This window comes from Larus michahellis, chromosome 12 (assembly GCF_964199755.1).
Source record: "Larus michahellis chromosome 12, bLarMic1.1, whole genome shotgun sequence".
NCBI classification, from domain to species: domain Eukaryota; kingdom Metazoa; phylum Chordata; class Aves; order Charadriiformes; family Laridae; genus Larus; species Larus michahellis.
This window is the reverse complement of record NC_133907.1, coordinates 8,525,594-8,647,489: the sequence shown is the minus strand read 5'-3', so window position 1 is coordinate 8,647,489 and position 121,896 is coordinate 8,525,594. Positions and strand designations below refer to the sequence as shown.

Sequence of the window (121,896 nt, the reverse complement as noted above, 5' to 3'; positions counted from 1 at the left end):
CTCTGATAAGACCCTGCACAGATTTAAGCTGCTGCTGCTGAATAAAGAATGTTTCATTTCAATTGCGCTACCAGCAGAGCAAAACAAGTGTTTGCAGAGATGAACAGGACGAGCTCTACGGAGGAAACAAATATAGAGTTACAGAAAAAAGAAAACCGAACATGGAATTACTGCGGAGATGCAAGAAGAGAACAGTGCGTGTCACAAAGCCCCCACGTTAACTAACCACCGCAGCAGCACAGCACAGAGCGTTGGCTTCCCTAAAGCAGCCCCGGGAAGCAGGAGCACACCGTGAGACACACACCGCTACCCCACAGCACCGCTCCCAGCACGGCCCCAAAGCACACGAGTTATATGAACTGCTACAGTACAGAAACCAGACCAAAAGACGGGAATAGGAAGAACACGAAGTAAGGCTACAAACAAGATACTACATAGAAGAAGAAAACAATGCTTCGCTCCCAATAAGCACAAATTATGAGCATACTAGAGGAAAAAGACTAAATTAAATTTCCAGCAGAGAATCCATTTATTCAAATGTACAGTAAGTATGAACATATGTATTAAACTTTGCTTTTAAAAACATTTTTTTAAATAACTTAAGAGAAATAGATTGCAGACATAAAGTGCTAAACTTGAAAAATACAACAATCATTCCTCTTTCCTGCTGTTTGTTAGATGGCAGTTTTAATTTTCTGATTGCTTTAAAAAAACGCAGTGTATACCCAGACAGAAATTACTTCCTGGATTTACAACCTTGTGCAAAATAACTAGCTGCAAAGGAATATAATTTGCACTCCAAAACACAGCTACAGATTACTATCAATTCCACTAAATACGTGTTCCTTATTAAAGTTAGGACTCAATAAATATAACCGAAATCACAATTCACTCCCTTTCTTGGTGTAAGCTAATATTTTGCAAATATGGTCCACTCAGTGTAAACTGTATTGACTTCAGGAAACAGTGAATTCTACCATATATACGTCTCAAATATTTACATACAGTAGCATGGCACTGTTATTCTTGCAGGACATTTAACTACTAACACACACGAGACAGGGACAGGGCTTTACGAAGACGTGTACTGCGATGTGTTTGCCAACAGACAAGAGGGACGTGACTTCTCAGCCACAAGAAGTCGCCAAAAGAAATTCTTGATTCTTGTATTTAAATCTCCTTAAGCCAAGTGCTGACTGGGTGACACCTGCATGGCCAACACTCGCCGGGAGCTGTAGCAAGTCACGATAAAGACAACGTTAAATATCTTTCTGGCAAAGTGGCACAATTCACAAAAGGCTGTTGGCCAATTCCCCGTGAATGGGCTGTTCAGGCACTGCTTTTCCTCTGTGAGACAAAGCACTGAGAAGCGCTGGACTTTCCCAACACAAACATGTGTGTCAAAAAGGTAGAAATAAATCATTATTATTTTTAGGAAAAAAAAAATAGAAGAGAAGGGGAGAAAGAAGGCAATTTTTTCAAAATATTATGAAAAGGTGAATACTGAGAATTAGCTTTCCTTAGCTTAGGTTGTTTCTGACGGCGATCGCTATGTATCAGGACTTCAGACAAGAGCCTAATCAGAAGGCTGGAACAGAAGAAAACCCAGCGAATTAGATTAAATAGAATTTGCTGTTCTTACTCCTGAAGGATTCTGAAACATAATTTTCTAAATTAAGAGAGTTCCCCCCACATGAAATAACAAGGTCATACGGACTTGCACCTTCCTCTCACCCCGAGCCACATGCATTACGAAGCACATCCAATTTTTCTCTAAGTCTTCTGGAACTTGCATCTCCTCCTCTCTGCTATTTACTCACAGGAACTGAGAGCACGGAAGGCAGGTCAGGTTGTGCAAAACTTTCCCCGGGGCAATTACCACACATCAACCACACAAGCCACGGCTATCTTAGATTTGAAAATTCAAGACGTACCACTATGGGTCAACACAGACTCCGGCTCTCCTTTTAAAACAACACTCCCATTTTCACACCAGATCTTTTAATGCTGTTTTAATTGTGCTCCTTGCGACAATGGAACGCCTGTAGCAATGGCACCAGAAGCTGGCAGTCCATTAAAGAGGTTCAGCATGGCACAGAGACGACCAGGGAGCTTCTGCTCCTCAGTCCAGCGTGGTTGCCCTGACCTGGAAGGGCTGCCTTGAGAGAGGAGAAGGGAGCTCAGGCTCTGGGCTCGCCGTTCCTGGTCCCTCCACGCAGACGACCAACAACAGCGCCAAGCAGTGCCAGCTCTGACGGTGGTTTTTATGATGTGGGAACGAGACAGCAAGCAACTAATTTAGCACAGACTAAACAGCCATTAGATGAGGGTGGCTGCCATGAAAAGCTCATCCATGTTTGATACACGGACCCAACGGTAAAAGGTTCCCATAACTCTCCGCCATTCTCCTGAGCAGACTAAGTTGCCCTCCTCACAGTGTTATAGTGTGGGCCAATCCTTACTATAAAACCAGAACTCATTGAGTTTAATTTTTGAAAATTAAAAATCAGTAAGTAAATTTGCTCTGCACACGAGCCTAGCACCTTCGTACGAACCCCACTCCTGCCTCTGTGATTCAGGTTTGGTTTTCAGAGCAAAGCAAGTGCGAGGTTCGCAAAAACTGCCTCTCTGCAGGGAGCGTGTCATCAACAACATCCACCTAGGAGTGCCTCAGCTTATTTGCAGCTCATCTTCGCAGTTTCACCCTAACAGGAAACAGATTTCGTGTAGCTGTGAGGAGTAGCAGCTCTGTGACCTTTCCTTTCAGTCTCCAAGGATTCAAGACACGTCTGCCACATTGTCTGCAGAACAGTACGAGTCTCTTCTCACGTTGTCGACACATTTCAAGTCTGATCAACTGCAAATTTCTTTTCCAAAGAGGATTTGCTTTAGTTTAGATAATTTTCTCCTACACAAATAAATACAGAGTAAAGCTATTATGTCACCAGCTTCTTGTAACAGGAAGCACAAAAACTAAACAAAATTGAATTTCTCCATTTCAGACTACATTTCTCTGTATTTATCAATGGTTGGATACCTCCAAAATCACTAGGGTGACTGACCACATTTCAACTGAAGAAAAATCTCAAACACGTTCAGATTCTCAAGTGTGTGTAGATCCGACATGCTGGAGCCCTGTTATGGAAACGGCATGCCATAAATCAGGAATCAGCTGTCAGCAGTACAGTGCATCACCTACATTAAGGGATTTCCAAGATGTAAAAAACAAATGTAACTACTTGAATCAAAAAGATAAATACTATAAAACAACATAACACAATGCAAGGAACAGCACAGATACTTAAAAAAAGTAACTTAAATTTGCCAAATGTAAATTCCAAGGTCAGTTAGCAGCTTTCAGATACTTTTAACCATGCAGGAGAAACCCACCGTCATCGCAGTTACACACATTTGACCCCAGCTAAGTTGAACAAGAGGGACAAAAACTGGATGAACTAACAAGTGCCTCTGCCCTCCAAAAAACTCCTTTTTATCATTAGGTTTCCGTTCACGGCAGTTGTGAAGTCTTTTTCAATAAAGCAGCATGTAATAGAGATTACCACATGATCCTTATGCAAATATCGGACGTATTCATTATAGTAACAACTACATGATTTTGTCTCTCAGCCATGTGCAATGTTTGTCTCCGGTGTGCAAGGAGAGCAGCCCTAGGATGTGAGCTTCGAATAGCTTGGCGGAGAAAACCTTCGTCTCAGGTACTTCAGGACATAGAGGGGAAGGCAGCTCACCAGAGTGATGACGGTGACTTTCCACAAGAACGACAAAGTTGCAATGAAGTAAACATCTGTAAAAAGGAAACAGCATGGAGTCAATGATGACAGGAAGTACGTTCTTGGAAGAGGTGCAGAAAAGCAATTCAATCTGCCAATGCGTCTTAAACAGCCTCACCTCTTCCACGTGCAAATTCAAAGCTCATACAATCCCTTCTGCCCTTCTCTTCCACAAAAGATACAGCTTCCTGAACAGCACTTTTCATCAAGGCGTGCAACTCCTCACAGGCAAGCACCTATACATACCCCGTCTGAAACAGGGGCATCCGTCTCCTGGCAATACTAAGCTTCCCGTAAACGGACTACTTGTCTTCTGACTCTGGGCGCTGCCCGCCGCTACTTTGCTGGTAGTCCAGCAAATGCATCTCTCGACTCAGTGCTAATACCTCAGAATCAGTCCAAAAATAGTTGGGAGCATTGTTCAAAATGGAGCTGGTGTACCCAGATGCAAGAGATATGGATCTAACCCACTGGGAAGTTATCTTCATTGTCTTCAGAGCTACCAAAGAGCTTTATGGAAGAAGTAGTGACACCTTGTGGTTCCCAAACAAAAACTGGAACAAACCCTACGGATCTGGTATTTGCAACTAAACAGCTACTGACGGAATCTGGAATTCCTCACCCTTTTTCCTTTAGCCAGGGAAAAGAATTTGCTGTTTCAGGCGAGTAAAAAACCTCCAACAACCAAACTCAGAAGAGAAGGGCCCCAGTGAAGCACATAAAATAAGGTAAGTTTTAGGAGGCAGCTCCTTTACCCAGTTAAAAGCTGAAATCTTTCAAACCAACAACAGAGGCTTCAATCCATAGTCTCAGGTTCAGTTCCCATATGGAAGCAAAGACCACTGTTACATATGACAGCTGATACGTGGTGGAGCTCTGACAGTACGTATGAAATTCACTGGGCAGCACACAGTCTACTGACCTCCTTTATCTCCTCTAGCACTCTGCTAGGAGAAGGAACCATAAAATACCTTTCAAGTGCCTTCAAAGCAAATAGAGCTTATTCTGGTCAGAACCACTGCCATTATAATTATTGTTGGCTTCATCAACAGCCTTTAAGCTCAATTCAGCTCTTTATAGTCCTGTTCCTATTCAGGTCGTAAACGAAATGACTGGAGAAAAGGCATTTAACCTTACCAATAAACTCATGTAAGAAGACCAGAGAAGCTATGTAGCAGGAGAGACTAAGCAGCTCAGCCACTATCATGAGCCAGTGCCACGTCTGGATTGTCAATGCCACCATCAGTAACTCGGTGAGAATCAAGGATGTGAAGGAAATGGCAACAATGTGGACAAATTCGGATTCAAAGAGGAGAAGTGCTCCATACATGATGATGCTACCTGCAAAGGAATGGAACATTTGGGTGTTTTACTCAAACATCAGTCTAAGCTCTAAAACCCACCCCTACGTCTTGGAAAGGCTGAAAAATAGTCGTGCCGTGAGAATGTTTTTCATGAAGCCTGATGAACGTAATGACAATGAATCAGTTACTATTTAGGAGACAGAACCGATGAGAAGACAGGGAAAAGTTACAGCAGGGGTGCCCAGACTTTTATAACAGTCTATCATATTCATAGACACACGGAGATAGGAAATTAATACACGCTATTTTGGCAACTGGAGACTTCTAACATCATGAAACTCTATCCTCCCAGAAAGCAGTTGGTCACTACTCAGAAGCTAAAAGATACCAAATACTTCTAAAACCTACTGCATTGCCTCAGTGCCCAGATGGAAGTAAGGTGATGAAAAGCTCAGTGGATACAAGTTAGACTCTCTTTGCACTACTTTGGCCAAGTTCTCTCCCCTTTACACTTCCTCCTAAAAAGGAGCACACATTAAAGCACTGCTAATGATGCATTGTTTCGTACTCCCATTCTGGCTAGCCAGGGAACGCTCACAAGGACCCGCACGGCCACCTGCACAAATAACTCATGTTAGCAGCATGAGTAATCCTCACCAACATCCATCACACTAGGCTAGTTTCGGAAGGGAAAACCTGCAAGTGACTAGAGCTCGAGCCACAAAGTTCAAATCCAGCTGTGAACTTTCCAAAATTTAGGACTGCTCAAGTTCTCAGTCAGGTTCATCTCTGCTAGCAACTAGCCCAATTGTTTGGCCTGCTGTTTTCTAGTTATTTAGCACATCAGAAGTGAAGTCACTTTAACCAAATATTGTAACCAGATAGTGGTCTTAGCTCAATAAGAAATCTTTCCCTCAATGCATCACCCTCTGGCTCTCGCTTTCCACCACTTGTGAATTTTCTATAAATGCCTTGGCTTTGCCATCATAGCCGTACAGCATCAGAAGTGCCATTATCCCTACCATGGGGTTCTACCATATTAGACTTCAGAAGATAATGCCAAAAGAGCTTTTATATTCTTGGTTTCACTCCCTAATGAGGATGGTAATACCAACTAATCAGTAGGAATTAGCTGCTTATTTTGGCACATTTGTTCTGACTCTTGTTGATAAAGGAGTCTTGTTGGAAAACAAGAAATTTTGTTACAGTATCATATTGCCATTTTAGCTTTATAGCTCCATGTTATTTACATGTTTTCCAGGATTCCCTGATTAACACTTATAGAAACTATTTCAGTTTAAGGTTACTTGATAAAAGAAAGGCAAACTGAAAGAAAAGATCTTCTTAGACATATACCCCAATTACTACCTCCAGTTTTGGAAAACAGAAGCATTTTAATTAAGGCATTTGCTTAACTGTTTTAGCAGCCTGATTAGAGTGTATGGGATATGATCAAGAACCAGAGCTTCATTACAGACGGCTACGAAGTAACCAGAACTATTGCCACTTCTAATAGACAGGGTTTAGATAAAATACAAATTCTGCTTTACAGATGGAGCAATTAAAGCACTGAAAGGAACTGCCACAAAATTACAAAGGATGGGCCCAATGGGAAGAGGCACAACGCTTTGAACTTCTACATCATTGCCTACAATGGGGCTGACCAGTTGCTGCCAATATTTAGTTTTAGATAATTTCTTCCTTTGGTAATGCTGCCAACATTTTCCAAGACAAAAAAAAAAAAATATTTATTCATTATCCCAAGGATGCATTGCTAAATTCACTTCGTGCCTTACTTAACTTCCTGCAATACAAACAGATATTCTGTACTCATTAAAGCATCCAAAGGCACAAGCAGAAGGTAATTTCTTACCTTGATAGATGCTTATTAAGACCCATATTAAAAATGTTTTGTATGATAACGGTCGTCCCTAAGGGAGGGGGAAGAAAGAAAAAAAAGAAAAAAGACAAAGCTCAGTTGGGTTTTCTTTTATAAACATTCACTTACAGATCCACCCAGCAATTAATAAAAGAGAATTTAAAGGTGATTTGGAAATAAAACAAAACAAATCAACCAACCCTGAGGTACTGTCTTTTTATTCTCATTTTTCCTGATGCACGAAGGAGGCCTGGGACTGTGGAAGCTCACTGCTTGCACAGGACAGTACAGCCTCCTCCTTACTGCACACGAGATTAATTCAACGCAAAGATGTCTCACGAGTTTAGTCATTGTACTGTGAAATATAGGATGTGTGTATACACATATATATGAATATATTAATATTATATTTCTAGACACACACACACAAATCACCATCATATTGAAGGCGGATAGGTTTTAATAAAAGCATCTCCAGCCAACGCAGCTATACCAGTACACAAAACCCCCTATGTTTAGACCAGGCCTAAGGATGGTTGGAGAATTAGTGGTTTATGACATAAGAGACAACATACAAGTGAAACCAGATGGAGACTTATTCAGGCTGTTGGAAAAACAGGCTTTGCTTCTGAGAGTATCTGTTTAACAGAAATCCTTGAGGGAAAGGATCTGTTGAAGACTCAGTCCACCCTTTCCTTCAATTAAGAAAGATGTTCTCAGTCTCCGTACCCCAGTTATTCAAAAAATTTTCCAGGAAAAAAAAAAAAAAAGAACCTAAGACAAGATTTACCTTCCCGATATTTCTATGGTAAACATAAAATAGTTTTCTTTGTCAAGAAAACACTAGAAAAACAGCACAGCAACCAAACCTTTAGGTCCCTTCAGATCACCCTCAAGGCAAATTTCTATTCAAGAAACTATGTGATAACCTCCTCCCTCCATAAAATGAGCATATCCCTTCCCCCATCCCCTTTTCTGGCTTCAGGATAGTGCCAAATCCCCGACAATTTCTCTTTCCCCTTTATTTTGGAACAAATCGGTAATATTAAATCCTTAGAATTTCCCACATAATGGAACTTCTATTTCCCCAGCCGTTTTTAATAAATTGCATTTCATGTAGCATTCAATAACAAACTGCCAGGAAATCTGGTTGTATCTGTTAATACAAATTTGCCTTTAAAACAATTTTGCTTGAAAATGCATGATAAAGTTCTGTATCTACTGATAATATATTTGATTTTACACATTTAGAGAGTTTCGAATCAAGACAGGGATCTTGCCTTAAACCGTAACAGACAAACAGGAGTCTCACATACCTTAAGAAGATCTTTGTAGAGCTCTGGGTACAACATTGCAACTTCAGATTTAACATCCTTGTCCAGGACTAGAGAAAACACTGGAAACATCGTGTAGATTGTGGAATAGCTGGGAAGAAGGTAGAAGACCAGTAAATTATGTAAGGTGTAGATGAGCAAACAGAAATGCTAGTCTTCAGAAAGGAAATACAGTATTCTTGAAGTGCCAAATGACGTAAGTATTATAAAAACTCACAAATGGAACACGCCAGAGTTTTGCATGTAGGAAAAACCTGCAGGATTTGCTTTTTGAATGGCTTTTGATTAGAAACACTCATACACAGATGACTGGTTCAAGTATTGCAACCGGTGTTATAGGGTTATTAATGGAGCCAAGGACAGACCTGTCTCCACCCCAAAGTTTGCTCTGCAGTTCAGGCTTGATCCTGTTTGCATCAGGAGGCAGTGGAGATGAATTTGCTGTTTGGTTTTTTTTTTTTTAATTATGCACTCAAAAGCCTATAAAGTCATGGGGAAGTGTAGTCCCAGGATATTTTAGGCAGGAACTGATTCCTTCTGTTAAGAGGTTGGGTTGTCCCCCCTTTCTGATGCTGTCAGGAGCTGGGCACTGGCTGTCAGTGCTGTGCAGGCACTGGAGCACAACGACTGTCCCTCTGCTTTTTACTAGGATCGAAGGAGCGCTTCCTGGAGGACGGCTTGCTTCTCGTGTTTTGAGTGTGACAAACTGTCCTTTCGGAAAGGCTTCTAGAAGGACGTGTGCTGCCTTGGTGGCTTTGCTCAGTGCAGAGGAACAGAAAGGGGACACAGATCACAACCATCTTCTGAAGCAGTGTTGTGAAACATGCAAAGTGGAGATGCGCATGCCTTGCGTGTTAATTAGCTCAAATCTATTCATTAGGCACAGGTTTTCCACACTATTAGTAAAATGTGAGCTCTTACCCAATGATGAGAAAGCCTTGGTAGAGAGGAACTGAAGCGAAGTAAAATACCGATGAGAAAACAGCCTAGAAAAGAAAAGAAATAAGCTTTTCAGGCGATAGGTACTGCAATAAAACTAACAGCTTAAAAATAGACTCTGTTCAAACTGGAACATACTTGCAGTGGGTTCTCCAAATTCCTGAAATGAAGACAGAAGAATGTAATATCAACCCTTTTTATTCCTACGCAAACCTTGGATGAAAGCTATGTTTAATAGCAAACACTGGGGAGCTGGACTTGGAAAAGTTTTTGTAATGTAATTCCACAGAAAAGAACATAAAGAGTTTCCTCCAAAGCCCACTGGTTTGATCAAAGTCATCCAGATGTTGTGAAGGACAGGTGCACACTTATTTATGCCTTGATGATGCCTTCCCAATGTAAAGAGTAAACGCTCACTAATACAAACTCCAAAGTGTTCAAGATAAATTTTTCTTTTGTCAGAAGTTATGGGGTTTGTTTTCTGTTCTTGTTTTTAGCTGCAGACTGAGCTGGACTGTCCCCTGAGTTTTAACCTTTTGTCTCTATGCATCCCTCTCCTCTAAAAAGAGGAGAGGGGAGAATCATCAGCCTTCCCAAAAATATTAAGTGTTTTACTTAACAAAAACCCTAGTATTTTTAAGGAATATGTCAGTACGCTATAGCATGGAAATGCAACTCCCAAATAGTAACCTCTGTCCTTAACTGTAACTTTCACTCAAGTCACCACAGCTAAGAACGGAATTTGGCTCGTGAACTCATAAAATCTCTTTCAACACTTCCTGCCAACTGGCAACTGCATTTTTGTTACACTGAGGCTCAGCACACACGAACAATGTCAATTTGGTGAATACCAAATCTGTTTCTAAGGTTCCTTTTGAAACGGAGAGGAACAGACCACCTCCACGTTGCTGCGGCGAGCTGCTGAGTGCTTGGGAAGGTTAATACGTGCTTCAGCAGCCTTTGCGGCACGGCTCCTGTGAACACTCCACAGCACGCCCAACTGAGCTTTCGGTAACCTTTCCTTCAGGGTCTGAGCCAGGTCCTCCTCAGTGGCCTAAGAAAGGCCTTCAAATAGTGAGACTGAAGTTAAAACACACCCGAAAATAAGCACGCTTACTCAGCAGAGGCCTTGAGAATATTGCCCTGCTTCAGATTTTCAGTATTTCCTAGCATTACTAAACAACAGCGATGACACACTGTGTGAAAGCAGTCATTTCTAAGGTTGAATATTGTTTGCCCAATTTTGGAAAAGTTGCTGATGTTTGTCCAATTCCAGGAACTTTCTTATGTGTTTTCATATCAAAGTAACAGCTTTAAGTTCCAACCTTTCAGGAGAAGAAACAGTTGCGTCTAAAATGAAACACAGAACCTGTACTTTTTGATTTTGCTTTTTCAACTCTCCATTGGAAAAGCCCTCATGGCAGTCCATTTACCTGCATGGTACTGATGCACAGGCTCCTGTGGATTACAAACTGACTGAGAGCTGCAGACCGTTTGTAACTGTTCCTTCCATGCACCATTAGTAAACGACCCAGATGCTTAAACTGAGTGATAGAGAAATCGGCTGCAAGTGATGCCTGTTTTCCTTCCTGTAAGGAAGTAAAAGCAAGTAAAATCACAGTGAGATCATAGCGTTATTTGAAACAAAAAAAAAATTATATTATTATTTAGTTATTACTGACAGAATTTCCAAAAAAATTTGCAATGCATTAGGTGGGGGAGAGTATTACCTCAGCACTTCTGCCTTCCACCGTGGCTTTTAAGCAAAGAGCAAAAATATGAAGAGAATTCCCATTTGAACCCTGGCCTCCAATTCCAAGCAACTCTCTGCTTTATGATTCACAACACGCATGTTAACGTGACACTCGTATCAAGTCAGTTCTGAACACAAATTTTCAGTCTCAAAAGTTCACTCAATTTTAATGTTTTGGCTCACTGCAAGCAGAGCCTTTCCACTGCCGCCAAATCCAGTCTTGTCATTCCAAGCAGCTCCACATACAGGAACCAGAGCTCTAACCCAGAGTTTGCTTTCTAAACTAATATAACCAGCTTTTAATTGTACATGTAGGGTGTATCTTACCAGAGTAATTACAACTCCAGCATTTAGAGCATCTACGCATGATTAAAAAACACCAAACTAACCATGATGGTCCAAATTCAGGGAATCTGCCAAGAAAGAAATAATGAACTTGAACCCTGTTAAACAGTAGTCTCCTTTACAGCCAAATTATTTTTCATGATAAGGCTGTTGGTCTGATGATTGTTCTTGTGGAAGCTTCTCATTTGCTTGCACAAATTTCTGGGGATTCATTTAAAAGTTAGTTGCAAACTAGCTCCTGAACTGCCATACGAATTCTTACTCAACACGAGGCAATCTCACCTTTCCTTCAACTCCAACACCACAGTCAGCCTCCTGAATCATGCTAACATCATTCCCTCCATCACCTGCAGATCAGAGCACAGAAAAACGACACCGGTAGTTAGGCAACAGAGGCAATTTGCAACCCCACTAAAGGCATCTGCATCAGATTGTAGTATTAGAAGGAACATTTAACCCGACCAACAAAAGCAGGCTTTTGAACAGGAATAATGAATTTAAATTCTTTAAGAAGTTTTGTTTTGTTTTTAATAGACCCACAAGTTACTGATCACTTTGACTTGTAGGTGTACCATTATACCTACAGTGCTGCAATAAAGCTCACAGATGAATAATGGCGCTTTATCTGATCAAGTTCAGGGAAAGATATCACCCCAAATATTTATGAGCAGTTGTTCAGTGAAGTTTCCAGATACAATATTTTATCTTATCAATCATCCCGCAAAACCACTGTTCCTAACTCAGCACTTCCAGGTGTTATGAGATGACATCGGGCTGTTTGCTCAAAAGAAGAAATAACAAAGACACACACAGAATCACACACACAGGATGGTCGGGGTTGGAAAGGACCTCTGGAGATCATCCAGTCCAACCCCCCTGCCAGAGCAGGGTCACCTAGAGCAGGTGGCACAGGAACACATCCAGGCGGGTTTTGAATGTCTCCGGAGACGGAGACTCCACCACCTCTCTGGGCAGCCTGTGCCAGGGCTCTGCCACGCTCAAAGTAAAGAAGTTCCTCCTCATGTTGAAATGGAATTTCCTATGTTCAAGTTTGTGCCCGTTACCTGTTGTCCTACATGGTCACTTCTCCCTAACCAGTCCCTTACCCACTGCACAGGTGAGTTTGCCGGTCCTTTCCTGGAGCAATCGCACAATCTGGGCCTTCTGTGTCGGAGCACATCTGCAGCACACGACGGCAGGGCACTGGCAAGCCAGCTCCATGAACTCATACTCATAGAATTTCAGGCACATCTAATTGACAGAGATCAGAAGCGTCACCAACGTTTGTGCTACAAAAGTTTCTTTTCCAAAAAAAAAAAAAAAAATCCTAATTCAGGCACAGTGTTTGGGGGCTGTTCCTGAACAGCCTGAGGTGTTTGGAGCCTACCTCCAGCGAGTCGCCAGAAATAACAAGGGCGCAGTCGTGTTTCCGGCGGAAGGCGTTCAGCTCCAGATGGGCTTCTCCACGGTTAGTCACCTGTGGAAAAAGATGGCAACCGACGAAGGGTTTGCTTCATTGGGGTGAAAAAGCAAACAAACGAGCCTCGGAGTAAAAGTAATAGGGACAGGCAACACACTGAGTTATTCAGAGCACACAGGTAAACAAAGGCTCAGGGGATAGAAACGTGGGTCAAAAGAATAAGAATATTCTGTGTCTACTGTTGGAAAACAGCTGTGATCTCACCACCCCTCCTGTCCCAGAATATGGGGTCCCAAACAAGTCTTGAGAGAGGGGAAGGCGGGTGTTACTCACTAGTCTGAATATATGGATGTCCTGTGTCCGTGTCACCAAATGTGCGTTCTTGGCTGTACATGTGGCTGTCTCTAACTTATCCCCTGTCAGCATCCACACCTAAAATCCAAATATTTAATGGATTAAATACAGAACTTAACAACCACGTCTGCAGGACATCTAGAGGTACCGCCTGCCAGTTCAGGCATATAAATGGACTGTTAGAATACATATATAAATTAGTTTTCTAAAAAATCCCTATTTTAAAACATACAAGAAAATTCTCACCGATGAAAGAAAGCAAAACTTTTAAAGAGGCCGAAACACAAAAGAAGTTACAAACTATGTATAACATTTTTTCCCACCTGCGATATTTCAAGATTCTGCTGATAAACCCACAAAATGCAAGCTAAAGAATGTGTATGCGTGTGTTAATATGTCCCACCCCAGCTATTTCTCCTATGCTGAAATAAGAGGGCCTTGCTGCAGAAAGATCCCTCATGGCCCTGCCTGAAATGTGGATGATGCAACTGGGGTTAGCTCACTGCTGATGTGTGCATCTGGAACAGACTAAGTTGGTTGGGTTGGTTTTGTTTTTTTTCTTATATTTTTCTTTTTTTTTTAAATATACACTGCTCCTTTTATTTTGTGCTGGGAAGGGGGCATTAGAAAGCAATATCAGCAGCAATACCTTATTATAATCTGGCAGGGAATTCCCTCAACAGTGTAAATACATCAGAGTTTGTTTTGTTTTTTCCACCGGTGTTTTTATTCTTTCAAGACACTGACCAAGAATATTTAACAAAACTAAGAAAAAAAACAAACCCCAAAAAAACACACAAAGACTCACTTATTTGTTTAATAATCTGAGGTTGGAAAAAGATTTGATCTTAACAAGATGGTCCCTGTAATGAATTACAAAACTGCCTTCACTCTTGATTTACTTCTTGCATGCAATACCCTAACGAACATACCATTGCAAGGAGTGCTCAGCAGTGCCGCACTCGCTGTGCAACGACACGCTCCACACCCCGACACCGACTCCAGCCAAGGCGAAGAGAAAAAATGAAACTGCTTTGGCATAGGAGACTATGCCGCAGGGGGAGAAAGCCACGGTGCTGCCAAGGGGCTTTGTCTGATTCTGCTCATCTCACTTCTCTGCTGAAGCCCCTGTTGTTCACAGGGATGGCTCCAACCAGAAAGCACTTTTGGAAGCCTGTCCTAAGCCTTGAATTCCACCCAAACACACAGCCCTGCTTTGGACTCACCGGATGCCTCAATATTTCACTCACTTTGTTACTTAAAACAGAGAAACCACAAGCAGAACCTTTTACCCATTTTTCTTGCACAAATCCAAATTTTTAGTCCATTCCCCCCCCAGTTTTTCAACTCCAGGATCTGACCGACAAGTTTTCAGAGAGATAAACTAAGGTTCCCTGTCCCAGTCTCAGATGCTGGAGACCAGAAAGCTGGAAAAAAAACCTGCGCAGTCCCCGATTCTCTTGGCTCAGACCCCCTCTAGTGGCCACTGAAAACACGTCTATTCCCAGCCCGCTGCTCCAAGCCCAGCACGGCAGTTTGTGCACCAGAGACCAAACCCACCCAAACCTGTCTTGTTTCATGCGACCACCCGAAAGAAACAATTGCCCAGAAGCCTCCTGTAGCTACTCTCCTGCCTACGCACTCGGTCTCCCTGCACAAGGAGCCAGAGCACGTTGGGGGAAGAAAAGCACAGAAGGTGACATGCTTTCACGCGTTAACATTTACTACTTCCAGCATGTTCTGCTCCCAAAGTAATGCTTAAAATGCATCAGCCAGCCCCACTGTTCCCACTTGCAAAGGGCACCTGGTGAAACTTTTACCTTGACAGGGCCCCCAGACTGTCTTAATTTACTGTTTGTAGGACAGTGCCACATACTCCAGAGGGTGTACGTGTTCCTGCTAGGGGTAATATTAGGTAAGGCAGACCTTAATGCCAGCGTTTCTCAGCGTCTCCAGAGTGGGTCTGACATCCGTCTGCAGCTGATCCTCCACGCCAGTGAGGCACAGCAGCTCCATCTCCATTTCCAGGCTCTCGATGACTGTGGCCACCTTCAGGGAGCGGTCGTGCACGCTTAGCTTCGCCTGGACGTAGCGTGCCTGAGGACAGAGCAGACACAGCCACAGTCACACACAGCCAGCCTGCAATTTTGTGGAATACAGGCTTAACCAGCACGAGGGTTAACCAGTTAACCTCCCTCTGTTAACTGTCACTCAGGGATGCCACCTGCAACGGCTGACAAACACGAGGTGCACGTTACAGAGTAAGGTGGAAGATATTTCAGGAAGTTTTTGTTTTGTCTCTGCCCTGTGCCAGCCGGGCACACAGCATGTCCTTGTGCACACAAATGCACAGCAGCTGCTGAAGTGACACTGCAGAAAGCCTGGAAGTGCTCTCCTCGCACCACAGGCCTAACCACGGCTTCTGCAGCCAACACATCTACAAACAGGGCAATAGAGAACCCTAAGCATTTCCATTATCTCATCTCTGCATTTAACTGAACGGTTCTCCTCCTCATTTTGCCTGCCTGGGCTAAGCAAATTAGTGCTGTGTGTAGCGACCCATCTCACAAACCCCAAGCATGAAGCCCGCGTTTCCATGAAGCCCGACAGGGTTATATTCCGGTTGTTTGTAGTTTCCCTGGATGTTGGAACGTAACAAGGAAAGTTAAAAGCCAACACATTTCCCCACACAAATGATGAATATTTGCAGAATTTATAACCACAAAAGATTGTAAGGCAGGATTCAGGAACTGTTTTGGAGGGTCCTGGCTGGGATCCAATTTCATACATATCACTTAAAAAGCCACTTTGATTAAAAGAACAGCAAGACATTGAAGAATGACAATTCTAGCAGAAGGAGTAGGGAGATGAGAAGCAGCATTATCACTAGAGGTCTGCGAGAATCACTTCAGTGACTGTTTGTTTAAAAACAAAGAAAAAAAACAAATAAAAACTTACTTCAAAGTCTTGATACTGCTCTTCCGTCAGAGACTTCTTGGCTACGACAAGAACCCTCAGGCCTTCCCGAGCCATGTTACCACACTGGAAAGAAATATCACATTGTAAACCATAAACTGCATCTCAAGTAAGACGATTTATGCACAGCATTGCAGAGATGGCAGTGTAAGATAGCCGGTTAAGAAAATAACCATCCCATTTGAGCAACCCCAGTGAGCCTATAACATCTGATAAAATGCATGATAAACCGGAGAGGAATAAAGGCGATCTGCAATAGTTTGTAATCTATCCCAGCGATCAGAAACAAAAATGTCCTCTCTGCTACACCTGTGTGGCAAAAACAACCCCACTGATTTAATTTTCTCTGTCTTTAAGCAAAAGGACACAAGCCTTTGATTTATAGACTTCACATCTTCGGCCATAAACTCTTTAAAATAAGACCAAGGTATTATTACTTCTTTGAACACCAGGGTTTGGGGGTGGGGAGAATCAGTAACTGAAGCTACTGCTATGAACTCTCTGTCAACATGACTACTAACCTGACAAACGTATCCCAGTACAAAGCTGCCAAATGTAGTTTTGAAATGAGACCTTTCGGTCTAAAATAAACCCAAGCACAGGATCAAGCCCAGGACATGTTTGGTAATCTTGAGTGGCAATCAGTCTGGAGCAAAATCCATTTTATTTACAGGACTTATTCTGCACTAACTATGTTGAATTTGCCACCTGACTTCCTTGTTTCTGCATGTATGTATGGCTGAAGTCTAATCCAATGAACCGCCAAGATGATCAGTGACCTTCCGTCTCGCAGATGTTTTAGCAGTTATGCCCACTCTGCCACAGTCACGCGTTGCCCTGGAATGAGACAAGCACGAGAAACCCTCCGCACATAGGAGGGACAGCCCCATACCTCCTCTTCCAGCCAGTCATTGTATTGCACGATCCCAGCCATCACCACATCAGCCCCCTTCATATAGAAGGTGATCTCTCCTGTTGATTCATCCTGTAGACAAAACCCAGAAAAGTCTAAGTTGGGCGATTATCAGCATATTTGGGATGGCCTCAGCAAGCTAAGTGATGAGTTTTCTACACAACAGTCAGAAAAATGCACAGGGTCAGGCTGAAGGTCCATCTGGCTCAGCATCTTGTCTTGGGGCCAAAAGGAGATGCCTATTCAATTGCAACTTGGTTACTCGCAGCAAGAATAACGCTTTAGACAAGGATGATCAGCTTTTTAATCAGCAACACGGCATCTCCATGCAGACACCTCTCAATCCTGACTGCATGTGCCTTTGGAATAACCTCTAGCCCTCACCCTTGAAAATTTATTTCATACTTACCTGAAACAGTAAAACAGATGCGTGAAGCTTAACAGTAAAAATCACTCTAATTTACCCCCTCTGTTACATTATATGGCATAAGCATAATTAAAGTTTATGCTTGCCACTGAAAGGTTAGATTGCTGCCTGCCTTATCTGATACATTACCACAAATTAAAAAATCCCTTCTAACCAGGCAGATATCTAAGGAGGTCACAGCTATTAGTATTACAAGCTAATGGAAACCCTGGCAATTTCCTCAAAGGAGACAAAACAATGAGTAAGGAACAAACTGCTCTGTAAACCAAGACAGCCACCAGGGATAGGAAGAAAATAAACTTAACACGCAAAACCAAAAACCCAGGAAGGTCTGGAAATACACAGAACGAAGGGGAAAAGTACTTTAGGAAAAGAAGAAGTGAAAGAAAAGCACAGTGGACGCTTTTTCATCCTCATACTATTTAATATACGTGTCAACCTGTTCTGCAGTTATAGAAACTAGTGGTGAAGGTTCTCCCGCATGAAGAGTTTGAGTCAGCAGGTAAAAGCCTAATGTCCTGCGGCACTGGCGAAAGAGAATTTACTTGCATAGTGAAAAAAAGCAGTACCTGATGTGCATATGAAAAATGCAAAGAAGATAAAGAAGCATTTTTGCTAGGGAAATTACGAAGTAGCCAAGGATAATGAAGCTGCTTTACTGAACATTTTTGTCAAGCTCAAAGATATTCACAAGGAAGATTCTTATAATCAAGCTTAAGCATGGTTTTCAATGTCCTGAAACGTGCAGCCTTCATATACTGATACCCACACATCCCCAAAGCAAAATGTGTGTCACTCTACCAAAACAATTAGAATCTGCTTAAATAAAACACAACGCTTTTGGCAGTAGCCAAAGGTAAAGGTTTATCTATTAAATTATTTGATTAAAAAGTGTCTAACAACATCTCTGTAGGAAACTGAATAAAGACTCCACTTCCCGTGCTGCAGAACTGGCTTAAGATAGTTTAGATTTTTTGTCCAATATAAATACTGTATCAGCTATCTCCTTGCATTAGTCATTTCCTCTCACCGAGTTCAATAGGAGGTTAGTGCGTTCTCATATTATGGTAAGATCACACTATAAATCTACACAGAGATTTGCCAGTTATGTTGTTTTGGAGAGGCATCTTTTTCCACCGTGGTCTGACTCTGGCCACGGTTCAAAGGCTTCTTTCAATTCCAGATATGACAATAGCACTATCTTTGCTTTACAACAAAGATCATTCCACATGGGTAAGGGGAAAACAACGCAAAGAAAAAGAAGAATGGAAAATATTGTGGTCAAACAAACAGGCCTTCTTTCAAGAAGAAGATTAAGTCAGTAAACAGTACGGTGAAGAGTGGCTGCTTTGGTAGAACAAGACTTCTTAGAACTGTAATAATCAGCTACAGAAATGACAGTCGATCACAAGTAAACAAGCAGATATTGCAAAAATATCGTAAACGAGGCAACATCTGCTACTTGTTTTCAATATTAACTACTACTTTATTTACTAAAAGTTACGTGTTGAAGGAGATCTTTTTATAGGAGCCAGAGCGGACAGGGCCAGCAGGGGAGATGGGCGTCTCTGCCAAGGATTTCAGTAACAGCTTTACTGGGCTGGACGCATGAATCACTTGCTGAAACTCTATACCCGGATTGTACAGGAAGCCTGGCAAGACAGTCGCAATGGCTCCCGCTAGCTGAAAAAAAAAAGGCAGTTTCTAAGAATGGGCAATATCTGTATAGTTGAGCAGAAAATATTACCATTTGAACTCTACTCACTACAATTCCGAGTGCAGGTTCATTCTGCAGCTTCTCCCTCCCCTCCCCGGCTGCCCACTGTATCTGTGGTCTTCTGGATACCTCACGCTACTTTCCCTCATTTCTGTTTTTTAAACAAGCAGCTCAGTTTTAGAAGACACACCAAAGTAGTAAACGCCTTGTAAGTTGTGGATCAAAACCAAGCAGAGTGCTTACACATGCATACATGTATGTTTAATAAAAGACAATTCTACTTGAAAACTACCTATTTATAAACTGTTTTTTCTTGTTTTCTTTTTTAATGAAAATGAAAACCCTGCTCGAAGATATTATTTTAGAGCATACAGGAACATGACAAAGTAATACCCAGGGAGCCAGCACGTGCTGCTCACAACTTACGTCCGCATAGGGGGGATACAGGGAGCCGGTTTTAGTGGCTTAGCAGCAGCTCAATTGATGCAAAAGAAATAACAAGCACAACAGAGAGGGGCCAATGCTTCTATTAACAGTATTTACCATCAGGATCTGGGCCTGATGTTACTCCCACTGACCACAAGTGGGAGTTTTGCTGGTTTTGGCAGCAGCAATATTGTAAATACAGAAATGCAAAATAAGAAACCTTCTTCTTCCTAAAGGGGGAGCATATAGATAACAGGTAATTTAAAAGGAATAAGCTTCAAATAAAAGATGAAAAAGAGGACTCCTTTCCACTTAGATGAAAAAATGTCAGGGTATCCACTTCTCTGCTAAGCATGTAAACACAATTTCTTGAAGTATACCCTGGCTTCGATGGTTAGCCCGCTTCTTATACCTTTGACAAAAGAGCACCTCCCCAAAAGTTTGCACTTACAGTAAGCAATGGGGAGGGAGACTGTTTAGTTCTCCCTCCCTTATTGCTAGTATTTTTGTTCTAGGTCTTGAAAAGGTGGCCTGAAGTCTCCATGTCATTTTCACTATAAAAATAATTAACCTGAAGAATTCACACTTCCTGTATCTAAACAGATAATGCACTATACTTGTTGCAGCTATCCCACGCAGCACGAGACATTCGTGGGAACCCCGATGACTGTGTACTCTCAAATGTATTCAGTCGGATCTCTAGATTCACAGATTTAACACACTGATTACTTTGTACAAGCTCAGCCTACCAGACCACTTCAACGAACATTCCTGCCCTTGGGCATGTTTTAATATTCCAAATCCTGGAACAACTCGAAATACAATTTTTTCCCCCCTACACTGTACTGTGGCGTGTGATCCAGAACTTAAAAGCAGTTCCTTGAGGAACAAGAGATCCAGGCCCAAAATACTCAGGTGTGATAATGCAAATACAGCCATCTGCATAAGTTTTAACAATTTTCAATCCTTCATGGGTTTGTGAAAATAATTATACACACATATTACAGTTCATCTTTATGACCAAATCTCTTGGTAATAGGAATACTGAAGTTCTCCATAATATTTGTTGCTGTTGAATACAACCACTGTGTTGCTCCATTTTACACCAACACGAAGTTGAGAATTGTCATGCTACCAAACGTCAGCCAATAAAGCAGACCAAATTCATCTCCTATCGAAGAGGCCTGCGTGTGCAACACTGGTCCCAACTGCTTCTAACTAAAACCAAAGGCTATTCCTCCTACTGTTGTAATTAAAAAATACATGAGGCAGAGGATATTTTTACACCCAGATACCAGATATTTCTTGATACCCCAAAATAAATATGCAGCAACTCAGTTTTACCACAAAGGACAAGGAGGGGAAAAAAAAAAAAAATTAATCTTACCTGTTCTCCCTACCCTAAATAACAAAGCTGCAGATCCCATGAAAGGATACAACAAATCATATCTTGCCCTGGATTATAGGTTTCATATTCATGTTTTAGATTCCTGGTACCAATTATCTGTCTGTACTCTCAGTAAAAAATAACAAGGATGTTATAATTATCTACAAAAGAAATATTCAAACTGCTTCACCTTGTTTTCTTTGCAGGCAAATGGAAGTGCCTTACCATAGCTGGGTTTATCTTACTAACATTGATTCTCTAGCACTATCTTGACAACTACTGATGATAACGGTGACAACTGATCTCAACTGTTTTTAACACCCACACTTTCTTCTTCTTTCTTTTTAAAGTAATTTTTTTCTGAGAGTCTGATCTTATATCGTATTTGTACATAGAACCAAAGTTATATGTACAATTTCAGCCGGGCACATATTTAGCATGCGAAGTGCCTGATGCTGATGATAAAGGTACTTGCACAAATGCACCTTTTGGCTTAACCTTAGCTATTTTCAAACCCTCTTCGTGACACCGTGTTCTCAGCATGGCTGCAGGCTACAGCGCAAAAAAAAGAAAATCTCCACAGTTCCCTGCAGCTACAAGTGCCTCCTCCTGCACTGCTGTACTTCCATGGGGTCTGAGAGGAGTTTTGATGCCTGGCAGAGATCTGGGGAGCCCTTCCACAATACCTCTAACAATATCCTAAAGTTATTTGTGGCATCGGTCTAGGATCCCCTCCTTCCTCCCCATCTGCTGCCATCTCCATCACCCCCTGTTGTACCACCACAACTGTTCTGGAGATGCAGTACAAGCCGGACCCGTGAACCTGTTCGGGTTCCTGCTCCTGGCTTACCCCGAGGGGGAAAAGCACTTGTGACCTGGGCTGACTCACTGCCCCAGTCCACCATATAGCTCCCCCCAACATCATCCCCATGGACATGACAGGACGGGCAGGAGCTTTTGGATGGATGAAAAGACAACCCCAGGGACACAGAGCAAGGCTTCAAAGTCAGCTCAGCTTCCCTGAGATGCTGCTAGTGCCTGCTCCCCTGGAGAGAGCAGTCCTGCCCTTACCCGGGCTCCTCTTACCCCTCGCTGTGTCAGCTACTGTGGGAGGGGACACAGAACTTGGGTCCCAGGGTACAGGGTAACTGTGATTACTTCTTTTGCTGGCTTCAAAATTTCCTGAAACAGCTGCCTTACCTGAGAGATAAAGTGGCATCTCTGCTGATTATCAAAGCTGTTGAGGCCACAGACAGCCAAAACATTCAGATTTTAGCTCTCTTCTTCTGCTCCACCAGTCCCTCCTATGTCCTCTTCCACCTTGCGCTTATAGCAAAAACTCCCTCCCAACATTTTCCAGCATCCCCAGGGCCCTCAGTTTCACAGTAGGAGGGAAACGCTTGAGCTCCCTCTTACTTCCCAGCACCATCCTGGAGCCTCCACTGCACTGCCAAGGACGTGCTTTCACGGCTGGTGGCAGTGCTGCTTGAGGGACTGGCTGCACACCCGTCCCCAGCCTGACACTGCGCCCAGCGGTGCCCTTCAGGAACCGGTGTGTCAGACAGGAGGTGTACGGCTGAAACCCAACCAGAGCACACGATGATTTAAGAATATGAGTGGGCAGGAGCGGCTGGAGGAAGACGGAATCTTAGGCTCCTTGTTATTTTAAACAAGGGACCAAAGATCAAACTAAAGATGTCTCAGGGCACTACTGCACTTACTGCCAAATATGGCCAAGGAAAAGGATGACTCACTAAACAAACCTGGTAATGGGATGCTATTAGCTCAAAACAGAGAACCAGCTCATAGCCTGAGGTAGGAGAGACTGCAAAACTCAGCCAGGAAGAACAGCACAGCTGAGAGCAAATGTTTTATATGTTTCACGTTGTGTTAGCCAGAGACGCACAAAGACATGAGAGCTTACCCGATGCCACTTACCCGAACAATTATCCCCATGCGCTTGCTCTCATAAGTGAAGGGGAAGATCTGGAGGATGGTGAAGTTCAGGATGTGGCCACCCGGTGTCCTCAGCTGCACGGAGGACTGGTCTCTGCCCACCAGCGTTAAACCCACACTCTCCGTCCACTGTACCAGGGCCACCTGAGAGGAGAAGGCCATGGTGAGGGCGGCCAACCCACGCCATACCTCCCCTGAGGGGACAGCGGGTGGGGGCTGCAAAGAAGTTCATTAGTCATTAATGGTATTATAGAGTGGATCTGTTCATATACATGGGTGTTCCTATGTAGCTCGTTCTAGTGGACTCTTCCCGAAGTTAGAAGCTTACTTCCAGTATTTTTGGAGTTTGGGCAGCCCAGCTCCTGTCTGATTCAGCTGCCCGGCTGTCCCAGACTCTCAGCAAGAGGTGGTCGGCTCCCTGCCTTCAACTGTCATGTCCCGAAGGACAACCCTTCAGCAAGGGCAGGCACAAATACCCTCCAACCCAGGCCTGGGGTGCCCAAACCTCTGCTTGGGCACATCAGGTAAATCTCTTTACAAACACTCACTTTTTGAATGTGCTATTTCCCAGCTTGCTGTTTTTGAAATCAAGAATTCAAAACGAAGCATTCACCCTGGATTTACAGCATCAAAGCCAGAAACACTAATGCAGAGCATTAAAAATTCATATTTTAAAAGCAAACAAACAAAATGAGCTGTGTTATACTCTATCGCTTTGGTAGTAACAGTTCATCAACAAATTTCAGCCTCCGCACTGATCAGCAAGACGGTTGAAGGCTGGGTCACAGACACTTATTACCAGAGAAGAACCCGTTCTCCCCAAACATTGGAACAAACAAAATAAAAAACCCCAAACAAACCCCAGATTATTCAAGGCACACCACAGAACTCATTGAATTGAGCTTCTCTGAGTATCATTTTGATTGCAGCTTCTAGTATTTAAGGACCCACAACGCTTAATTCCTTACAAGCTTTCACTAGATTACAACCAGAGTCACGACACAAGACCAAAGCCTTCATTTTGCTTCCCTTTCGATCCCCCCGGAATCCCCACCTCCGCTGACACATCCATCTAAGACCGAGCCTGCTGAGATACGGGCGTTTAACTCTAGAAGCTGTCCTGGCAGTAACGGATGGGAGCAGCAGCTGACATGAGCCCATGTATCACTGGCCTCCAGAAAGGATCAAGGGATACTTTCTCCAAACTGACACAAAATACTGTAAGTATTTTATGGTGACATTTTCAAAGGCACGGGATTGCTGGGCACATGGTTGCTGCTGACTTGAAGGTTAATTATCCCTTGTGCCTTTCAGGTTCTGCCTTTACTGCCTTAAGTGACCACAAATACCTTAGACAAAAACGTAATTTATTTTGGGAAACCACATACATGAGATACAGATAAAAATGGAACCTATAGATACTTGCATTGAGTCAAATTTTTACTACATGAATTGATTCAATTGGGTCTAACTGAAAAATCTTATGTCAACTCAGCTCCCTTTCATCCACAATTAGGCTTAAGAGACAACCTAAAATAAATTTTTCTTTCATAAAGTAGTCTTAAATTGCCAGATAAAAACAAATTAGTTGAGTTGGCTTTGCCTTGAAAGACCTTTAAATCAATTTGAATCAATATTTGGTTTAATATTAGTAAGTTTTTGCAGGCTCATTCACAAAGCTTACAACAACTCAAAGGCTCTTTCAAGCTTATCTTTTTCAAAAGTTTCTTCAAGCCATCCTTAGTGCATTAAAGTGTGCAGTTCGATAATCTTCCTAACAGTCTCCCAGAGCAGAGATGGAGCTTGGGTTTCTAATACTCTGGTTAATAAATAATTATTGAGAATTTTTCGCAGCATGATGTTATGTGACGTTCAGCGTGCGCAGCACTGGTTGTTGATTTGCCCATGTTGGTAAACTGCAAATGTTGAAGACACAAATCTCTGCTCCCAGCTCCTTAAAGCATCTCCTTTGTGACTTACTTTCACAAACACCTCCTCCCTCCTTCCCTGCCAGCACCTCATTTAAATCCTGTGCCAGAAAGTATTTAAACCTCCCAAAAGCAAAGCCCTGCGCAGAGGAACAAACGGACGAGCAGCACGTCAAGAGGTGCTATGTCGTGCACATGATGCGCTTCAAACTAACTGCACCGCATTGTGCAAGGCCAGTCACTTCGGCTGGCCCTGAGACCATGAAAAGGTACGTCAATGGAAGGGGAAGAGTAATGAAAGAAAGTACCCCTTTTCCATGCTGCTTCTGAGCAGGCATGGGTCCTGTCGGCCCTTAATGGCCCTCCAGGTGGACCGCATTCAGCACCGGAGGGGAAGTGGGGCTGACCCCTTTGAACATGCCACTTCCCAGCCTCTGTAGTACTTAATGAATAATTACCGAGAGGGAAAGTGATATAATTTTGAAGTGTTCCTATCAGATGTACTAAAAGCATTGAAATTACCGTCCCCATTCAATAGGCAACACAATGGTCCCGGCCCCTGGGAAGTGCCACGGCACTGGCAGACAACACAAAGCGCCGATGGCTCTTCGGCAGGGTCTGGGCAGCCCGGGACGGGGAGCGTGTTCCCAGCTCGGTGCTAGACGGGAGAGCTGTACTCTGCACCACCCAAACAGTAACTGGAGGCGCTCTCCATCAGAGCAAAAAGATGAGAAACATTCAAGATGCAAAATCAGCTTAAATCGAGGAAATTTAAGCAGGCTTGAAACTCCTCATAGGCCTTCGAGAGAGCCCATGCTGAGTGATGAGGAGAAATCAGTACAGTCCCTGACCGCACTCCAGGAGACTGCGGCTCCATCCAGGCCACGTCGGACACAGAACTGAGCATTACAAAGCAGAGCAGCTACAGCAGCTCAGCACACTATCCCCCAAACTTTGCTCTTTCCGACAATTAAATTACCCAAGCCACCACTGAAGTGGATATCGACTAATAAATTTCACTCTAAAGAGACAAATTGATCCTTCTGTGCCATGACTTGCTCTACAAACGTCCCATTTAGGGTTGCCTAGGCAGACAGACAACAGGCAGAAACCAATTGATCGGTGCACCCTTTCATGTCCTGGCAGCTGCGGTGGGTTGTCAGGGTTAAAGACTGTTTGCCCAGGAATCCCAGGCGCTCTTATCTCTGATCAGATTATATCTATTTCATTTCCCCTGTTAGTTACTGTATGGCTACAACTGACACGCTTGCAGAGCCCCAAGGCTGTAACCGATATCTGAATAAAGATACTTCAAGACTTCTAAATGGCAGTGTGCACAGGAAACAAATTTAGGAAATCCTGCTTTCTGTTACAGGAAATGAATCCTATGCCAACTGGTAGAAATTACCCTTGCTGTTAAAGTAAAGAGAATACAAGTTTTTGTACTCATTTCATAAACTGACCTTCCCTGCCATGGCAATATTTTATTGATATAGGATTTCAAAGGCTGGCTTTAACAGGAGGCCAAAGCCATTCCCCTACAGGGAATGTTATTTAACAGCATCACTCTTTTCTCAAGGACTCGACTTGTGCTGATCCTGCGTTTTGTACCATCTAGTATGACATACACCGAGCATGTCTAAACAATATTTGTATATCTAAGACCTACAGACAAGATTTCCTCAGTGCAGCAAAGCATATCTGATTTCTGAACCCACTGTAATTCTCTACTTAAGACGCCGCAAGAAAGGAAAAAAAAGAACTTAAACAATAATCTTGGAAGGATTAGTTATCATGCTATAGTAAAACAAACAAATAATAATCCCTTGGGTATTTGAGACAAATTGCTGCATAAATATTTTAAAGACAGAACAGTATAAAGCGAAAAAGGAAAAGAAAAATCACCGACTTCACTATATATCACAGTATATATGTAAATAAACAGAGGATCTGTGCAAAAATAGCCAGTAAATGCTTTAGGGAAAAAAACCCTTAAATGCAAATCACAAAGATTCCCATCTGGAAATAATTCAGAACTTGTTTCAGTCCAAAAGGCAGCTGATTTCTGTAAGCTGTCTTTACAGGGGAGAGCAACACATTGGAGGAGAAACGCAGGTAAGCAAAACACTGACCTAGATTCTGTGGTGGGAGAGGACACACAAGCACACTGCTCTCCAGCTCCAGAGCCTGGGAGGAGGAAGTGCTTGCTGTCACCGTAGGCACGTCAACAGAGGAGGGGGGAAAAAAAAGCTTTTGTATAATACAGACAAGAACACGTTATATGAAATGAGTGAATTGCCTACACTAGAGGGAATATTCTGAATGTACATGAAGTGTGGAAACTAAACTCCGTGTGTCAGTCTTTTCATTCATACATCCAACAATTACAAAATCCTCACACAGCCAGGCTAACGAATAAATTTATTTCTATGCAAAACAATTTCTCACTTCTAACAATGAGGAAAGCCAGCTTCTCTTTTGATGTCAAAGGTGAAAAGGTTATTATCAGAGGCAAATCTGTTTTATTTGGGGCAATAAATGGAATAACGCTTTGAATATAGTCAAATGAGTGATCTGATCTCATACTGTCAGTAGAATTCTTGTGGAAAGTTTTGGACTTCAATCTCTTTCAATGGCATAGAGCATGTGTAATTGTACAAATTAATAGAAAACAAATTGTTTTACCTTGGTTGCACTAAAAATGATGTACCCAAGAAGCATAACCAATACATGAAACCACATTTTATTCCTCCTGTCTTTGTCACAGAAGGAAAGAACTTCGAACAATTTTGGAAAATTTTCCAAATTTTGCAGAGGGTGGCAAAGAACACTTTATTCTTAAGTCTCGTATTGAACCTGGTCTCTCAAGTGTTCAGTACAAGTCTCCAGTGAGTCTCTGGAGAGCTGTAAAGTTTCTCTCTACTGAAGCACCCTGCGTCGCCCTGGCTGGACTGGGTGCGGGCAGAGAACTGGCAGGGCACAGCTTCGCTCCGGGACAAACTCTTGTGCACTTCACTCACGCTGCAGGATTAACTGGGGCTGTGGGTCTGTCCCGTCTGCATGGGACGGGGTGTGTTCTGTGTTAGCAGTGCTACCCAGCGTGATTTACAACTTTTCACTTGGTCTGGAAGTTGCAACACCTTGCAGATCAGGGGCAAGCTGATTTGTGGGAGTGCTCTAACCCCCTCCCACAAGTTGTCCCCCTCCAAAACAAGACAAGATTGCCTATAATTTACCAAGTGTGGTCAAAGGGACTCATGGCATTGAACTGCAAAGGTGCATAAGTATGAGCAAAACTCTGTGATACAGAGGCTGATGTAACAGTCACGTGCAGCTCTGTAGCTTCAGGCAGAGAGACAGATTTGCCTGGAGTATATCAGCTAAGAGGGCACTTATAGTCTATTCATGGGTTATCAGTGCAATAAATGCATTAAAATATTATCCCCTTCACTAGACTGGAGTACTTTCACCAAATATTTTTTTCTGCAGCAACAAGCTAGATCATATTTATGTTTTTATGCATCCAACTGGATACTGACCTCATCAGGACTGGAAGCCTGGTACACCCTGCAGGAGTCCTCGTAGTGTCTCTCGGCTTCAGCCTGGTCCGTCACCCCGTTGGACTCGTACACCGGCGTCACATTGTGGCACAGTGCGATCGCCTTCACCGCCTCGTGCACTCGGCTGCTCATGGTTTTACGCACTTTGGTGGCTAAGGTAAGGCCCTTCACAGCAGGAGGGTCCTGAGATTGCTTATAAAAAAGGAAATAGAATAAAGTCTTCTTGCAGGAAAAAAAAAAATTAAGTTTTTACTTCAGTGAAGTAAAGTGTAGCAGCTGTGCAGACTCTTGTGTCCCCAGGAACGAGACGCACTCTTATACACCTTAACTCAGACCGTCATTAGGAATATATTCCAGCACAACCAACTTCTTTCTCATTGTTACTGGTGGAGTAAAGTGCCCCAAAAGATTTACCAAAGTTTTGCAACAGTACACTGAGAAAAACACCCTTTGTTGCAGATCCACCAAACGACTGGTAAAAGATCAAAGTCGGACGACTCGGTGAAACCACTTTTTGCTCCACAAAAGACCAGTGGCTTTGAAAATAGAGAGTCAATTGGGTTTCACGTGCAAAAGAATATAATTGCTGAAAACAGAAAACAGATGACTCGTATGGACCTAGAAAATCTTAATTACATTCATTTAATTTTTAATACTATTTTTAGTATCAGAATGGGAGTCTTCAGATAATTGCACAATTACTAAATTATCCTGGTTGAAGAAGGGACACACAGTGATCTAGTTTCCTGCTCTGTTAACCTTTAGTGTCAAGAGGACAAAAGTTTCACTTCCAGGTCAAAGGCCACAACATGGTAAAAATAAGAGCAAAGAATAAGAACTACAGTTCAAAATGAATCATTGCCAGCAAATGCTTCTCATTATAAGGAATCTCACTTGGTAATGGTAAATGTTTTATGAGACATATCCTTTACCAGTGTAATTCCACATGCTATTTTCCACACTCTAGTGATTAGGACACATAAGATCTTCAAATTTAATATTGCGGCTCATCAGCACCGTCGCAACAGACTTTAACCAAATCAAACCCCAGCAAACCCCAGCTGAAGTGCATTTAGATTGACACACAGCACTAGTCACATACTGGACTAGTCACAGTCACCAAAACGTTCTTGACAAATATTGAATACTTTGGCAAATAATTAACCAGTAGTCAAGTTTTCTCTGGAGATTGAGTACGAAATGAGGGCAAATAGATCTGAAGTATGGGGTTTTTTGTTTTGGTTGTGCCTTTTTTTTTTTTTTTTTTTTTTAAAAGTACAGTCCAGTCATTTAAGGGTCTGAACACCAAGAGAAGAACCAAATGCTAAGAAGGCTGTGAAAGCCAAGGAGGGAAAGAGAGAGATAGCTAGAGGAGTTACAAGTTACCTAAGACATGCCAGTGAAAAAGATAATGACTCAAAATACCAGGTATTTACCAACTATCTTATGCTTAGTTAAAAACACATTGTAGTCTGCCCAGGGAACAGCTATGCCACCAAACAGATCACTGAGGTCAAGGAAACCTGCTGTGCATCTTTGCCACCATGAACAAAATCCAAAAATAAAAATCCTATTTACAGTACATAGTGCCTTCTTCCAGACAAGAATGCTGGCTTCATGTTTCACTTTGTGGGGAGTACAGAAAGAGCACTTCAGTCTAAAAATCTCTCGAGCAAAGCAAAACCAATGTGACATGAGCAAACCCAGTTCACTGCATTGGGTGCGCATGCCCAAAGAAAGGCACAGGCACTTCAAAAATCGACTTCTGCAGTTTCTGTAGGAGTGAAGCAATTGCACAACTATCGAGAAATGAAAATACTTGACATACGACACAGCAGTAGTAGTAACCCATCACTATCATCTGCAGATTGCATCTGTGGAATCACATTTTGCAAAAGAAAAAAAAAATCTAATTGTCACTAAGTCACAAAGTAGTTATTTCTAGCTGTAGTTGAGAGAATGGTTATTAACAGAAAGTGAGAAATAATGCTTTCATGATTACATAATTGGTGACAATTCTTAAATCTTGTCTAAGTACCACTCAGAGAGGTGGCTGGAACATCAGCCACTGACAGCTTGCTTATTTTTTTTAAAGGTAGTAATATTCTTAAGTAAAACCTCATCCTTTACCTTACAAAGGAAGTGCAGGTATTTATATGAAATTTCAATTCATTAGCATGTTACAATGGAGAAGATGCTTAGGAATACAGTATGCTGACCCAGACGAGTCACAGGGCATTACCTGGTTATTATACAAAACTGAAATAAAAGTCTAAGAACAGAGATGAAGAAGGCTTTTGAGATGCTGGCTCATCCCATGCTACTGAAAGAGGAATGCAAGGGAGAGGCTTCCCAAAACAGGATTTTCCTGTTCTATACTTTATATACTGACTTTGTTGCCTTCTTTAGGTATAGATAGTTCTTAATGCAGACATCAGTTATGCACCATCTAAGATCCCCAGTGCATTACCGAAAGAATCCCACTTTTACCATTTTCTTTTTCTTTTTTTTTTAACCATCAGGCCTAAAGCAGCAATAGTGGTACTGCTTACTGAGTACCAATGGTACCTCTTCCTTTTTTATTGCCCCAGTGCACAGCATTTCAAACAGCAATTTAATCCATTAAATATTACCCAGAGCCAACTTTTCATCAAAGCAAACGCTGTGGTTGCTGCAAACAGCGACTATCTAAATAAAAGTATGCTATTTTACAGCCAGACCTCAGCAGCGAGACACAGGCACATATACGCACTTAAATTTACAGATCCGTGCATGTGCTGTGGCAGTTAGAGTTGAAAGATTGGTGGATGTGAAACAATGTACAAATGTAATAAGCAATCATGATAATATTTATGTATTAAGCACCCAACAACCTTCAGAGTTTTCCAAAAAGCTAATAGGTAGATTCGTGCCATACTAATTCACCTAGTGACCCAGAAAACTGTTTTGTGAACAAAAAGTTAAGTAATGCAATTTAATTCTACCTGCGTGTATATACTGAATATGTGGCTCTGCACTTCATCCATGGAGTCCAGGCCGTAAGCTACCGTTCCCAGGTGAAGTCGCTTGAAGACCATCTCGTTCTGCGTAAGAGTTCCTGTAACGGAAGCAGCACCAGACATGGAGTGGGGACCAAAACATCTGTTCCCCAACAAACGTTCTTGTCCTTGCTGTATCCCAAATCCAAGTGAAACTAGGCCACAAGCTGAATAAGTCACTGCACCAGGCTCAGGCCAGCAAAAAAGACAGTATTAACAAGCCTGAGGGCCGATTCTCCCAGGAAGCAGTGGTGCACATTACCATGCCAGTAAATAAGAATGAGATTATTCACCCCAAAGCCAGTGATAGCAAGAGCTGCAGGCATAATTCTGGTCCTGTTGGAACCAAAGACAAATCTAATTGTCACTAAGTCACAAAGGAAACAACTTCAATGGGACCAGGATTCGACGTTAGACCAAGCTTTTCATTGCAGCTTATGTCTTCTGAATTCAAGCTCAACTTCAAAATTGTAAGAACAGCAGCAGACAGACTGATGGTACATTTCTACCTACATGTACCTACATCTTCATCTGGCTTTGAAAACTAACTCGAAAAAGTTGCTTTTAATTTTATTTTTACCCTCAGCTTTTGGTTTAAAAGCACACTTGAAGTGTTTCTTTGAAGTAGCATAATATTCCTATTCCATCTTACTTATAGTGTGTTCAGAACCAAAGAAAAAAAGCGTAATTTTTGTTTTTCAAAAACTGATTAAATCATATTGTCAAAGGGACAGGAAATGCATATTTCTTCCAGTCCAAAGAAATCGTACATTATACTCTCTGGCTGGCCAAAAATGTAACAAAATCCAAACAACAACATACCATGACTCAAAACTGTATTTTCTGCCTAAATACCTGTTTTGTCTGTAAGCAAATAGGATATCCTCCCCAGCTGCTCAGGAATAGTGCTGGACCGAACCACCGTCCCAGGGATTTTGGAATCTCTGCGGATCACCCAGCTGTAGACAATTTTCCCCATGTCCAGATTCACACGTAAACTATGCAGGAGGAAGGGGAAAAAAGAAAAAATAATGTATCTTCAGTTAAACTTTGGAAAAAATCATTGTGAACTACCACAATGCAATGAAAGGACATGTCTCCCACCCTGAACTTGAGCTGCCAAAAAGGGTGTTTTGGGAGAAGTACGTTCAAAGTCAGTGTTCAGGTGGCAAACGGGGAGAACATGCATGGCTGCAGTGGTACTGTAATTCAAAGATAGATGATAAAATTACGTTGAGAAGAACCGGTATAATCTGAAGGGAAGATGGACACAGACCAGTAAGGACAGCGTGACTGATACACGGACAGCTGGTTAAAAATGGAGCTGAAACGAATCCCAGATTTACACCAAAAGTAACAACGTACTTATTCATATAGTGCAATTAAATATTAAAGTTTCAGTCCCCTCTAAAAGGCAATTGGGTCCTATTACACTACACGCTGTACAAATATCTCTCCTTCTCCATTTTTTTGCTCTGCTTTTATTCAAAGTAACCAGGCAGCCCAAACACTGAGAGAAGGGGCCTTAAATGACTAATCCACAGTCATTAGAGCCAGTGAACGTGTGAATATGCTAAACAAATTCAGCAGAGACAACAAAGCAATTCTTATGTTTGAACAGCAATTTGATTTCTATTTCTAGATTTGCTTACTTGTCAAGTGAGGAACAGATAAGAGTTTATGCGCTTGTTCATACTAGAAGCATGGAGGAGAATGAAAAGGAAACAGTATTTTGCTGGGAAGAACTAGCAATTGCCTTACCTAATGGGAATTATGTTTGAGAACAGAAGGAGAAATCTTATGATCTGAAGATACCAACGGCCAGCAAAGTGCTGAAGGGCCACCATGACAAGCGAGACCACCACAAGAGCCCCAAACAGGATCTTGGTAAGACAGTTCACTTCCAAATCAAAGAGACCGATCTAAAGAAATAAAGACATTTCAAACACACAAGAGAAGATGTTAGCTCAATGTAATATTCACAAAGGGAATGAACTGCCACATGCAAAGAGCCATTCTCCACTAGTCAACTTCTCTTTTGAAACACTACAAAAGATCTTTAAGTTTACAAGCAATATTGTTGCCAGCTTATTAAATAAGACTTCCATCCTTTGGAAGCTAAGCAATGCATGAAGAGGTGTGAGAGGACTCATGCTGCCAAAAGCTGCAGATTGTACAAACACCCTTGCATCTTTTCTTAGCTTTGCTACCATAGAAGAATGCAGCAAAATAAACTCTCCTGTTCTAACTGGGACTATCTCATTATAGCCATACAAAATAATAGTTTTACCAATCCTAATAAAGTGAGAAGACATGTACAACAGGATCGAAAAAATAAGGAGAAATAGGTTCTGCTATGGTAGCTATCTGAAATCATAGGCTGGAAGATATTAATCATTATTCCTATGAGGTTGTCCCTATAGCATGTACGCATAGCATTTGGAAGGTTTTTCTTTTTAAAGAAAAATAAATTTCTGACCCTTTTTATTTATTACAAGGCTGCTTCCTTACCATACCTTACTTCTTGGGTTTGAAGTATTCATCACACTCCGCAGTTCCCTCCCTGTGTAGAGGACAAGTCCCACAACGGTACCTAAACAAAACAGAGCATGCATCAGCTGAAGTAAAACAACCTCCGTTTGTTTTCTCTATAAAAATACTTGTTAAATCCAAAGGCTTGACAGTTGGAAAGGATTTTTAGCAGGTTAATTTCAGAAGCAATACCAACCAGAAATTAAAAACCCGGTTCCTGGAATACAAAACCTATGAAAACACAGACTTCAAACGGAAGACATCCTACAACAGGTCAGAAAGTCTTCAACGGCACTGCCCATACGGTTGGACCTGATGAAGCACCACAGTCTGCATCAACTGATGTGCATGGAAAGAGAAGTCATCTGCTTTGCTCTCTCAGTGTTCCCTGACCTCCTTTTTGATGTCAGTTGTCTCTCCCCACTATAAATAAAAGTTGCTAAGGATGGAAGATTTCTTGGTTTTCCTCCCACCACCTTGAGTCCCACTTAGGTGTGGGTAAGTTCGCTTTACACTTGATCGCGGTCCTTCGTGGTGCATCAAAATTAAATCAGTGCTCTGGGCTACAATTTTTTATTGGTGAAGGATGCCACAATCAGAGTAAAACCAATGAATTCCGACAGCTTTCAAAGACAGAATTACCTTATTTTAAAATCTACAATTTACTTTGAGTATTTGCCTAATTGCTGTTCCCATCGAGATGCAAATCATACCAACTCCTACCTTACTGTAACAGATGGAGCTGCTGGGAGCCTATCAGTGTATTTTAATGCTCTGTCCCACAGCTGCTGAAGAGCTGAGAGCAAAGTGCTCCCTTTTCTTCTCACAGAAACATAATACAGTTTAGCACCACAAATTACTGGTTTTCTACAAATTTCCCTTAAAGACTTTGCAAAAAGCTATCTACCGTCAAGAGTTTAAAAGCTGCTATTGTCAAAGTATTATTTTTTTTCCAGAAAATTTTAGGAGTCTGTAAAAACGGAGAAAAACAATGCTGAAAAAAAGCACTACTGCAAATACATTGCTATTTTATACTCTGCTATTCCCCTACACCCATTAATGATCAAAGTTTTAACAAAATGCAAGTGAATTATTTTTAAGAGTGATTCAAAAGAGGTGGTTTCTAAAAATATGCTGGGAAACATTCCTTTAAAAAAAAAAAAAAAAAACAAAAACCAAAACAATAACAAATCACTGGAGCCAGATGGCAGGTGGTGGTAAGATCATCACAATTCAAATCAGCAGATGGCACAGCTACTCCAAATCAACCGCAAACAGTCAGAGTCAGACCCATTCCTACTACAGCAGATGGAGAAAGCCACATAGCTCTGCTTCATCTTACAAGCAAAGGCTGCCCCAGTGAGATGGCATCACCACAACTTGACAGCTTTCACTTACAGAAGAAAAATAATATGCCTGTTTTTTTCATAACAGAAATAACCTACAACATGCTATTTATTATGGCCATAGGAGAAACAAAACTGGGTACTATACTGATCAAGTCAGTCAAAAAGAGGAGGAAAACCTGCCAGGACTAGAAAACAGCCTGAAGGCACACTGGTACATATAAAAAGTGTTTCTAGTTGTTTTATGGCCATTCAAAACAGACTCAACTGCATAAACCATTTGAAATGATGAAAATGTTTGCAAATGTTATTCCTATTAACTGAGCTCAAAGATGTCTATCTACAAATAACTTTGTTCATATTCAGAAAGGAGGGCTGGATTCAAACACTAAGTTCATTTGGGCAGACAGAAGGTCATTGCGTGCCTTGATGCAACCAAGACCACCCGGGACTTCTAAACAGCACTGAAATAGCTTTGATACGAGAGGCAAGAAAGCCCCTCCGGGAAAGCATGCTGCGGAGAGAGGAGCCATACAGGACAGAATCACAAGGAAAATGGATTTCCATTTCTCCATCTATTTTGTTCGAAAGCAGAATGAGCAGAGACTCATGCATTAAGCAGCCTGATGGGTATTTGAAGCTGCCAGGCTGACTACCTGTGTCTACAGTCAGAGGGGAGGAAGGTAGGTTACCTACTGCATGGCAATTACTAATCTATAAACATAGTTAACTTGATTTAATTGTATTTGGACAACTATTTTTTTTTACGATCCCTTGGTCACACCACTGTGACAACACTGTAATACATTTCAAAGAAGAGTCAGAGCAGGATTAGAAACATACAGGAATAAAATTTATTCACTGTTTTCTGCTTTTAAAAGAGCAAATAAAAATCTTTTCAGTGCTTCAGAAAAAAACTTTTGAAGTTCATGTTCCTTCCCATTATTATTAATTTCACGTACACCTAGGTACTGCACTGTGAAGTCTCTCCATTCAACAACTTTAATTCCAGAACAGAATTTCACTCTCCTCCAGCTACCGCCCTGCAAACCTTGCAAGCATGCTGGACAGGACAGGAACAAGGCTTTTACTTTGACAAGCCTCTACAAGAGGGCATTGATTAATCTCAGGCCTTGGGAGCTTATCATATATATAAACGAAAATCTGCCAAAGAATTTATTTTTTTCCTTTTTGAAAGTATAGAAGAGAAACTCAATGGAAGCACTTACCTGGAAATCTTTCATCTTAGCTTCTGTTACCAGAATCTATTTGACACCATTTCTGTTACAGATTAGGATGTCAATGTGGAGAGCAATTAAGTGCTATTCTGGTCCTAGATGCTAAAGAAGTGCCCAAAGGCCACTCCAATTCTTTCTCATCTAGGAATGTCCAAGAGGCAATTAGATGTCAGCTCAGCTCCCCAGAGGTGTTAGGACAAGTGGGAAACCTCATTCCAACTGCTAATTTCTCCAACTGACAGAGATTATTATTCCATTACAAAAAGACCTTTAAAAATTGTTAACATATTCCCTTAAAAAAAAAAAAAAATTACACATGCCTCCATCTTACCTGATGCAATCACTGTGCTGGCCCATAGAGTGTTTTCTATGCTTAAACTTTCGTTCACTGGAGGGTCACTGTCCTCCTACAACAGGATAAAACCAAACAAACTTGTCAGTGGCGTAAAAGGATGCCAGAGTTACATCGAGGTGTTGGGAGAGGCATGCTGGGAGTGTTGGCAGAGGGTTTCTTGATAAGATGGAGGATTTTCATAAAGCCAGGTGAATCTCCGGTTGGGTTAAAAACACAAGCACTTTGTTCCACTGGAGCAGAAAGGTTGGAAAAAAAAATTCTATTAAGATACCTCTGCCTGCTGAAGTCTCCCGGGAATCATAAATGAGAAAGGGATTTGTCAGCAGCTCTCCAGGGACTATAGGAAAGTGTTCCCCCACTTGGCTCATGCAGATTAATAGCATTTCTTCTGCTACGGTAAGATCTCACTGAGAACCTGTTTGGACTGCTCGGTTATGCCTGCAAAGTTGTCTGATACGCACCAGAGAACAGTTACAAGAAAGCGTGATTCCTCTTAGGCACCAAAAGATTAATTCTACACAATTGTACCTTTGCATGAGAAAGTAAATTAATGTCTGTGCAGGTTTTATACCAGAACTACCTCCTCAAGCCACTCAAACTCCTCTTCCATTCCAACGCTATTAAAACAGATTAAACCGTGACACAAAGATAAAAAGGGCAAACCCTACAATTTTGAACTAAAATACCAGCAGACAACTTCTAAAAACCTGTAACTGTCTCCTATTTGTTACAAAACCGTTTGTCCTCTGAAAGCTCACCAGGGGTATTAGATGAATCTCTCAAAATTTTTGTAATCCCACTGAGATTAAAAAAACCCAACCTTTTGCCCCAGGTAGGCAATGCACCTTCCCAACAAGTCAAAAGATATAGATATATATATAGATATATAGATATAGATATATTTAATGGTGATATTTCACAGTGGCTCTGAGCTGCTGCCCTTTGAAATAGGGGGCAGATATAACTGAGTTCACATAGGTTGCATGCAATTGAAGGCAAAAAACCCAACTGACTCAGAATTAAGACTATTATTGCCTGATCTAGCTAAGAACCCGTTTTCCTCACAATTAAAGGATTTTAATCCTACAGAATGCATGGTGATTCAGATTTCCTTCTGAACGGGCACCATGAATACGTAACTACCAATCTCTGTCTGAACTTTCAGATCTAATACCTTCAGAGTTAGGTCCTTAACCCCCAACAGCCTATGACATTGTCTTCAAGTCAAAGCTTCAATAGCCATATTTTTGTTTCAGATTTATTTCATGGATTTTGTGAAGGAAAAAAAAAGAAAAAAAAAAGGAAGAGACAAGGAATGGCAAGACAGACTTCACTATTTCTCCTGAAAAACTCTGGCATCGTGGTAGCATTCAGCAGGCTTGCATAGCAAACACTACATATATGACTTCAAGCATATGTCAGCAAGACTCACCCTTGTGAAGGTCCCCACGAAGTTATGTATATCAATATTGGGTTCTTCTGCATATACATAGGATCGGATTTGCAGTAGGTCCTATAAAACAGACATGTTTTGGCAGACAGTTAGACAACCTGATTTTAATAATGTACAAATGTTTCTACCAAAATACTTTGAGCAAGAGTTACTTATCAAGTTACGATAATGACTAAATTGTGTTACTTACTGGAGACCAACTGTCTAAGAGAAAATACAATTGGTGTACCAGCTTCACTGAAGAGTATTTCTTGAACTGATACCCGAAAGTCTCCTAGGAGTTACATAAATGTTGGTGCCCCATAAAAGAAATTTCAGCCTGAATAATCAAGAAAGCCTAAGACACTTATTACTTGGTAGCAAAGAAGGTCTGGACTAGTCTTCCAAGGCAACCAAGGAACTAGGAAGAGTTCTGTGGTGACAAGAAGGTATGCCAGTTCTGCACAGTGTCTTCACTGCTGACTCCTACACTAGTCACTCCATGGAGAGAATGCTTTAGTTCAAAGCCTTTGTATAAAATAAGCTTCTTGCACTTTTTACAGATAGAACATCAATAAAGCAGGTACTCTTACCCCCCCTTCTTTTTCTTGTTTTCTTTTTAAAAAAAAAAACAAAACAAAAAAACCCAAGAAAACCAAAACAATACACAAACTACTTTAGCTAGAGGTTTTGGGAAACAGCATGTTTGATGGAGGTTATATGCTTATTTCAGTAGAGCTTCCACGGTGACGCTCCTCCTTTCATGAAGGCGAGCAATGAAAACGTAACAGCCTCTGAAACCATTTCATGAAAATGAATGAATTGTGCCTCCTAACGTACTGCAGTGCAAGGAATGAGAGGGAGCATTTGAGAAGTACCACCACCAAGTGTACCTATCCTGCAACAAGACCTATCCTGCAGTAAGTTACTGCACTGGTCTCTGGAAAAATAAATGGAAAAATAAAATAGGAGCAGCCTACCATTAGCCACCTCTAACTTGCAAGCTCATTCTCTAGCTGCCAACCCCAGCGCCATTCTCTAGCTGCCAACCCCAGCGCCTATCTGCACAGCTTTGTGGTGACAGCCATGCAGCACACAGCACCTAGCTTCACCTTCCCTGAAATCTTGCCTGGAGCTCAGAAGAGCTGGTTTAGCGATATATTCTTTGTTGCCAAAGCTAAACTGTAGCATGCACTGAGACCTGGGCAGAACAATGCTGCATTAACCTGTTTCTCAAAAGAGCCCATCAACTGAAGGACCTGAACATTTTTCAGGTAAGACAGATATGCGAGTTTACCAAGTACAGTATTTTGTACGAAGGCAGCTTACAGAAGCAGTTGGCAGCCTCTGAGTACAGGTAACAGGCAGCCGCAGTTTCCAGTCTGTCTCACCATCCAGCTGGTCAGTGCGAAGGAAGCAAGACCCTGTGGATTTTCAACACCAGTCAGTGCTCTTTGCAGATCTGTCTTAGGTACATCTATAACTCATGAAGCGGCTTCTTATCTAGGATACCCTTCTTTCTTTAAAAACAGTATCTAGTTTCAAGTAACATTTGTTAATAACTTAAGAATGATATTCTTGCATCACACTTTCATTTCCTTCCACCAGTCCCAAACACAGCGAGACCCTGCACATTGAGACATTTGAAATATTCTCATTCAGGACATTCTAATCCTTCTGATCAAACATTTCCTTATCCCACGTTTAACAAAACAAACCTGAACAGCAAGTAAAATGATTTACATCTAAACCACAAACTCTTATGCAACCAGATTCATTTACCCTGGATTCAACCATGTACGTTCTTGGATTGGCAAACAAAAACAGAGTATAACACCCTGAGAAGTGGCGGTCCATAAAAGCATTTGAATTCTCTGTCTCTAAAATTTTACTATTATCTATTTCTTTCACATTTCCAAAAGATAATTTTCTCTAAACAACCAGTGAAAGGTTAATGGCTATTTTGACAATTGGTTCCAGATGTTTACCATTCTTCTCCGACGTCCTCAGGAAGATCATGTCAGCAGGGACCCGCTGGTTCTGTTAGGAGAAGAAAGGCCATTATTGTGCATACACCCCTGCACGCGTGTGCAGCCGCCTTCCACAGCCCCACCATGACAAGCAAAGGGGATATGGGGGTAGAAAGAGGATTTCTTTGTCAAACTGAAGCTTGATATTCATTTTGCTTTGAATCCTGAACTTACTTCCCTGCAGAATTCCAAGTGCAGAATAATAACTGGTGCCAGCCCCCACTGATCAGACCCACCAGCTAGGTTTACAAAAGGGCCAGTGAGTAATTCTAGAAGTATGAAGAAATTTTAAACTACTGCTGGTTTCCTTTCAAGAAGTCCCATGCTAGAAGAAAGCCTGTATCTGGAATCTACAGCTGCCATTTTTCTCTTTTTTGTACTGAATATTTTCATACTAATGGTTTTAGAGGTCATAGCTGCTTGCACAGTGTGTGTAAAAAAAATAAATTAGTGGATTAAAAAAAAGCACACACAAACTTGTATAAAGGGGGAAATACACCTATACATTCCAGTTCCTACAAATGGACCACTATGTCTCCTGATATTCGTGTTATTTACACCCAAAGCAACAACTGGATGTTGCATTTGTACCAGGCATTTAACCTGTGTCCAACAGCCAGAGACAGGACAAGGGAGGCTTTTTATCTTGTTATAGTATAAGTGAAAAAATTAGTTAGAGGCACATATCTACAGATTTCATCTCATTTGTAAAGATGATGATGCTATTTTGGTGGGGCGATGGAGGGGAAACCCTGAAAAGTTATTAAATATTGTAACTAGTGTTCAACACTTGACATTCTAAGCCTATTCTAAAACAAATATGACTTCAAAATACCTAATTTTCTATGGTCTTGCAAAAAAAAAAAAAAAAAAAGTACTTTACACAGAAAAGATACACATAAAGGCTAACCTTTTCAACAATGATGAGGTCGCCTACTTGTATATTAGAGCTCTTCACCTTCACAGTCCCTGCAAAGGAAAGATATCAGTGCCTTAGAGCAGCAGCAGGACACGGTTTGCGGGTGCTGTGTGATGCTCCTTACCTCCCTTCCTTCCTTTCTCACTATTCAGGAGAAAATGGGTAACGTTTCTATCACAAGAATTAGGGAACACTGCCCTGTAAAGACTTGCTGAGCCCACTGGTCCCACTGCATAAGGCAGTGGGTCTCAATCTGCGAAAAGGGCTGAACACCTCTCGTCTAACAGCTCCAGTCCTGCACACAGAAACCCCTGGTCACTCTCTAGTGACAACTCTGAAACAAGCCCTTAAACTTTTTTTTTGTACTGCTTAACCCAGCGTCAGGCAGACAACAGAGCAAGAATAGGAAAATTACAACAGGGAACCATCAACTCCCAACTCCTTTTCCTTAGGTCGTTGAAAATTTAAAGCTCAGCTCCCAATCCAAGAGCTGGAAACCATAAGTACAATGGGCCCATCTTAAAAACCAGGCTCATTTCCTTCCACGCTGCAGCTCTTGTATCTGGCTCAGCTCTACCACCTCTCCTTTGCCTCAGCCTGAACAAGCCCTGCAGAGTACAAGTCCTACAGAAAACGCGTAAATATTTATTTCTTTGCAGCTGTCAAACATTTCCCAGTTGCTTTAAAACACGGGATTAATTTAACAATTGGCTAGTAATTTCAAATCATTAGCCAGCTCTAGATTTGGCTTCTCAGACTAAGTAGTGATTTATAATCAGTTAATTTGAACCCTGCCTCTATGTGTCTGTCTGTTATATTTCAACAAAAGCCTCTTTAATCTGCTGTGATTTGAGTGGAAGTGGGGGAGGCACGTGGAGCTCACCCCGGCACGGACAACACTCCTACTGTACCTCGAAATTCATGGGCTAACTGGCCAGATAGCAGCTCAGGGGGAAAGGAGAAGGGGGAAGGGAGGGGGAATAGAAATTAGCACAAAGCACAAAGGTCACCAGGATTTTACTACTGGCAGTCCCTTCATTAGCATCCTTCTCAGGATATGCTTCAGTGTTTCTGCTCCAAATTAACAATGAAAGCCATTCTGGGCTCCCGGCAGCCTGCTGCTTTGGTGACACACTGTGTGCTTAACAACATGCTTCATCACCGCTGCTAATAAATGCAGACTTCCTTACATGCTGTAATTATGCCTACAAATTATAAGCAGTCCTGGCCCATCTCACAAATATCTCATAGGTCTTTCACAGATTCTGGGTTTTGCCTTGCGAGAATTTAGTTTAAAAAAAAAAAAAAAAAAAAGGGGTAAACAAAATGAATGCTGGGCTAAAGACATCTCGCCAGGGCAGGAAGCATACCGGGGATTAAGAGTCCATTACGCAGAGGCTTGAAAAGAAAAGCCGCACTCCAAGAGGATCCAAAAAAGCATCCCTGGCAGTCTTCTGTATGGGCTATACAAAGTTAGGTACTATGACACTAAAAGGGTCTGACAGATAACATCTCTTCCTCCCCTTTTAATACGGTTATTCACAAAACAACAAAAAGTGCTTTTGAATATTCTCCTGTGCAAAGGAGGAAAAAAAAAAAAACCCTGTGTGTTCTCCCCATATAGGCATAGCAATTCCTAAACCACTGTGCAAAAAAATCTCTTGGAAGGAGAGCTGGATTTGTTTAACCATATTTTATGTGTTTCTCTTAAAGATCCCAAGGATTTATTTGGTGACTATTAGTATAGGAAACACTACCTGCAGGATTCAAGAATGGAAACTTAATTCTGTAGTGCTTTCCTTAATGATGCAAATTCACACGGGAAAAGAAAAATTAACACCTGGACAAAGCTACAATGTGAGGATTTCCCACCAGTACGCACATAAAAGGCATTTTAGATCATTATTCTGAAAACAGTATCATCTGCTTTAAAGTTTTTCCAATGCAAGAAAAATCAAAGCAGCTGGAGCAGATTTGTCTTGTTCAATAACCCTCCCAACCTCAGCTGTTTTAAGGTAAAAGAGAGGACCTTCCTAACCAATACACATTTTTATAACTTCTGTATAAATGAGATGCCCTTTTTACGTAGCAAAGCTAATTCTGCTTTTGCAGCCACACTCCTGGCCTCTCACGGATGACATCTCTGCAGTATGTACCATATGTCCTGCTAAGAAGGCACAGGACCAGATGTTTCCTTTGACTCAGGACTCCCATAAAGCAACTTACTTGAATTAGTTTTATTTTGATCTTGGGAATTCCGTAATTCCTTTTTCTTTCTGTGGGGAAACTACCTCCTAAACATTAGATGTTTTCTCACACACATTTAAGAAACTAGCTAATAACACAACTGCTTCATTTCCCAATATTGCTCTGCTATTAAAGTATTTTGGTAATAATAAATTACTGCTTTTATAAATGCATCTAGAAGTGCTTCCTCTATGTACACATAGCTTTATTTAGCATTTACAATGCTTCCAGTTTATATTTGCAAAAGTTAATCAGAATACAAATCAGTGATTAGCACAATTTTAAAAAGCAACTAGTCTTGATCTCTTATTTTTTTAGAAAATAATCAATTCTTACTATTTGATTGATATTTGTTTCATTCTTTTCTGTATCCTGATTTATATGGTTTTTTTAAAGACAAAAACCTGAACACAATAAAATGCAAAGAGTTTTTTCCAACTTCAGCTATGACCTTCAGAATTATCACCAAACCTGTACCGTGATGGATATACCATAAAGCAGATAATTTAAAGTATTAAACGTATTAGCGAGAAGAGATGCCTTTTTCTACCATGTGAGCACTTAAGTCAAGCTTTCACAACAATCTATCTGCAGAGCTTAACTAAGGTACAGATCAAAACACTTAATTTGGCATTAAAGATGAAGCCGGAGGTTTGTTAAAACAACCAAACGCATCTGAAAAAAAAGGCTTGTTTGGATGTGCTGCACCAAACTTTTGGCTTTTGCAGCTTTATGCTGTACAAACTGTGGAGCAGGACTCAGAGGGTTTGGGAAAATATTGTTTTTATATGGCTGGTAAATGCCAATGATCTGTATCTTAAGTAGCACCCCACAGTAGGAGGTCTCTTCCCATTTCTTTCTGCGGAGTTTCTCTCTATTATGCAGCGTTACCCAGGGAGGGGGGCTGTGAGAGAAGAAAAACAAACCAAGAATTTGCAAGCACAGTTCTAGCTTTCTATCACACAGAAAGTCAGCACACAGACTTCTGAACACAAGGCAGCTTGTAGGTTTATGAATAGGGGATTGAAATTTGATTATTTTTTATTACAATCCAAACAACTGTCCTTTAAATGGAGCGCTTTCTATTAAGAAAAAAAATGCTTTCCAGAAGTCTGCTGGTTTCATCATTTTGGAACATAAACGGATCACATCGGTAGAAAGAGAAAAGAAGAGGTTTTTTTTGATGTTATATAAAATAAAGGAAGACAGAAATACACTACTTTCTACTCTCCCTCACACTGCCCTCCAAAAAGATTAGTCCCTGGAATTGAGCAACCATATTAAAAATAAAATGCGATCCAAAGAGGATTCTCCTTTTTTCTCTACAATGCAAGCAGCTTGATGAATCTTAAAAAGCTTAACAAGACGAGTGCATGAAAAAAAAGTTTCAGGTACAGGAGCAAAGCTGCAAATCCCAGATTTCCCCCCAGGGGTAGGGGACCAGGCTGGCGGGTGTGCTGGAGCTGCAGAGCTCTGGCTGGCGGCAGGAGCTGTGCCTGATGGCTCTGCACAGGGCGCGAGGAACCGCACACGAAGACGACATGAGGATCCCGACTCAGGAAAGCACCGAAATCTGCGCTTACTCCCGTCCCTATTCAGAACTGCATATGCTTAAGGCTCCCTGACTTCATTCAGACCTGAGAATGTATTTGCATCCGTGCGGTTGTGGTGGGGAGGCCAAGGTTGGAGACAGGAAAAACTATTCTCCAGCCACCTTAACAGCAGCTTAGTGCTTTAAATACTCAGGGGAAATAAAAATAGCTTGGAGAAAGTGCTCCATTTGATCCATTATAGCCAACGTTCAAGAACAGCAGTGCTCAGTGTCGAGCTTCACCTAACCGCCCCCCCAAAACCACTGGCTATAGAGGTGAAACTATTGTGACGTTTAAAAAAATTATATAGCAACATCTCAGAGGGCTTTTGTGCATCAGTACCCTTCTGCACTGCCCCTTTACAGTGCAGGGCTGTGCCGATATCCTGAAGCATGAACCTTGCTACTGAACACAAGGAAAAAAAAAAAGAAACAGGACTGTTTGTCCAAGGCAAGTTCTACCTGGAGTGTTGTCAGCTACACTAAAAATTAACAGTTAAAATCAGCTGTTCTCAGCTTATTTTGATATTTGCTGCTTCTACTTATGACGGGCTTCCTTGAAAGCTTGCCTACTTTTTCTAGCTGTACCAATAGATATAATAAAACAAACCCAACACTCTTCCATCCCACAGTCATGGTGGCCTCACAAGGGACTTCCCTGCTCCTAGGTGATTCTCAGGGGTGCTAAGGTTTTAATCAGTGAAAAAGTGGATGTTCAGGTGCCCTGAAAAGCTCAACTACTGAGAGACACCAGATTCAGTGAGAGACTGAAAATGACTTTTCTCCCCAAACCACAAGTCAAATCATATGTAATTTTCCTGTGTTTTTCCTACTCTAGCATACTGCTAAAGAGTCTCTCTCCTGTTTCCGCACCAAATTCATGTTAAAAAAAGTGGCTCAGGATTTTCAGCTAGTGCCCAGCTGCCAATCCTCCTTGGTTTCTTTCACAAAATTAGAAAAGTTAAAGGACTGGGGGGAGGGAAATCATTCATGGGAAACGTAATAGCAATATGAAAAGAACTAAAGCAGAGGTCAGGCCCCTTATAGATCATTGAATAGAATCCAGAAGGCAACTCTTTTATATCTTTAAATAGATGTAGTACACCCCTCTTGGATGAGGCTTTTGTTGGTTGCCAAGCATTTTAAGTGTTGTAGTAAGAACACGTTATTAAAAGGGGATTTAATATTCAGAAACTCAAACTCCCTAGTTTGGAGTTGCCTCATAATTCCCGTCATGTAAAATATATACAGCTTTAAGCTATTACGTTTAAAAAGCAGCCTTGTTCTTAAAAGTGCAAGTGTTGAAAGCAACATATTTTTACTACACCTAGTTCACTGCATCATAATTCAGGGGTATAACCTTTTATAACAAAGAAAATTGGATATGAAAAAAAGAAGTTGCTTAAATTCAGTTCATTCCTTTTTTAAAAACAAAACCCTGGCCTCACCATCATTGTCATGGAATTAGGAGTAACTCCATAGTGAGGCAGCATTCTAGTTTTCAAATGAGAATTTAAATGTCTTTGTTAGGTATGGCACAGCTGTAAACAATGGCCAGAGCCAGGGATCAGACACAGCTGAGCTGCAGCCTGGGCTCACTTACAAACGAGGTCTCCCAACTCCTCAACAGTTGGAGAAAGGGACTAAAGATGACGTACACAAAAAAAAATACAAGAGAAGATATTGCCAATATTGAGGAACTACATCAGCTGCTAACAGAAAAACACAAAAGATGGGTTAACAATCCCACAGTCTCTTTTAGCAAAGGACTTGCATGATGTAAGTCCCTGTCTGGTAGAACTCCAAAAAAAAAAAAAATATGAAACTAGATTGGTATTGAATGTTCAATAAGTGATGGAAAATGTCAGTATGTCAAGCAAACACCTTAAATTTAATATATGCACTCACAAGCTCCTTCAGTACAGAGTACTTAAGTATGATTTGCAGGTCCCCAGTCCTAGACACTAGAACACAGCCTACCTCCACCCTCATTATTCGAGTCTACCTCTGCATAACCATCTTTTGACATTTTCACAGGTTTAATTCTTCTACTAAAGTGCTTCTGCAAATTATCTGACAATGTGGATCTGCCTCCCTTTTTTAAACACACATTTGTTGTTTCCATTAAAGAATCTGAATTGGTAGCTTATACGAATCATTCTTACGTCTGTCTCTTACCAACAGGGTGAACAAGCAAAAAACACACACAGGGGGAGGACAAATGCACCATTACCAAAAGTGGAAGAAAACCAAACAAATCACCAAAAAACATATCACATCTACTATAGCTCCATTCTTGTTTTCTTCCTACTATGCTGTTTGCTGTATTTGCCTCTCCCTTCCTTTATCCATGCAACATTACGGAGAACTCTCATGTCACAGCTTTGCAGGAAGGAAAAGACATTTCCCTTTCAGAAATGTCCACCTCCACAACCTAGAGCAATTCAGGTCCAGTTTCATTTTCTTTGGTGACTTCTTTGGGGAAGAAGTTTTGCCCTACACTGGACTTAGGAACAAGCAGGGTTTAAAAATATCCCATCAGTTGCTTGGAAGTTCACCCCTGCCTCATGCGGGCTCCCAGCCCACCACACAGGCTCCCGCACATGAAAGTGCGCTGACTGCCCGCTCCCCACACCTCGGGTCACTGAGATGATGCTCTGAAGTTATCTGAGGCAATTAACCTCCCCCGAATCCCCGCATTAGCTGTGCATCTCCCTGGGAAACCCTTAGCAAAGCCCAGCATCCACTGCAGCCTGGCAAGGAGCCATCCCTGAGAAGCCACCCAGCCCCCTGAGGCCTCTGCAGCAGCAGGAGCAGCAGTGTGGCCACGAAGCCACGTGCCTGCGAGCCCATAACCCCCTCCCCATTCCTTGAACTCTGCTTCTCTGACTGTCAGCAGCGTTTGATTGAGTTGCAACCCCCGGCGCTGCGGCGGCCGTGCCAGGATGCAGCGGGCGCGCTGGAGCCGCCGAGCCGACCTCTCGCTGTGAGCTTGCTGTAGATCTGCGAGTTCACTTCCTTGTCGCGCATGTAACATCTGATCTCCTCCGCGGCTTCTCGGATGACGGTAACAGCAAGCACAAATCCCTAAAAGGAGCATGGAGAGGGGCAAAACAGAATGGATGAAAAGGTCAGGAAAAACCACATCTGCCTCTAATAAGAGCAATATTTATCAGTACCAATGCCAACAATCTGCATTTCCTTATTCTATCTTCTCTCACTAAATCATTATAGTGATATTATGCGCTGCTGTGCAGAACTCCCAGTAGCGAACTGACAGCAGACTTGTCACTTAAAAAAATATGGTTGTTTCTCAGCTTTACGCCATCCTCCGCCAGTACCTCCCCAAGCAAATCTTTGTAAAGTTTATCTGAAGAGTGTAAACATATTTCAACCACCTTGGGAAAGCCTTGCTGTGAAACACTGCTAACACTACCAAACACACTAAAAATTTAAATTCTCACCTTTCTTTTAAACAAAAAAAAAAATGATGAAGAATGACCTAAGAACAACTAAGACTGAAGGAGGGCAGTTTATTTAATTATTAAAATACTGAGGTACACGTCACCAGCTCTCACAATGCTATAACAAAACTAAATAGTCCCTATTTCTAGTATATACATATGCACCTAAATGCATGATCTAAATTCATTGATATCTGTCAAAATGCAATGCAGTACATTTCTGCAGTATTTAAAAATGCAGACACATGAAGAGACCCAAGGATGGCCAATTACTTTTTTTTAAAAATGCCTGTATTCAATCCTGTATTTACAAACACTGAAAGTAAGAAGCCATTAATATAGTATTTTCAGAGAAGCATTTCACCCCTCAGCGTTCAAGACCACAACCGTGGAAGATCTCTTTCCCACAACCAACAAATCAAGAAAAGAATGAACATTTCTCTTCTATTTACAAGTGGCATTTGTGAATTTAGCTAGAAATTCCTATCTGCTTTCCAAAGTAAAATAAAAAAGCATCAGTTATTTTCAACTGTTCAAATTTTCAGCTGTTTGAATGAGTCTTCAAATAATCACCCCAAAATATTCCCACATGTGCCAGCTCACTGTGTCATCTCATATGTCATTCCATCCCCAACACTCATCTTAGCAGCCAGTAATGAACAAAGACCTTTCTTATCCTGCTTTCTGGCAACTCATACGCCAAATTCTAATTGCTCACCTGGCACAGACAAGTCACAACCGCCTATACAAAACCCAGAAAGAGAGATCCTCTGGGTGCATGTATACTTTATTTATAGGACAGGATCTTATGAAACTAGCATTAGATTCATACGGCAAATGCAATACAGCACACACTCGAGAGAGAATTCGGTGAGATCCAGGCTTCAATACAAACCTAATTTTAGCAGCAACGTCCCAAAGCTGCCCCCTTCACTTCTTTCTGGCTTTTACTAGGGATCTCACTGTACTGAAAGTCTAAAAGGCAGGAAAAATTTCCTTTGCCCCTCCTCAGCTCCCTCAATAGAGCCATGAATTTTTACCACCACCATTTCTCAAATTAGTGTACAAGCACTTAGAAAGGTCCCCATGCTTTTTAAATCAATTTTCAGTTAGTTTTGTGTCATTTCTTTAACCAAAATTATGTCTGTCCTTGGACATTTTCAAAACTCAGGTAGATGAATTAAACCAACTTAAGTTTAAAGAAAGCCCTGCTTTGGACCAGATGTCCTTCTGATCTACAATACTATGAGCTGAAATGTAGCAGAGAAGTTAGTCACGTAGAAAGAGAAATAATAGTTTTACTGAGATAAACAAAAGAAATATATAGGTACCTATATTTAAGCATTTAAGCAGTTTTAACTGGCTCATGAAGTGCATTTTAGAGATTTAAAAAGACCACTCTATGCAACTGTTCCTTTTTCTGTCCTTTGACAGCACTGTTTCAAAACTGATTATTATCGATTTCCTTTGATTGCAGGTGAAACACACGGCTATCAAAACAAAAGGGCAAATAATTTACAGAAAGGAAAGAGTATCTGCACCTTGAGTGAGTGTGAATATGCCTCTCTATATGGATTTTTATAAGTGGGAGGTTTGTGAAGGGGTGCTTCTCAGTTTTTTCATTTGTTTTTTACAATGCGGTTAAACTATGAAGCAGCCTGTTGACCTATCCCAAGGCCACAGGTCAAACTGTTTGGCAGGGGAGCATAATTTGCGATCATTGCGCATATGGCTACTCATTAAGGTCACTTTTGAAAGGTGCCCTTCGGTCCTTCACTGGAGTTGCCAGGCTGGTCTGGGCTCCCACAAGCACTGGCCCTTGTGTGATCACCCCCCACACACCCTCCATGAGCACACCCTCTGTTCAGATGCAGCTGTGAACAACACACACATTGCTCCAGTCTCCATTAATTTTCCTGTTAATCATGAAGCCCTGCTGCCCTTGCAGTCATCGCGACCAGTGGCAAGAGCTCTGTGCATGTTAACAGCCCACAGATGAACAAGTTGGCGGCAGAATCCTCTCACATCCTTGTCAAACCTCTACAAAATAAAGCTTAAGGCCAGAAGAGGCATCTATGCTACGACGTGTATGGAGCTGGCCTGAAGACGTAAGCTAACAAAATAATTTAAGGTGCAAACTTATGCCCTAGAGAAAAGGCAGCAAAAGAAATTTCATCAAAATTAAACTTTCTTGAATAAATAAATCTTAAATTACCTACCAGAGGAACCCAGTATGTGTAAAGTGCACCAAGCCTCATTTCAACAACAAATTGAGAGCAGGCCAAAAGCAAGAAATAAAGGTTGAAGAAGTATTTGAACTGGTTAAACAACACCTAAAAAAAAGAAAAAAAGAGGAGGGAGGAGATCAGTGGAGTTCAGAAGTTATGCATATTGAACTAACCACCAGAAACATTTTTGCATGCTCCTCTAGTGTCTAAATGCTAACTTAGGGCAGTCTTAAAGTACTCCTGGACACTCAGGACAGATCCGTGCCTGGTTTGCTGCTGCCCTAAGGCAGCCTTTGCAGGAGGCCCACCAAACACAACCCAAACATTAATTATTTCCTCCAGCTCCAGGTTCTGCACCTGTCTACCGTAAAACCACTGAAACTGGGGAAAGCATTGGGGCGGGATGATGAAAAGCAACTTTCTTCACACTTACCCCAGGGAGAAACGTAAAAAAGTTGTATTTCTGATTGTTGATCACATTGCGAGGGTATCTCTGCTCTCTCTTCTCTGGATGGCCAAGCCAAACAGTACGAGGCCTTGGGTCTCTCCTCCCACAGCATCTTAAGCACTCACAACACCTATAGAAGGAACATTAATTAATAAATGAGTTAATTTTTAACACGTTTCTATGACTCACACACGCATCCCAGACCCTCTCCACCGGCCAGACAGAACAACTGAGCATGACTTCTTCATCTGTCACTCCCCACCTCCCATCTGTCAATTATCCACCGTATTACAAGCATCTTAAAACCCAGGGCTTGACTTTCTTCCAAATACAGACATTCCACCTGCTACAGCCACTGCAGACCTGCCTTGCAGTCCACTGAGCAAACATCTCATATGGCATTGGAGCTGTAATTCAAACATCACGCAACCACATGTTCAAAGCTGGGCAGGCCTGTGGCAGAGCTAGAAATGTGCCTGCAGCAAAGAGGGCTGGGGAGGCTCCTCGCTTTGCTGTCAGGAAAACAATGCACGGAGAAGCATGGACCAGGCTCATCACTACACTGAGTCAGCGCCGGCTGCCAGGAGAGCTTCAGGAAGCAAGGAGGTGTGGGGTACAGGCAGAAAGGTGCTGTCGCACTGATCCTGCATTGCAGGTTTTATGACAGAAAGCTCACGTGAAAAAAAAATATTAACAGGTGCTTTCTATTATTTCCTCTGTGTCCTTGTTGGTGTATGGAAACTCCCTCAAAAGGGGGCTTTCCCTTAACCGAACTTAAACATGAATGCATGTACTAAAGTAATCTCATGTGTCCTTAAGAAAAGAAGAGATGGAGATGGACAGAGATTGTCCTCCTTCCCTGCAACCCCTTCTTCACAGAAATTTACACCTTTTTGACACAAAGGTTTAATATTTGCACATTTGAATTTTTGCCCTTTAAAACAGTCTTGCCAAGGAACAATAATCTATAATCCGCTAAGAATGAAACCTTAAGAGGAATCTGAAAATAGATACTAAATGATTTTATTTTTACACACTATTACAGTCATTAGCTCTGCTTATGTTAATGGAAAATTGTATGTTAACTACTAATGAATAATACACATTCTCATCAACTGAGAACATGCACTGTAGATCCAGCTACACACTCTCAGTTTGTTCCTTTAGCTGTAGTAATCTGTATTTTCAGCTCTTCGGCACCACTGTGGAGGCTGCGAGTTTGGGCAGCCCAGACCAATGCCTGGACCCAGCACCAGACCCAAGCTGCCAGAGAAACGGCTGCAGGGATTTAAGTTAACCCTATTTTCAATCAGATTAGTCCAATATAACCTCTGAGTCTTCTAGCATTTTTGTCTACTTTGTCAACAGCGTCTGTTCTTGTTACATTAAATGTTGTCACGTTTCAATTATTCAGCACTACAATTACTTTTTGTATCTTGCAATGCCAGTTTTCCAAAAAGTCTTCAAAATAAATAAAAAATGAACATGTCAGCATGCTGATTTTTTACTTTTTCGACTCAGGCTTACATTCAAGCCATTTATTTAACATTATTTCTGGCCTTTGCTAAAAGTTATATGGGAATTCGGGAAAGCCACATCAACTTCCCCAAAACTGATAAGTTTCCTAAAGGATTCTCTCTTCTCTCCAGGGAGATATTTAAAGTCCAGGGCAGGAGACATGAGCTCAGCCAGATGGAACCACCAGCATACCTCCCCTCGATGAGGGTCCCCCCGGCAGCCATGGGCTGGCCTGTGCCCCAACCTCTCCCTGCTGCTGTCAGGGAGCTCTGGCCTCACCAGAGACAATAAAAAAATCCTAGCAATGGCACGTCGTACCTATATTTGGAATTACCCAGGTTAAAATCTCCTCCAGCACACAGCTGGGTGTCATACATAACAAAACCATGTTCCCTCTTTCGGAAACCACTGCGTTGCCTACAAACTGAAGGCTAGACGCCGCTTTTCTCAACTAAAAGACCCCGGGATGAGGTGACAGGGAACACTTACTCTCTAGAAAAGCACAGAGGATTAACACGTAATTCATTAAGCAACGGTAACAGCAGAGAACTGTGACTTTCTTTCCACAGGCCGGAGCCCGCCGTGGCCCCCAGGCCGGCCACCATCAACGTGAGGCGCCTCATGGGACCTTCACCTCAGCCAGTCCAAATGGGCTGCAGTGAATAAAACCTTGCACTGCTCGATGTTACAAATCCTTAATTGCAGCAATGATTCACACAGAGCGTCGGTTACTTCGTGGGAGATGCAAGGACTTATCAGCAATCCCTCTTGTACCTTGAAAAAGCCTCTCTGTTCCAAATTGCAGCATTGTACCCTCCCAAACCCTAAAAGGGTCATTTTTCCGTTGTCGCTGCTTCTTACTGAAAGCCAATCTCTTCTCAATCCCCCTTCTTCCTTTAAGAACAGCCCTATTGAATTTTATTGACATTTGGGAAAGCCAGTATCAGTCACACTGATTACCAAACGCTTCAGAGCTCTTACAAACATCTTTCCAGAAACCACTGCTAAGATCTGCTCTTGAATCATGGCATTCTGCTGCAAATGTTTAGTTAAATACACACCTAATCAAAAAGAGATAAATAACTATTTAAGGAAGTACTCAAAGCATTTGACCTCTGAAGGCACTGCCTTGCCTGAAGATGCATGCAGCACGATGAACAGAGTTTACAACATCATGTGTTTTCCACAAAGATACCATGTTTTACGCCCTGCTGGATGCAAATAAACAGAAAGAAGTGTTATCAGTTGCATCAGCTCCTTCAGTATATAAGAGGAATACAAATCAACTTTTTTTCTAGAAGTAAAGACAAGGTGTCACCACGGGATTCACTGCTCCAGGAGCAGCCATAGACATTAGCTTCACGAGGCTGACTAGCAAGATAATTTCTCACAAGCTTTTAAAACTAGACAAAAGGATTTTTGCATAATCAAATTACTTTGACATTATTATATTTCATGAACAGTGCCAGACGAGCCCTGCAAAGGTAGATTTTCCCTAGTCTGTACTCAAGAAAAACCGAAGCTGTAAGCGCCCAGGTGCCACCCAAACACAGGAGAGAAGGTTTTCTTGCTAAAGCAGCTTTCAGACAGAAATGCTGACAAGACAGCAGAGCACTACATAGCACCCACGCATCGGTAGTGAAGGAGCATGGAATCACAAATTTCAGATGGTGCCAAGTAATCTCTTACCAGCTCCATGCAAGTCAAACTCTCCATTCCAAAACCAGAGTACTTATAAGGTTCCCCAATTTCGGCAACAATCCTGCTGCTTTCACCTACACACCATTTAAGCAAAGTCAGCTTTAGCAAAGCCTTGGTAGTTGTCAACTCTGACTTGCAAACTGTTCATTTGCTGAAGAAGAGAAAATTAGGAGAATGCAGGAAAATGTGACAGAAGAACACGGTGGGTAATGCGAACTGCTCAAACCCCTCACAGCAATGCAAGTCCAGATCAAACTACTGGAATAAAATAATTGGAGATGCTTTCCTGGTCAGGTATATACAAGAGACATCTGACTTCCTACAGCCTTGCAGCACCACTACTGCCATCTCTGCTCACCTTTAGACAGGGACATCACCTGTTATGCTGCATTGGTTAACATTTTTGGTACACCTTTGACTATTCCCTAGGGAGTACCATAAAACCACAATTAACATAAGTAACACACTTCAAAAAGTTACACTTGCCCCTGAAACTATCAATTTTTGTCAAAAAAAATCTACAAACTTTTCTTTCTCTTGTTAAGAAAAACCAGCAGATCTTTCTTCTCCACATTTGCATATAATACCCACATCTGAAATGCAATTAGCAACATGAGACAAACAGTAAAGTTGGTGTTAAACACTCAAATTCCTAAACTCTACTTCAGAAGTATATTTCATTACCTTGATACCTTTTAATTACAGTTTTCTTTCATGTTTGCAGATGAAGACCCAAGACAAATAGTCACCTGCATCCCAAATTTTAATGGAACATAGTGAAAAGGGTGGTATAGATACGTTCTATAGGTGAAAAACTGTTTTTGCTTCTTTCATGATGGAGAAAACCACACAAGATTAGCCTTGATTCCACGTTTTAATGACTATGAATCCAGAATGACCTCCACGATAAAGCTCCAAATAAGAGGCTTTGCCCATGTGGGCAAACGTGGTGTCCATACACCCCGTTTCATCACAACGTGCCCCCCAGTAACAGAGAGAGTCGGTCAGTCCTTCTAATCAGGCATCTGAAACCAGTTACCTTTGTTTATTTTTTAGGCTGGGCCTCTTCCAGGGATTGTACTCAACAGCAAAAATACCCACACACCTATATCATAATATTTACAATAGGATAAGGCTCAAAGAGGGTACTACTTAGTACCCTCTGTTAGTTTAAAAGGGGTTCTTCGTACCCCTATTAGTTTAATAAATTTTTTACTTACATTGTTAATTTTTTTTTTTTTTTAACAAAGTAAAATTCACCAGTATGCTCCAGAGAACTTTCCAAATATCTGGGCAGATCTTCAAACCAATATCTAAATCTCCAAAGCAAACTTCCAGATATTTTAGAAAGCTGAATGACTTCTCAGTATTTTTTCATAAGTGTGTAAGAAAATAGCAAATGAACCCCATAAACTAAGCAGAATGTTTTACCTTAATAAGAGTGCGCTCTGCCCAACTGTTTACATACAATTATATTGCCTTTAGTCTTTTCCAAATTACTATGAATTCACTACTCTGAATGCTAACACCTAGCACTGTGAAACTGCTTACGCTCATGCTTTTCCAAATGAGATGGCAGCCCCCGATACTGACAGCAGCTACAACGGCAGGGTAGAAGGCAATTGCACAGAAGTGAAATTACCCCAAATTTAGCACGTTCCATAATTAAAGCCATGACCTCTTGTAGCATTCCCACCGCAAAGATACTTGTTGCTGTAAGAATCTGAATTTACAAATGCTGCGCTACTGTCAGGTCTGCGAATCAATCTAAAAATAATGCAGTTCCAAGTATAGGCAAGAAAGGGCATGGGAGAATCTGCTGTGTAAAACTCTCAGTTTTGTGAAATTCCTGCCTGGCTGGAGTCACAGTTTTCGCAACCTCCTGAATTACAGGGAAAGCAAACTGAAAACCTAATTAGACAAACAGAAGAAAAACTTCCTGCCTAGCAAGTTTTTGAAAGCGATTATCAGTAGTGTCAATGCTCAAGTAGAGAATATCCAGAATTTCTACTAGGAAGCTCCTACATAGCCTTTTAGCACAAGGTTTCTATGCCACCTAAAGGAATTCATTAAGGAAAAAAAAAAACAAAACTCCAACCAATGAACACAATACTACAACCAGCAGTAACAGAGTCGCAGGTTGCGACACTTCAACTGGGGAGGTTTATCAGTGCTCAGGAATCCCATTACGTCAGTGACTCCAAGCCTCCTCCAGAGCCTGTAGTGCTCAGCAAGGAACTCCTGCACCACTGCCTGAAAATCCTGAAAAACCGCAAATGCTAATTTTTATCCCATATGAATTTAAAGATCCCCCAAGAGCTTTTGTTACGAAGGCACCCAGTCAACCCCAGTGCTGGCATTTAACTCTTACCTATTCCGTGAGCATGTTTCTCCCTCTTGTCCCACAAACCACCCGGCAACACTGCCTGTGCTTTCCAGGTGGGCACCAAGCAGAAGCCCACAATCCAAACCTCGGGCTCGCAGGAATGTTAAGCGGCGACGGTTATCTGTGCACACTAATTGCGCAAGTGCCCATGGCTTGTTGAAATAAGTTAGAAAATAAGCTTTTGGTAACAACACAGACATTTCTCAAGCACAGAACCACGTGCTCATTCTCATAGGCAGATGTTTATCACTCCCATCCAAAGATATTCAATTGTCATAATTTTTATTTTTTTAAATTTTTAAACTTATCGATGATGTCTTAAACTTCATTAAGGAAGAATACATTATTAAGCTTACTAGTTCTGCTTTAAAATCCTCTATATGACTTCTGTGATCCTCACAAAGCGCTTTACACAGCCAGGAGCAGCTGCGATGACAGATCGTGTTTTAATAGACTAACGGCAGGTTTCATTAACCTACCAGGGTCACAGGCAGACACGACAGTTTCACTACCTGAACCCTTTCTGTCTTACACGTGCCGGTGTTGCAATGTGAGTAAACACGGGTCTCCACAGGCGCTTTCATTACTGCACCAGGTTGTGTTGGCACAACACCCGGTGCAACACCGGTGAAAGCCTGGTGCTCACTGGCACTGCACGGCTGCTGCCCACTCACAGGAGCCAAAGCAAAAGCCCCCAAAGCTGCCAAGGACCTGTACTGTGGGGAAAGACAGCCACACTTAGGGTGCAAAGTCCTGGGCCACACCGCTAAATATCCGACTTGGGATGCCCGCATGCTGCGATGACAAAATACAACTCATACTGAGAGCAAAAAGGAAAGAAGATGCAGAAAGATGGGTGGAGAACTAACAAGGAACGTTTCAGACAGTCTCCTCTTCCCTTTCTTCTCCTCTGGAAACTGAAGAATCTTAACCCTGAAAAAAACATTCTGACAAATCCATTCAGTTGGGTACCAGAAACAAAGTACTCTGAGCACATACAAACAAGCACACAAATGTGTTTTCATATTATCCTGGTGCTCATTAAATAAGAAGTCCTTTTGACTGGGGCTACCAGCTTTTTCCAGTTAACTTAGCTGTTCCTCCCTGAAAAAATTTTATAGGTATTGCACAGTTCTGTAATCTACTGTTTCTTTGGACACCATCCTTATTTTTGTGTATCAAGCTTAAAGACCTGGATGATGAGGGAAGGGGCTGCTCAGGCCATCACATTACTCTGAAGTTTTCTGCTCAGGGCAAGGTCAGTGTCACAGGAGGAAGCTGTCTGGTTCTGGTAGGAGAGAACTATTGGCATTATTAGGAATAATAAAATACTGTCATCAGGAAATCCGAAGACTACGTCCTCAAAAGGGAAAGATTGTCTAGAAAAACACGTGAAAGTTCACACTGCTGCACAGAGATAAAATTAGCGTGCACTTTCCAGGAATGGGAATCACAAAGTTACAGAAGTGTGAGCAGTTTTCTATAAAAGTTTAGGAATACACATTCCTAAACATTTCTCCTTCTCTGTTTTGCAACTGAAGCATTGAAGAACAGTATTGCAATAGCCTCTGAAGTATAGTAAACTAGTAAGTCACTACACACCATGAACTTTTAAAAGTTATCTTACAGAGAACACCAGAAGTATATGAAAACAGTTTATATGGGGAAGCTTATATAGCATTGTGATGTTTATGTTTTAAATAATAACCTGGCAAAAATAATAATAATAAAAAAACCAAACTCACAAATCCCCAAATAGAGTCACAAGCACTCAAAAGCATCACTTCAAACGTGAACTGTATCCAAAACTTTGAGTCCTGTAAGTGATGTGGCCCTTAATCTGCACAGGGATCTACAGGAATGGGGAGGTGATGAAGAGCACAAAGGTCTAATGTGTACTTCACTTGGGAGGATATTTGTTTACAAAAATGCATTCTTAGTGATGATGTAAGAAGCACTAATATGACAGATTGACTGTCAGATGCCAGAAGAGCCATTACCAAGAAGCAGTTTTTATTTAAAGTGCAGCATGTTTGATGGAGAAGTATTCAAGAAAGCAAATGAAAATTGCTTTCATAGGCATTTTTCATGTAAAACAAACCTAACGGAAAGAAATGCCACATTTGTCTAATACTGGGGTAGTATTTGTCAAATTAGTGAAGTTAATAAACATATTCAATCACTTCTACAACAGCACATTTCTCGGATGATGTTTCTATGCTTCTCACAGGCTGTGCTGTTAAGTCCTTGGCACCTTTAATATGCAAACCAACCTTCCACATTTCATTTTTTTAAAAGCATATAAAGAATTTTCCATTGATTAAAAAAAAAAAAAAAAAACCAAAACCAAAAGAAACAACCAAAACCAGAGCACAACCACCTAGCCCTTTTCTGCACCTCCACAGTACTCAAACACTCCCCTGTATCAGCGCGTGTGATGGCGCAGCTGGGGTGGCTCCGGAGGGGGCAAGGAGCGTTGCCATCCCTGCAGCCCACCCCTGCTCATGCGCCGAGGGCCACCGGGCCAACCAGCCCAGCTATGGGCAACCAGCCCGGCTCTGCACGCGCCGAGGCACACCCACAGGCAGGCAGACGGAAGGCAGAGCTCCCATCTCTCTCTGTTGACTTTGAAATGGAATTTGCCTTTTTAAATAGAGCCAAAGAGCGCACATACACACATACAATGGAATGGCCGCATGAAATGTTACTGTGGAGCTCCTCCTTCCCCATCTCATTCCCCATTCTTCCTCCCCACATTTCTGGATCAAGGCCTTTCCACATGGCAGAGGCAGCAGGAGCACAGCAGTTTGCTAGTTTCAAAAAAAAAAAAAAAAATATGCCTTGCAGGATTGTGGCCTGAGACCATAAGCTATTTAGGGAAAAACTTGTGTCATGCACTGAACAGAGCATCTGGGGTGCTTCAGGAATTGCAGCTCCGTTCCCGGCAGAGCTCAGCCCCTGGGAAGCTCAGACTCACTTGCCATCCCACCAACAGCCCCGCTACAGCTAATGCCATCCTCCCCTCCCAACTGGCACATATCTCAGTGGTTTTCAGAGTGCTGCAGAGCATTTGGAAGAATGTGGCTGAATACAGTCATACAGCTGCAGAATTTAGAGCTCAGCCTTTGACTGCAGCAAGGCAGATCCACATTAAAGTTATGCTCAGGAACCAATAACCACTTCTCCCACTGGTTTATTAAGCACACGGATTCTCATCAACACAGATCTCAGCTGCCTGTACCATCATTCATCTCTGCAAGGCTACTGTGTGAGTTCCTCCCTGGCTTCCCTTCAAAGGAAACACTGAAGGATGAAGCTGTAATGAAAGCCTTGCTCGGATGACACCTGCCCTTTTCTGCCTACAGGAGAATTAGGCATTTCTTACTTTTTTGTTAACATACATGAAGATTTCTATGAAGTCATTCAGTACACGAGCAGAAATCTGTTCCCCACTCCAGAAGACCACACAGACAAAAATCTCTGCCTGAGAACTTGCCTCCACTGGTGCAAGGAAGCCTCCACAGTAAAAAATTGCAGTCAGGGCTACGCTAAGGTGAAGTCTTTCAAGCCTTGCTTATCCCTGGGTTTTCATACGTATCAAGGAAGATCACATGGAAGTGCTTTTGTCTGGGTTTTTCTCAGAGGGAACAGAAGAAGGAAGGTCCTGATTATGGCTTAGGATTCCCAGGACTCCATTCTGGATGTGACACCTGGATCCCCCCCTGACTTGCTGGTTGATTTCTCCTTTGGTTTATAATACTCTTGGATTTGCCGGACTTCAACTTGCTTTGTTATCCACACTATCATTTGATCAAATTACTAACGTATCACGGGATATTTATCAGTACAACAAGAGTTCTCAATATATGATAAGTCCCATCCCCAGAGTTACCGCACCAAACAAAAACCTCAAATCCATGTTATTCAGACCGCTATTGAGAAAAAGCATAAGCAGTCTCCTTTCACAACTTCTCGCTGACAAAATTTCGTGCCAACACAGGAAACATCATCTCCGTGACTGCTAATCAGGTAGAGTCCACAACCAATGAACCATAGCTTAGGTTAGGTGAGCGCAATTTCTGTTAGACACTACTAACCACATCGTAATACCCAACAGGGCCTTGGTGGAGATTAGAGAACTTTAGGAAAAGAAGCTTTGAGAAATTTCTCAGGCATCCACCTCTCCCTGAACCCTTTCAATCACGTCACCCAATTTAATGCCATGGCGGCTGCACCTTGTGGAACTTGCCCAGTGATGCATGTTACACGGGCACTGTGGAATTACTTGCTGCATCACACACACCTCCCAGCTCAGCATCAACTGGCACGGATATTGCTACATCAATTAGTAGAAACCATGTTGATAATAAGGAATAATTCTAATAATGAATAAACTATACAGAACAATTCCAGTTAGAGGAATCGTAATCAAAACTATCAACCGAAAACATAACAAACAAGAGGAAAAGTATCAATTTCCTCTTGTTTTAGCAGTCAGGATTTCCTTTGATATTTATTTTGCTAATATCACTCACCACATTTTAAAAACCAAAATATCCAGGGACAAAAGAAGCACTGCAATAACTGACAGCCAGGTAACTCAGATACCCTGTACACCCCACTACGTACAAACCAACCTGTCTGGATAGCGATGCAATTCCCTACCAAAATAGTGTTAAAGCATCATTTTTCTTATTTAACAGCCTGCATGGGAATACCGGTATAAATATATAGATACATCTTCTTTAGGAACACATCCCACCCTCAGGATATCGCAACACCAGGGATGTTGTCTTGCTTTAGCTGATTGATGGAGTTAAACAGAGCCTTCAGAGACCTTTGTTGCAGCCTACGGACACCATTCCCGGCCCAACGCTACCCCTCGGCGAAGGCCGAGCGCTCGCCCGAGCACCAGCCTGTCGTTCCCCGGCCCCGCACCAGGCGCAGCAGCGGGAATGGAAAACCGGGTGGAGAGCCGGGCTGGAGCCGGGACACACAAACCGGGCCGAGAGCCGGACAGCCGGGACACAGCCGCCCCTCCCGGGCCAGCCCGGCCGGCCTCGGCGTCCATCTCCGCTGCTGCCCAGGCACCGCTTTGTCTGGAGGGCTCTAATGGAGAAGGCGATGAGGATAAGGGCCGACCGGGATGGATTTTCCTCCACGCAAAGGGCTGCCAGCCGATGGCTGGCCCCGCTTCCCCCGGCCGCAGCGCGGCACCGCCCGGCAGGATCCTGCCCTCCGCCCGGGCGTGCCACGGCAATGGCGTCAGGAACAACCTGTCAGCGCCTGCCTCCCCTTCCTCCTCCTCCTCCTCCTCCTCCGCTCGGACCGCGGCCGCGCAAGGCGACGCGGCTCCCCCCTGCCCCGGGCATCCCGGGGAGCCGAGGCCCCGCCGCCGCCCCGAGGCGCGGGGGGGGCGAGGGTGGCACCGCCCGCCTCCCGCAGCGCAGGCGGCGGGCGGGCAAGGCGCGGGGCGCCGGTCCCGCGGGAGCGGCTCACCCGCTGCGGTGCTTGCTGTCCATCCGCTTCTTCTGCCGGACCGGCTGCAGCGGGATGTTGTCGGTCATGGCCGCGGCTGCCGGGGCGGAGCGGAGCGAAGCGGGATGCGCTTCCCAGCAGCGCCTCGGCCCGGCCCGCCGCCGTCTGGCGGCTCCGCCGAGGGGGCCGGGCTCGCCGCCGCCGGGCCGCCAGCACGCAGGTGCCGCGCCCGCTCCGCCCGCCCCGGTGCGCTCCGCCCTCCCGGCCCGGTTCGCTTCTCCCCTCCCGGGCCGCTCCGCCTGTCCGGTCCCCGGCACCTGCTCTACCCCAACCCCGCACCCGGGGCGCCGGGCCCCGCCGGCTGCCAGCGCCCGTGGCCCCCCCGCGCTCCGGCCTGCCCCTGCCCCGCACGGCCCACCTCCACGTCCCACACCGGCACCGCCGGCCTTCTGCACCCACCGCCTCCGCACCCGTGGGGTGTTTCACCGCGGGGGAAAGGCCCACGCCACAGCCCCTGTGTCCTCTGCAGCCAGCGCGGAGGTGCAGGTTATCTCCCCTTCTTTATACCGCCCCCCCCACACACACCTTACAGGGATGCTGCTCCACCCTTCTTGCTCGGTGACCTTCACCGACCCTGGCAATGCTCATTTCTGGATCCTGATTCAGATTTCCTCTGCAAATTTAGGCACAAATTGCACCAGCATTTCTGTTTCTGGCTTCAAGGTTTTCTCAACAATCACAGTGACTAAATCTTCGTTAAAACTATACAAATCAGGTTCCAATAAAGCGCTGGGCTACAGAAGCTGATATGCACGCTTGGCCTGATAAACTTTGTATTTCATCAGACAAGGTTCTTGGATGCCACTGTAGTCTTCCCAACTGGTTCCTTCATATTCCTATCCCAGCTAAACTCTGCCCATGTGTCTTTGGACCCGTTCTGTCTTCTCCATCCACTCATCTTGCTTCACTCCCAACTCTTCTACCTCCACTGCATTTTCCTCCTGCCATCTCCACATCTTCATGTTCTTTGCCATAAACAAGAAAGCAAAGGAATCCTTTAAGAACCACGCACCCTGCTCACCCCCAGCCCACATACCTTTCATGCTGTTGACTTTATTCTGCATTCAAACATGAAAAACAAAATTCCCACTGGTGAAGATGTATTTCATAAGGAGGATTAGAAACTGGTATTGCAATGGTCCTATTCAAACGAAGTACACTTTACTAGTGATACTATCATGAAAAAAATTGGTCAAGACAAATATTCATGTAACACATCCTTCTTAAAATGTGGAATGTTAAATTACATCTAGAAAACCACAAATAGGGAAGTTGGGATGGTATCTGGTCAGCCACCAGAAACTGTGATGATAGCCTGGTTGAAGCTTGGGTAAAGTCAGTGTAGAAAACCAACAAGTGATTGAGAAAATGTCAGTAATAACAGAAAAAATTGCTTCAGGTTGTGTAACTAGTTAGGCGATGGTCCCGTGTCACAGAGTCACCACTGGTGGATGGGGATCCAGCCCCCACCCCTTTGAAATGACTTCCTCCTGCTTCGCCATTCCCCTGTAACGCTCTGTGTGACCGTGCTCTACGTCAGCTCTGCAAAGGGACTGGTTCTACAAAAGCCATCTGTCTGGGAGAGTTCCTTTGTTTATTTGTTTCAATCAAATCCCATTAGGAGCTGGATGCTGAGCGCAGCCTGCGAACAGCCAAGCAGCACCAGCGAGAATGATACAGCCTCAGGAGGCCACGGGCTTGGACCAGGACCTTCTTCAGCTGGGTTTGCCTCAAGGGGAATCACAATGTGTGTGTTCGACATTTTCTGTAATCTAAGTTTTGCCTGCACCCAGCAGTAGCTGCCACTGTGGCTGTTGCGGCAGGTGCCCGTGGGTGCTGCTCATATGCAGCCGACAAGGTGACCATTTTGGTAAGAGTGCTTCTGTCACCATGGGCATTGCCCATCTAAGCTTGCTCCTGCCACCGGCGTAGCCACACCAGCGAGGCCACCAAGCCTGCATAGGCTGTCATTCGTGCCAGCATAGCTTCTTCCTGTTTGAAACCAGCAAGATTTACACTGGTGCACCTATACGGATGGAGGAAATGCCCAGTGCAGATAAAGATCGTATGAGACAGTCAGATCTACACATCCCTCTCAGCATCTTACGCTGCAGTCCTGGTCACCACAAAATCTGAATCTCCATCTAGTGCACGGCCAGCTTATTTCTCATTCCTTTTCAAACAGTCTGCAAAATCCTTCATTTAACAAATAACCTGCTTGGAAGCGTTCGCTAGGCAGAGACTCACCGTGCCTACTTACACACGCAGCATATTTAGAGCACTTAGAGCAGGCACCTTATTTAGTTATTGCGGCTGCTCCCTACAGCTGCCTCCTGTCCTGGGCTGCTGGATCTCGTCTGCCTGCACCGTCAATCTAAGCTGCTCACGGGTCTGCAGAACTCAAATACCACAATCACAATGACCAAGAACATAGAATGAGTGGGTACGCCCCAGCGTAAATTCAAAAATCACCATTTGTTTTAACACACTAAGAAGCAGAATGTGCCAGACTGTTTTTTTAAGACGAGGGTTGTTTGCGTAGATCTTAAAATGAGCTCAAGGTAATCTTAAATAAGAGTTAGTACTTTCCCCGTGAAAAATGAAGACTATTAAAAAAAAGAAAAACAAATAATACAAGTAAAAAACCAAAAATAAGAGCAAAGAATAGCGAATCGCATTGGAGTTTCTCTCTTTTCCTTCTTGCCCTCACTGCGCTCTAGCTCACGTTACACTATGGATTACACCAGCACAAAAACTGCAATTGTCATTTAAATTTTTTCTTTGCAGTTGAAGCAGAGTCATCCTGACATTTTGTAATGAGGACATTTCAGCAACGTAATTAATAGTTACACCAGTTTCAGGCTCCAGCACTGAGAATGTTTAGGCAGATATTTTCAATGCCTTCTAACTAGGGCAGTCTTATTACAAAAACTGTCTGTAGAACTGACTTTTAGACTGTATTTCAATTAAATAATACCATGTTTTAATTTCTTACTTCTCAATCTACTGTTCTTATCCACTCATGGGGACAATTGAAGTAGAAATAGAAATCCCTTCTGCTCCCATGAACATCTCAGCTCGTGAAACATACTTGCTCCATTTTTTTTCTCATGATCAACTGCAGATTACTTTTCTTTTTAAATGAGAGAAAAGATATGATGATAGAATTCACTTCAAATGATAATTTAATAAAAGGAGCAACTGAAGAACCTAAACAGGATGTTGTACTTGACCAAAACTGTCAAAAGCGATAACACCGTTGCCACGAAACCACTGGCCTAACACTGTAACTGGCTGAAATGACAACCCCGGCCTCCAGCCTCGAGGCTCAATCTGTAGTTGAAATAAAACTTATCAAATGTCACTGTTATTTGTTTTGAGGTGGAAGCGGCACTGGATTTTAAAACAGCCAATATTCTTTTAAGCACCACCTTTTAGCTCTTAGTATCTTTGTGTTTCAGACAGGAATGAATGACATCCCTCCTTTAGACGGAGCAGCTAAACTTCCTTCACATCATTTCGGCACATTGCCCAACTCCGCCATCCAAGGACACGGGAGGAGAAAAAAAAACCAACTGTCGTATGTGGTGACTCTCAATTCCAGTAATCCTAAAAGAGGAGCAAAGGGATGCACAGCCAGGTTTACACGTATCTGCACAATCAAGGATAATGAATTTGGCAAATGGTGACAGAAATCAAGCGACAGTGATACTGCAGCCTGCAGACTTACTCCTGCAGCATCTGAAGATCCAAACAAACTTTCAAAGCCTCCCTTATGGGCACTCTAATTGTCTGTCTTGTCTTGTAACACTTCTGGTTTTTTAGTTAGAAAATCACTGTGAAAGATCTAGACTAGGCTGTAGGCTAGCTCTAGACTGGGCTAAACCCACTCCTTGACGTGTTTCTTGCATAGCAATAGCTTTGCTATAAAGATTTTACATGTGATCTCGCCGTTCACAGCAGGTATGTGCTCTCCTGATTTCCAAGCCTTTGATTTTCATTTGCCTGTTGAGAAGGAATGCCCAAAGGAAAACCTCCAGCCTCAGACTGAGAAGTTAGATTTGTTAAATCAAGTGAAATAAAACCCATTTTGGTTTTTCTGATGCCACTGGCTTGTTCTTCTGATGCTCAACTTTTGTAAGCACAGAAATTGAGGCTCACAAAGGAGCCCTGCAAGCTGCCGAATTCATACTGCACAACTGCTAATTAAAAGGAGCCTTTTTTTTTTTAAAAATTTTAAATCATTAGCTGTGTTTTTTCTCCCAGGACTTCCCCCCCCCTTCCCCCCCCAATGATTGAATGAACACTACAGCAAGCAGACTTTTATTCCTCTTCCCACTCTGCCCCCCGCCCCCCCCAAATGATTTGTCATGGAACCGGTTCTGGACCATTTGGCCTCCCCGGAGGCTGCCCGGCAGAGAGAGTTTATCAGATGGTTTTATCACTGCACATTATAGATCCCCTTTCAAACCCAGAAATTGTTTATTGGCAAGTCCAAGGCTGAGCTCCCGTCTTTAATGCAAAGGGTTGTACAAAACTATCAGGCTGATGATTGGAATGATTTAATATCTTTTCCCAGAGCAGGCGGCACAAGCACGCTTGCTTTGCAAGTAGGATTATGTTTTACGTGCTGAATAGTCACAAATCTCTTGTGGTCTGCCATTCAAGTTTGCAAATGCAAGTAGAAGTTCAATCTGGCAAAGCACAGCCTGTGGGCTGGCTGGCAGGGTGTGCCTAGATCAAACCAGAAATGTCTATGTCCATAGCGGTTCCCAGTATTTCGGACGCCAGCCTCTCTGCGTTATCTTTTTTGCCTTTCTCCCCCAGCTCTCCATTGCAGCGCTGTGTTACAGAGCACCGTCACCCCCTCGTCCCCGCGGCTTTGCCTCCTCCTCTCTGCCGGTGACACCAGCTTCTCACCCACAGGTGATGCCTTCCGATGTGTTTCACTGATCCCCGCGTGCATCCAGGTCTCTAAGCTCCACTGATTAAAGAACATGTAAATAAACTGTATTTTAGGGGTGTGCCTATATTCCTCCAAGGAGCAAATGCCATTTTCCCTGGCAAACAATGGACGGTAGTTTTGACAATACACTTGCAAATTGTACTCATTGCCTATTTAGCACAATATGCTATAAATTTTCTTCCATTTTAGTTGTTCTACTAAATAAATGATTGAGGTTTTTATGCATAGGACTCCAGTGGTTTTACCCAATGAACACTGTAGAATAATAATAATATTATGTTTGACTTTCTATATGCTGGAGATTAATTCAATTTTGGAGCTACATTTGGCTTTGCTAACTTTGTTTATTTATTTTTTCCCCCTAAACATGAGTATCAAATTATAGGTAATTCTGACAGCTAAGGAGATGGCTCAGACCATAGGTATGTAACTGGTTGCACCAAATGTTTATGATTCCACAGGCAATTCAACTTGTGACATTATTCTTTCTACCTGTTATTATTTGATTTCATAAGTGCATGTTTTACAAATACCAGGGTGCACCTTCTTTGTCTGAAAATGCAGCCCGTTGCACATGGTATTTTTTAGAGCTGTGTTTGCTGCTGCAGCATTTGTAAGGCAGACGAGCGTGCAGGAGTAGGGATTTGGTTGCTAAGGGCTTGAAAACTTGCAGTCATGCAGTAACCGTGCAGCAGGCAGCCTCATACGCCACGTTATTTCCCCATGCTACTGACTCACTCCCACAAATGACAAGGAAAGAGGTGGGTTTGGTGAAACATCCCTCTTTCTCCAGGCAGTACTGAAACAGGCTCGGACTATGACGTCCAGTCCATCAAAATAAGAGCAAACGTGCCAAAGCTGCCCGTTCCCGGGGCTTAATGGCCACACGTACCCAGAGCCATTCTTGGGCATTTTAGTAAGAAAAATGCAAACGTGAACCGGGATGCCGCAGCAAAAATCATTAGCACTATGGTATCATTGTACATGTGCCCTAAGCCTGCACAGGACGCATTCATCTTTTAAATTTATCTTTTAAACGTCTGAACTCAGACAAGACTACTGCAAATAATTGGCAAGTTAAACACTACCAGATTATAATGCACTGTTAACACCTGCATCTCTGATCGGCACGGATGGCTTTGATATTATTTTTTCTTTTGACAAGTGGGCGATAGCGGATATCCTTTAAGCCTATATTTAATGAAGCCCTTCATAAATCCATCAACACCTGCTAAGGGAAACTACAATAAAGCTCATACTGCCATAGGCTCTGTTATCGAGAGAACATTTGGCATTCTCATAATGAAGTTTCAGAGCAGATACTTTTCATGTTGCTCTGAGGAAGTGTACTATTTGTACAGGATCTTTTTCTTCCTCACACAATTATACCTTGTGGATCAAGAAGAAAACAACCCTTCTGCCCCTAATTTTCAAAACAATTATAGTCAAACTGTCACTCATCTTGTCCTGCCGGTCAAATATAAGAAAAGAAGAAAGAAAAAGGTGCAGCTTTCTAGACAAATAAACTCCTAATTTTATTTTGTTAGCTCTTGAAATGATTTTGCTATTAGCTGTAACTGTTTTATAAATTCTCACCATACTGATTTTTGTTTCTGTGTTAGGCATCCTGTGGGTGTGATAAAAAATGTAAAGCTATAAACTGAGAATAAATTGCTATTTGTTACATATTTTACATTTGCAAATTTTACAAAAAAACCGCTACGTAAAGTGGTTATTTTGTCAGTTAAGACTGAAAGAACTGATGGGGTAACAGAAGAATAGATAATGAGGAAATCTGACATCATGAGCTGAGAGCTGCGGAGTGCTTTTAACACGTACAGAGATCTAGGTATCCCAGCTCAGCAAATCACCTGAACGTGTGCTGAACTTCAGGGACCTAAGTAATCAGACTGGTTTCACGGAAACAACCTGCAGGTCAAAAAAAATAAAAAAAAATTAAGAAAATTATGTTTGGTATTCTGAACACGTAGACTGCACGGAGACAATTTTTTCTAAAACAAACTTCGCTAAGTGGATCCACAGGACTGTAAATGGTGGTTGAGACAATTCAGTCGACTGGATTTAAAAGCATGCGCTGTCATCATGCACACGGGACTGCAAAGCCATTGGGGATCTAGGAAGATAATATGCATAAAAGGTTTCAGGACACATTCTATATTACTACACTAAGAATACAGGTCATTTGTCAAGTAGTCATTTACCCCGTATATTCCTCCTGCATCACCTTTCACAACACACCACGGTTTGTGCGCCTGGCCCTCACATTCTCATGGTTTCATAAACCAGGTGCTTGGACTTTTGGTCAGCTCACAGCTTGTTTTGGGTTTTGGTTTGGGTTTTGGTGGTTTTTTTGTTTGGGTTTTTGTTGGATTTTTTTTCTTTTATTTGAAAGCTTAAGTGAGCTGACTGAAGTATAGACAAGAACATTATTAATAAAATTTGGTATCTTATTTATGCTTTGAATCATATTCGCCTCTAAACCTTTGTGAGCAAAAGCATAGGAACATCCCCACACAACAATTATCAAACTGTTTTTAAAAAGACTTTGTTTGTGCTGTTCAATGTGTCCTGCTTAACCAGAGTGAGGAGGAACACAGAGGCATCCTGACCTACCATGAGTGCTCAGGTGTGGTACCTGCCCACGGAAGCCAGGCTCTGGTATGGGAGAGGAGCCGGGGAACACCCCTTAGTGACCCGCAGTTTGACAGCACAGTTTCAGCAGAGATGGCCTTCATGCTTCCAAGAGTATGGAAGCGGTGACCGCACTCCACTGCTACGACGTTGAAACGCTGCAACAGCGGATTTGGATTCCTGACCTATGCCCGTTGCTGCTGGAGGCTGTGGTCTTTATATTTCACCACATTCTTCTCTTTTGCTCTTACAGTTCTAGGCATTACCTTGAAATTATGGACAGTACCTCCGCTTTTCCTCCATATATTTAGATTCTGTGTTTTCTAGAAATAAATAAATAAATCTATTAAAAAAATACCGCTAGGTAACTTGTTTGTTAGTTTTCTATATAGAGAGGTGCTTTTATACAAACCTTTAGTAACGTCTGAATTTTGCCTAAACTAAGTATTGGAAAATAATGCACACAATGAGATCCACCTGTTCTCATTCTAAATTGAGATATTTTCTGCACGAAACAATCGAATGAGAGAAGTTCATCTTTGAGCTGCAAGATGTGACACCAGAGAGGCTAAGGAAGACGTTTGAAAAGAGGGGGATGCTGCTTTAGATTAGCTGGGATGTCCAGCACATAACTCAAGTTATAATAGGCATTTAAAAGCATGCTTTCCAATAAGTCAGACAGCTTTGAGAATCAGTGGCATTAACAGCAATCAAAATGTTGCAAAAATGCTGCCCTTTATAAGCAATTAATTCAAAGTGCAGAAAAGAGAAGATACGATAATGAAATAGATAATATGATAATAGGCAGGAGTGTGCGATTGCCGGTTCTTTTCTCTGCTGCCAAGTTATGCTTCCTGTCCTGCTGTGGCTGTGCAGTGACAGACACTTTTCTAGGTCAGCGATGAACGTGAGCTGAAGTCAAACACAGGCAAGTCCAGCGCGAGCTCAGCCCCCCGGCCTCGGGCAGGGCAGGCAGCGGGGAGCGCGCGCGGGGCGGCTGGGGGAGGCGCACGCAGAGAGCCCTCGCATCTGAACACGCAACACAAAGAGAGACCCAGAAAGCCTCAGCACCATAGCAGCAACCTCATGGGATCACACGGACACTAAGAAGGCTTTCTGCCTAAGCTGTTATTTTTACAAACAGAACCATTTTTCCCGATTCCAAATGTACTGCAAACCCTGCAGTAAGCACAGTGCTTTTCAACAGGAATAAATAAAAATTAATGCAATACTTGTACCTTTTTCTTTGTTTCAACCTCTCTCTGCCTTCCCATCAGCTCAAGCACCTCAGCCAGGTCCTTTCCCCTCTGTGGATCCAAGCTCAATGGCCCTTTACACTTCCCTCCAGGTGTATTGATCAGCGGCCCTGGGAAGGCTCCCAGCTCCTCGCTGCCAGCTGTTGGAAAGGCAATCAGCCACTGAGCTCAGCCTGCAGGGCTGGTTATCTACACGCTTTTCAGACAAGCTCACCCCTCAAAGTTCCCATTGACTTTCTGGAAAGTTTTGAACAGAAAAGGTAGGTCAAGAGTGATGTTTCTTTAGAGGAATAGAGCTAAAACATTAAGGTAAACCTACTGCACTTTTTTTTTTTTTTAAAGCAATGCAACTATTAAGTTCAAATTTAATATTTTAAGTAAGCCAGCCTTTACCTTAGCTCAGGCAATATGCTACTTCTGCAAAAGCAACAACAGCCCGGGCAAATCCCCTATGCGATGAGCAAAGTAAGGAGTAACAAATAAGAACAGGAGAGTCCTTTAGGCACAAGGAGAGGCTAACGAGCAGAGACGGCGCACATACCGTGTCACTGCTGCTCTCACACCAGTGGAGCTACATCAGCTTCGGTAAACTTGTTCTTAATTTACATCAGCACAGGGACGAAGAGAATCAGCCGTCTTTTTTAAGATGCAATTGTTGCTGTAAACACTTGCCATTGCGATGAGTTCCACCACGCTGAGTTTCAGGTGGTGTTGGTTGAGCTCTTGTACACAGGAGAGCAGCCAATTCCCAGTCTCGCTTGTTTCGGAAACACAGTCCCCCCCAGCTCCCTCCAGCAGAAATATCCCTATGGCACAGCCCACTTTCTGCCACGGGGACAGTGGTCAGATAGGTCCTACCCGCTCTTCAAGTTTTGTGACAAGATCCATGACTTGCCCACAGCGGCTTAGCTGGGGATCCTGCTACGCTCCGGCCTAGAGCTGCCTTATGATACAGCTTTGGGCACAGTGAGAGCTTGACACCGCGGCCTGGAGAGTAAAGCCTTGCGGTGACTCTGTGCCAAGTCCCATCGTTTCATTTCCACTGCCGCCCGCCCGGCCAAGGCAGGCCCCAGCTGCATCTACCCAATTCCCCGAGCAACCCCGTGCTGCAGGATATGGTACAACTATTTGCCAAAACCTCTTGTCCTGGTTTCCCATCAGTTTCCCGACATTTTATTTCTAATCCAGAGCTCATGCTTTAATAAACTCCTCCTCCCTCCTCATCTCCCTTTGATTTCCAACTTGTTGACCAATACAGTTAAAGAAGGCAGAGGTCTGAATACATAATTACATTCTTACAGATGGTCACGAAAAGGCAGTCAGAGCCCCACAGCTTGGCACCTTTTGAGATAAAGCTGTAACATGGGCTCAGTCCTCCTGGGACAGACTCAGAATCTACGTTTAAGAGAGACCCCAAACCTCAGGAGCTGTTTGGATGAGGAGACATCAACAGATACTACCAAGATGCAAAGCCCCAGGACAGCAGGTTTTGTTGACTTCCTGCTAACAAAACTGCTCCTTTCCTCATGCTGATGGCATTTTCATAGCACTGTGATACCGCTTAGTATCAAGCCATCAGTGGAGAGCAGGCTTGTTATCGCAGGCTCTTTGGAAGCCAGACCACTTGTTCACAACATCCATGGCTGGCCCACGCTGGAGAGCAGCTTTCCCAGTTAGGGCAGGTCTTTAGATCCCATCCACCTCTCCTGGAAACCCAACACCTCTGTTTTCGCACCACATTGCTCCTAGTGCTACTGCACTTAGTCCTGCACAGGCAGCACCTCCTGCCTGGGGTTCCCAGCACCACCAGTGTAAGGAACCAGCCAGAAATCCAGCCCAAGGTTTGAGGGGACAGAGCAGCAGCTCTGGCAGCGAGCCCAAGCGGGCACCCAGAGCAATGCTGCTCTCAAAGCGGGTTATCAGCTCAGGGATGAGAGCAGTACCGAGATTTATATTTACTTCTCACCACTGAGACCTTTTTCTATACTCCTCATCCATTGTGGCTCGGATTATAATCCCTTGGTTTCCCTGAGCAGAGAACAGTCACACCTTCATCTTGCACCAAATATTTTGCCTCCTGGAACCACAGTACTGCTTTTAAACAACTGCATGCTCTGTGTAGACTAGTTAAGTGTTGTATGTTTTCTACCTTTCCTCACATCCACCATGTGTTCCTACCTTTCCTTCTGCTCCTGTTTATTTTGCCATTTGCACACCTTTCTGGACCACCTCACACCTGGCCCTGCCCTCCCCACCTGTTCTTTTTTCATTCCTCCAGAGCTTGGAGTAGTGCCTAGAGAACACGTGTTTCCTTTATGCTTTTTTCCACCCTGAAGCATGAGCCTTGTGCAACGGCCACCACGACCAGGCAGCAGTGGTCACGCATGGGTGCTCCCTGCCCCTGTTGGAAGGTCGCACCTTCAAGGCAGACTTGTTCCACACCATTGCCTCCCCAGCACTAAATACACTCACTAGCTCAGGTCCTGAGTAAGTGTCAAAATCTCAGCACTTTTCCATTCGATCAGGGCTGTTTTCAGAACTCTGTTTTCCTTTGCTCTTTAGAAGTTATTTATCATTTTTCTATGCAGTCAGCATCTTTGGGCACTCACAATTTGATAATTTGATATTCCTTTCCAGGGTGATCACAGTACAGGAATTACCGCACATATCACTGCCATTCTATTTTAGTGTGGGAACCAACATCCCTGGGGCAAGCCCCAACTGTTCCCAAGAAACTCATTGAGACTCTTGTGCTGCTACCTAGTTTTTCTGTTGTTTCAAGTAACAAACTAAAGCACAACCCTGGATCAGGGATTTAAAAACAGAGCCGCTGGAGTGAGGCAGCATGCCGCTTATTGAACTTGCTCTTCAGGAGACAAATGCTCTGCCAGAAAAGTTTCAGCACTAAGTGTGAAAAAGTCATCCCAAAATTTATTCTCAAAATGTCAACAGAAACGCATCAGTAGATACTCAAAACTACAGAGTTCTTAAAAGTCATACATTCACAACGCAGAAACTTGACAATTGGGATGCCTCTCACATGGTCTATGTAACAATATCCATTTTACAGTGTAAACAGGTACTGGTATGTTCTTACTTACAAGTCCAGCAGGAAAGGCACAACTCGGCATACAGAGATCATAAGCAAGAATCAGGTGCAACAACATTACACAAACTTTTGGTAATCTGCATTTTTGGGGCCTTCCACGACAGAGACTGGACTTGAAGATTTCCTGCAGTCAACAACTAGACTTTTCTTTCCATTGCTCAGTCCTTCCATACCAAATGCTCACTTTCCAGTCTGGTTTAGATCCCATTACACATACAGTTCCAGCAGACGTTAGAGGAATAGTGAAAGGTCAGTCCAGTAAGTCTTCAGGTGCTTCCACTAATACATCAGGTTTTGGTTTCAGATAGTGCATGGAAGCATCTGCTTGAATCTCAGTTCATTACAGTGGTCATTAATAGAAAAATAGACACTACAACTACAAAAGGAAAAAATGAGGTAGATAACTTAGAATCCAGATGACTATCCCAGCAACCTTCATACAATACACATGGATCATTAATTACCATTTTGGTAGAATGCAAATTCACAGACCACCAAGAAACTTAATGACCAGAGTAGGAATGCCATCCAAAAACCCACAAAACATTTAACCTAAGCATGAATACTTCATATTTAAATACAGGTTTACACAGACTGATCTTCTAAATTACCCAAATGAAAAAAAAATAAAAATAAAAAAGTCTCTTGCTAAGGAAACCAGTTCCCATGCCTAATTGCAACAGTCACCTGAGATTCCTTGCAGAGCTTTTAGACCTGACTTCCCAAGGCAAGTCTTCCCTTTCAAGAGAGGAGAGAAAAAAAAAAAAGTATATACATACCCACCCATGCTTGTTTGGGGCTCTCGGTATTGAAATAAAACATCTAGGAAAAACTGCACATCTTTGGAAGTAGGAGTTTTGGCACTATACTTGGAGGACTGTCCTAGTAGTAGTATTAAATAAGCAGCAGTCAACAATACAGAGAATTAGTTCCTTAGGAGCAGTGATTAAAGAAAAACAGCAACTTTCTTCTCATAGAACTTCTGAGGCAAAAAAAGGAATTAAAAAAAAAATTTGTAGTTTTTATAGCCATTATAGTAAAAAGTACATTCAGAAACCACACGGAGCCAAAAATCCAAACAGAAAAAACTATTTCTAAGAGGGTGGCAGACATTCTAGGATATTTACCCGCATTAATAGTTTTCATTTCTCATCAGTAAATAGAAGCTTTTCCATCAACAGTAGGTTGTTTCCACTCTATTCAAAACCCCCAAATATTTCACTCTAAACAAAGAGGTAAATATTCTAACCTTTGGAATTTCAAGTTGTAGAAACTTCTGTAAGGCTGTACACATTAAAGTCACACGTAAGAACTACTTTGCAAGACCCGCATCTTTCCAAATAGAAGGAAATCCTATTCTTTATTATTTACTATTTGCAAAGCAATATCATGATTGTACTCTGGGCAACTCTTACAAAGACAACCATAAAATCATTTGCACGTCAATAGGAAAATAGGAGGCTGAAGTGGAATCTCTTAAAAATATATGTTTGTGTATATATATATTTGTTCTTTCTGTACGTCAACTTCACTTGAGTTTTTAACTAACAGCAATTTTGTTCTCCTCCATGAAGTGAGGGAACTGGTGTTTTGGCACATTGTCTGCAGCAGCACCACTGGCCTTCTCCGTATCAGAACCAGTCCCAGACTGGGTCCCATCTATTTTGGAGACTGTAGCGGTATTTATTGCCGAACCACCCCCAATGGTGACTGGAAGGGCAGGTAAGCCACCGCTCTGGATCACCGAGATCTCGTTAGTCTTCATCGCTATGCCATTGCTGAGTACCGCTGCATACTGATTCCATACTGTGGGGTCAATGCTCACTGAAGGAGGCATTATATCCTTTGGAAACATTTCAGATACCTTCTTGGGATCATTCCCCAGCAGAGCCATGGGGTTATCAATCGAAAGCCTTCTTCCCCGTCTGGCGGAGTTATTCCACATGTGAGTTCCTACATGGACCTTCCAGAGGGGGAAAAAAAAAAAAGTGAAGGGAATCATTAATATTGCAGGGATTTTTTTATGGTATACCCAAGTTCTACTTTGCTTACAGCCAAGTTGCTCAAAAGGAGTCACGTATACTCCACTTGCATTGGGGTAAGTATTTAAGCTGGCTAGTTCTTGTTCTCTTGCTGGCGTGTGTAAGACACTCTGAATCATACATACATACTGTCTGACATCACTATGGCTCTCTAGTTTACTGCCGAAGTGGTTTTACACTCACTGTATTTTCCCTCCCCATTTATGCAAGAGGACTGAGGAGCTCAAAGAGGTTCTCATGGGACGCGAGAAGCCTCTGTGCAAGCGAGAGAGCTGCAAGTCCCTTAGAGAGCAAATGGATTAATTTGACAGACAATAAGGACAGACTTGCAGGACTTCAGCAGGTGCTTAGACACAAAATCCCCAAGTACTTTGTGCCATCTCGGGATTATCCTCTCAGTTTTATCCCTCCTCATCCTGCATGGTGTTTCAAGCAGTGCAGTGTGATGCATGTATTTTGTAGGCCTCATTTTGTAGCATTCAGTCTATAAAATCCTTATGTCTTGACACATTGAAATCCAAATGAAAATAATCAAGCAATCTGCTTAGTAAGGCTAAGTCTTTCCTACCATCCAAAAAGGGAAGTCAAGGACAGTAGCAAAGACTTCTGTGTGTGATCCCAGTACACTGTTTAGCAAATTGTGTGAAAAAAAATCAGGAAGGAGACACAAAAGTCAAGGATAACCATTTGAGGAACTAAAAAGAAAATCAAAGTTGTCCCCAAGGGCAGGACAAGCATTAGCTAGTCTTTCCCTCACTGGTATGACTTTCCCCAACAAAGGGGATCACAACATAAGGCACAACTTACCTTCAGGTTTCCTTTTGTTGTGAAGGCTCTCCCACAGATGGTGCAGGCAAATGGCTTTTCACCAGTATGGGTCCGTTCATGAATCTGAAGGGCGCTGGCAGAGGAGAAGTTCTTCCCACACGTAGTGCAGATGTGCTGTTTGGCAGGACGGCAGAATTTCGGTCGTGGCACGAGGAGAGGGGCAACACCAGGGGAGAGAGCTGGTGGGCCAATGAAATGGCTAGTGCTAATGGGACGCTCGCTGGGCATCTCCATTTTTATAAGGGCTGGTGGGGCTCTGACAAAAGCAGCTGGAATACTACTTCGACCTGGAAAGAAAGCAAAGATAACATTTATCCCAAATTCCTTCTGCTTCCAAACTTAAGTCTGGCTAAGATACCAGAGGCCCTGGCTTTAGAGCCTGACAAGTGTGACCGCAAAGCCCTCCAAAGCCCTGTGGAAGGGCTGCTATTACACTTGCTAGGATGCCCTGAAAAAAATCAGTTCATCCCTATTTTTGTTGGTGAGCTTAGGAGATAGGAAGTCTCACCTTCTGATCAAATTTAGATCAATATCAGCCTCAGTGCTAAAGAGCTCGAAAACCCCACAAAAGATTCCAGAGTTTTAATGCCACACTCTCAGGTTAAGCAGTTTTCCATGACACACAAACGTGTATCTTTTAGAGAGCTATAGCGAGGTATCAGATGAGCCCGTGAAAGACAGTTAAGTGCACAGCCTCTATTTATTTTAAGGCCCTCTATGCTCCCCCTTGCAGGAGATGACAGCACTTAAGTCTCTGAATTTTGTTGAATTTTGAGTGAGTCAGCAAAAGTTTCCAGGGCATATGCCTCTATCCTAATAGGGGTGAAGGAAGAGGGGAAAGCTGAGGAAGTTTTGACTCCTGTTGGTCCTTTTAGAGATGGATTTCCTCCAATCCTACTACCCCACACCAAGTTCTTGCAGCATTTCATGTTACTCACCATATTCTCCATTTGCAAAGTGTAAGCCGGGTTCTTCTTTAATGACCTTTCGACCGATATTGCCGTAAGTTAAATCCAAAGCACCGACGACCCCTTCCATTTCTGCAGAAGTGTTCTCAGGACCCTCTGATTTATTTCCCGTGCCTGTATCTTCTTGATTGTTGAAGCTAGGTGACTTTGACCTTACGCTCTCAGCTTGGCTGTTGGCTGGGGACAGAGCCTGGAGCGATGCAGACTCAGAGGCAGCAGGACTCCTGCCGTTCTGATAATCTGGATCTCCTGCCACAGAAGACGAATCATTTGTCATGCCATCACTTTCTGCTGAGCCGTTGTCACTAGACTTCAAGCTGCTTTGCCGCTGCAAGTTCAAAGCAGAGTTGACGATCTTCATCTGATTCTCCAGAGCTGCAATACCAGAGAAGGTGGCTGCCGTGGATGGAGATTCTGATTGTGCATCGTACGGAGTAGGAGGTTTTGAAGAACTCCTAGGGCCATCCTGAGAGTCCAGGTCCTCTTCCATCTCTATGCTTTCCACGGTCTCGTCCGGGCGACTGATGTCTCCGTTCTTCTCAGCCACAGTTGGATCCACATCAGTGTTGTCGCAGGTGTTTTCCGGCATCGGTGTATTGGGTATCTGTCCCCCCATATGCATGCGGATATGCTGCTGCAACACAACTGCGTTTGTAAACTTCTTCTGGCAAATAGGACATGAATGTTGCATCTTCAAAGGAGTATTGGCCCGGTGGACACCATAATGAGTTTTAAGGTTCCCTTTAGTGGAGAAGGCACGGCCACAGATTTTGCACTTGAACGGCCTCTCTCCAGTGTGAGTGCGATAATGCATTTTGAGTGAACTCTGGCAGCTCAGCACTCTGTGACAGATCAGGCACTCGTTGGGGTCAGCAGTGGATTTGTCGATATTTTCAACCAGTTGCTGAAGCTTTGATGTTTCTGAGCCTTGCTCGTTTGACCCACTTACATGGAAGATGCTCACGCTGCAGGTAGCTTGCGGTGAACTCAAGCTCTGCTCTGTTCCCGATTCATGACCGACCGCCCCTGATGAGGAAGAGCCACCCTCACTTTCTGGAGAAGGCCTTGACTGCAGATCATTTGAGAAGGTACCAGGCAGGGACTCCTTAACGCCTGCTAGGCTGGAGGCGGTCTGAGGTGCACTGGTGGCCGCAGAGGTAGGCAGGGTTGTTAGGAGAGGTTTGCTATCCACAATCAGGTTAGACTCATCCAGTGGCACAGACATCCCATACGGGATTCCAGTGCTGGTGGGAACATTGTCCAGGTGCTCAGGAACCGGGTAAGGATTCATCTTTATGTGGGGGTATTTGTCTTTATGACGCTGAAAATGCACTTTAAGGTTTCCTTTGGTTGTAAAGCGGTTACCACAAATGTTACACTTGTAGGGTCTTTCACCGGTGTGGGAGCGGAGGTGGATCTGCAGGGCACTGTCATTGCCAAAGACCTTGCCGCAGAATTTACACTTGTGTTTGAAGAACGGCTCTTCTGCATTCGGTTTGCTTTCAGACACGCTAATGTTGGGAGGTTTTCCCTTCCCCTTCTTTGAGGAATCTATTACAGAAGAAACGGCCGAAAGCGGATTTTGGAAGATGACGGAGTTGGAGGACTGAGGTAGCAAAGGATTTGGGAACCGAGAAATGGAGCCGGGGAGGCTTCTGCTTGCCTCCGGCTTCAAGGGGAAGGAGGAGGAAAGCCCAGCAGCCAGCGAGCTGGCGGCCGCAACGCCAGTGTTAGAATGAGGTAGTTTTCCTTGCTTCAAGGATTCCAGTGATAGGCTCTGGCTTCCAGCTTTTTGTCCGATTAAAGCAACAGCAGCCGACAGCTGCTGAGACATGTGAGCGCCCAGAGCTTTTAGTGGATCAGTAGCAGCTGCTATGGAAGGATGCAGGGCATGGGGAGCCATCATGGCAATCTGAATGCGAATTTGCTCCGTCAGCTGTATTTGCTGGAGTTGCTGCTGCTGCAAACACACGAGCTGCTCCAGGATCATTGGGATAGCATTAAAACTGGCTGCCGAAGAAGAGATGGCATCGGAGGTCCGCTGGTTCACAGCCACTTTAGTGCCGCGTATCGTCTGCAAAGTCACATTAGTGTTTGGTACTTTGGATTTTGGTAGATAGCTTAGCCCAGGAGCCGCAGGCGTGACGGGGGGTTCTATTTTAAGGTACATTCCTCCCACCGCTTCAGCATCCATTTTTCCTTCTCTCTTTTCCATAGAACCAGTGCAGCCCTTTGCCTGAATGTCCTTGCGTGCCCTGCTATCCATCCGATCACTTGGAAAGCTCCCTAGAGAAGACTCGGAGAAGCTCTCAGGGGGTACTGTTCCCTCACTGTCATTCATGATTAGAACAGGTGGATTTTTAGTGCAATTTTTCTTATGCTCAAGGAATTCAGAGAGATCAAAGAATTCTGCACAGCATTTCTCACAGATTTTAGTTTCCTCCGTGCGGCACCTTTTGGAACTCATTTCACCATCTCCGTCACCTGGGACGTTTTGTGGACTCCCTTAAAAATAAAAGAAAGTCGCATTGTTAATAGCTAGATTTAGACTATTTCCTATTCTTAAGATCACCGACTTCGCCTGAATTGCAAGTTAAAGACACCAGGCACCGGCATTGAGTTTGCAGCTCGATCTGAACCCCTGCTCTTTGTTTTGCTGCTAATTCATTTGCAGCCCCAAAGAAATCCGCATCTTAGTTCTGTTTTCAATAAAACCAGTAATATCGCAAATCCCTTTACAGAGGTAAAGGGATGGTGCAGCAAGGCAGCCAGCACCTGCAAAACAGCTCAAAGGAACACGCCTCAAGGAAGACAGAGAAGATATTGTAACATTGAGCAAAACATCCTATAAACTTGTGTTTGCCCTTCAGTCTTTAATCCTCAGTTCACCATCTCACAGAAATTCACACAAGATTGTTAACACAACAATTTTAGAGCAGCACACTGAACTATTAGATGACATTCACTCTGCCATTATGGAAGTCATTACTACCGAAGAGGGCTGACAAAAGCAAAAGTAAGTCCAATATTAGCTTTTAAATACTTCAAAAGCACGCTCACATTAAAAACAACCTCTAAAAAGCCACAGGAGTAAAGAAAAGATGGTTAACTTACAGAACCCCACACGTAGGTACGAGCCTACATTGATACTGATGATTATATTAGAGAGCGAAGCAACAAGTCCTGCTCGCAAAACACCCGCAGCCGTTTCGGACCCGCTCAGGACGGGGTGTTTCACTACATCCGTAATTCACCTGCTTTTAGGGAGCTTGGAGGAGGGGGCAAGCAAAGCTGGTCAGCCAGTCCACTCCTGCCCTGCCTCCATCAGCACCCCGCTGATTAGACTGCGCGTAATTTGCACGCAGACCAAAAAAAAAAAAAAAAAATCATTCAGGGAAATATCGGAACGGGAAGAGAGGTTAAGAGAAATTCTACACCAAAACAGGATGTTTTTGCTCATGTCTAGCCATCCTTCAAACAACAACTCGCACACAGCTCGAGGCGGGCGAGCACACGGGGCATGGAGGGCTCAGGAGGTAAGACTTGAGGCTCACACAGCTGAGGGGGAGGCGGGAAGGACTGCAGATAATTCAACGACCCCCATCAGGTGAAACGTCCTGTGAGTCCCATTAATTAACTGGCCCAGTTTTGATGGGTGCCCCGGGTGCAGTAACCGAGCGCATCCCCTCTCACGCGGCCGGCGGGGCACGCTGCAGACCTCCACCACAGCCGAGAGCCTGTGCTGCGACATCTCCTCTGTCCAGGTCTTGCGTCTCCAGTAACTCACCTTGGGGCTCAGCTCTGGTTCCACGTTACAAGCCCGCACTGTCTTACAAGGGGAACCCAAGACTCTGCAAGCGCAGGAGCTATTTGCGGCTTTCATCTTAAAGGTGTAACTGAACCACACATCTGATACATGTGTATATCCTGTACAGGGCAGGGTGAGGGGAAGCATGTCCAAGCAACGACTCAAGCACGTTGAATTACTGTTTCGGGGTAGCATAAGAGCTCTGTATGGGAGGATACTGCAAACCTTGACGTTTGTTAGGGTAACAAGGGTATCGTATGTACATTCAACAAACCAAACTTCCAACTGTTTAATATTGAGTGTACATGAGAGTTTGTTATTTTTCTTAAAAAGCAAACAACTCGATCAATTAAAAAAAAAAATGCAAGTATCAAAGGCCTGTCATGCTATGGTGTGCAGAGCAATAAATCCAAATGTATATGTATGTAATTCTGTTAATCACAGACACTTTGGGGTTACAAGTACCTTAAACATGGGGGAAAGGTGTTCTCAGCACAGCTATGATCAAAACTGTTTGGATCCCTCATATCTAAACAGGGAGAATTATATATTCCTGCCCCACCCCCCGCCCAAACAACTTCCACAAGTGAAGGAAATGAAGAGTACAAGCATAGTTTTAGCATACATTTCCTGCCCCAAATATCATTAAATTGATGCCCCTAAATTGATTTAACTCTATGGAAAAATATACAGAGAAATCTAGTCTGCAGACAAGTACAAGCAGCACATGATTCAGAACTCGGTCAATAAATTAGGGTCAACTGAAGCCAAGAATGGAAGTTTTTAAAACACATCTTTGCAAGAGTCTGAGCAGATATAATGGGAAAGAAAGCACTGGTGTTGAAAAAAGACAAGAAGATTCCATAACTACTCTGTACTCTGACTGGAGAGGTCTTTACTTCATTAGTTTCCTAACTATTTCCATCCACTCAACAGGTATTCCACAGAATAGGCTAAAACACCAAAACCTCTTGTCCAAATCCTTTAGCGTTTAGGGCTTTAACAGTCCATTCTCCCAGGCCCAACTACACAGTTTCCCCATGTTGCAAAATAACCTTAGGTTCTACCTTAGAAAGCACAAAGGTCTTTCTCCCACAGCCCCTCCTCCGTGAGCCCATGCATGTCACCCTGCAGTTTGCACCTCCACAGTGGCCATGCAAAATGTCTCAAGTGGAGCAGAAACGTCTGCATGAAAGCCTGTTGCCCACCCCCAAGGAGATATTCCAGGATAACTACGTCTAGACACATCCTCAAACTTTAACTGCTTCAAAGCACCTGATCATTTATCTCCCTGCCCTCGATAGCACTTTCTTATTTTTCCACTTTTCCACTGATAAGACCACAGTAAATTCAAAGCCCCTTTCTCCAAACTCCAGCACAGCCCATGCTCCTAATTTTCATAATTCTGAGAAGCTCCAGAGGTAGCTTTTCTGGTCCTAAGCACCAGTTGCCATCCCAGAGGAAGAAACTCCAGTAAATGGAAGGGACCTGTGTGCGGCAGGTTACCAGCCCTGCCCCTGCCTGCTCCCACTGCCACTGTCACACCGTTTACTTTCCAGTTACCCTGTCTGACAGTCAGGCACAGACAGCTCAGGACTCCACATAAATTCAATTCCCAGCTCGTACCGACTTGTTGCATGATAAGTAGGGAAGAGTTGTGCCTTATATTCTCTTCTACCTTAGATAAAAGGGAATATAATAGCTTTCCCTATCTCAAAAAAAGGTTTATTAAGACACAGTCAGTGGGAGCAGGATGCTCGATTATTGTGTAGTAGCTGGAATAACACAGGAGAGCAATTTACTGTTTCTTTAAAAAAACCCGTCGGCTTCTGTGAAACTCTTCATCTTGATTTCTAGCTACATCCTCTGCCCAGCCTCGAAGGAGCACCCAGCGCCTGCAATCAGAGCACCTCATTTACCCAAACCCCCGCAGCCCTGCCCTCCCCCCCAGCAGTTATCTCATGAACTTAACGGTCTGAAAACGTGGGGTTTCTCTGCAAGGACACCTCCCTGTGCAGCCAGCTCTGTCCACATACTGTACGAGGATTTACCGGAGCCCAGAGCCCTGCCACAGCAATTGCTTGTGCACTTCACTTAACCCTCTCCCAAGGCTTCCCAGGGATAGGGCTTCTACTGTTTTTTTTATCTCCCCACCCCCGAATTTCAGGAATGTTATCTCTCAGCATCTAGTTATCCAATAAGTTAGAAGAATGCAGTAAACCCAGCAGGGGGGTTAGATTGAATCACTGGCAAATGGATGGAAAAAATCCACTATTGTGTAGGACAAGGCGGTCATCGACAAGGAAGGCTGATAAAATCCACACAGCTCGCATTAATTTTTTTTTTTTAAGGGAACCAGTGAAAGAAGAGCGAAGTCTTGTCTGGCTTGATGTAATTTCAAAATGGGTGCTGCTGGTCTACCACTCACCTGAACAATTACTGACCTTCCCCCCCTCCCCTCAGCTGTGATAAAATTATGTTTCACTTGAATTGGGAGGAAATGGTCAGAGCTCAAGCTTTCCTCCCCCATTATTTTTTTTTCGAGAGTTTAATACCTTTGGTGAGCTTACTTTTTTCACAGACTACATTTGATCAACTATTTTTACTTTAACAAAAACAAAACCATCCACTTTCACAGTTAAAATTAACTCATGAAGGACTAGCAAGTACCCACTCCAGCTCTAGATATGAAAACCTCTGCCATCAGCTCCTTCTTGCTCTCAGGCATCGTGCTTCCTTGATTTTTTTTTTCCCCTGTTCCCAGCTGAAAAGCTACAACTTACAAGAACTTTTAAACTGTCCGAAATTTCCCTTCTCCCGCTATAAAACACCGTTTAAAGCATTTTCTTTGTAACTATGACAAAAAATCACTTCCTCGAGTAAGCAAAATACACGACTGATTACTTACAGAAATGTTCCAATGCCCTTTATGTTTTCTACGCTGAATTGATCAGTAGCATTTTTCTACCCAAGAACGAGCCAGAAACGTGTTACACCTAGCAATTAGCATTTCACGTGCTTTCAGGTTGTCTCTCAAGGCTTTAGGGTTTTTTTATTATCTACCTACTGATTCGCCCTTTTGATTATCCACTTATTCGAGCGAAATATTCGGCCAAGGGCAGAGAAGTGTTAAAACGGGCAGGAAAAGTTAAGATGGGAGGGAGGCACTGGCTTCAAACGGAGGGCACGGCAGGGCCCCCGCCGCCCCGCTCTCCGCACCGTCTTTCGAAAGGGCTTTAAAAAAACAACCAAAAAAAAAAAAAACAAACCCAAAAATCCACCCGATTTTCTGTCTGCCGCTTTATAGTACGCCGGGGAGTTACCTGCCGGAGCCTCCCGCAGCCCCGCGTCCCGGCGCCGGTCGGTGGAGGGCACTCACGCCCCGCGCTGCCCGCCCCGGCCCCACCGGGCCACCGGCCGCCCCCGGGCGGGGCCACCCCGGGGAGCACCCCCCGCCTCCGGCACCCACCCGGCCTCAACACCAACCCAGGCATTACACATTATAACGACTTTTTTTTTTTTAAAAAAACTTCTCGCCCCTGCTGCAAGATAAAGCAATAAACGGCAAAAAAAAAAAAAAAAAAAAAAAAAAAAGAAAAAGGCGAGGTTTCGCCCCAGAAGCGGCAGCAGCGGCCACCCGCCCGCGGCCCTACCTGCTCGGCGGTGCCGGTCCCCCCGCCGCCGCGGCTGCCCCGGACCACACTTAACACTAGTACAGTGTTTAAGACCGAGCTAAACGGCACAAACCCCGCTGCCAAGGTCAATTGCATGAGAGTCCTAATTGTGAGCCTGACATCAACTTACCACCCACAGCAAGCGGGAGGAGGCAAAGGTTAGAGCAGCAGCTCTGTCAAAACGTCACATGCCGCCGAGCCCAGCAAAAGGCCTTCATCACTACAACCAATATAATGTTTCACTTACGTAAAAGGAAAAACAAGCCGGGCATCGTCCCGTCCCCCCCCTTCCCACCCCCTCCCCGGCTCCCAGGCACCCTCGCACCCCTCACACGGCTGCTGCACCCCGGGCACGGCCGGGGGATGCTGATACCCCAGCCCCGGCGGCCAGGCCAGCCTCGGCTTCGGGCAACCCGAAATTAAACTAAAATAATAATTAAAAAAACACCACAAAACTTGGTTTTCCTCGTTAAAACACCCCTTCCCCCTTTCTCCGCTTCTGCGGAGCTCAAAGCACGAAAAGCGGATCTAAATAAAGGAAATCTCCAATTTTTCCCTGAGAAAAAGTGGCGGTTTGATACTGTATTATTTTTTAAGAATGAATCACATTTTTTAATGGCAGCGATCCAGCACAATGGGCATTTTCAACCCCTTTGTGAAAATGCTAATTTTCAGTATGTAGCATTATTCTCCAGTGACCACCTGCTGATTTTTTGACCTGTTAATTGATCACCAGGTTAGCAGAACCGTTTCTTAACACGCTGCATTGTTCACAGAGGTGGGTCCCAAATCGCTTTGCAAGAAAAAAAAAAAAGGGAAAGAAAAAGAGGAAAAAATAAGGGCTTCATTTTATTATTACTATTATGTATATACTCGATAATGTCCCACACAAACCCCTGCGGGATTTCGACTTTGTTACGCAGCTTCATCACTTGTTATTTACGGGCACACCTGGAGCGGGGCGTACCAGGGCTATTTTGGAGGTTTGCGGACGACAAGGGGCACCGGAGCCGCGGGTTTTATTTCTGGTGGCAGAAGCGGAGATCACGCAGCTTCAGTGCGGGGACCCGCACCGGCCGCTTCCCCCCCGGGCCGCAGCGGAGGGTCCCGCCGGAGCGCGGCCGCGGGGCGGCGCGCAGCAGCACCGCCCCCCCCGCCATCGCTCCGGCCACCGCAACAGCCCCACGACCCACAAAAAACGACCCCATCCGAGGCGGCAGAAACCCCCCCCGGCGGGGCGACAGCTTCGCCGGGTCCCCTCGGCCTGCGCGATCGCTGCCCCAGCGGCAGGAGGGATTTCCAGCCAGGGTTTTGTTGTTAAAAGAGGGTGGGGGGAGAAGGGGAAAAAAAAAAGAAGCCCCACCACCATCAACAACAAAAAAGCAGCTGGCCATTGCCCCGGAGAGCACGGTGTGTAGCGATCCTCCCCTCCCCGCACACCTCCCCCGCCCCAAGCGGGCCGCATCAGGAGTTATTAACCCTTTTGTTTCAGCGCAGCCCCGGAGGTGGCTTTCCAGCAGTGGGCAGAGATTTACATGTGGAAACATCACCTCCATCCCCCAACCTAACCATATGCACAAAGGAAAACAGTCATGCATTAAACATGGGATTTATTGCCTTCTGGCCAGCTTGCTGTTTCTTAAGTCACCATTAACCGGACCCAACAATTGCACATTTCGACTCAAAGAAGAGAGGGGGGAGGAGGAAAAAAAATTAAGAGCCCGAACCTCCTGCGGGCTGGGAATAAGCAGCTCCTGTAACGTGCATTCGTATCGATCAGCTCTAGGGATGGAAAAACCCCACACAAAACCCGTCCCTTAGGAGGGCAAAGAACCCAAAGAAAGTTTTTGGGGGGCATATAGAAGCGTTTGGGCACAACGACCACAACAACTCTTCTAAATAACCGCAGCGCAGGTCAGCTCCCCGGCAGCCCCCACCACCACCACCTTCCCCACCCGGGACCTGCCCTCCCGGGCTCCGCTCTCGCTTCGCGGCGGGACGGGCACCGCGGGAGCTCCCCCGGCTCCGCGGCACCCGGGGCGGCAATAGGCGGGGGGGAGCCCGGGGAGCCGCCAGCCCCCCCCCCCGCGGGGAGATGCTGCTCCGTCCTGCAAAGCCGGGCACGGTCCGGCAGCCCCGACCCTTCCCCGCTCCCGTGGGGGACACCAGCAAGGGAGCGCCCCCCCGCCCTTGCCCTGCACGCCCACCACCCCCACCAGGAGCTCAAGGGCTAATTTGAGCGCAAATTTAGACTTTCCCCTTCCCTTAGGCAGGCTCGGGGCCGCCAGCTGCCCGAAAAGGAGGGCCGGCGGTTTGCGGTACCGAAATCCCCCCACAGCGCCCAAATACAAAGCGCTCCCGCACACCCCACATTAGCTCACCGGAGTTATTTTAGGAAGTCGGAAATCAAAGATGGCTGGAGGTCAAGCTACAAAAGGTCCAGGGCGATTGTGATCTCCAACAAAAATAGTCCGAGCGCCCTCCCCCCCCCCTTTTTTTTTTTTAAAAGCCCCACAAAAATCCTCATAACTACCGAGAAAGTGTTAAATACATCGGGGAAACCAAACTCGAGTCGTTTCCTACCCCTGCAAAGACCGTTCGCAATTCCTTCCTCCCCCGCCCCCCCCATGCCCTCCGCCGAAGGGAGGCTTTGGGGTTCCCCTCCCATGAGGCTGCACCCCGAGGGCAGCGCGGCCGGGGGGGGAGGACGGGACGACATTGGGGGGCGGCCAGCCGGGCAGGGCGAGGGACCCTTCGGACAGCACCGCGCAGGGTTGCGCCCCGGAGCAGCCCAAATCCAATCCCCCCCGCCCCCGCGCGAAATACCGAGGGGCCGGTGCCCCGCGGAACAACCCCGAGCTGGGGGCTCCACAGGGGCGCGGGGATTTAAATGCCCCCCAAAAAGCCTGCGGGGAGCTGGGGGTCGGGCTCTGCCGGGAGCTGGGGGAAAAGGAGCGGGGGGGTGAAACACGAGGGTGGAAAAAGCCCCCCGGCAAGAGCCCCTCGCCGCCGCCTCCGCGCATCGGGAAAGTTGGGACCCGCGGAGGCTCCGCGCTTACCACTTGCAGCATCTGGGGGCTGCTCCTCGGAGTTGATGTGCTGGGGCTTCGCCTGCTTCCGTCGCGACATGGTGCACCAGCATCGGGAGCAAAATAGTAGCAATTATTTTCCTCTTCACAACAAATTCCTAGAGTTGGGAAATTACCCCCATTGGGCGGAATGCGCATGTCAGAGTAATTATGATTATCAATAATGCATTGCGATTTATCATGGGTCCCTGACAGCTGATTGGCCTGAGTCCAAGGGCTCACAGATTATTCAAATAAGGTCCATTGATCAGGGCGCAGCGGGGCACGCTGGGCGATGTAGTCCCTGCCCGGCCCGGCCCGGCCCGCCCGGGCGGGCGACAAAGGCGAGCGCCCCGCCGGGGACCGGGGCCGCCCCCCGGCAGCCCCCCCCGGGCAGGAGCCAGCGTGGAGAGTAAACAAACAACCCGGCAGCCCGACTTTCCAGGCTGGCGAGGGACAATACCTTTGTTATCTCACCTGCGCTTTTTATATTGTGCTTTAAAGACTTTTTTTTCTTTTTTCTTTTTTTTTTTTATTTTCTCCCAAAGCCCAGGACAATGCTAATTCTTCCCTTTGTCGTTAGATAAGGTGGAAAAGGAAAGAGCACCGATTGTCCGAAGGGACGAGCTCGAGGTCTCCCGGTGGTGTGGGCGAGTTCAGGGGCTTTAAAAGCGGATCCAGACGGTGCGTAATTATGCTTGGCGTTGGTTCATTTGTTTAAAGACTTCTTTTAAGTCTCACTTTCTGGGAAGCTGGCAAAATTGAGCCAACAGTATTTTTAACAGAAAATAAAAACTTTAGACATGTAAAAGGCTCATGCGAAAAACTTGAAGCAAGTGAAAAAACACCACTTTGAAAGTGTTTGCCTGTACTAAGTTAGCTGTGTATGTACATAGTGGAATAATTTTCATTTTATTCCCCTCTTCTGCTGGTGGGTTCTACGTGAAAATGCTCCAGATTTAAATCTGCCCCAGCCCCAGCTGGGTGGCCCCTGGCGTTTGGTGGCACACTGGGGGTAGAGTCCATGCGGCCAGAGGCGATTGCAGGACCCAGCTCAGCTGAGGCTCGGATTTACTTCACTGTAAAGCCCCCGAGTGCTGTAGAGTCACCTCTACCCCTCTCATCCCCACTGAAGCCAGCTGGACCTTCATAAGCAAAAAACGTGAGGATCCTTGAATATATGGAGACATGTATTGTGAAATCTTCGTGGAGACATGATTTTTTAAATTTTGTTTTCACATAGAACACCTCACAAAGAATGAAATGGTGTGCTAGAACACACTGGAGAGAGAGATTGATTTGATGAAGAGATGATTTTGTTGATTCGGAGGAGCAGGGTTCAGAAGATCTAAGTTCAGTTGAAGTCGGACTCAACACGCACTTGCCATCGCGTTCATCAGCAAACAATTAACCAGGGTCTGTGCCTCAGTTTCCCACCTGTGAACTGAAGGTGACATTTGCCTGGCTGCAAAGCTGTTGTGAGGATAAACACCCAGCCGAGATTATGTGGGGTTCAGGAGGGTAACGTAGAGTGGAAAATCCAAATGTTACCAGACAGCAGGAAGGCGGAGGGAGGAAGCAATGGTACCTAACGAGGCCACACAGTTGCCACAGGACATTGCACAACACCGCAGTCTCATTTCACCAGTTACTTTAGCGGCATTTCCACTTTGTAAAAACCCTGGGGTTTGTACAACATTTATTACATTCTAAAGCTTGTGCGTACAGTCATGCCAAGTGTCCATGGCACTGCTCAGGATTACATCTTTTTTTTTATTGTTGTTGTGATGCCTGAGGAGGGGGAAGCTGTAGTTTGCATGGGACAGCCATGAAAAGATCTTCACGTTGTAGACCAAGGTAAACAGCGCGTCATGATCTAATTAGTTATATATCCTCTTGGGGTTTTGTTTTGTTTTTATAATGTCTCGTAAGGGGTTTTATTTAGCTAAGGATAATACAAACCTTAGAAAAAATCTTGCAGAGCAGAAGGTATCACCCTCCTCCTTGGACAATTACTGAGCACGGAGGTCAGGGGACAATTTTTGTTTTTCAGGCCACTTTCCTTGCCCTTTCCTCTGGAAGCAAATAATGCTTTTACAACCCCCTACTCATGATGCACTTTAATGGACACATTACATCAACAAAACCCCTGTATTTACTGATATAAAATAGAAGAGATTAACAGGTATTTAAAATAACTCTGACCATTTTTATCTGGCGATTACTCCACCTTCATGTTGCCCACGGAGCTTCTATATATTTGTTTGTTTAACCAACAGTTTGAAATGCTCTTTGTTTCCAAAGCGTGTCCTGAGGAAATAGACTGTTAAACAAGATTGATACCAATTGATCCACAGATAGATATTCACATTGATGAATTTTCTCCTTTTACACTCAATATGCTCAGTGTAACCAACAGATTTTCATTTATTACACATAATGCTACCAACCCACACCAGCGAATTTATTAAACAGGCTGTTTTATGTATCAAGCTGAGAGACAGACAGCCCTGTACAGTAGATCCATATTTAAAATAGGCGACTCATGTGGAGCATTTGTACTGAATTTAAAAGAATATATTATATGAAATCAATGGAAGTTTTAGTATTGATTTCAGAGGACTGGGATTTCGCTCGGTATGGCTCTAACATGCTGAAAGAATAGAAGACGTGGAAAGTGTTAGTTTAAAATGAAAGATAAAAAAGCAAGGGGCGTTGCTGTGCTTAAGGCTGGGAAGACAGCAAAAGTAGGAGAAAGAGCACAACTGACTGAAAAATACAGGGAGGAAGAGGAGGAATGTGACCAAGGAAAAACTGTCCTGATTATATTTTTCAGGGAAGGTGTTCCCAGGCAGCGGTGATTATAAATAGGCTACGCTGAATGATTACATCATACGCAAAAGGCATGTTGCTTGGCTTTAGCACGATCATATGGATTAGCATGATTACAGCTTCTGGATTTGAAAAATAGCAGGCTTCCTTTTCTGGCTTGACATTTATTTATTTTTTTAAGGAAAGTCCAGAGGAACAATCTTCTACCACCAACAGAGCTGAGGCATCATCCTCGATAGGCATCCTTCCAACAGCAGCCCAGCCCCACCCTCCGAGCTGATAAAAGGAGGCTTTTTTAACGCCCCGTGTTATGAGCACGTGGAACTCATTGCCACAAGAAACCCTTGCCAGCGGCAGGAACCACAGCTCTGCCCAGCCCGGGAAATTCCTGTCTTCAGGAATGTCACTGCGAAATGAGTAGGACTATGGAAAATCTGATAAGTATGTCTGTGGGGATATATATATAAAAATATAGATATACACAGACATTTGTATATCTATCTATGTATATATGTCTCCATATGCACTTACTAACTCCCACCAAGGTAAAGAACATTGTCTTAAAACCTGTGCTGTCCTATTCCCATCAGCTCAGTTTATTGCTGGGAAGAATGCACAAATTTAAAACCTAGTTCATCTTTTTTTTTAATAAATTCAGAATTTAAATGTAAATAAAAATGCCTTTTCCTAAGCTGCACTATGTATTACCTACATCTTTATAGTTTGAAGAGGGGTTTTGTTTTGTTTTGTTTGTTTTTTGTTTTTTTTAAACAGTCTTAATATACTTTGAGGCACACCAGCAGTTCACTTTCCTCCTGTATCCTTCCCCCTGTACCTTCCTGCGGCTCATCACAAGATGAATCTCCCAGTGTAGGCTCTCAGGGCTTGTCTCCACTACATGGAAGATGACTTGAATGTTACCCTGTTGGAACACATCTAGGAAGGCTAAGTTTGCTGATATGAAGTTGACCATAGCTCTGTAGGCAATGTAAATCAGGGTAATTAACGTTCATTGTTGGGCCAGTTAATCAAGATTGAATGCAGAGACCCAGACATTCAAATTCAGAAGTGGTTAATAAGTATGTTAAATTGCATGTTGGTAAGTACTTATGACTCCCGCAGACTAGACTCTAACTGAACCCAAAATCAGGAGACACTCTCTTTAGACAGTTTTTATATAATTATAACTACTGTAATTAAGGGATTTATTTTTTCCTACTTTATAAGAAAATAAGGGTTATGTTTTTCCTTGGTCCATCCATCCATCTTCCTTTTTTTGAAGCTGCTGACCACTTCAGTCGAACCTGATAGCAGGGGAGCAGTTTCACAGACAGGAGTTCGTGCAAATTGTGTGACAATCAGCATCTGGATAGGGAAGAAAGATCCAAATTAACGTCCTCACTGAAAGACAGAATTATGGCTCAAACCCTACCCCCACGGCAGCCAGCAAGCCAGATAGATAGCACCTACACACTGCGGGTCCATCAGCCACGGTGTTGCTCCAGATCTGCACACGCTCGCTGGCACCAGCCACCCACACGGGTTGTGGGCATTGGACCGAGCAGGGAAAACACCGAGGAGTGGGAGAACGATGGAGCACAAACCTGTAGAAAGAAGCTTCCTTACCCCTCTACCCAGGGAACAACTTGCTTCTGGACCTAGGGATGCTTTTAGTCCAGCTGCAGTTAACACAGCCACGATATAGCTTAAGCACCTCCCGTGTGGGAGTTGTCAATACAAATACAACTCCCCTCACTAGAGCAAGGGCCCTACTTTGTATGTATTTGCAGGCCAATATAACCCCTTGTACGCCTGTTCATGAATACGCTTTAAGTTAAATTTAGAAACTTGCCTAAATTTGCTTCCAGTTTCTTTATCGCTGCGCTAGAATCTTTGATGCCAATTCTTTTGAACACGCTAAAGGGATCTAGGCACTGCATTCCCTCAGACACTCAGTCCTAAATATTTAAGAGCCAGAATATTAAGTAAAACAGTAATGAAGAGCTGCAACAAAGATATTAACAGAGCTTCATATTTTCCTCCTATCGCTAAACAAGCACAGTGTCCGTGTAACAGCACCACAGAGCTGTTATTAATTATTATTAACTGTTATAACTGTTATTAACTATTAATTAATAGCTAGTTGTTAAGTGTGAGCAGCCACTTGGATTGTTTTGAAACTTTCCGATAGGAGCAAGCCTTCTCGCTTTCATGGTTGTGACTGTGCAGTCATCTGACTGCCCCTCGCCCACTGTTCACTCCAGCTCCGTTGGCTGGGATTACTGTCAAGAGATGACATTAGTTTGCATTATTATGTTTTAGGAGCAATATTTAGATATTGATGATGATACTGAAGAGGGGAGGAAGAGTTTTGAGGTGGCAAGATTTTCACACCTCCATTACAGTGTGGGAAGGTGAAGGAGAAAGAAACCAGATGGGTGTGTAACAAGTGAGAAATAGTAGTTACTCTCCCTCTTGTAAACGCGGTCTCTTATAGTCAGGCTGACAATGCTGCCAACTCTAACATTTTATAAACACAACAGAAATACCACCTTCTCAATGGTATTTCTAATGCAACTAATGGAGGGGTGATGCCCATGGGCTGTTACATCTAAAATGCGTTTTACCAAAGATGCATCTGACCGAAGACGGAGGAAGCAACTCGGTTTCAAGCCTTGGCTCTCCCAAGCAAGGGAAGGAATAACATAGGAGTTGTAAGTTTTTGAAAGAACCACCAACTGGCTCCCCGGCCAGGAGGAATGAGAGGCATGTGGGCTAGGCAGGTAAACAAACAAATCTCTGGATGTTTGTTAAAATGCCCAAGCGTTTCATCTACACAAGAGTAAACATTATCAGCTCTATTTCTCACAGCATGAAAAGTCTCCTCATGTAATATCTTGTATTTGATGGCAGATGCAGTCTGGAGAATGGGAGACCCAGCTTTGCCCAAGAATACAAACCAAGTATTTTAAGGAATGGATTAACCGTGTGTTAAGTCAATAGCATTCCCCCTACTCTGCAATATTTGTTCATTTTCAAACACTTCCTTGCTTCTGAATAAACGTAAGATCAGAGGCAAGTGTAACTTGTCTTTGTGGTGCTGTCTTCACTGAATTTCATGACCCAATGATACATCACAGATAGTAACAGGAATCCTGTGAGATTGTTTCCTTCCAGACAATGTACACAAACCTTGTTTTTAACACTAAGCTGTAATGGAGCCTTTAGAGATGTCTAATTATTATCCCTTTCTGCAGGGGGGGGACGTAGGGCCAGCAGTGGCGTAAGGGTCTTGGAGTGCATCAGGGCTGCCATTTGCCTGTGGTAAATCCCCATCATAATTAGGAACTGGGGTAATGAGTTTTGATTATGGGGTATAGTTTTTTCAGTGAATACCGAACCATATCTGAATGCGATGGTGAAATATTCAATCAGATGGCAACGCTTAATACAACTCAGTGGGTAACAAATTAGGACAACGTTCCCCTGTATCCTTATCACCTCAGATAACCGTGACTGAATTGCATGTACTATCGCTTCATAATTAATTTGTCAATATGTCGTGCCACTACCTTATCCTAAAAAGCAGCCCACAAAAGGTACGTGGAAGACATTGCCTGTCCCAGGAAAGGGCTGAGCTTGGTTCCAGAAGGTCTCTTCCCAGGTCCACGTTCCTGGGGGTTGCACAGAAAATCTGCCAATGGGGTTCGAGCGATCTGCGACCGTCTGTGCGGTGACGGCTTGAAACATCAGCTCGGGGGGAGAGTTATGAATTTCCTTGTTGACATCAGTGAAGCACCAAGATCAAAACTGAATTATTTTCAGATGTCAAAGTACCACTTAGCAGGGGTCTTTTACTTAGTAAAATTAGCTCTCATTTTATGCTTTTACGACTATGATTAGTAAGATTTTTTTTTATTTATTTTTTACATGGTAGACCTAATTCCATTTCTTTTGCTGTGGCAGTTTTTCCAATTACTTCTATCAGCAGTTACTTGCCATCCTTAATCTGTCTAGTTTCTCTTTGGGTGAATTTGATTCATGCCATGCCTAATGAAGGACTGACAGCCAATTGCTAGTGGAGATTTAAAGCATTAGCAGGTTTTGGAGGTGCCATCTGGTCTTTGATAGCTCATCTTTTAGTTAAAAAATATTGAAAATTAATAATTGAAAAATCCTCAAGCCCCCTGTCTTCAACTGTGATGTTTGGAAAGCAAAAAAACAAACCAAGGAAGGAAAAAACCCAAACCAAAACATTATCAGTGAAAACCATGAATAGAATGAAGTCAACATAATATTATCATGATGACAGACTGCAAGAAAAAAGGACAAAAATCTATGAATTACACTTTTTTTTTGGTGAAGTGTTAGCTTAGTTGCAGAACGATGATTTAAATATCTGAAATGATCAAGCTTAGTACTCGACTCTTTTTGCCAGGAATGAGGGGGGAAATGGAGGGGATATAATAGTATGATCACTCTTGAATATCTGAGCAATTTACTGTGAGTGGTATCCTACTTTCACAATTTATGGATCTTGTACTGAGAGTAAAGTTTGGAAGAAAGTCATCCCTTCCTTCTCCTCGTTCCAGCTTTCCTACAGATCAATTCTTGACCAAGACTCAAAGACGCTAGAATGTTCTGTCTGCCATAAGTAATATTATTTCAAGAAACTCTGATTTAAATGCATATCTCCAGTTTTGATGAAATTTCCAATATCATTCTTTTAAATGAATGATTAAAGGGATTTTGTCTGGCTTTTCATAGAGATGTTGAAGTGCCGCAGCAGAATGAGCCCACTGAAGAAAAGACTACACTTTTGATATTTTTCTCTACTTGGACCTAAAATATTACATTCAAATTTCTTCACACAAGAAGATTTATCACTGAAAATTCAAACTACGGGTATAATGCTATAAATCCCAGAGTGTTTAATCAGTCTGGATGCTGTATATAGCTGTATTACTGTATTTAGGAGAATGCATTTGCCTTTCTAAACAAGTCCTACATCAGATCAGAAAGTTCAGGCCAAACCGGGGTAGGCTGACATCTTTTGCAAGGTGTTCCTGCTGTCAGACACCACTTTCAGCAAAAGACAGCATTGCTACTCTATTTTCTCTTCAAACAAAGGAAGTGATTGTTGAGTGTTAGTTCATACATTGTCTCCCAAAAAGGTTGAAACAGACTTTGGTCTTCGTCAAGGGCAGCTTAAGTACAGCCCTTAAAACTGAAAGAGGGCACCTGGAATTGGGGGGTAAATACATTGAAACTGAGCAACTGGCAGTTGGGACAGAACTAATTAAATTTAATAGCTGCCCCCAAGTATGATTAAACACAATAAGCCATCTTTGCTGTTTTGTTGGCCAAGGTCACCTCAGCCAGCCAGTTCTGGTATAAATTAAAAAAATCCCAAACAACCAAAACAAAACCCCACAACCCTAAAGCATTGCTGCCTATGAAGCTCAGTTGTTTCACTGTAGCGCCATCCACACCGGCTGATCGAGCTGCTTTAGGACCTGCTGGTTTTAACATTGGTTGATTAACTAGGTGTTTTCTGAAGTCACACTGATGCGACATGACTGGCCAGTGGGGCCATCACTGTAAAGTTCTCCTGACAGCTCTTTTACAATCTGTCTGCTTTTATACCTACAAGACCCTTAGTGCTGTGTGATTATTCCCTGGAGTAGTGTAAATGATGCACCACAGCCATGTGTTCCCATGTATGTCAGGTCATCTACCTGCTGTCCCTCAATGCATGCTGTCTACTCAAGAGCATGGAGGCTCTTCAGGTGAGGCTTTCTCCTGGAGGAGTGCAGGCGAGGGTGGATTTGTGCAAGGCCTGGGTGTCTGCCTGGTTGCTCCAGATGTGCCGTGGCCACACAATGAGCAGGTAAGGTGCCAAGAAACTGCTGGGCCACGTGCTCCAGAAAGTTGCAAGGTGATGCGCTTGAAGTGGTGCTGCGTTAGTGCTCCTGAGCCCCTGGGGGAGCTGGGATGAAGCGTTTGGGAGGAAGAACACAACTAGATAAAGCTGAAATAGCCATTGTGTTTCACTCGTCCCAAAAGTCCTTTTTAAGGCCCTTTAGAAGCTTGGCAGAGAGTCAGCTGCAAGGAGAACTGTTGCAGGGTTTGGACATGAAATGAAGATCAGCCCATTTCCCTTGTAAACCTCCCACTTTTCAGCTAGTTCTGGCTGAAACTTGGTTATCCCCGATTACAAGTGTTCAACAGCTTGAATGTTAATTCGGTTACGTTAGCTAAGGTGCAGTCTACTCTACAGACTTTAACTAGATTAAGAGGCAGATCAGCTATAATTGGAGTCCCTGATTGAATTAGATTGGGATTACAAATATAATTGGATACTACCCTATTTGAGACACTTCAAAGGAAATGTATCTTCAGAGCATGAAAGCTGAAAAATCAACAGACCTTTGGAAATCCTTGATCCTGTTTCCTGTGTGGACGTAGCTAGTCCTGTGTTGCTCCAGTGCCTTCTGCAGAAAGATATTTTTTTAAAAGACAATTGCACCAGTGGAAACTATAAACCAGACTTCTGACATACATCCGCAAGTCAAAGGCAACATAACCTTGCAGCTTCATAATCTTGCCCGTGCTAGTGGTACAGCCAGATTAGGCTAAAACTGTGCCTTGAAAGGGGGTTTAAAACCTAGTAACAAGTCCTAAGAATGGACTAATAGGCCTCAGGTTTTATTGTAGGATATAAGCTAGGAGCCACAGTTTAAGCAAAGAATTCCTTTTGCTGACATGGCTTTTGCAGACATTTCCATTTGAAAAGAGCAGTTGGTTGAACAATGGTCTCGGAGCTGGTTCAGTGCTTGACACCTTGCAGCATGTAAAGGACAAAAGCCTGAAAACTTTTTTTTTTTTTTCATATGATATCTTTTCCTGTTTGTGGCCTTTAGTCTTTGCACTACTGTGAGCCTCCAGCCACCAGAGCCCTGGTTAAGTAGGTCACACCATAAACGGGCTTATCAGAATAACAGCAGGCTCATAACTCAAGTAGCAAAACCCTAGAGATTGCATTTTGTGGAAGAGAAACAAAACAACTCTAGCAGCCTCTTAACTGACCAGCCATGTCACAAAAAGAAATTAAAATTCAACCCTCAAAATATCTGCTCCTGTTACAGTCTAAGTCTCCATGAAGATATCGTTATTCAGAGGGTAGCTGTGGTGCTCCCTTCTGCTCCAGGCATGAAGTGACTTTAGGTCTCTTGAGCCTTCAGCCTCTCAGCCCCATTTGGTCTCCTTATACGCGCTCCTCAAAATCCCCCAAGCATTCGTGCTGATATGGAAATACGTTATGTGGGAGGTATTTGCACATAACCCAACTTGGGTTGCTTTTTGTTCTTTTTTGGATGTTTCCTTTTTTTACCTTCTCCTTTAGGCTTCATCAAGAACTCGCCACTCACATAGAGAACGCTGCTCCAGTTGTACACTGCTCACCCCTGGCGTCTCAAAGTGCCTTCCACACATGAAATATTGTTTAGAAAATAAAAATGGCCTCAGCAGATCTATAATCCCTTGACCCTTTCCTTATGACGCTCAGTCCTGGCTCCCTCCACAAAAACTCAAGACCAACAAAGCACCTTTACAGGATGCTCAAACAAGCTGAAATTACAGTTAATAAGTTATGATCCACATGCTTGTGTTTCCCCACACTCTTTTTGCTGATTAATTGTTAACAGCATCTCTGTTTAAAGGTACTCCAGGACAAATTGTGTCCTGATTATTTATTTTTTTTTGACATCCCACAGTTATTTTCAGGGAAGAAGGGAAGACGACGAATGCATTAAAGTAATTCTGTGTCCCAAAGTGAGACCTACAGCCGTGAAAAAAAAAAAAGGAGATATAGGACTCTTGGCTCCTTTGTGTAACAGATCATGGGTATCCAGGAGCGGTTTTATTTATATGTCATTTGTATACACAAGATTTATGCTCGCAATTAAGTTTCAGTGTAAATTAGCCTAGCCTGTGTGTCTGTTTAATTGCAGGTGCAAATCAAGTCGGTAAAACATCTTTTTCTGCCTCTCTTGGATTTGTAAGCAGCTCACATCTGAGCTTCAAAACTCCGCGTGTATATTTTGCAGAAGACAGTTGCGCCTTGGAAAACAAAAAAAACCCAACACAGGTCCTAGCTCTCTTAAAGCTTCAACTTGTAAATGGTCTCTTATACATTTTAATTAAAGTATTCAACAAGAAGCCCTTCTTGTTAGGTTTAGGTGCATAAATTCACTCAATTTTGCACATTGAGAGAGGAAATCATATCCAATTATTGATATATGTTGAAACTATTGATACAGCCGAACAGGTATCTGTCTTTTACTTGAGATTTTCCAATTTCTAAGCCTGGTGTTATGTGACAACTTTAGCATGAGCAATCTTTATCTCTGTGCTAGTTAATTGAGAGGGGTCAGATTACTTTAAGGAGCCAATCACTTCGGGGTGGGGGTTGCTGTAATTTAGGACATCAGGAATTTAGACTCCAAGAAACAATTCTTTTCAACCTTCTCTTTTCATCTCCAAGACTAACTTTTAAATTTTCAGGGAGGAGGGAAGGATAGACAGGGTGGGGGAGCAAAGCAGAAGCACAGAAGAGATTGGCAGTCACCTTGAGTGTACTAAAGGGTGACCAAAGAGAGGAAAAAAATTGCAATTTCCTTTATTTACTAAGCTTGCTCCATTCCAGTTTGTGTATGACTTGGCAACAATATATTGATTTTTCGGGAGTTTCTTTTTACAATTACAAAAGAAAACGAAATTACTGATTGGGAAGGAAAACTTCTTTGTTCTGTTTTGTAAAAGAAATAGTTCTTTGTGTGTTTGGAAGAAATAGAAATGCATTAAAAGAAGAAAAAGAGAAGGAAGAAGATGATGCCACAGAAATCAATATAGAGAATTAGGTGAAATAGAACATCTTGGATGTTTTTTAGAAAACAATTTTTCATACACTAAATACATTTGCAGACTTGTTTCCTACAAGTCTTTTCAAGTTGTAATTTGAGTCTGAAGCTATAGGCCTCCCGGTAGGTTTTAAGATGGCTGAGAAATCTTTTTTGTTATTTTGGAAAAAGCAAAAGAGATTAGGAAGAACTCAGGCCTTCAGAGACCATCTGAAGTAATCTTAAGAAATGCATGTATATTTATCATCCCTACAGCCATGTCAAAGAAAGTATAAAGTCATTGCCTGGGAGTTGAAAGACCCGATTGTGCGTTATCAAGGTGCAGGGTGTTACCTCCGTATGACATAGTGCAAGGACAACTCTGTGCCGAGGTGGCACATCCTCACCCACCACATGCGAAATTCTGAATGCCGGTTCTCCCAGCCAGGCTTTGTATGAGAGCGGTTGCCTGACCTCAGTGTCAGTAATGGTGAAGTCAAGGCTGAATAGCTTGACGTTTGAATGCTAATGCTGCTCTCAGAAATGGTATCACCACCTACAATAACCGGGGTGCAGCCTGTCACCCTCATTCCCCCCCTGCTGTCCACCTTGGGCAGGCAGTGTGCTCAGGACTGCTTAAACACAGAAGATGACAAAGCCCAAGTGGCTTGTAATGAGGAGACCTGGTGCTTTCTCCCAGGGCGAGGTTACAGTTTGGGATGAGCCAAAATACTTATATACTGCCAACTCTGCTTCCAGCAGGGATGGGAAGATGAAGGATGGTGGCACAAGGTCTTTAGAGAGGGTTTTCACGTTCATGGAGCCAAAGCCTCCCAGTGTAGCTTGACGACATCATGGCTATACCAGCCTGTGCTCCCACCTCTCTTTTGTTCTTTTTATGCGGCACTGGCTGGAAAATAACCCAGTAAAAAAAGTTGCTAGCTCAGCTGGATCATTTCCTCAGGCCACAGCCACAAAAAATGCTCATGGGTCCATCCAGCAAGGAGGGGAGGCTGGACCATGCCAGCCACGGGCTACAGGCTCCTGCCAGCCACACCACCTGCACCACCTGGTTACCTCCTTTTCGTCAGGTTCTCACCAACATAGCCTTGGACAGGGCAGGATGAAGGCTTGTGTTCAGGAGCGATTCCTACTTTTGGGAAGGCTGTGCAAGGGTTTTTTTTTTTTGCCACTAATGTAACTTCACCTCTAGGAAAAGGGAAATCAATGATGTAATTAGCAGCCACCCTGAAGCTCAATTAATGCATTCTGTAACTCTTCCAGAAAAAGGGGAGGTGTGTTGGATGCATGGTGTAAACACAAGCTATGGGAGTTTCTCCTTCCAGCTTTGTTGCGTTGTGTTTTACATGCTATTGCTAGCGTGGCGTGTAAAGAGAAGTGAATTCAGATGGGTTAGGGTTTACATCTGCAGCTCCTGGCTAATGCCGATGAGCAGCGCGTTGCCTCGCTGTGCGTTATTCCTGGCCCTGCCTGTATGAATGGAGTTGCTTCAGCACAAGGAATTTTGCTGCAATAGCCCGGGGCAGCCGCACACAAACAAGCAGCCTCTCGGAAGAGGCGCTCTGAATGAGCAACACGGGATATGGTTTCCTGGGCCAGGGTGGATTTACCTCGAGTCATGGAGTTGCATAGTATGGGCATAACTTTTTTTCTTTTTAAAATACCCTGCCCCCTCCACGCCCCCCCACAGTGAATCACTAGGAGCGTTCCCCAAGGTTAAGCAGCTTTCCAAATATTTAGGTATCCATAGAGAGTTAATCAGGAGCAGTGGCTCCAAAATAAGGCTTCATGTGGATAAAGACTTAAGAAGGACTTGAAATTTCCTGAAACAAGAAAAGGCTCGGTCACGTTACAGCACAAACACCAGGTTTGCTTGTGCCGTGGGGGTGCTGGAGCCTCCCCTCCAGTTTCTGCTGTGGCTCTGCAGTGAGTTTGCACCAGTGAAAAGTCTCTGAACGTGCAGATTCAGCTCCCTAGCATCCAAACTAGCCAAAGCCTGCTACTGTAACACAAGAGGGGAGGGAAAAAGTCATCCATAAATTCACCTGTTTAGTCTTCATAAATCCTGAGGAGTGGGATGTCCAGCTCTTCCTTTGTGCCATTACTCCATAGCCAGAGAACAGCATCTTCTCCCCCCTGCATCCGCCAAGCCTTTGGCTCCTTCCTCAGGCACAGCCGGGGGCTCTGGAGCGATGGGGTGGGTATAAGTGGGCTCCCACAGCAGTGGTGTAACGGGCAACAGCTGAGGCTCTGGTCCACCACCAGCTTCTCTTCCTACCTAACCCCCTACTTTCAACATTTTTTCAAGAAAAATTTAATCAAGCCTTACATGTAATTATGTGTTATCTGTGAAATACGATGGAAGTTCCATCCATGCATGTGCAAAAAAAGAGGAAAAAAGTTTTCGTTCACTAATGCCTGTTTGAGGAGCTATTTATGCAAACTTCCATAATTTTTTGAACCTACTATTCCATGGCCAGCTGATGGCACTTCTGAAAATGAATGACTACTATTCAGAGCACTGAATGTTCGTATCAAGCAGTTTCTTGATACAAACTGTTCGGTTTCGGGTTACTAACTCCCACGATATTTGATGTTTCATTTAGAACTGAAGTTGCTAGAGAAACAAATGGTTGTAAGAGAAGCCTTTCTTCTGCGGATCTGTAAAGTAATCTTAAAACATGTGATAATAAAGAAAAGCTTGAAAATGTGGGGTCTCTGTGGGGTTCACCCTAAGGTCACAAATCCCCAGAAAGTGAACAGAACATTTCTAGTATATATATCTCCTGTATTTTTATATATATATAAAAAAATAAAAGTATATATAGATTTCCAGTATATATATATATGTATATACACACACAGTATTTTTATATATCCAGAGTGTGTGTGTATATATATGTATGTCTAAATCTCAGAGGACTTTGAGATAATTGTGGAGCTTTTGGAGTAATGTAAGCCAATCTGTTTTTTCTTTTTCTTTTTTTTTTTTTTTGTCTGAATACCTGTGAGGCATAATGCTGTGTTTACCTCACTCTTATGTGAAATTTATTCATCCAAACCCAGTGCATATTCAGTTTTCCAGATACTATCAATGATACGTGAATAAAACGGCCCAGGAAATCAGATTTCAGCCTGCTGGGAATATGAGCTTCGGTCTCTTTCTGGTTTTAGTCTGATGATCACAGCGGGTAAATAGATTGTGGAGATACAACTTGGACGAGGTATTAAAAATAAGGGAAAGACATCTTGAGGGAGATAGATGGCAGGAAGTGAAGTAATGGGCAAATAAAAAGAAACATGCGTTGTCGGGCTAGGAAGGACGGGACGTCACCGTGATCGATTGGCTCCAAGTGACAGATTCTTCAGAGGTAGAAAGATGCCTCAGCAAGATTGAGTTTAACTAAGTGGGCAGATCCAAGGTGGGCCTCTAGCCATAAAACAGATTTGCCAAATTGCCCTTGATTCATTACATTTATGAGTTTAAAAAGCACGTAAAGTATTTTCATATTTTTCTTTCCAGGAAAGAATAAACATAAATAATGCTGAGTTCGGTGATGTGGAAGCGGCACCCACATGAATCCTGATGAATCTGAGATTAGGGCACGTGGGAACATGTACACCAAGACTCTGGGGACAAATCATGGCTTCTGGGGAAGAAAACTTTTATCTAAGCAGCTGGTTATTGCTGTGCTTGTAGAGCTCATCATCTCTGCCTTCTAGAGACAGAATCTCTCTGCAGGGCGTTTGCCCAGTACCCTTCCCACAGTGTCTGAACACCAAGACTTGATTTTAGGGCAACAGAAATTACCACATGGGACTAAACGAGGTGGAGGGCAAGGTGCCTATCTCCTTCAATAGCCACTTTTGATACTGGACATCATTTGATGCTCAGGGAAGATTGTGTAAAAAGCCATGCAAGATAATCAGGCACCGCATTAGGTTCATCTTGAGCTGAAAAATCAGAGTATAGATTAGACCCTAAAGCCTGAGGTTAAACAACCCTTGCAGAAATGCCATTAGCAATAACAGTTAAACAAAGATAGTTCTGTCATCCACTCTGCGCGTGAAACTTTTAAAATCCTTGTCTCGGTGGCCATGAGTCCCACAGTGCAATAAATCGCTTCACTGAAAGAGCATTTCCTATGAATTTGCTGTCTAATATAATAAAATATCTCTTGAATGTCACGTCCCCTTTTTATGTGTCTCTCTTCAAATTTTAAATGATTTTACTTCCTGCTGGAGACGAGTGACTGTTAAATCTTTAAAAGCTTCTTGCCTGATTTTCAGAAGTGCTGAGCACGTGCAAACCAAGTCTGTTCAGTGCGTTCTGAAAACGTTCAAAATCTTTTTAAGACCAGGGCATGGTTTTGGTGTTTAGCCAGTTCAGTGATGCCATTCATTCGAGCCCATTCGATGGAACGGATTTCCAAATTAGCGGACAGTGGACGATCACACCTTGGGAATATGTGCTTCATAAAGAGATACAGCATCTGTTCTGAATAAGCATTTAAAGAATCAAACCCCAACATGAGTCCAAACCCCAGTTGCTCATTCTCCAGCTAACAACGTACCTTCTGCAGCTCTAAGTAGTATTTAATCTTCTGAAGAATAATTACTGCTTGCCAACAGGAGCAGCACAAGATTGGCCGAGAATCCATATGTTACAATTATTGGGTCTTGCTGTGGTAGTGTGGGTGGGCTGAAGGCTGAATTTTTAAATAAAAGATGCAGAGGGAGAGAGCGAGAGTGCAGTTGAACCGGCCCGTGGCGCTGAGGCTGTTCTGTATCTGAACTTACTCAATGGAAGTAAAATATTTTGCTTATAAAGAATTTTCATAAACATGTCTTAGGATGTGTATTAGAGGTACGTCTTAGGATGTGCATTAGGAGTAAGCTAAACAAGATGGTATAAACACAGGAATGGCTCTGTAATAGGAGAATAAATGGGCTGCCTCGGCTTCCTGCGGCAGCCCCTTGGAGGCTGCGCTCCCGGCGGAGCCCTGGGCTGAGCGAGGGACCGCAGAGCATCAATCCCCCCAACCGGCCCTTTGCGGCTTAAATCTGGGAGATGCCTACATATAGAACCATCTGGCTAATTCCAGCACTCCGTTTTTAAAACGTCTTTAAATTGCAACCACATCTAGCTTATCTTCAGCTAAAAGTAAAAAGGGCAGATCTACCTCAAGGGATGTCTCGTTGCCAAAAATATCTAAAAGTGTCTCAGGCAGTGGAAAGAACAAATCAAAGAGAACAAGGAGATTTTATTGGGTTTACTGTTAAACATTTATCCAAAGCGTCCTGCCAGATTTTGAAAGGTATTTAGTCATTGAAAGATAGAGATAGGCATGTAAGAGGGCTTTCAAAAGAGTCCGAGAAGGTCAGGCGCCCAGTTCCCGTTGAAATTCAGAAATACCTCAAAATTAGTTTCCCTTTACTTTCATCTGCCAGTCTTGATTCCTGTTAAACCCTCACTTAGGCAAACCTCAGCTAGAAAAATCAGATGTTCAGCATTTAAAATCTGGCAGATGCCTAAATATAGATGCAAAAATGCCTAATTTGAGACTTCCACTAAACTTCTGTTTTAAAACTACTACCACATCTAACCTACATAAAGGCACAAATCCGCACTAAATAATAATAATTGAATTCAAATGCTTCCATTCAGATAAAGTGCAGCAATTGAATTAAAATCTGCAAGGATTTTTGGAGCCAGGGTGGACAGTGTAAGTTATAATCTAGTTTATGGTATAAAGTACTAATTATATGTCCATGGTATTCATCAGACGAAAATGTTTCCTGTGCAATGTAAAATAAGTATGGTAAAGATTAATTTAATTATGCATTTTATAGATGAAACTATGTCTCTAATATTTTGTAACTAACAATAACTTTAAAGGCAACTGTAAATATATAGTATTTTGGAGCCTTAAGAGATTAAAATAAATAACATCTGGACCAAAGTGAGGCCTGGATTAGGGTTTTGCTAACATCACGTTTAGAAGTACAATACTTTACTGACGAATAAAAAAAAGCCAGCTCCATATAAACACAGGAATGTTGGCCAGAAAAGGACTTTTTACTAGCGAAAGTGGGAAGTGATTAAAGCTAAATCGACAAAAAGCCAATACGTTTTGCACTGGTGAGGTTCGACCGTACCGAAGCGGTGCAGTTTCTGGCATTGCTGTATTAGCGAGGAGTAAATAACCGTGCGTTTCTCAGCTGTCGGTGCTGTCCATTGAAAGGTTACAAAATCACTTAGAATTTCCACCTATTTTATCTAACTCTCACCTTCCTGCCTGCAACTTTGTCATCGTATTTTGGACCAAGGTGCACAGTGGAACGCCGGTGCCCCGGCAGCGCCTGCGGCTGTAGCATCCTCTGCCCGCGGCAGGGTCTGCTCTGCGCCCCCCGAGCCGCTGCTGCGCAGAAAGGCGAACTTCAGTCGAGTTATAGCAAAGATAAACATCGCTCTTTCTCTGCTTCATCTTCAGATGGGAATTAATGCCGTTACCTCATCATCACAAGAGGCTTCTGGGCGACAGATGACAAACACATTAGAGGAGGGGCCGTGCTAGCAAAACAACAAAAAGTTTGCTTTCTCAACGGAGTAATTCATTTTGGTGATTATTTTTTGAACCGGTGGCTCTGCTCTGTTCTCTGCCCATGGGTAGGTGTTAGATTATTCCTGTGAGAAAGGCGGCGGAGGGTAACGGCAGCAGCTGTGGAAACCATTGGCACTCTAACAGCGCTGCTGCGGTGTCCCCGGTGAAAGCCCCACCATGTAACGAGCAGAGACAATTTCCACGTGATAGTAAACAAAGAATATCTCTGTGAAGACAGTCTACGTGAAGTCACTCTTGTCTAGCCTTTTAGTTTTCTTTTTTTACCCATTCCCCTGTTTATTTTGCGGCCTTAGCCTGATTAAGGTCCCCTTTTTGTGTTTCTGCTTGGTCTCGTAGGCAGCATCACTAACAACTTGGTGCTATTTAGTTTTATTTGCTCTTAAAATGAACAAGGCATTCTTAGGATGTGTTATGTGATACTACTGTTTTGTTACTTCCCCCGGATAATAAACAGTCGGGAAATTAATGATTTATAAAGGGTTAGTGTTTGTGTGACAGAAACTAGGACAAGTGGCTTGACTTGGATCCCGCTTGTGCCCGCAACTCCAAGTATTTTAGATGATTCACCTCTGATTTGCATTTATTCAGAAACCTGCCCAACGTACTTCTTTTAACATGTAGAAGTCACACGAACGTTTAGCACTAATGCAGTGGCCACTGATGAAGAAACCTAGAAAAACTCATAGCTATATTTTCTTTGCAATGAAATACATACACAGCTGAATTATATTAGAGAGGGACAGCTCTGCATGCTAAACTCCAACCGGGCCTTGTTTGTTGTACAAACAAGCTTCAGCCCTCCAGGATTTAGGAAGACAGAGTATGAGCCCCTTGCACAACACTGCTGGGAAGCGATTCTCCCATGGGGTCAGTCATCAGCTGCACGTTGCAGGCTATGACTAACCTTATCTGCGGATTCATGTTACGGCGAGTTTTGCGGCAATTGTGGTTTCCAACAATCCAGGACTCCCTCCGCGTTTCTTCTTGCGTGCACCACAGTCCTTCCTGTGCTGGCACATCTGGTTGTGAAATCAGTCGGTGATCCACTTCAGGGAACTGATCCAGCTTAAAAACACACACACACACACAAAAAAAAACCCCAAAGGATGGAGAGCCAGCTCAGGATGGGAACTGGGATAGGTGTAATGGGGCAAGAATACTCCGAGCCCCTTCTGTCACCAAGCCATGAAGCCATGCTCACAGATGCCACAGTTGAGTCCCCAGGTTTTAGACCTTTTGAGTAGTTATCAGGGTATGTCAAATACAGTGAAGAATACACTGCCTGGCACATAAGGCTTGATCCTGCAATAAAACTTAATTGTTTATTAACTTAAGAAAGCATTTACACTGAAAAGATAAATGTATTAATATCTGCACACATCCTCAAGTGCAACTGCCTTGGACTTGATTTAGCCCTCACCGGACTGTACAACCTATCTCCCACGCCTATACCCTATTTAATGCAAAGATATTCAAACACACCCTTCATAAATAAAACTGAGTAATACTAGGTGTCGTGACAAAAAGTTTTGAGATGACTGCTAAAAATCCAGCATTGCTGGGAACGGCTGTTGCTCCAGCTGAATTTGGGAACAATTCTGTAGATTGAGAAAAGAGCCCTTTTAAAAGTTGTGCACCTGCAGAAATGTCATTAAAAATCCAAACAGAAATACTAGAAAGCAGTTCTCATGTGAACTCGCCAACACTTTCATGATACAAGTATAACTCTCAGGCTGAGCACGCGGGATGTATAACACCCTCAAACAATGGGCTTTTGTTAATGAGCTCTGGAGAGGCTCCAATATAATTTACCATACAATGGTGCAGTGTAAGGGATGTGCAAATCCGTAAACACTCCCCCCCAGCGTTTTGTGGTTTTGAAACAGCACAGTAAGATCACATAACCTGAACTGCAGATGTAGGGACAGAACAGACATATCAGCCCTCCCCGGCTCAATTACCGGGACTCTGGATCAATGTCTTTAAAATACTTCCAGCATCATGGATCAGTGGCCATGGGAAAAGGAATAACACGATGGTGTTATGTGTGGGGTTTTGCTCGCATGTGCCTGTGAGCGCTGCGTAAGGCTTGATGCCTTTCATGGACTTTCTGAGAATTGCATATGGGCAGGAGTCATCAACTCACGGCTGTTTTCTGCGGAGGACATGCCTTAGGAAGGGACACCTTACCAAACTTAGAGGTTTTGGTAGCAAAGTGCATCAGCAGCTAGTGAACGGAAAGATTGAAAGGTGTTATGAAAATTATAACTCATTACTGTATTTTTCTAAAAGATTAATGTCAGATCCTCAGGAAAAGGGCATGTCTACAGGCTGCTAATTTATTACCAGTAAAGCTTGTTTTAATAAACTTGTGGTAAATATTTTCTGCTTTTAAGACCCTTTAAGGCTTCAAAGACTCCCATTTGCTTTAGGGTCCCTAGGGATGCTGGTGCCAATGAGACATGTTTCATTAATTATGTTGCACAAATAAGCCAAATATTGCACAAATGTGTGTAGCAACATTGTGAGGAATGCAGCAAGGACCCTTCCCAACTTCACACAGAGCAGAGCCGGCTGGGTGCACTTTTGAAGGACAATCAGGGCCTGAAGCACACACTTGGGTCCTGTCCACACCCCAAAATGGTATCGTTACTGTTTAGGTCAGCACAAAATTGCCAATGGTTTTCCCTCTGGAATTCAGAAACCTCAGGCTGTCTTTCACAGTCCACGGCCCTGTTAAAATAGGAATAGAAGGAAAAAGCACACGGCAGGGACACTGCAGATCCCCCACGTCTTGTTGGGTTGGAAATTATGCAAATATTGTGAGATACCGGAGGATGATGAAGTCTGAGGTTGTGTTCCCATAAGTCTTCTTCGCATGGACGGGGCTGAAAGTGGGGCATCTTGCTGTGAGGAGCCTGGAGGAGAGATATTCCTGGTCAGGTTCAGAGCCAGGATCCTTTGGTGCTGGAAAATGAAGATACCAGTGCTGTGAGCGGGTCTGCTGCAGTAAAACCGAACATACCAGGGAAAGGGAATAAAAAGAGATATTTCACAGCCATTAGTAAAAGGTCACTGAAACCAGACGATTATTGCACCTTTCAGAAGGAAAGAGAAGAGAAGAGAGAAGTTGGAAGAGCTACAGGCAAAGATGCTTTTCCCAGAGGGGCACGCAGGAATAGAAACCCTTATTTTGATTCTCACCTTACCTTTTTGCGTGCGTAACTCACACATAGACCAGCAAAAAGCTGCATCTTGTCTGAGCAGGTGAAAGCCCCCTGTTAAACAGGCAGTTGATAAACTGAAAGGCTGGAGATAAGCTCTTGGCCAGTCCCTCTCTAAACCAACTATTCTCACAATCTGTGTTTTCCTGGTATCCGAGAGGGGGAAATTAGCAAAAGCTCGGTGGTAACCGAAAAACGGAAAGATGTCGTTTGACTGGCTGGGCACACGAGCAATTACAAAAGCACACTGAAGTACTTACAGCTGAGGGAGACCGTAGGAGCATACGTTGACAGTGTGCCATATGTCAGGGTGCGTGCTGCTTTATATTACTTGGTGCAGCTTTGTGAAGGAACTGTACTTGGCTTGTATATGAATTTTAAATGAATTGTTAACACGTTTTATGAATCTGGTAAAGGGGTGCTGATGTGGGAGAGCGCACAAGTCTGTTCTGCGAGATGGAGTAAATAAATCATGACTTTCACAAGATAAAACTTTATTGAGTAGCAATAAACGACAGAAATACTTCTAACAGCATTTAAAGCTGTGTAAAAAAAAGAAAAAAAAAAAGCACGAAGGGCTGATTGCCCCCGAGTACGTGTGCTTGTAAGAGCTTGTGTTGCAGTGATGGGAGAGAAGGGGCTTCGCTGGAGGAGCGCTGGCTGTCAGGCGCTGTAACTCCCTGGGTCTTTGGTCCACAATGCCTTTCAGCACCTACATTTGTTGCTCACAGTATCTACAACATTTTGGTGCCTTTCCCTAGACATAATCCTTCTCTCACTCTGCCTTTCCTCACCATAAATTCCTCTGCTCTTTTGTCCTGAGGACAGTTTTGGACCAGAGGACGCATCATCTGTGCCACCCTCCTGTCTGGCTTCACACTCGGAGCAGGTGGTGGAAGTGGTTCTCTAGAATAACACACTCAAAGCCATCAGGGATGAGCAAGCCAAAATTAGACTGAAAAGCGGGCAAAACAAATTCCCATAATTTTATCTTAAAATTTTTCATAAGAATACCTTGACTCTTGTCAGTGCATTTTGGCCATTCGTAGTGGGGTGGGTAAAAGCTCCCTGGTAGGTTCTCTGCAGCAGGGGATGGACTCTAGAGCATCTTGGGCAACACATACAGGAATGGTACCATGAATTTTACTTTACGTGCTGGTGGCTGCCGTAGTGTTACACGTGAAACGTTGGAGATACAGAGAAGGAAACTGCCTGAACTGGTATCAAAAAGCTGTGGTAGCTTGAGCGGTGTGGGCCAGTGTCCTACCACACAAAACCAAGGCAACCCTTTCTAGAAGTATTCACTCAGCTTTAAAAAACACCTCTGTAGAAGCTGGACTCTGAAAAGAGCTTTTGCTGCTGTTTCCACCAGCTAATTTAGTGCCAAACCCTCTCAGGCAGCAACAGATTCTCTCTTTTATTAGAAAGTAACCAAGTAATTTTTCTGGACTTTCAAAACCAAAAAAACTATTGTTCTGCGTTATTGACATCAAAGTTATAGATTTACTTTACAATTTTATTCATGAAAACCTCTAGCTCTAAATTATAGTTCCTGGATTGCTTGCAAGATTACTGAATTCTGTTTACATCTCAGGTATTCTTTTCAGCATCTCTCTGTTCACAAGCCATTGATTTATGCTGCTAGAAGCCCATTTGCCTGTCTTACCCTGTCCTATCATGATGGCTTCTAGTATTTGCTTTTGTCTAAGACTGTAACTGTTTTAAATTTTTTTTAAATAAACCAGCATTTAAAAAGGCACTTTCTCATTCTCCTCTTGTATTTGTTTCTCTGTCATTTAGAGAAGAAAAAAATAGAGGTCTGTGGAGGTGCTATTCTGGGGAACACAGTATCTACCTGAATGTCTTTCCCTTCTTCACTGGGTTGCGTGTCTGGGTCTCCAAGAACCTGTGGGTCTCTTTTGAAAGTGCACTAGCTGAACCCCCAGCCTTCAGGCTGGGTCTTCATCTGCGTGTGCTCTGGAGATTCCTGCTTTCCGGAAACAAAAAGCCTGTGGGATCAGTCACAACACAGACACTGTCCGGCTTGGTACCCAGAGTCCTACCTTTACTCACGTTGGCTCTTCCTCTGCAACGCGCTCCTGCCTCTGCACTTCTCAGAGACCACCTCTCCCCTGCAAATTCAGCTCCTCGTGTGCTTTGGCCATTCGGGAAGGTTAGTTCTGCCCTAGGTGGAAGCTGGAGGTCCAGATGCAGCTTGAAACGGACCCATTCTGGTCTTTCTGCAGAGCTGCAAGAGGAATTACAAGGCAGACAGGCAACGTAATACTGGGAGACTTTAGAGGGCCAGGACTGATTTCCACACACCATGGAAGTGGGCAACAGGAGTAAAAAATTGTACTGCAGTATTTTCTGTCATTTCTCTGGAGTGCAGTTTGTACCAGGAGATAAAGAAGAGCCCATACAGCAGCTTTGTGGGTGGAACAGTCTTGACAGAGACCTAGTGCTATTTTAGAAGTAATGTCATTTGACCATCTGGAATATCAACTTTTACTGGTGAAGCCAAGTGTGGATATATGCAAACATACCTCCACTTCAGACATATTTTACCAGTCAGGCCTGGTAGGCCTGCCTTTTGAAAGAGCTTAATTTGAAATACGACTACAGTATTCAAGTTAAGATATTACGATGAGACAGCACAGATCTTCTTAGTCAGGGGATTACTCTGCAGAAGGATTTTTTTTTTTTCCCCAAACATTGAGTCAAAGATACTTATCTAAACTTACCCAAACAGCTTTTACTTCGAAATCTTATGTAAACAGGCATTTATGAAGTGAGAAATATCATCCTGCTTTACCTCAGCACTGTCAGATTTATTAAGAAACAGTTCACTAATTTTGTAGGTGCAGTGGTCACCCAGTGAAGTCAATGGCAATGTTTCCCCTGTATTCAATGGGACCAGGATTGCAGTCCGTAACTTGTGAAATTCGGATTCTCAAGATTTAGGTCTCTGGTTTGATTTTTCTCCAGAACTATAATCTGATCTATTATTTCTTTGCTCTTCATGGATATTGGAATGATCATAATTCATCAAAACTAGGAAATGAAAAGAAAATGAAAAAAGTTGTTTTATACAAAGACACAGGCAACATCACTTTATGCTCCCGGGAAAGTTGGCATTTTGCACAGACTCAGATTTCGTGCAACTATTCCCTCAGCCCAGCTCAGCACTCAATAAAGACAAGAGGAATTTCCATCATCCCAAAAGTTTCTTGGTTCCCAGAAAAACTCCCTTTAAACCTCAGAGATACCCACAGAAGCAGACACATGAATCTTTCTTCTCAGTAAAAAAAAAAGAAGTTTTGTAGAGTCATAAAGTTTAAAAAAAAAATATTTCACTTGCCTGATTGATCCCTTTTAGCTGAACGTGAAGTGGAATGAAACCTTTTGCAATGGGACAGTCTTACTTTTCCGCTAGTGCACTCACAGCAGACGGCAGACCAATAAATCTGTTCTTCAGCGTATCCACAATACCATCAGCTGATCAAGGCTCAGCTGAATGCTGTACGCTCACTGATGATATAGCAGAGACCCCAGATAAGTAACTTTATATATACACGACAGTAATCCCCCCTCCATCCGGACATTTTTAAAACATCTTGATATAGAATTAAACCAGAGAGATGTGAAAAGAGGTGAAATTATTCAGGATATACAATGGAGGAATTTTATTACCAAGCTGACTGCGTTATAAATCAAGTGCTCTGTAAATGCAATAAAACAATTGTTTAGTCTGCATGATTCATACCACAAACCTCAGTATTCTGTGTTTTGATCTTATTGCAGCAATAAACTGTCTAGACAGCAATTAACAAACTGTTTTTTCTTCAGATGTTTGGAGTGCCTTTGCTGCCTGATCAGCACTCAGAAATACAGGGCTTTTTCTCTATTCCTATTAATTATCAGGTTGATCAAGAAGCATGGTTAGCCGTTCTCTGTAATTGTACAACATTTCTCTTTAAGTGAATTGCTATAGGAAAAGTAGCGATAATATTGTTTTTCATTAGTACTAAGTACCTAAGATAAAGATTTATTTTACCATAGTGCTCTAGAATAAGCTTTAAAGTATAATTTATACTGAGCAATAGCATGCCATTTTAGGCCCTGATTCAACAAACTGATTACGCGTGTGCCCAACTTTAAGCATATAAGTAACCCTAAGAGAATGTGTACATTTAAATTTTGGAGCATGACTCAGTACTTCGCTGAATTATAGCCAAATAATTGATCCCTCACATATAGTTATCTCTTATCTTTTAACACAATAAGTGCCACAGACGCGCTGCGTTTCAGTCTCATGCTTAATGGCTTACCCGTGGGAGGTGAGATGGAAGGGGTCCTAAAGCCTAGGACAGCTTCTGGGGGGAAAAAAGATACTTCAGAAAAGCCTGCAGAAAGAGATTGAGTTCCTTCAGATAGTCATTTAACATATGCGATACAATGAAGCCTTTAAAAACCTATAATATAATTACACAGAGTTTTGCAGAAAGGTAAACAGAACTGTATTTCCCGTGGTGGCCTGTGCAGGTGAACCCTTCCGTTTTGGGAATGATTTAAGGTGTGAGAGGCATCACCCTGCAGCTGAAGCAGGGGCAGCACGGGCTGCAGGACGTTTGCTCAGCGCAAACACGGAGGCTGTAAACGTACGTGCCTGCGTGTGTGTTTATGCTCATAAAGCGGAGAGTGACTCATCACGCACCATTTCCCTCACCCAGCTCCTTGCCTTGGGAGCTGATGCAACTCTGTAAAATTCACAGGAGCTGGAAACAAACAGTCCCCCTAGTATTTTCGCCGAGTATGAAAAAGAGCAAAGTGGCGTTTTGTTGGTTTTCGGGGGCGTCCTTGGCTGTTCCGGCTGGTGGAGGAGCGGCTCCGCGCCGGGAGCTGCTTCGGCCTCGGCCTTTGCTGGACAGCTCCCGCCGCGGCGCCCGCGCTGCGGGGCCGGGGGTGCGGGGAGCGGGGCGTGCGGCAGGAAGCTGTGGCTGCCCCATCCCTGGAGGGGTTCAAGGCCAGGCTGGATGAGGCTTTGAGCAGCCTGGTCTAGTGGGAGGCGTCCCTGCCCGTGGCAGAGGGGTCGGAACTAGCTGATCTTTAAGGTCCTTTCCAACCCGAACCATTCTGTGATTCTATGCTGCGGGGGGGACCAGGGGATGCTGCGGGGCCAGGGATGCTGCAGGACTACAGCACAGCTCACCTACATACATGCGCGCGCGAGGAGAAACAGCGTGGTAAGCTCTGCCGGAGCCAGCTGAGCTCTTCAGGCAATGGACTTGCAGACAGGCGTCCAGTGGCGGCTGCACGAAACACATAGAAAATTCAGCCGGGGCACTTCACTTCCTTTAATCTGAAGAAATAATTGCACGGGGTTTAGCTGAAATTCTAAGTCAATGATTAAATTGTTCATATCTCAAAAGCAAAATGAAGAAATTAAATTTGAAGCTGCTTTTCGGAAGTTACTTGAATAATAATCCTTTAAATAATAATAATAATAATAATAAAGTGGGATGTTTTGTTGTGGGTTTTGGGTTTTGTTTGTTTTGTTGCCCCCCCCGCCAAGTGTTTTCTCTCATTCCCTATTGTGGCAGTGGAAGGGGGAATGGGGAAAAAAACCCAGAAGCATACAGAGAAGATAGGGGAAAAACTACAATCAAATCTGGTTTGATTATCCTTGAAAGTGGAAAAGTAACAAATTGGTTGAAACGGAACTTTTCAACTAAGTTTACAGTGTTCCACATTTTTCATTCACGGTGTTTCTAACAGTTCTGGAGTACTGCTTTGCATCTGCGGAGGTAAAATATTTTATCTCAACATAAAAGAAAATCCTGATAAACAGCGCATAAAGCACGCTTGCCATGCTGGCCAGCAGGAGCCACGCAAGCGGTATTTTTAAGAGTCACAAGTTGTATATGAAGACACGAAAAATACGCTGAAACTTGGGAAGTTATTTTTTGAGCACTATGTGGTTTATATGAAGTACTGCAAGGCATTTAATTTGTCTCTGATATCCATACTCCACAGCATAAAATAAATCCCTGATCCCTCAGCCAGTGGTGACGATAAGGTGACCAGTTCTAGTGCACTTGCGGAGGGACTATGTAAGTTTGATGTTCAGCTGCTAAGGACTCCAAATGCCTCAGATATTGATTCACCTGTTGATGGTGACCCTAGAGTTTCAAAGATTTCTTTGAGCACCTGTATTACAGCTTCCCTTGCTTTCCTGGGAATATTTGCAAAAAAAATGCCAAAACGCAGTCCTGTTGAAAAATTAGGAGCAAGTTTCAGGGTTCATATTTACATAATTTGTCTCTACAACTTAAGAACGTAGACAAGTAAGAGGCTTAGCCTCTTACTTAACCTTGAAACACAGGCAGGCGTCCTCATTTCATTCCTGAAAAAAAAAAACCAACCTTGAAGCAAAGAACCCCAAAGCTTCACCACGTTCTGTTTCATTGAGCAACGCCACAGTAATGGGGGCGAAAGGAAGATTCTGCACATAGATAGAGGAGGATACACATCTTACGGGTTATTGATTGAATAACTGATAAGTCCAACACACAGTAATTACAGCGGAGAAGTCTGGATGTCAGGATTTGTCGGTTATATCTGGAGGGGCTGGAGCAGATGTGAGGGGAGACTATGTAAGTGTGACCCTGGGAAGTGTGGGAACCACTGTAGGAGTCAATAAGTGCCCCATAATCCACTGACAAATACTTGCTATGTTTGTTTGGTTTTTAAATTTCAAAGAGCTTTGCTTAAAGAGTTGTACACCATTTATAAAATCCTCCTCTTGCTTCAGCTTCTTTTTCTTTCCTTTTTTTTTTTTCCTCATTTTTTTTATTTTTAAATCAACTCATTCCTTTGGAAAGCTTGAAAAGGAAGCTTGCTTTCATTCTAATTTGCTTTTCCTCTATTATGTATGAACACTGGGCAGATTTAGCAGGATCGCCCATGAAGTCAGACCTGCAGCTTTGATATACTTTCCCTGAAGAAAAATCTTTGTCTTGGGGGGCAGGGGGGGAAGTAGAACGATGCGGACTTTTCAAACACTTATTAGGACACACGTACAGCCTGTCAAATCAAATTGTGAGCTTGCTAACCTTGACAGTGTCCCTTTAAATTAACTTTGCAGCCTGGAAACACACAAACAAGATGTTTTAAGGAATTTATCTGAAGCGGCAGCACTGGCAAAGCCGAGGTTGCTCCGCTGCTTGTCCGGCGCAAGGCTTGGTGACTGAAACCCTGGTGGGCTCAGTGCACCCACCGCCTTCCTGGGTGCTCCCTTCGCACCCACCCGCGTCCCCTGGCTCGGGGCAAGGGGGCAGAAGGGGCCTGTCTGGGAAGCTGGGGTGGAAGCTGGTTTGCTTTATGACATTTGCCAGCAGCAGCAGCGGCGTGTGAAGCACAAACAGGAGGCTCATCTCATTGTGCTGGCCAAGGAGGGGTCCCCCTCTGCCATGCTGGTGGGATGCTGTGGCTCAGCCGGACATGGGTTCCCTCTCACAGCTGCGATGCATCCATCCGGCATTCCAGAAAATTGCTACTGACGTCGGGGAAAGCTGCCTTCGCACTGGAAAGGATGAGCGTGTACAGGAGGGGCCTGTCCCCTCGGCTGGGGGCTGCCGGGGAGATGGAGAATGCCCCCGCCACCTCCATGAAAAAGCAAGGCAAGACTCAGAGGTGCAGCCAAATCTCCACTGCGGGTATGATTCCCTTGCGGATTTAATCCACATCGACATGCTCCTAAAACGTAAATCACACTTTGTCCTCTGACTGTCCTCAGGGTTTTAGCTCATCGAACTCCCCCACCTAACTAGGCACCCTGTAAAATATTTTTAAATATGTTTTTAGAATATTTTTAAAAGTCAGTTCAATGTAACTTAAATCCAGAAAAAAAAAATAAATCCCAGCACAAACTTTTCCTAATTTGTTTTTTAATTTTAATCTTGGGCATGAAAACACATTTTCCCTGTTCACTTGAGCATTTTCCTTTGGCTTTAAAAAAAAAAAAAAACAAAAAAAACCAAAAAACCCAAAACAGCGGGTAAGGGCTGTGCTGATAAAGGAAGGTGGGTGGAAGGCAAAATAAATAAATAAATAAGGCAAAAAAAAAGGAGAGAGAGATCTGATGTGTCCTTTGTGCTGCTGCACAGAAACTGCTGCCTGTAACACTACAGCCAGGCCGGCTCATTGTACAGCCAAACAGCAAAACAGTAGCATTGTTAAACCGGATTGCTGAATTTCATTAATTTTTTTTTTTCTTTTACACAGAGGTAAACCCACATTTTTACAGAAGGCAGAAAAGCAGGCTCGTTTAACTATTTTTCAAGATTTTTTTGTAGAAGCACAGACAGCCTCTACAAGAGGGAGACGCTGCTATAACTCTCTGTCAAACTATACGCAGCTGTTACAAGTTTACTTTTTCTTTCACTTTATTTTTTTTTTAACTAACATCAGATCTTTCCAATAACAAATTGCAATCCTGGCACCCGTCTTGCAACACAGAAAATCTTTAGCGGGGGGAAAAAAAGAAAAGCTAAGTATTAAGACCATGGAAGTTGTTCAAAACAGGAACGCAACGTTGTACAAGACTTACCTGCTTTATGGTTTTATTCCAAACTCTAAATTCAGATCAGTTTCTTCAAAATGCTCTGCTCCTTTTCCAAACCAAGGCCGAATTCACTGAAAAGCAGGTCTAATAGCAAGAGAGACCCATCTAGCTCACAGTTTTATATTCAAATCAAGGAAAAATAGTTTCACCTGGTTTTGACCCAAAAAGTCAGGTGACATTCATCTATTTCAGACGACTATAACTTTGAGAATTAGCTTTCCTTTAAACTTTGGGGATTTAAGTGGTTAAAACCCCATATCCGTCAGAACCTGGCAGATTATTCTAATGCGTGCCATTTATCTCTAAACGTCAAGTTTTACATAGGTTTCAATATACCCCTAAAGAAAGACAAAACAAGCTTAAAATCTGAATATTCCAAATAGATGTTGTTGCATTTTCTTCCAGTTAATGCTGCCAAACAGTGAATCTAATTAACTGGACACAGGAGGCCCTTTATGAATGGAATGTAACATAACCATACAAAGTAATCTCGTTACGTTGTAACAAGAGGTTAAATACCACTTCCTGCTATGTAGTAGCTGTTAAGTATAGTATTGATGAAAAATATGCTAATAACACCTTTTGAAAAGAATAGCTTAGTTCTTGTTAGCTAATCTCTGCAAGCTGTTTGGTAAGCTGCTTTTGTGCTATGGTTATATCACATGCACATCAAGCAAAACTATTCTGTTATGTCTATCACCGGGTTTTAAACTATGGGATTTTTTTTTTTTTTTTTCTTTTTTTCCCTCCATGGGGAAGATTTACATATATATCCATATAAATCTATATGCGCACAAATCGCCAGCATGTCGCTCCGTTCCCCAGCGCCCTTCCCACCGCCCCCCCCCCGGCCCTGGCGTCCTCTCGAGGCTCCGGGTGCGAAAGGAGCTGCCAGGCGTGAGGCTGCCGGGCCCCATCAGCCCCACCGACGCGGGATGAAGATGGAGCTGGAAACAAGGGTTTGGAACCCAGTCTATGCTGGAAATCCCCCAAAGTTCCAAAATAGGGCTTTTTATACAGATTTATATAGAGAAATGAGAATCGGGCTTATTCTTTCACTTGTAAATCAACAGAAATCTGCTCATAAATCACTGCTATTCGCATCTGGGGGATAATTATTAGTCAAAGCTCACAGTCAAACCTGAAATTTCAACTTGAGAATGATGTAAAAAAATGTTAACTCTTTTAAATCACGGCAGCTGGAACGGATTTTCACAGTCACTGAACTGATTTGCAGTTGTATTAGTCGATCAGCATCTCCCATTAGGTGTCTCTAATGCAGGCAGGGACATCACGCTAAGCCCCTGGATTTCTTCTGTGCATGGGCCCATCTTTATCTGGAGAGTAACGTTCTGTTTTCTTTTCTCCCTCTTCATTTCCATAAACAATATGCACAATTCTCTGAGCCATTCAGTCCGCAAATAAAGGCGGAGGGCTAAGTAAATTTGCTTCACACCAATTATTTTTGTGAGGTCACCGAGTTAAGCATTAAAGAATACTGCTGTGGGTGAGCACTGGGGAACAGTACGATTTGTGCTATGAACTGGACAAAAGCACTCAGCACATAGCAGAATACAACATTTATTGGGAAACCTTGTTCCCCGAGTTAACAGAAGAATAATCCTTTTCTTTTAACAACTACGAATTACTCATTTCACCGCATAACCCAGCTGCACTGTAAGTCACTTTTGTAAGTCACAGCATAGGAAAGTGAAAGATGTGTGAATTCAGAAAAAAAAATAATATTGATTGCTCAGTTCACCATTAAGCTGTTTTGCTTCTATGCACAGCGTGAGGGAGAGCAGTTGTCAAATTATTGTCTTGTGTTTTTATGCAAATAAAATTACAGAAGGAAAGAACATTTTTAAATAATCAGAAGCCAAGTGAGGAGCCAAGCATCCAGCTGTTGTGGATTGGCGTCGCTTTATTGTCACACGTCTCCCAGCCGCTTACACCAGCGAGAGGCTGGCCCCACATCTGACTGTTTGCTATGGAGGGCTGGCTTGTGAGCGGTAAGTAACTGTGACAAAATGCTCTGCACATGGGTAATTGCTGATGATTACATTTCAGACAAAGGACTCGGGCTCGAACAAAACAGCAAGGCAGTATTTCCCCGATGGAAGATGAAATTATACAGCGGTTATATTGCTATTAAGGGAAGAAGGAGTAAGCCTTAAAGTCACTCTACTCGCTTCAGGGTGCGAGGTCAGAGTCAGACCCTGACGTTCCAGGGGATTTCAAAAATCAAACTCAAACAGAAAAATACGATTGTGCATGAGAAAGTTAGAGATCAGACACAGGCTAGAATCGATGGAAATTTGATCTGGAAAAATCACTGCAGGATCTGATACGTTATCGTGCTTCCTAGGAGATAGGGCTAAAAAGTAGTACCTGCGCTGGCAATTTTTAGTTAGGCCAAAATGCTTCATTTTTGGACACTACTCTGTTACAGTAGAACATAAGCGACTATTACATGTATCAATAAAAGGAAGGCAAACAAATGACACATTTGATTATTTAGTAAAAAATAGATTTTAAATTATACATCTAAATCCAAATAAACCACGTGGCGTGCCCTTTGAAAGCAGATGAAAAGCCGAATGTAACAATGGCCTGAATTCACACTGCCAGGGTCTATTTGTGCCTTAATTTGGCAGGACCCCAAATCAGAGATTGCTCCTTCCACCCACTCCTCCCTCCCACCTTGGAGGTTCCCACCACCCTCAAAGAACCAAGGGACGGGAAGGCAGGAGTCCCCCCGCGCCGGGCTGGGGTGCGGTGGTCACCCCACAGGGCTCCTGCTCACCCAGGCTGTTCCCATCATGGTCCCTACAGAACTGTCCCAGGAGTGCAAAATCAGGCAATGAGCCGCCTCC

General features: G+C 43.4%; 2 protein-coding genes and 1 long non-coding RNA gene across 8 annotated transcripts; all 3 read right to left on the bottom strand.

Moving 5' to 3' along the window:
- Nucleotides 1-507: 507 nt before the first annotated feature.
- On the bottom strand, nt 508-62,577 carry ATP9A (ATPase phospholipid transporting 9A (putative)). Of its 3 annotated transcripts, none has more exons than XM_074604734.1 (28): nt 56,868-57,082; nt 51,263-51,407; nt 50,821-50,934; nt 48,116-48,224; nt 41,291-41,349; nt 40,339-40,390; nt 39,680-39,774; nt 38,351-38,431; nt 36,895-36,970; nt 33,964-34,040; nt 33,209-33,369; nt 32,303-32,445; nt 31,394-31,506; nt 28,389-28,601; nt 22,904-23,065; nt 16,988-17,080; nt 16,078-16,161; nt 15,046-15,216; nt 13,099-13,197; nt 12,733-12,822; nt 12,452-12,596; nt 11,628-11,692; nt 10,681-10,836; nt 9,230-9,294; nt 8,291-8,399; nt 6,969-7,026; nt 4,929-5,132; nt 508-3,805 (listed from the first exon to the last, which is right to left on the bottom strand). In XM_074604734.1, exons 1-28 carry the CDS (start codon nt 57,080-57,082, stop codon nt 3,669-3,671), a joined length of 3,291 nt encoding a protein of 1,096 aa, XP_074460835.1. In that variant the 3' UTR covers nt 508-3,668. The 3 variants fall into 3 exon arrangements, with proteins under 3 accessions (XP_074460835.1, XP_074460834.1, XP_074460832.1); XM_074604733.1 differs by lacking the exon at nt 56,868-57,082 and adding an exon at nt 62,382-62,577 and having other exon boundaries at nt 511-3,805; nt 28,389-28,592; XM_074604731.1 differs by lacking the exon at nt 56,868-57,082 and adding an exon at nt 62,382-62,576 and having other exon boundaries at nt 511-3,805.
- An 11,628-nt stretch (nt 62,578-74,205) lies between these two features.
- SALL4 (spalt like transcription factor 4) lies at nt 74,206-89,444 on the bottom strand. The gene is made up of 4 exons (XM_074604739.1): nt 88,783-89,444; nt 78,212-80,746; nt 77,253-77,560; nt 74,206-76,366 (listed from the first exon to the last, which is right to left on the bottom strand). Exons 1-4 carry the CDS (start codon nt 88,850-88,852, stop codon nt 75,944-75,946), a joined length of 3,336 nt encoding a protein of 1,111 aa, XP_074460840.1. The 5' UTR covers nt 88,853-89,444; the 3' UTR covers nt 74,206-75,943.
- Nucleotides 89,445-112,261: 22,817 nt separating this feature from the next.
- LOC141750123 (uncharacterized) lies at nt 112,262-119,119 on the bottom strand. Of its 4 annotated transcripts, XR_012589576.1 has the most exons (6): nt 119,006-119,119; nt 115,607-115,756; nt 114,726-114,800; nt 113,756-113,925; nt 112,458-113,448; nt 112,262-112,381 (listed from the first exon to the last, which is right to left on the bottom strand). It is a non-coding gene; the product is annotated as an uncharacterized LOC141750123 (long non-coding RNA). The 4 variants fall into 4 exon arrangements; XR_012589573.1 differs by having other exon boundaries at nt 112,458-113,925; XR_012589575.1 differs by having other exon boundaries at nt 112,458-113,925; nt 114,726-114,770.
- Nucleotides 119,120-121,896: the final 2,777 nt, after the last annotated feature.

Bases quoted from the DNA above. Each gene is read 5' to 3' on its own strand.
- ATP9A (XM_074604734.1), bottom strand. From the start codon at position 57,082: ATGTCTGTGTTGTTACCAAAAGCTTATTTTCTAACTTATTTCAACAAG. The intron at 11,693-12,451 runs GTAAGGGACTGG...TCTGATCTGCAG, and splicing joins CAAACTCACCTGTGCAGTGG to GTGATGGAGGGAATGATGTT. The intron at 3,806-4,928 runs GTAAGGTTAAAT...TCCTTTTTACAG, and splicing joins CTTCTTACATGAGTTTATTG to ATGTTTACTTCATTGCAACT.
- SALL4 (XM_074604739.1), bottom strand. From the start codon at position 88,852: ATGTCGCGACGGAAGCAGGCGAAGCCCCAGCACATCAACTCCGAGGAG. The intron at 80,747-88,782 runs GTAAGCGCGGAG...TTTATTTTTAAG, and splicing joins GCCCCCAGATGCTGCAAGTG to GGAGTCCACAAAACGTCCCA. The intron at 77,561-78,211 runs GTGAGTAACATG...CTTTCTTTCCAG, and splicing joins CTTTGCAAATGGAGAATATG to GTCGAAGTAGTATTCCAGCT.